Source organism: Poecile atricapillus, chromosome Z (genome assembly GCF_030490865.1).
Source record: "Poecile atricapillus isolate bPoeAtr1 chromosome Z, bPoeAtr1.hap1, whole genome shotgun sequence".
Taxonomy (NCBI): domain Eukaryota; kingdom Metazoa; phylum Chordata; class Aves; order Passeriformes; family Paridae; genus Poecile; species Poecile atricapillus.
Window position 1 is genome coordinate 95,573,132 of NC_081289.1, and position 112,335 is coordinate 95,685,466.

At 39.9% G+C, this 112,335-nt stretch overlaps 1 protein-coding gene across 2 annotated transcripts; it reads right to left on the reverse strand.

The window, feature by feature from the left end:
- Positions 1 to 19,434: 19,434 nt before the first annotated feature.
- MOB3B (MOB kinase activator 3B) lies at positions 19,435 to 107,439 on the reverse strand. 2 transcript variants are annotated; one of them, XM_058826091.1, is made up of 5 exons: positions 107,341 to 107,439; positions 78,341 to 78,439; positions 68,573 to 69,180; positions 33,225 to 33,427; positions 19,435 to 20,595 (listed from the first exon to the last, which is right to left on the reverse strand). In XM_058826091.1, the coding sequence occupies exons 3-5, from the start codon at positions 68,988 to 68,990 to the stop codon at positions 20,566 to 20,568; spliced, it is 651 nt and encodes a 216-aa protein (XP_058682074.1). In that variant the 5' UTR covers positions 68,991 to 69,180; positions 78,341 to 78,439; positions 107,341 to 107,439; the 3' UTR covers positions 19,435 to 20,565. The 2 variants fall into 2 exon arrangements, with proteins under 2 accessions (XP_058682074.1, XP_058682073.1); XM_058826090.1 differs by having other exon boundaries at positions 107,289 to 107,385.
- Positions 107,440 to 112,335: the final 4,896 nt, after the last annotated feature.

The window sequence follows — 112,335 nt, forward strand, 5'->3', positions numbered from 1 at the left end:
GCTGGGATGGAAGCCAACCACCAAATCCTGGCTGACTTCAGTGGCAGCAGCAGCAGCAGCAGTCCCTGCATCTGATCCCCAGGTCTGGGGCTGGGCTGGACAGAGGATGCGCACGGCACACTGTTCCTGAAGAATGTGACTTTGGAAACAACCACCTGCCACTGTCCCCTGTTGTTTGCTGTAGGGTCACAGCAGCCTGAGGCACCGGGCAGCCCTCAGTGCCAGCTGGGACAGCAGATGACAGGCCCTGGCCTCCAGGACCAAACAGAGGGGGGAACTCATTCTCCAGATGGAGCTTCCAGATTGAAAAGGCTGCAGTGAGCAGCCACCACAAAGGGCAGACAAATGAGGCTCTCCTGCGCTTTAGCTGTGCCAGCTACACAGCCCTGGGGAGCAGCTGTTGAGTACCGGGACAAAAGAAAGCAGAGAAAGCGGGATAAACCCAGTCAAGCCCAGAGACTTTTCATGATTGCTGAGCCCCAGATGGCCCCCAAGAGTGGCGTCAACCACCAGTCCTTCTCTGTTGACAAAGAGCAGGTCCAGTGGGTGCCTTCCTTCATTGGCCAGGCACCTCCCAGGCTGTTTTCTCTCCACTCTCCTGTACTGCCAGCACACGTGCCCACTTTCTTTCTTCCACTTGCAGAGCCTCATACCTCTTAGCCATGGCCACCTGGGAAGCAGGAGCAGTCCCACAGGAGATGTGCCATCTCCACCAGGCAGGAACCACAAGCCCTCTGTGTGCACAGCTGAAAGCCTGTATCCCCACAGGATCTTTTGGCTGCCCTGCTCTTCATAGCCTGTTGGCTGGAAATGCAATTGCACTTTCTTCCTCATGCAGAAGTCCACGGCTGGGCAAAAACTTGGCCACTGGAATGTAATCCAAAGGCAGTGGAGATTGGACTTGCTAAAGGAAGAACACTCCCAATTCCAAACCACACCAGAAGGTCCATAGGAAGGACATTTCATCTTTAAGAAAGAATGGACAATTCAGAAGGGGAACATAGAGCAGTATTCCCTGGGAGACCAAGGAAGGGAATCTTCCAACTGGCTTGATGGTTTCTAGGATTTTATTCTGAGGCTGGCTGTGAGCTGCCATTGAAGAAAGTAATCCCAAGAAGCGCTCCTGGTGAAAGGAATGATGGGTTTGTCTTTACAAACAAGCTGTGGGTCTGCTGATAAAATGCAGCTATCTTTGAGAGACAACAGAAACAATGGGATGGATTCCACTGAAAGATGAAAGAGCACTAAGAATTCCACAAAAGTTAAGAATTAAGAAGGGATTATACATTGAGGGTGTGGGTGTGGGGGAAAGGTATCCCAGGTATCAGGAGTTCTGGGAATTCTGTACCTCTCAAGTACCTCAACCTATGGGGAGAGAAGGGAGAAGTGTTCTGGGAATTAGGATAAAAGGGAGGCTGCATCCTCCAAAAATTGGAGAGACCCCAGGGGAATGCCCCATAACCTCTCCCTTTATTCGAATAAAGTAAAAGGACTCCTTTGTCTCCTTTTTGGACATAAACCTCTCACGTTTATGGATTAATTTTCCTGACAATTTTTGGTGGCTCGGTCCAGGATATTTCCACCGTCCAGGGCGGCAGGCAGTGAGCGGAGCTGAAGGTGCCTCACCCAGTTTCGGTGATCAGCTCCCCTTGGTGGCGGCCAGCACCGGGCGATCGATTGGGTTCCCGAGACTGTCCAGGAGACAGACGAGTGGCGGACCAGGGGGGTCCGTGGAGAGTCCACAGGGAAGGACCACTGAAAACCTCACTGGTGAGTAAAATGGGATCTTCGGGGAGCAAGCCTGGGAGGGCACCCAGGGAGGGTAGCACAGGCAAGCCTGGGAGGGCACCCATGAAGGGTAGCACAGGCTAAACAGGGCACCCAGGGAGGGTTGCAAGGGTACAGCCGGGAAGGGGTCCTGGCAAAAGGGATGACAATCCCATAATACCCCCGGAGAGTCCCTTGGGGAGAATGCTGAAATCTTGGGACAGATTATGCATTCACACAGAGGTAACTATAGAGATGGTGGTAAAATATTGTTATTATGTATGGCCAGAGTATAAGTTGCCAAATGCACTTATATGGCCACCTTAGAAAGCAGAATTCATTTGTGTTGAGTTCTGTGAAGGTATCTAGAGGAGAATTTGCAAAGATGGATTGAAAGGGAATGTGGATTGATATGGTTTAAACAAACAACAAGAGAAATCTATGTGTTAAGCAAAAAAGGAGAAGAGGGAAAAGGGGGGAAGAAGAAAACAGTGAAGATTAAAATGTTTTTCAGCACCTTCCCTCGTCTTGTCCTCCGGTATTACCAACTGACCCAAGGCCAGCTGCAGGTCCCTGCATCCTCACCTTCCAGAGCAAAGGGATTAGGGAAATGCTGTTCCTACAGATCCACCTGAGAATAACAGTGGTGTAAGGGGAGGGGAGCAACATATCATATCACCCCCTAGAACTAGAAGAGATCTCGAGAATCCACGCCTGGGGGCGGGGCAATAAGGGAAGTCAAGAAAGAGTCTTTGACAACAGGGGATGGATGGATTGTGTTGGTGTACTGGAACAGAATTAGTTAATGAGTGTAGAGAGATATAGTTGAAGCAAGGACCAAGAGTGGAGGTGCAAGACCAGGAGCACAGGCTGGGGGCCTGTGAGGCTGCTGGGACTCAGCACTGGGCAGTGCCTGACCCCACCGGCCCCGGGCAGGGGCAGCAGCAGTTGCCGGCCCTTTGAGGCTGCGGGACACCCTGGCCGCCTGTGGTGCTGCCGGCTGTGCCCACCGGGAGCACTGGAGTGGGGAAGAGCTGTTTGGACAATGTGGCAGGCCAGGAACTGGCTCTGGTTTTCGGTGTGTAGTAAATAGAGTGAGCAGAAGGAGGAAAGGCGAAGGTGATGGCCTTTTTCAGGCCAAAGAGGGAAAAACCGCAAGGTCCAAGGGGTCCCCTGGGAAAGGGGATGGGATTGACCACAAGAAAGTGGCAGAAGGTTTCTCTCCCTAGCAGGGGAGACCCAAGCCAAACAGCAGTTGGGAAAGGATCAGTGTGCTGTCTGCAGGTTAGAGCAGTGAAAACAGCAATGTCTGCAAAAAAAAAGCCAAAAGCAGCTGGACTGTCGAGAAAGTCCAGAAGATAAGGGAAATGGATTGTTAAGAGTGTCAAAGGCTCTCATTATATCCACCAACCTAGAGCCGTTGTCAACTTTTAAAGTAGATCTGAATCAAGGAGATGTGTGTCTTAGTAAAAACAAAGACCTCTCGATTCACCTTAATTTTTATCACCGAGGGGGAAAATTGTCTAAAGAATTTTTTGATCCTTCAAAGGAGTTGTGAAAATTGTGGTTTCTTCTGTGAGCTCAGAAGTTTGAATGCATCTTTCTCTAAAAGAATTGTAAAAATTGTAGTAAATTAATTTGGGGATTTAATTCATTTGTCTGCCAGAGTTTTTGTGCAGAGCTGAATAGCTCTAGTTTGGAGGAGACCACACCCCTCTGCTTTTTGTATGTTTTGTTGTAAAAAGCCAGAATTGGCAAGTTTCAGTTATGAATCCAATGGTGCAACTCATACCTTGTGGGGAACATGCCCACCAGTCTGTGGTTTGTTGTGGCCCTAAAGCAAATTCTGTAGCTGCAACCTTGTGAAAACAGTGTCCTATGGAAGGCCTGGGTATTTGTCATGCACTTCTTCTGTGGAAGTTATGGGAAAACTTTAAAGGAAAGTATTTTGTTTTCTTTCCTTAATAAAAGTTTTAAATGTTAAAGGTTATAAAATGTTATAAATACTAGAGTTTCCTTAATGGAAGTTAATTTGTTAGTCACCTCTCTATGCCTAGGATGGACTTGATGCAAAAATTGAGATGGGGAGTGGTTAGTTACTAAAAAAATTAAGAAATGTGATGTAATTGGCTTGAAGTAGTAGCATTACTTGCTGCTGAACTAGATCATGTTTATACAAAGTCACCTGTTTTGTCTGGGCAAACTTCACAAAAAAAAAATGTTAGGAGAGTTTGCTCCACCCTCAAGGGGTTAAGTTGTTGCAGTATGTGGATGATTTGCTGTTATCAGGGGAACAGGAGATGATGGTTGAAAGAGCTACTGTGAAACTGCTTAAGATTCTTGCTAAAAAATGACTTAGAGTGTCTGAAAAGAAAGCACAGTTGGTAGAGAAAAAGGTCAAATATTTAGGACATATTTTAACTGGAGGGTTATGGTGTATTGATCCAGAAAGAATACAAGAAATTCTACAAGTACCATTACCCCAAACAAAAAGGGAGTTATGACAGTTTTTAGGGTAGGTGGGATACTGCCGAGTATAGATAGAAGACTTTTCTGTTGTGGCCAGATCTTTATATGGCTTTTTAACACAAGACAGTCCTAATGTTGTGGTATGGACACCAGAAGGTGAGCAAAGCTTTAAAAAAAATTAAAAGACAAATTGGTTAATGCCCCAGTCCTAGCTCTTCCAGACACAGAAAAGGAATTTGAATTATATGTGGATGTTAAATAGGGTCATGAAAAGGAATTTTAGTTCAAGAGCATGGGGGAACACAGAGACCTGTTGCCTGTTTTTCAAAAATGTTAGACCTGGTAGCCAGAAGCTGGCCCCATTGTCTGCAGAACTGTGCAGCCACAGCTCTGATGGTGGCTGAGGCCCGAAAGCTGACAAGGGGGGGTTATCTGATTGTTAAAGTTTCACACCAGATTAAAGCTTTGTTAACTGAGAGGGCCTCTAAGTGGATGACCAGCTCTCGGTTGTTGCAATATGAGTCTTGTTTATTAGAACAGGAGGATTTAGAATTTAAAAGCGGGGAAGGTTTTAACCCAGCCTCCTGTTTGAACGGCCCTGAAGAGTGGAACCAAGGCAAATTCCATGACTGTATTCAAGTAATAGATCTGCAAACTAGGGCAAGGAATGATTTGAGAGACATTCCATGGCCTGAGGGAGAAAATGTGTTTATTGATGGGTCTTCAAGGGTGATGGAAGGAAGACGATTTACAGGATACTCTATTGTGAATGGGAAACAACTAAAGGAAGGGGGGAGGTTACTGCCCACCTGGTCAGCTCAGACGGCCAAGCTGTATGCGCTTGTGAGAGCCTGTGAGTTATACCGAGACAAGACAGTAAATGTTTTTACTGATTCTAAATATGCATATGGGGTCATACATGCATTTGGGAAACTGTGGGAAGAGAGAGGTTTATTAACCTGCAGAGGAAAGACTTTGGCTCATGAGAATTTAATCTCCCGCCTATTGGAGGTGGTGAATTTACCAAAAAAGGTAGCAATAATACACATCAAGGGACACCAGGCAGGGTGCTCGGAAGAGGCAATAGGAAACAGACTGGCTGATGAAGAAGCTTGCAAAGCTGCATTGTTGCCAGAAATCTGTAAGTTACTTCCCTTGCTCCCAAGTAACTGCACCGCTGCCAGAGAAGTTGTCTTTTCCACCAGAAGAACTTGAGATAGTTAAAAAGAGTGAGGCAGAAGAAAGAGGGGGTAATTGGTTTACAAGGGATGGTAAGCAGTGGATACCGAAAGCTCTGGCCTTACAGTTGTTAAAACAACTCCTCAAAGGGAGTCATTGGGGCTCCCAAGGGATAGCAGAAGCCTTCCTCAAAATGTATGCTGCTGGGGGTCTTTTTACTCCAGCAAAACGAGCTGTTAAAAGTTGTTTGATTTGTGCTAAGACAAATAACAAAGTTACAAAGAAACTTGCCAGGGGAGGGTGGCCTTGGGCTGTACATCCCTTCCAGAGATGCCAAGTGGATTTTACTGAAATGCCCCAGGTGGGGAGATTTAAATATCTTTTGGTAATAGTATTAGTATAGAGGGTGTATAGTATAGTATCAGTTAAGAGGGTGGCCAGAAGCGTTCTCAGCCGTTTCAAGCAACTACAGGGTCAGTTATTAAAGTATTTTTGGAACAAATAATTCCAAGATACGGGATGGTGGAAGCAATAGACTCAGATAGAGGAACTCATTTTGCCAAGAAAATTCTTAAAGGAGTAATGACTGCTTTAGGGATACAATGGAACCTGCACACTCCCTGGCATCCCCAAAGCTCAGGCCAGGCTGAAAGAATGAATGGGGAAATAAAAAACATCTTCTGAAGCTAGTGATAGAAACGAAAATGCCATGACTGCGGCTCTTACCACTGGCTTTAGCAAGAATAAGAGCCAGACCCAGGGAAGATATTCAACTATCTCTTTTTGAATTGATGTCTGGAATTCCTTATCCTTGTAATTCTCAGCCTGGGGTGGGGGTAGAGATAAGTGATGTATATCTAAAACAGTATGTGGCTCGGATACTGTCTCTTGTGAAATCTCTTCGACAGGAAGCTCAGCTGACACAGACCCTGCCTTTGGACTTTGTGGTGAATAATATCCAACCAGGAGATTGGGTTCCAGTTAAGGAGTAGAAAGAAGCATCACTGGTGGCAAAGTGGCGTGGACCTTTCCAGGTGTTGCTGACCACAGAAACAGCCGTCAAGACAGCTGAACACGGGTGGACACATCACACTCGAGTCAAGGTCTCTAAAGCTCCAGAGATTTGGACATCTCAGCTGGAGAAGGATGGGAAGCTGTGACTGACACTCTGCAGGAGTGGACTGGAGCAGTAGCCGGTGCGTCGACATCAGGGGAAGCCCTGAGTGCCTACCCACAGACTGACTGCTGAAATTGTATGGGCATCCCTACTCTCAAATCTCCAGACACTGGGAGCCAATCCAGGCTGTCATTGTTTTCTTTATGCTGAGCTGTTTCTGTGCTTTCACTTGCCACAGGTGGTGTAGAAGACAACGCAAAACGAAAATTAGATTAAGAAATTAGATTATAACACTATTAGAATGTTTCTCTCAATAATTTTACCTTTATATTTTCAGTTAAGTTGGGGTCTAAAGTGGAAAAATAATTTTTTAACCTTAGGAGAAGAAGTAGCAAAAACCTTTAACCTTAGAAACTGTTGGGTCTGCAGAGGACCAGGGGGATCTGAAAGCTGGCCATGGGTGGCCAGCCAAGTTGAGCCTAAATGGTGGGTTAGCACCCTGAGTGAAGTCCATAATGGAACAGGATTTTGGGACAAAGAAGGAAGTCCATGGCAGCTCCATTCTTCTGAAAGAGGCATTTATTGCCTAAATAGAACAGGAAGCACATGTGTGGGAAAGAGCATTTGTGACTGGACTTTATCTTTGAGTTTAGATTGTTGGACCCCCAACTGGCCTCCTTATGACTGTTCCAGATATCAAGGCAGATGGAATCAAACGCATGTTAAGCTCACTAATGGTAGCTGGGTAAGGTGTTCCTTCCATAATTACCAAAAGGATTTTGAAGGCTGTAAAGCAGTGGGGAAGGATAAGTTTTCTGACCCCTTATTTTTAAGCTGCGCCCAGGATAATTCCACAAGTAAGACCCATGTTGTCTGAGACTATCAGTAGAAATAGCAACACTAGGATAGAACTTGAACCCTTTTCAGTAAGTTCTGGTCCAGATCTAATAAAACAGATCTGGGATGTAATTGCAAGTGGAAACCTCATGTAGGAGCTTGGAAATGTCAATATTGTGATTCTTATGGCGAGGGAACTATTGTTGGTGGACCACTAGGCCCTGGAAGCAAACTGTATTTTGACCCACCAGTTGATGACGAAAATTGGAAAGGTCCCTTTGCTAATGGGACCTGGGCTCTAAAGGGTCATTATTGGATTTGTGGCCAAAATGCTTACCGCAAGCTACCCCCAAACTGGTCAGGAATATGTTATGTAGGGTATATCAGACCATTGTTCTTTCTGCTACCACAAGTTCAAGGAAATCAGTTAGGAGTCAAGATATGTGGTGATCTAATTAGAGAGAAGCTGTCAATTGATGCATCCCTGGCTGGAGGGAGCACCCAAAAGTGGGGCTAAGATGAATGGCCACCTGAACGAATCATACAACACTATGGACCAGCTACCTGGAACCCAAATGAATTAATATCAGGTGCCAGAGAACCCATTTATAATTTAAATCAGATAATTAAGTTGCAAGCTGTCTTTGATATAATAATCAACCAGACAGCTACAGCTCTTGACCTTCTTGCTGACCAGTCTACTCAGATAAGAAATGCAATATTTCAACATTGGATAGTATTAGACTATTTATTAGCAGAAGAAGGGGGAGCATGTGGAAAACTTAATGACCCAAACTGCTGTTTGCAAATAGATGACAATGGAAAGGTGGTAAAACAAATAACAAAAGGAATAAGAAAGTTAGCACATGTACTAGTCACAACTTGGAAAGGATGAGAATGGGACATGTTTTCATGGTTACCTGGTGGCCTATGGGTCAAACAAATGCTTTTTTTCCTCTTATGTGTTGTAGCAACTCTAATCTTTTTACCATGCATGATCCCTTGCTTCATACAACTCATTCAACATGTGATCAAAGGAATGCAGGTAGTAGCTGTGTGTACTGGCCTAAAGATAGCTACAAAAAGGCAGAGAGTAATGCCCCTGCAAATAACTGCAAAGCCAAAAAGGAGCCAAGAACAAGGAATTAAGTCAATAATTGTCTTTTTACAAACTAAAGTTTGTAAAGACAATTATTAACAAAAGTTCAAAGAGGAGGGATTGAGAGGAATGATGGGTTTGTCTTTACAAACAAGCTGCGGGTCTGCTGATAAGATGCAGCTATCAGTAAGAGACAACAGAAACAATGGGATGGATTCCACTAAAAGATGAAAGAGGCACTGAAAGAGCACTATGAATTCCACAAAAGTTAAGAATTAAGAAGGGATTATGCATAGGCGGGGGGAGGTGGGGGGGAGGTATCCCAGGTATCAGGTGTTCCGGGAGGTCTGTACCTCTCAAGTACCTCAGCCTATGCGGAAAGAGAGAAAGGACAAATGTTCCGTCAATTAGGATAAAAAGGAGGCTGCATCCTCCAAAAATCGGAGAGACCCCAGGGGAATGCCCCATGGCCTCTCCCTTTATTCGAATAAAATAAAAAGACTCCTCTGTCTCCTTTTTGGACATAAACCTCTAGCGTTTGTGGATTAATTTTCCTGACACTGGTCATCTTCTCTGCTTCCTCAATTGCTTCCCTGCAAGTTTCTTTCATTTTCATTTGAAAAGCACCTGGAGTGGAGATTTATGTGGCGGGGACCCATGTGATCTGTAGAAGGAATAGCAGAAGTACTAACAGTCATAAAAACACCAGCAGTAGGAAACCAGCCACATAACATATCCATTTCTCTGGAGTATTTGGTCTCCAGTGACTGGTGACAAGGCAGGAGTCTAAAGGGAATCTAGGAAGCCATCTGCTCTGATCAGTTTGGCCAGAACAGCACACACACGTTGGCTGCGCCATTTGCTGGGTCCCAGCCTTCTGCTGCTCAGGATACAATCCCAACTTTTGCCTTTACTGCCCAGAGAAGCTCAGGCAAAGCCCTCCCACTCCCAGCTGCCCCTCACAAGAAGAACGTCCCAAGTGCTCCCTGGCTGCTTGCAAGCTCAACAATGGCTTCTGTAGGGGGTCCAAAGTGTGTGTCTGACCCCAGAGGGAGGAGGAACATGTGGTACAGCTCATTCTGAGGCACACACACTGTGTGAATACCCTGCTCCATCTGACAAGGAATGCACAGGACGTCCTCAGCAGCTTCAGGCACCCCCTTAGCAGCCTGACAGCCAGCCCTCTCCCACAGCTCCAGCCTGGCTCTGCAGGTGCCTTCCTGTGAGACCTCCCTGCTTCTGAGAGACAGCTCTGGCCTTCCCATTCTTTTCAGGCCAGCAAGGCCATTCCTGCCTTCCTCAGAGCTGCACTCTGGTAGCCTCTCACCTGAGAGGCCCTCTCCCCCATGGCACAAAGCTCTCTCTGGCACTCTTTGCCAAGGGCCGGCTAAGAGACAAACCCCCCCAGACAGACAGTGTCCAGTGAAGAGTGCCCATTAGGAGCCCAGAGGAGTCCAAAACAACACACAAACTCTCTTTTCACACCCTTTGCCTCTTGACTGGCTCTGCTTCATACCTCTTCTTGGTAGCTTGGATGATGGCAACTTCCTGCTTCACCTCAAGCCGCTTTTTCTCCTGCTCCCTCTGCACCTCTGCCAGGAAGTGTTCCCCTTGCTCCAGCACCTCCAAATGCTGTTGTTTCAGCCATCTTTCCTGATGAGAGGAAGAGACACTTCCAGATGAAGTCCAAGCCATGCTCCACTATCTTCCTCATATCTTTATTTTCCTCATAAAAATAGTTACTGGATGAAAAAAGAGACATCCATCAGCTTGTTCCGTGGATAAAGAAACAGAGACAGTGGGAACTTCATGTTCATCACAGACACACTCGGTTGTACGCACAAATATGATGAGATGAAAAAGCATAACTGGGCAGACTGGAGTTACTTGCAACTATGTGTTTCAGCAGTCTCCATATTCTAGATCAGCCTCACTTATGTGGACTTTCAGTCCTTACCTTTTATTTGTGCTTGTGTGTAAGCTACAACTCTTTCAAATATCCTTGTGATTACAAGGCTTTTCATTTAAAGATGTAATTATTTCAAACCTCAATATACTTTTCTAAGATAATGCAGAGTGTAGATTCTTAATAATTTTTGGCATGGTTAACATTAAATGAAACACCTGGGAAATATATCGTGTTTGTAGTCTAAAACAGTCTGCCAAACTGACTGTTCCTCTGCCAGAACACTTTAAAGAAATGTTAAGGCTAAAGAATTTTTCTAGCTTAGCTGAAGTGAAAAAAAGCAAATTAAGATCTGAAGTGTCCATGTCTCATATAAGTAAATGATCTGGCTCCCTCTGCTGACTACAGAGAGACAAGTCAGATTTTTAAAATGAAAACTAAAAAAAAAAGAAAGAGAGTTACAGAACAAAAATATGAATAAAATCCAGCAACTAAGAAACAACACAACTATATTAGGACAATAGAAGTCCAGTTTGTAAATATTGATTTAACCAGCACTTTTGTTAGCTGAATTATCCTTCACTTACTTTACTCATGTATGCAAGATTTTTAAAGTTGACAGAATAATGCGAAGATAAAGAGGAGCATTTCTGGTGTGGCACATTTGGATCCAGTCTGCAACCCTTGGTAATTCAGTAAAAAGGCTTTTGACTCAGTGAAACTGAGTCCACTGATCATGGACTATGATCCTGTAGCCATCTCTGTTCCCAGAGGCATTTGTTTTGGTTGTAGCAGTCACTGCTTTTCCAAACTTACTCTAGGACATGAGCGCTTGAATTCTTTTTGTTGGACAATGTCACATCTTTTTTATCCTCAGAGATGAGTGCATCTCTCTCTGGAGTAAAAGAAAGGTTAAGCCTCTGACTGAGGTAGACTGAATTCAAGTGACAAATCCCTCACTCCAAGGGAATGAAATGACAGAGGCAACTGGCATGTAGTCATCCCCTGCATAGTCACTGCAGGCAGTGCACGGATCTGTCCACAAGGAATTCAAGCTAAGATTAAACATAGTGTGTGTGACACTAAAGATTTGGATTCATATCCAAAACAGTCTAGGAATGACTGACTCATTATTGAATAGCAATGTTAAGAACTACCAGGGTGTTTGTATCACAAGACATGAGCAAATGTGATTTTGAGCTGAGAGGATGAATTTGCAGAACTATACACATGGTAAACAAGAAGCTATGGAAAAAAGCCCCCACAACATGACATTGAAATTATTCAGATTCATTATTCATTATTATATTTTGCTTCCATACAGTGACTATTAAAAGATATATGTGCATCTGTATTATACAGATAGTCTATAAAAGGTTTAATTTCAGGCTACTAGTTCTTAGCTGTCTTGCAACTGATCTACAAGAATCTAATTGTCTTATTTACTTTTCTCCTTTTACCACAGATCACAGATTCACTTCCATTTTTATTTTTCAACAAATAATTATACTGCCTGCCATCTTAATGAATAAGCACTGCTAGAGTAATAAAGTTAATGAGATCCATCCTGCTAATTTCCTGTCATGGTCTTTGAAAATGCTTTATGTTTCACACATAAACATGTATTCTACTTAGAATTATCTTTTCCTCTCTTTGCTCTCATTAAGTACTTCAGAAGGGAACCAGTTTGGTGTACCAGATCCACCACTTCCTGCCTGTAGATGATTTTCTATTATTTCTGTTCTTGTTTTTTCCCAAAACAAGTACCAGAGGAGGCTGTTACTAACAAAAAATCCCCACAAAAACACACACAAAATCTCCAAAACACCCCCCAAAAGCAAAGAACAGAATAAAACAAAACTCCAGAACAGAATAAAATATGAGGCACTTCATACCAGTCCAGGAACTAATTTCCCCTCATGATTTTCTTTCTGTCCATCATTTACAGAATAAGGTTTTTGGTTAAAGGCAGCAAATGGCATACCACTTGGGAAGAAAACACAGATTTTTCCATCTCATAACTAAAAATATATATAGTGATTACACAGCCTTAAGGAATAGGAGTTCCAGTACCATTTCTAACATGATGATTCCTTGCCACAGCTTTACTCTGAACAGAATTTTAGTAATTCACTTTTATGGACTTGGGTTTGACATCCAAGAAAAAGGCTTAGTGACTTTAGCCTACAGAGAGAATAAGACAAAAGGATTGGACATTTCCTGATGTTTTTTCCCCCCCCTAGACTTAGGACAGAAAGCCTAAGGCAGAGCAGCAGAGATGCTTAAAAAACAAAAGAAACCCAACCTGAAGACCTTAAAGTCTGTACAGTAAAACTAAAGAAGAGACAGTCTTTTTTTCCTTTATTTAAATATAAAAGTACATGGGCAACAGCGGATATTTTTACTTTCACATAGAAACTAGAAGTGTAAAAAAACAGTGTTTCAGAGTTCGGACTTGAAAATATTTAATTAGTAACAGTTTCCAGCTCTTTCAGTCGGTAAAGTTAAATACCATATCTGTTTATCCTCTTTTATTCTTTTACTGGTTCAAACAAAGACCTTTCTCATTTACTCACTTGTACTGTGGGTTTCTTTGCTCTGTACATCTCTCTTTCCTTTTGAGAAAAGCAGTCTATCCCATTCCGCTATAAAAGGCGGGGTCAGGGACGGATCTTTTCGGTAGATTTCTTGGATGTTTTGGGTTAGGTGTCCTTTTAGTTCTGGTTTACCTGTGGAATTTTTACCCATTAGTTGCAAGAAAAAAAGAAACCTGACTGTGGGTACTTGGTGGGTACTTGGGAAACACAAGAAGTTCGGCTGGGCCTGGGAGGGAAAAGGGGCAGGAAAAGGGAAGGGTGGGAGCAGTTTGGTGGGCTTCTTCAGCTTTGGAGGAGGACACTTTGGGCACAGAGCTGTTGCGGTTAGAGAAGGGAATTTGCCATCACCCAGACAGAGCTGCTGCAGCTTCTTCCCTCTTCGTTGGTGGCCTCACAGCCTCTGTCCTACCGGGACGTGTGGCGGTGCCAGCCACCGCTGCAGAGCTGCTGATACACCTCAGCCACCGGCCCGGGATCTCTGCTCATCGCTGCCGTCCCAGCTGAGTGTTCCTCAGAGCCCTGCAGGAACACCGGCACTGCCCGCCCGAGGGGGTTCCCGTCTCAGCCGAGAAAGCTGTCACGGGGCCCCTGGTTCTGATTTGTTGTTAATGCCGTAGTTATTGTTGTTTGTTTGCCTTGTTATACGTACTAGTAAAGAACTGTTACTCCTATCCCCAGACCTCTGCCTGAGAGCCCTTTGATTTCAGAATTATAATAATTCGGAGGGAGGGTGTCTACATTCTTTCATTCCAAGGGAGGCTCCTGCCCTCCCTAGCAGACACCTGTCTTCCAAAACCTAGACATCGGATGAAAATAAAACACAAATGCAGCAATATTATATCTGAGAACTGTTAATTAGTACAAAAAAATGTAAGTACTCCTACTAGACAGGGATAGAAAAAGAAGCATAGAGGGAAAAAGAGAGATAGAGAAAGAAACAGAAGAGAGGGACAGCGCTAACCATAAGAACCCTGGCAGCGTCGGCTTAGCTGGCAGACAGGGCGCGCCTGCTGCGAGCCGTGGTGCGTCTCCGTAGCTTCCATGGCAGGCTGGGCATGATTTCCAAACAGCAGCAGGCTGTGTGTCCCTTCCATCGGCGGAGAGCAGGCTGCTGTGGCTACGGGTGCACTCTTGGAGCAGCTGCGGGTTCTCAGTGTCAGGGTGCCACAGCTGTGGTCATGGCTGGGTGCGGGCTGATGGCTACGGGCCAGTGTTAGGGCAGGTTGGGCAGCAGGCAGCGCAGGGAAGGAACAGCGGTGGCTGCGGGCTCGGCTGGCTGTGGCTGCACCCGCTCCCTCACTGCTGGACAGCCTAGATAAGCTGCTTTGGTCGCAGGCCCACCACATCACTGGACTTGAGGCACTGCTGACAGTCCCTAGCCCAATGCCACATCAGAACAGAGTCACTTTGAACTGATTTTTCATGTGTTTAATAGGAGTTGGCTGTACTTTGTGTCCAATTGCTTTTGTCATTGGATAGCACTAAGAAAAGTCTGTTTTCTTCACTCACCTCATTAAATGTTTATACATAGGGATAATATCCCCCATTGGCCTTCTGCAGGATAAACAGTCCCATCTCTTTCAGCTTTGCCTGTCTGAGAGATGCCCTGGTCTATTCATCATACTTGTGGCCCTTTTCTGCATTCCTCCATATTGTCTCTTGCATTGATGCACCCAGGAGCGCAGTTAACACTCCTGACATGTCTCACTAGGGCTGATCACAGAAGAAAGATCAGCCCTTGAACTGCAGGTAACATTTCTCTAAATGCAGTCCAGAAGGCTATTTGACATATTTGTTGTGAGGGCAGACTGTTGGGTCGTGGTGAGCTTGGTGTCCACTGGGGTCCTTCCCTGCCAAACTGCTTTCAGCTGGGTGGCTCCTGCACATAAAGGAGCTGAGTCTGGTCCTCTCCATTGCAGGAATTTCCATTTCCCTTTATTCAACTTCATGAGCTTTCTCTTGGCATTTTTCTATAAACTTTTGAGTGTCCTCTGATTGTTGGCACAGCCCTCTGGTGTACAGAAATGCACATGCTACCCTGCCAAACCTTCCTGCTACCTTTGCTATTGGGCTTCTTTCTGTTTGCCAAGTTCCTTGGCTTCCCTCAGCAGCTGCTTTGCAGTTACTCCATTAGTCCCAGCAGCTCGAATCTTCAGATCCTCCCCATGCCACAGAGAGACATCCAAAGTCCAGCATCAGCTCTCCTGATAGGTGTTTTCTCCACAGTGCCATTCTTAGCCCCAATGCTTCTGCTCCTCTCCAGCTCTGTACCTGACTCGTATTAGGTGCAGTAATTTTACATGTAATTATGCACATATATGTGCTTATCTGTGCTTCAGGAATGAGGGCAAAAAGAACAATGCATTGAGCTCCAAAGTCCATATGCTGGAGATAGTTTCTATTGCCCTATTAGACCTCTTTTCCCTCTGTGGAAGCCAAATTCTAACTGAGGCTCTTTAGTTTTGATTTCAGGAGACAAAACTTCACCTTTAACTGGCTTGATGTTGCTTACAAGTCACTTCTGGACACTCCTTGAAGTGTCTGATCAGGAATCAGCTGAAGGACAGGAAGCCCGTGAGTTACCCAAGCCCTTGGGTAACTTGACAGGGAACTTTGCCTTAACAGGCAAAAATGAGCAGGCCAACTTAGCTAAGGAACAGCTACTCACAGGCTTTATCTGATCCTACAGTGTTGGTGAGAGGCTGGCCTCTTTGCATTGGCATGACATTTGGTCAGTTTTTCCCGATGTCACACTGGTGACAGGAGGACTGTGAAGATGGTGCATTGGCAGGGATGGATCTCACCTCTGAGTCCAGGGACTCTGACAGGGAATTCTGCTCTCTGGTATGAAAACCATATGCATTTTTCTTGCTGAAGAGTTAGATAACAAATAACTTCACAACACTTTTCCATTGCTATGTTTATTTTATTTATATTTGTATTCCATTGCTTCATCCATTAAGATTGGTTTGTAATGTAAACTTTTTTTTCTTTTAATGACTGCAACAGTTAATGTCGGTCTCTCTTCCCATTCAGTTGAAAAAATCACATAATAACAAACAGAACTAAAAAAGTCTGAGACAAATGTGACATCAAAAAAAAAATTAACACACCCAACAAAGCTGATGCATGGAGGACGAAAAGGAATTAACCACTTGTTTCTTAAAAAGATGCATTCCCCTTAAATATAACCAAAAGTTAAAAAAATGTATCTTATGGGAAAGACTAGTTAGTGTACACATGCATATGCTGATGCTTCCACATCCATATCCCCAAACACACACACACACACATATCTATATGTATATATACGTGCACATGCACATACACAGACAAGCATGTATTAGACCAGAAAAGTAATTAATTTTTTTCCCCGGAAAAAATGATTACAACTTTTAATTATATTAATTACATCTGTCTTTAAAACAGGAAAACTTATTAAAACACAGAACAGAAACTACTTTAGGAACTCTTAACATATTTAGCTAAACCTTGGAAATCACTAACTATTTAGCATAAAATATATGAAAAAATCAACTTTGATAATTTTTTATTTAAATGTACACCATCATCAGGTTGTTAGTGCTGTTTTGGATTGCTTTGCCACTGGAATAGTCTCCATAGTTATGAAAAATTTCTTCCAATATATAGGAAAAATGTCTGAACACTGACCACATGTCTATACTGGGTGTCCCAGTGTTATCCCCTTTTTAAAGCCCATAGAGCATGCTCTACTATAGCAATCATATTCCTGTTTTACAAGCAGTGACTCCTGTTTTGCTGCTCTTGCAGGTACCTCCTGCTCTCTTGCTTTTGTTCTTCTGAAAAGAAGTACAGACAGCCCTTGATGGTCTCTCTTCAGAGGGCATAGGTGAGAGGTGGCCCTTCTGGAGGCACAGAGAGAGGTGAGAAAGCTACTTTTTGTAACAGAACTGTCCTTGGGGAAGCAAAATGAACACTGAAAGGCTGAAGGCTGGCTCTGAGACCTCCCACCCAGAAAAGGAGAACACACAGAGAAGGTAAAAAGTGACAGGAAAGAATAGCTTTTTGTGAGAGGGCTCCAAAATTTGTAATTTATTTAACCCGAAGGTGCTAAAAGATCCTTTTAGTCTGTTGTTAATAGAGACATTACAAAAGTGGCCTCCCAGCTACAAAGAGTATCATTCTCTGTATCCTCTCCACAGACAAGGAATTTGTGATCACTGAGGACAATGTTCACCCATTAAGTTTCTGCACATCTTGAATTGTTGCCTGTAGGTCCCTGTGAATTTCACATTATGTGTTTTCCTCCTCTTTCCCTCCCTTGCTCTTAATGAATCCATTCATCAGTGGAATCAAATAACTTGCCCGATATAAGTTTTGATGCTTAGAGCCTGAGGTCTTGGAGAAAACTAGCAGGTTTCGTAAGTCCCCAGCTTCTCTCAAATCTGATAGAAATCATCAATTTTGCTGTTGTGTATTAATAAAGACTCTGGGACTCCATTTTCATAAAACCTAAGGGAGATTATGTTCAGATTTGTTTCATATTACAGTTGTCACTAATTCTATGTTCACACAAAACAGAAGTTCACTACAAAATGATTCCTATAAAGTGCCTTGAAGCTTAACACAACAGCATCCTTAAAGGTAAGTATCAGGAAAAAGAAAAATAGGTAAGAAAAACAAAACCTTGCTGAGGAACAAGAAAAGTGATTAAAAAACCACAACAAAACAAAAAATCCAAACAATGACCTCTTCTCTCCCTCTCCTCCCTTCACCTTTCCAATCCCAGAACAATATGGAATGCTGGCATTATTGGGAACATATGTAATAATATGATCAGGTAGAAAAAGCATTAACAAGCAAAACATGATTCTTTTAGTGGCCCTGAGCAAATTATGGATGAAGCTGGAATCCTTGATCACAAGATTCAAGAGGAAGCTGCCTTTCTCTCTCTATGGGAAGGGGTAAAATGGTACTTTTACGAAGTGATGCCACATTCCAAACACTCATATTTGCTTATCAGCTACCATGGAGTGGAACAGGAGGAATGGCCCATGACATGAGATGGCCAGGTGGTGGCTGAATAGCTGTGCTGCAGAAGGAAGAGTACCTGTTGGGATATACTCAGGAGAAGGCCACACCTTGTCATGTGGAGGAAGGAAACTCCATGTACTTCCTAGCAGAATAAGCAACTAAAACAAGTACACTTTTTTCTCCTTTGCAGCTGGTTCATCTCCTGTGTAATAACAGGCTTTAACCATTGCAGTGATTTTGGCCAGGTCAAACACAAATCCTCTAGGGTTCATCTCTGCACTTCACTCTTTTGCCTCATATGGTGTGCCATACCAGAAAATTAAACATAAGGGTTTGTGGGAAAAACACAGTTTAAAGGAAAATGAAAACACTCCAACTAATAAGATTTGCATTCACAAAATTTATACATTCACAAAAAGTTTACTGAGAAAAAAAATCTGCCTAATCTTCAGACTGAGATGCAGTGAATAGTCTCAAAACAGCGTATGGTAAGTAGTGTAATAAAATGAAGACTAAATTATGCATACAAAAATCCAAGTATTTCAATTTGTGTCGTGACTTTGATCTTTATGCACTAAATTCCACACCTTTGCATCTTTATGGTAATCTTTCAAATACAGTGCTGCCCAGACTGAGAATACCACATGGCAACTGTCCATGGTAGCCATGGAATTCAAGTGCGCTGCATCAGCTAGGGCTCCATCTCAAGAAGTGCCACAGCCCAGGCACTTTTGAAGAGTTCAAGAAACCCTTTATATGCAATTGAAATTATAATTCCAGGCAGTCGCCAGCTACATGAACCAACCCAAAGAAGTTATGTTTTTCATCTTTAAAATGAGGCAAGATCAGGAGTAGCTGTGGCAATGAATTCCAGAAGCTAGTTATATCCCGCAGAAGTGCCAGCAGAACAGAAATCTGTGTGTGCGTTCCAATCCCCAAGGAATTAATCTGATTGCAAAGACTACCAAAGGAGGTAAGAACACTTACATGCATCCCCTTGAAAGCAAAGGATAATGCTGCTTACGTAGTTCTAGAGATACAGAAAAGTTCCCATTGTAGATACACCAAATGTTCATAGAAAAAAGCACTTTTTCCAAGCAAGAATGTGATCACTGACATTTTACAAGCCCTGATTTAAGCAAGCAGACAAGTAAATCAGAATGTGCTACAACATTGACCAAGAAAATATTTGCTATTATTCTTTAGTGCCCACTACCCCTCTATTTCAAATGTTCAAATCACTGGACACTCCATGAGATTTTCTTCTGTCTCAGAAGATGTAAACATATCTAAACTTATTAGAGGAGAAGGCAGCAACAGGGTTCAGCACTTATTCAGGAAAACGAAACTTTTCACAATAACACAAGTGTGCAAAATTCATTACAAGGCACAGAATACACAGATGTGTTGCACTTGATTGCCATTTATTCAAGAGTATTTCTTTTTTTTTTTTTTTTTTTCAGAAGAAAGTCTCCTCAGGGCGTATTTGGCTTAAAAGACTTGATTTGCTGCACAGGATCCTTCCAGACTGTCCATAAATGTGTTAATTAAATTGGATTAAGTTCTGGAAAAAAATATTGTGTTGGCCCAGTGTATAAAGCAAGTCACATTGCTAGGCACTGCAACAGAGACCTTCAATTAGTCCCTCCTGCTCTAACTTTCTTACTACCCATCTTGACTGTATCTTCCTGCAAGCTACTCAAATGAAATTAATTTTTCCCTAAAAAGATGATATTTAAGGGTGATTGAGAAGGATCCTTTTCCTAAGGGGGTAGAAAGATATGAAATTACATGACAGATTGGTGTACTTCCTTGGGTACTTCAGGAAAATGATGACTGTAGGTGTTTTTTTTTATGTAATATGGAGATACTGAGATCAATTGCTGTCAGTCACAGCATAAATTCAAGGAAAATACCTCAGCACTGCAGAGCCTTATCTGCATCCCTGTTCATGTAGTTGAGATCAGAAACCCTCCTACTGTCATTAAATTATGAGTCACAATGAAGCATAAACTGCCTGTTCAGCTGAAGGACATAGCTGTCTTCCCAGAAACACAAGGCTTGCTGGCATTTGGGAATGGTGGCCAAGCCTTGGGTGGCCTGGAGCAGGATAAGGGGGCATTAAAGGCTAAGTCTTCTTTGATTCCAGAACCTCTTAATTGTCTGTTGCAGTTAGGAAAGAAAACACATACCAAGAAACAAAAGAAAAAGAAAGCAAGATTGCAGATTTAATTTCAAAACAACTAGTCTGGAGGTCAGCCCAGGGACTTGAATTTCAGTAAAGCTTTGGCAGCAGGGGCACTGTCTGCCATTGTTTGTGGCTGAAGAGGATCTTATTCCTGATAAAGGAGCTTGAACTGACATGACTCTTCTTTTTCTCAATAATCCATGTTGCTCAGATGAGGTTCCTAGCAGCAGATTTAGGGTTAACAACTTTGACACTTGAGAGAAGCATTTGTGACAGTAACTTTCCAGGTTTCAGGGATTAACAAGCAGGTTCAGTCCACAAGGGCTGTCATGTTCTTGAACTCTGCATTAGGAAGGAAACTGAACTTTGCTTTTCTTCAGCAGGTAGTTTTTAGTGACACATCCTGGCTGTCATCTCTTTCTGTAAAACAAGGGGAAATAAAAAAACAAATAGCATTTGTGATAAAGTGTGCACAGTCCCCTTCACTGTTAATATTTCTGCAACTCTGCAAATTCATGTGGTTTTATATGGCACCATGTTTCTGCCCCTCTCTGTCACTTGCAAGGACAATGAACATAACTGGCAAATAAAATATAGCATTTTGTCACTTTTGACAGCTTTAATAACCTAATAAATCCCTAGACATGTCACGTAAATGGTGCTACATCCCCCTGCCCAAAGAAATAAATCAACTGCAAATGCCAGAAACCTTTTAATTTAATGTAAAAAAAAAAGAATACAAACCATTCTCGTTGAACCCGCAGCCAACAAGAGTCCTAGATATACCTTCTCTGCCTAGTTATTTCTGCCTGCCCACAGGTACAAAGGGCATAGGAATACAAACCTTGAGGACTTGACCAGAGCTGTGGCATTCATCTCTATGGTGGGGTTTTGGACCACTCACAGACTTCATTAGGAACTGGGGTTTGGGATCCACATAGGATTTTATTTGATTCAATTTACAAGCACTCTGATACAAACTGTCTGTTAACATAAAACCTCATATTTGTCAGCAGATTTTCTGGAAGGCATTATCTGAACAACAGCCATCCACATACACCAGACCACACAGCATTTACCTTGGAAAATCAATTGAGGTTTACCAAGTTATCAGAAGTCTCTGAAAAATCTCTTAGCTTGCTTGATTAATTTGTTATAATTTATAAGGTTATTAAGATCTAATGCAAACAGCTTCATGACAATTTTGTAACTGTATCTTACTCTGTGTTTAACAGATTAATTTTCCACATAGAATCCTACACATAATCGTGGGACTTCTCCCTTTCCAAACCTTTGACTAGGTTTTCTTCCTTGTATATTTATCTTGCATTACTTGTTATTTTGTTGCTATGCATGTAACAGAAGGGAATGTTGTAATTTGTTATAAAGACAATGGTAATTAGTACAGGAATTTATACAGTTATATGTGATCTTCACAGTGATATATATAGTAAGCTGAATTAGTAGTGGCCTCTCCTCTAATTTTGTTAAATTCATCAAAGCTGACTGTTCATGGAAAAATCTGTCTCCTTTTCTCCTTAAATGTTTTGTACAGGGTTTTTTGGGGTTGTTTTGTTTTTTTCTTAAAAAGCTGTGATTAGGTTTATTTCATTGGAGCAACAAATACCAAATGCAGAACTAAATAATATTCAGCACACTGTTGGACAGCTTCCTACTGAGGATTAATTAGGTGTTAATGTATTTCAAGGCAGTTTTTATCTTTGCTGGCCCCTAATTTTACACATACTCAGTATCTGCATGTTCCTAGTGTGCTTCCAACAGTCAAGGCTAATAGATCTGTGAGATAAAACACTGCAACTTCCTTCTGCAACTGCTGCTGAACAGTGATTTTCAGTCAGATTGTATCATCTTGCCCTGTTATAAAAGCAGTCCAGGGAGTAGCAGTTCAGTGGACCATATCAGAGCCATTGTAAATTGGGCCACCCTCCTTCAGACACAGTGGGAGGCAATCTGCAGTAGCATGAGAGGTAGGAGTCTAGATACGGATAAATGTGTTCAGGAAAAGGGCAGAGTCAGAGCTTACATGATCTGTGCATAAGATGTAAACCAGAGGTTTTTAAACCAGTTTGCCAGGACAGACATGGAGCATGAATCTATCATGCCATTTCTAACTTCTCTCTAGTGGCAGAATTTATTTTTTATGGTAATATAAATTCATCCCAAGCCTCTTTCTCCCTTAATTTCTGAATTTTTTTGGTTATACAGTGATATCTGCAGTCTTCTCCCTAGATCCTGTTTCCTCACCATGTTAGGAGACCACTGCTGCAAATGGCTCTGTAACTTTCTCTATGCAAGGCCTTCTGTCCCAACAGCTGCTTGGCTACAGTTTTGGAAATCTCACCAGAGTTGTAAAGTCAGAAAAATATTTAACCTTGAAAAGCATTGACATCTCTGATGCATAGAAACATTCCCTGTATTGATCCATATTGTTGCTGGTAAATGAAGGACACACAAGTACAGTCACATTGCGTTCCTGCATATATGTGCTTGAGCTTTTACTGATTTTACCCAATGACAGTGAATTAGATGTGCTTTTAAAAAGCCCATGATTCCAGTGATAGTGAATTGGTGCAAGCTTTGTGGGAGTGACCCATTTCTACTTGTTATTTTCTTAGAGGAATTCACAAAACAACCAGGAAATGTGCTCTCAAAGAGACTGGTATTATTTGGAGCTGGCAAAGAAAAAGCTAGCTTTACTCAAAATGCTGGTGAGGAGGAGAGGAAGGGTCATACCCACAGTGTCCAATCTTGGCTGGGTGGCAGCATGAGGCATGCTGTGTGCTGCAGAGCCTGCTGCTGAGCCTGTTGCCAAACAAGCTGCTCCTACCTGCCAGACTCTGCCCCCTCTGAGATACTTACCTTTAAAAACTAACCACACACTCTTCACAGAGCCTGCTGGCATATCTCTCACTGACTCTGATGGGCACCAGAGAACTTAGCACACAGTCCCCCCTCCACCTAGGTCTTCAGAATAGTCCCCCTCAAACCTCACCAAAGATCAGATCCTGAGTTATTCTGCAGCTGCATAGCCTTAGGTGAGCACTGTCTTTAACAAAAATCTGAATGTTCTTCAGTGTCTCCTGGGTCTTGGGTTTGTGCTTCTCTGAAACATCACTGTTCATTTTAAATTGGGAAGGCTGTAGAAGTACGTTCTTGACTAACAATTATCAATTAAAAGTACATAAGAATATTTCCCAAACACAGAATATAACAACTAGCTATCAACTGACTCTTCAGAGGAAGCAGGAAGACTGGAAATGCGCTTTGCCGTATGGTACTGTGATAGCCAGTCCCATATTATATATATATATATATATTATGGATATTGAATGAAATATGAAGGCTACACAGACAAGGGAATCAGAAAATCAAACACAGAGACACAGATAGACACACATGAGCACATGACAACATATTGAAAATTTCAAAGTCCTTCTGTGTTCGTTAACAGAAACTCTCCATACCACAGCTTTTGATAGCAGATGCTCTTCCTCATGAAAATTACTTACAAGACACTCCAGAATATTGTTCTGCATTGCTACATTCAGACTTGTTCCTGCTCTCTATTCTGGATTGCACTGTCAAAAAAATGAAGGCAAAAGTAGATGGTATTTTTCAAATCCAAAATCCAAAGTGGAAGCCTGGACTCATTCTATTTGTTGAATATGCCCAAAACCAGTAACTATGGAGAATATAACATGGAACTTACTTCTAAGGAACATAAAGAGAAGCATTTGCTATTCTTTATCAAATCATTGAAGTATTTACTTACTTGCTGGAATTAATCCTAACAATCCACTCTGTAACCTGTTTTGTTAATATTTGTGATTTTCATGGAAGGACACATTTCTAAATATTTTTCAGGGAGTACCAACTTGATTTCACAGATGAAGGGAAAAAAGAAATATTTAAAAAGGTAACCAATATTTATATCTGAAGAATGTCTAGTCCTCTTTCCTCCATAATGCTCCAAAATAAATTTCAGATACATTCAGCACATAAATCTACACCTAACTATTTTAATTTTTAGTCCTCAGTTCACCTTTAAATGCAGCAGGAGAAGAATGGAAAAAATGCAACATAGCCAGGAGTAGTTAAGGAAATCTCTTTTTGACATGACAAATTTACCTGTGCTAAGATATTGATTGTATCTGAATGGTTTACAATAATGAATTTCCCATAAAGAATGAGGTTCTTCTAAGAAAACTGTGTTTCTATGCTTATGTGAGTAAAATATATAGCTGGCAAAACACAAGGTAAAAATCTTTCAGACAAGCATCACCTTTGTACCAGTATATAGTAGAACCCAGAGGCCCCTCCTATGGAAAAGCTGATGACAAAGAAGATGAAGTGAAAAAACAGTATAAATAATGTTATTCTATAAGAATACCAGAAAAAATAATAAATGCAATAATGACTAAAACCAGTGTTGTTTTAAAGACTCAAATCCTCCTTCAGTGCCTGAATCCCATCCTCACTTCCAGTTCTCCAAACTGAAGCAAAGCATGGCTTGACACTCCCTCTCATCAGCTCCTCCTGCTGCCAGTTAGCAAGCTTAAGGATGATTTGGAAATATTTTGTTTTAATGCTTTGACAACTGTTTTAAACATAATGAGGTTTTAAAATGTATGGACAAGTGTGTCAGCAGACAAGTGGATAGAGAAACAGCACTACCTGCTGACAGGCAGGGACACCTTATCTGGAGGCACCCATCAGTCTCGAAGACCTGACCAAGTGGGGAAGAGGAAGGACATGCCAGCAGCGGGCACCATGCCAAATCCACTTGCCAAGCTTACTGACTCCACAGGGAGCCACTCATATCTCCAAATACTGCGACCAAAAAAAAAACAAACAATCAAAAAACATTGCCCAGCATTAATCACATTCTCACAAGTAAGGAACTTACAATCTATTCAGCCATCCTGTGAAGTAATACACGGTGTTGGGCAGAAAGGCGATACACAAACAGGCCTTTCAGTTTATGGACCCATAACAGTCCAACCCAATCTGATCTGAGGTTCATGACTAGAAGGCTCTACTAAGCAAACACAAGCATCACTGGGACACACCTTTCTCCTCCCTGATCTCATGGACAGAGAAACAAGGCAGAGCCACAGGGAATGCTATATGCATACAGAGAGGCCCAGTGATGCACCAATGCAGCCAGTTCACAGTATTTTCATAGTTCAAATCACAGCTGCAGAATAAACAGAGGAAGAAGAGAAAAATCTGTTCTTCACAGCACAAATGGCTATGACATCTACAACTTTTTCTTGCTGCTTTCTTCACAAACCTCTCAATAGTTAACAAATAATTAACATGTGGACAAAGCTCTTTGTATCGTGGTGACAAAGGAAGCTGTTTACAATGGAATACTGATCATGAGGTCGGCACAACTGGTCTGTATTCAGACTGCTGATTGATCAGGATAGGAAGGCTGACAACAGAATTGTAGCAATAAAGTAATCTAAAAAACTCCGTTTTTGTCTTTTGGGGTTTTTTTTAATGGAAGTTTTAGTTAAAACCATGCCCTGAATATTCATTTAGAAATTGTTCTCTCCAAAAGAGTAAAAAAAATTCCTCTACTTCTTCCATTGTCTCTCTCTCTGTATCCCGACTGAAAAACACCCCAACAGAATGGTAATTGCTGCCCAGTGGGTATATTCATCATTCAGGTACCTCCTTTGTTAGGTTTCACGATGACTTCCGCTTGAATGACACTCAATTATCATGATGCACAGCATTAAATTAACCTCTGGCTTCAGGGTAGTTATTTTGAAGCTAAGGACTGGCTGACAATAATCTTATTTGGTTCCTCCTGAATTTGTTTGGTGATGTTTGCAGAACACAGATAATACTCCTGTCTGTAAATGTAACCACTTATCACTGATGACAAAAGTATTTTGTCAACTGACTGCAAGCAGGAACAGGATCAGGAAATTACCCTCCCAAATACACCTGTGAGCTGTTAGACCCAGCTAGATACAAAGAACATGCATTTGGATGACTAACTTGCTTAAAATCGTCATATTCCAAGGAGGTATTTTCACCTTCTGCATGCTTTTGTCTTTTGTAACAATAAAATAAAAGTTGAATTTAGTGTACCTTACCCTTAAATGGACTTGAAATATGCTGCTTTTCATACTGAAGTAATGCAGAATCAATAAGCAAATACTACAACTACTACTACTTCAACTATCTTTAGCATAAATTTCACATAACACTTCAGGAGCCATGTTAGTTCCCTACTATGAACTACAATACAGTTGCATATAGTAGGTATTTTGCATAAATTATTTTATACACTAACCTAATTAAATGGGCCATAAACACATCTTTCCTCCGTTCTGTTTTCTTTTGCAGAACTAAATTAATGTGACATGAGATTTTTTTTCCTTTGACAATTAGAAAAAGTGGTCTTGCTGTTTCTCAGTTTTCTGGTTCTTGCAGGTTTAGAAGGAATAATAACAGTCCAATGCAACACTCAATAAAAGCAATAGAGTCACTCACCAAATACTGTTCAAATTAAGAAAACACATGTTTTTAGCTAAGTAAAGTAGTTTTTCTGAAATTTCTTCTTAATCCTGACTTCATAATTGCCTGATGACAGACTAATGAAGGGAGCTGTTAAGTGCTAAAGAAACTAAATCATAGGCAATTTTTGATAGTTAACCAAAATCACACTAGGAAAGTACTTCTGTCTTGAGTTCAGTGCAAGCAAAGCAGCTGAATCCATAGAAATAGTCACTAAAAATGTGTGCGGAAATGATATACTCAGAAAATCCTGCACAGCAGTGACCCTTAAGGCTCTGCTTTTTTGAGCATCAGAGCTGAGAATACCATTTTTCAGCAATGTTAAGTCCTAGAGTTCTCAATTTCCTTCTAATTTCCTGCAGGATATAGAAAATACAGCATTTACCTATAAGTGATTTCATCTTTAGTTAGTGATCAGATCAGATAAATTCTCACTGTTTATACAAGGTAAAGAAAATCCTGTTGGATATTAACATCATAACTGGACTGGGGGCAGGAAACGTGAGACTGTTCAGGTTTTTTGTGTTTCTAAAAGAAAAAAAACAACTGTTTTCTAGTTGGCAGCAGTGACTGAACAAGTCTGAACAAGATGAAACTGTTACATGTTCCCTGCCCAAAGCTTAAACCATCCAGGCAGCACATACAACACACTGGGAAGTTTGGAAGGATAAGCAGCCAAAGATATCTTTAAAACAATGTGTTAATATTGCTGTTGCCTTGCTTCTTCTAAGTGCTATAACACAGGACACCTTGAAAAGATCTGAAGGGCTGTACTTTGATGGGCAGCAGTATAAAAGTAAAACTGGGCAGCTATAAAAAATAGTGACAACAAGAACACAATAACTATAATGAAATCAGTTCTTCTGTACTCTGGAGCTCAAACTGTCCCCTGCTGACTGGCAACTAATTTGTATTTCAGACTCTACTGATTCATGGATACCTTCACTGCTAAGTGGATATACAAAGAATATGGACTGGAAAAGTGCAAATTCTAATTTTCACCATAAACATTAAAAAACCCAAAACCTAAGCAGACAAAGCAACATTTTGGAAAAAACTCCAGTGAATTAAAAAAGGAATCCTTTTATTTTAAAATATATGCTTGAAAATTTTGTCTGCATAAATAGTCTCTTCTAATCATCCTGTTTCACTCAGCTGTGCTTCATCTGAGTGCACCCTGTGTCAAAAGTGCCAGTACTTTGCCATGTTTTGATAAACCTGCAACAGCTGAGTTTTCCACTGTGAGTACTGAATTAAGCTAGTGCTAGAAGTGTTATGTTTATAGTATTTCTACTACATCTATGGCATTTCTGGCAATCAATTGCCTGATAGGCAAACTTTTTTTTTTTTTGTGGTATAGACAAAGATGCAGCAAAGCTGCTAATTATTTAGTGAAAAGACACATACCTGTAGCTACTTTGGCTTCAAGCACAGAGGCAGAGTTATGAGTTACAAGTTACAGAGAGACAAGAGTTATGGAGCTAGGGGACTGATATTCATGAGGTCTGTATCCCTGAAAAAACAAAAAGCATAAAAGAGAAATTCTAAATTGCTCACCTGAGCCCTGTATGACTACAGTACTGTTAACTGGCCCATCCTGAAACTGACAGGAGACTTGGCAGAATCTGTGTGAAAACAGAGACTTCTTCATTTGTTATCTTGACTTCAATTTTATAATAACTTTTAAGCAGCTTAAAATATAAGATGAAAATGTTTTCAGAAACCAATCATGCTATATAGCCAATGGAAGCTTTTACACTGAGAATAATGAGTCCAGAAAATCCTAAGGTCCTTGTTTATCCTGCAGATGAAGTCCATGCTCATGGAGGCAATTACCAGCTTCACCATTTTGATACACTCAACTCCACTGATGGTCACCACTTCCAGCCTCAATTCTAGCCAGTTGCTACCAAAGCTGATAGTCTCTGCATCTAAACGAAACCAACATTTCAAAAGTAAGCAGAACAGTGCATGTAAGGAATAACCATCTCTACTTTTTGTCATTCAAATGTAATTATTACTTCCTGTTCTTATGAAAAAAATGTTCATAAAAATTACTTTGGAAAAAAGCTCAATGTTTTAATAGGATGTGATTTATAAAAAAATAAAAACTTGAGAAGAATAAGCAAAGCAGATTACTATATTCTGCTATCTATTATCCCTGACCTCAGAAGAAAATTTTGCTACCATCAATAGTTTCCACTTATTTAGGAATCTGCTGGGAAATTAACTGATTGCACTGCTATCAAACTAGTAGGAGTAGGATGGACTAGGTTCCCCTCCCACTGGCACTTTTAGATTAAAGGCCTCCTCACCACATTTGGCAAGCCTATCATGGAGATGCTCTTCCCCCTGTCTGACAGATGGACCTATCAGCCCCTAGCAGACCAGGTTCATAAAAGCTTGCTCACTCCCATTTCCACCAGAGTAACTCCTAGAACAACTCAGCAAAGCGTATCAGCAAACACCAAGGAACACAGAAAGCTTGGGTTTTCCCATTTCTTTTGCATGTGGCAAAGGTCCAGTTTGCTGCTGAAGGTAGGATATAGAACTAGGAGCAAGCTCTTCTCTTGGTACAACTCTTATTTGTGGCACCAGAGTATTTTGCAAACACTGTTAAATTCAGGCTCACAAGACTTCTGTTAAATGATAAATATTTTTATATTTCACATAAGAAGACTGATGAAGAGACCTGTTACCCAGAGACAGGCAAAAAACCTAAAACAAAACTGGAAACAGAAAGTACGTCTTTAACCAACAGATCACATATGACTTAGAAGAGGATGCTTTGTACTGGGCCTTACTGGAAAGGTTTTGGTGGCAGGGGGCTAGCAGGGTGGGTTATGGTGGCATAAAGTGTATATATACACCATATATATATACACACCATATATATGGTGGCATGCTGTCCTGTGCCATCCAGCTACTTCCATCTGCCCTAACACCACTGCAAAAAACCCACTGTGTGCCAAAATTTCCACTAGAGAAGCATGCAGTGCCCTCTGGTCACAAATATTTAAGAAAACAGCAGCTGTTAAAAGGAGAAGACAAATGGTGGCACTGTTGGGATGTCGTTGGAGACATATTCTTGGAAGGAAGGTGTGCCAGAGCAGACACAGCCCTGCAGTAACTGTGGGTCATGGGTGCACACCAGAGCAGAGATGCTGTGGAGGGACTATGTCCCATAGTAAACCCACACTGGGGTGGAGGAACACAAGTAAGAAGCAAGAAGCAACAGACAGCCCCCTAGTCTTCAAGGGGAGTTGCCCTTCACTTCACCAAAGGGATTAGGAGTATCTAAATGTAACCTAGCAAACTCAAGGTGAGTGGAGACCTGCAGGCAGGAAGAAGTTTTTTAATGAATTAGAACCCAATGAAGAAAGGCATTTCTTTGCCAACTGTATGGTTTAATTATAATTTTTCTCTTTAATACATAGATCAGCCATCAAAAGCTTTGTTAACTGGTAATAAATTAAGTAAACTTCATGAACAATGAGAGTTTTACTTATAATGTGCTTATAAAGTTATAGGGTATATTTCTTAAGTCCTATACATTGTAGAATACATTGTCAGAGGAAAGGCTTCACAGGAAGGAAGCAGAGGGGCTAATACTTGCCGTAGCTCTGCTAATGTTTGAATAACGAATTTATGTGCTAAGGCAGCTGCATAAAGATTCTCACTAAAAATATATATTTAGATGCTGTGTTTGAAGTTTGACAAGCTGTCACCTACAAGGGCTGAGGGTGGGATTGAGGTAATAGGCACCCCCATGTCTGTGGTATTTTGACCATTGGAACAGACTCAGAAGTGAATCAAGGTGAACTACTGACAGTGGGAAACAATGCTGGTCACACAGGGAAATGGCACCAAACAAATAACACATCTTAAAGCTAGGTATGTTTCCCCATAGCCTCCCCATGACTGCATAATTTAAAGGTCTTCTGAGAGCTCTCATGGTGCTGCATTCTCTGTTGGTTGCAAAAAAGAAATCATATGCTTTCAGACATCTTCTTTTTCCCTAAATTAACCAATTGGACATGTGTTTTTTCCCTCAGGACCCCCTGAGGAGGTCAGTGGGGTCAGTGACCACGTCAGTTTCCTCTGTCAAATAAAACTACTGATGGGTATGGGAAAATGACATGTAGCATTTTTAACTATTACCTCCTCTTTGACTGCAGAAAGGACAAATTATGCAACTCCCAGATGGGAGGGAGAACCCTGTTTGAATTATTTGCTTCATTTGATTTTATAACTGCTGCACTAGGTTGCAAAAGGCTGATAAAATCTATTTTAAACATAGAGCATAAGTCCTGCAGACTAATATTATGATTCATGTACTGCCAACTTCCCCAATTATTCTCCCTTCTTAAAGTTATGTTGATAAATCAGTTGTCTTCCCCTTTATTAAAGCATGTGACAGTCTGTTTATTTAATCATCTCTAGGCCCATTTTCTAATTAAGGGAGATAATGCAGGCTCATTTCCTGTCATGGTGAACCTGACAATAGTCCACAGGTTTGTTGTCCTTAGTCCAAATGACCTCAACTACCACATTAAAATTCAAGTCTATTTGTAATGCCTGCTTTGTTCGGCCATTCCCTCCATTTCCCTTGCTCAGCTGAAGAGAAAAATACAGGCATGGGTTTTTCTTCTGTATTTCTACACTGCTCATACCCACCCATGTCAAAGACAGGAAGAGGGAAGCAAGTGAAACATTTATTTGGGAGATGGTAAATCCCAACAAAGTTAATAATCAAACAATGATCCCAAGAATAATTTTGTGAAGGGAAGAATACAAAAGGAAATCACACACAAATTGGAGCACATTTTCCATCTCGCTCTGCTCCTGGACTTGAGTAACCTCCTGCACCACTCTGGCCCCACACCTTCATGTGTCAGCTTTGTGCAGGGATATTGATACCCACTAACTGCAGCATTAAACCATTTTTGTCCCCTCTGTTAAGATCTCCTATTTCTGAGATACTCTGATTTGTATATTGCTATTGATTCAACTTCAGTATTTAATAGTTACAGGCTAACTTAGCATCACTACTCTGGCTGAAAAACTCTCTTTAGCAGGGCTGCCTTCTACCCCTTAGGACATATTTATAGAGCATATTAAATTCTCCTATGCAGGAAAAAACATAAATACATTTCAGGTTATAAATACATGCCATATGGAGTGTCTTTCAGTGGGCCTTGCAAACTGCTGAGAACAAGATGATACATTTTTTCTTACTTCACAGACTCCCCTCCAATCAGTGTATGTACAAGAACCACATGTGCAGCTACTCCAGTTCCTGCAGAAACACAGGCAAGCATCACTTTGCTACACTGTCAGAATTTTTTCATGTCAAGTGTGCTATATACATCCTTGCAATGTGCCTTTATGTGAAACAACTAAAACATGACGTGATCCTGGGTACCCTTTCTACAGGCATTTGGACTACATGATATCCACAGGTGCCAGCCAATATCTCAGCTGTCCTGGGATTCTGTGTTCAAAAAAAAAAACCATAACAAAAACATCCACAAAACAAACAAACAAACCAACCAACCAACCAACCAACCAACCAACCAACCAACCAACCAACCAACCAACCAAAAAAAAAAAACAAAAAACCACAAAACCACAAAAACACACAAAAACCCAAAACAAACAAACAAACAAAAAAACCACAACAAAAAAACAAAACCCAGCAATTCTAGCACTTCCTAATAGGCTGTAGGATACAGTATATTCCAAACCTATGGACAAATGTCTCCCTCATGCCTTTTAAAGTTGGCTAAACACCCACAGTATGGATTTGAACTGCTTTCTGAACTGTCCCTAACTTTTCCTTCTCTGCTTATACTTTTTTATTTGCATTTTCAAGCAACAGCAAAAAACATTTCCATTTCTGCGCCCTTGCTTCTGGAAACAATGATTTTAATTTTAACCTATTTCAGTCTACAAGGAAATGTTGGTTTTGTTACACTGCTAATTATCTGAACCTCTGTCTCATTTCATCTAACTTAGAATCAGAGTGTCCTCTGGATCTAGCACACTCCATACCTTCACAAACACCTACTTAAAGACTTAAAAAAACATCACAACTCACCTTTATATAGATAACTGTTCCCTTTATATGCATTTAAAAGACTGCTATGAGTTACTGACCAGTGAAAACAGACAGAATAAAATTATATACTAAATATATAGTACAGGAAGAAGCAGAAGACAAATTAACTTCTATTTTCAAATGTCAGGATTTTCCACCTTGTATTTTTCCATACAACATACATTGCACTTTTCTCTTTCTATAGAGCCTACTGAGGATGTCACAAACACTGCAGCAGAAGGGTCTATGCAGAGAGGCAGAGTTCATCTCTTTCAATCATCTGTTGAACAACAGACCTTGCTTCTAAAGGAAACTCACTGCAACAATGATGAGAAAGTCTTGGTGAAGGGAGGAGGAAAATTTCCTATACCTTTTGCCCAGATCCCACACTTACCAAAGGCTCTAGTTCTTTGCGGTCTATGAGGTTGAGCTCTGTCACAAAATAATAAAAATGCTTGTAACAGGTGTTGACATGGGCCTCAGCCCCCATAAGGATGATACGGTCGAAGTGATGGATGTAGACATGAACAAATACCCGAAAAAGCCGACAAAGTATCTTCTTGCAGATCTGGAGAAAGTTTTTTGGAAAGGGAACACCTGTGAATAGAGAAGGCAAGGTTATCATAACCATCCTGTCATCCTCCCAACACAGAAGCTTTACAGCCAAGTGTGAGATTGTTACTGCAAACTAGGTTATGACTTCCTAGGCCTCCTTTCCAATCCAGAAGATGACTTCATGCATACATTTATTTGACAGCTAGCACTAAAGATACCCAAATACCTAAACAACTTTAATAAATCAAGATTGACAGGAACAGGTTCTTCTTTTCCCGTGTATAATTTAATTCCAGTATTGTAACATTCAGAAAGGTGATTTTCACTGAAGTGCACGCTGACCTATTACCATCAATGGATTTACATAATGCAATAAGTCAAAGCGATACATACAGAGTACTTCTTAGAAGTAACACACTCTTCCTGCTCATGTTGCTCAACATGGTATTTCACAGCACCAAATTTAATAAAAAGTTAAAAATAACTGACAGAAGGACTCCTTTGCTTTCAACTTCCTCCCAGTTACATGTACCAATCTGACTGCTCCTTTAATAAAAAATCTCTTGAAGAGATACAGGAATGCCTCTTTCAACTTTTAAAGTTACACTACTTTGCATCTGGATACTCCAAAGCAGAGCACCATTTACTAATAAATTGTCAGGCATCAATAATGGGGCATGAATAATTTCTTCAGAACTCTCCATTAAGGACTGATTTTGCATGGAGTTATGTGCCACTAAACTGTCCCCAAAATCTTAAAGTTTCATCTCCTTCTATGATTGTCTCTCAGACATGATGACTTTAGTGCCATGCTTGGAACTTTACTGCTACTTTGCTTTGTACCACAGTTTCCTGATTTTTTAGTATCTAATTCATGTTTTAGTTGGATTTGAACCACATAAATGCAGCTTTTTCTTTTTAAAAAAATAAAAAAACCTCACAGCCAAGCATTTTCTTACTGACTAAAAGCCCAGTTCATGCTCTGAACAAGATAAACATTTATTATGAAAGAAGGTGGAGATAATAAATAAACACTTTTGTGAGCTTTCTAGTTTTTCAGATTTTAGTCTCCTGTTAAATATTGCTCAGCACTCATAAGAATGGTGAATTAATGGACAAATTTACCAGTTTCACTGAGGGTGATGTGAGGACATACAGAGAGAATTTCCATACCAAACCCAGATTTTGAATACAGATGACATAATTATCAACTGTGGCTGTAACCAGTCTCCATCTGATCAATATAAACATGTATCTTATTTTGGAATCCCTGGCCAAGGACGTACCAGGATATATCCACTGTGGATATGAACATTGGTGTGTCCATCAGCATATGAGTCTGGAAACACATCAGCCTGCAGAAGTATCCCTGAACTACTCCTACATTTGCCACTGCTGAAGTGCAGATAATGTTGGAAAATGTCTTGCTTTTTTTGGCCTGTACTGTGTTCACCAAATATTTCAAAATCCTTTTGAAATAATTTTAGGTAGCTTGTAGAGATGCAATGGTGTCCTTCTTATTCCTGATGTACAAACCAAGGATCAGAAAAATAGCTGCATCTATCAAGGCACAGCTACATTATTTTCTTAAGAAAGGTTTGCTTTTTGTTGTCAAATACATTCATTTAAGTGCTAAAGCTATTATGGAAGATCATGGAGGAGAATGTTTGAATGCTCAAGACATGGTTAAATTACAGAACTGACAGTATGTACAGATGTCTTGTTTAAGTCACAACTCCACACAATTAGCCAAGCACCTGGATTATGAAAATTGTTGCTATTTCCAAGGGCAAAATAAATATAATCTATCAAAAACATAATAGAAACCTCAAGTAACTGCTCATTAACCAGGGGGATCACATTCTCATTCCAGCCATCAGATCATGGCTAAATTCAAGAATGATTACAGAAGCAACCTGCTTTACATTTCTGTAAAATTTACCCATACCAGAAATTAAAAAATATACCCAAGAAAATGTAAAGTCTTAAAAACAGAGGAAGATTAATAATTGGCACTTTTCACTGCAAGCTAGTTTGCCAAACTGAGAGATGAATTCTTGAAAGCCCTGTATTTTCTAATCCAGAACAGGTATGTTCCAAAATGGAGAATAATTAGTTTCGTCTTCCAAGGGCTGACACATATTTGTTACTGAAGAATGTTGCTGTAATGAAGACATTCCTACTTCTGTATTAACTGACTAAAACAATCTGAATAAACCCAGCTGAAAAACTCTTTAACTTCTCTTCAGGCCATGTTCCCACTTCACAGCTATAGGCAATAAGTGCAAAGGCCACAGAACACTGTTTCTGCTGCAAGAGAGGACTTTCATCTGGAAGTTTTTTAGATGCATTATACTGTCAATTTGAGAACATGTAAACAACACATTAAAAAAAATAGTATAGAACAGGCTAGGATTCGTAACAAACTTGCAGTGATTCCCTCTGCTCCTCACATGAATCAAGATTTCAGACAAATTGAGTACCTTCACTTGCTGTTGCAGAATTTTTCCTATTTTGTGGAGTTGTATCTGATTGATTTTCTCTTAAATAAATAATAAAATTTAAAGAAACATTGCTGCTATCACAAATGTATCAGTTGGGCACAGCAGAATTGGTAGTGGCTCTCTGATTTATTTCCTATTCCAGCAAAACTCATTTACAAACTGACACAGTTTTAAAGAGCTAAAAAGCATCTCATAGTATCACTGAAAGCAACTGATAACTGTGTAGTGAGCTACCTACACTCCTCAACCTTGAAAAGCCTGTCAGCCTGTCTGTCTTTCCCTGACACACAGAAGAGGCTTGAAATCTGGTCAGCCTCAAGGTACAAATACACATATTGAGGTGCTTGCAGCCCTATTTTGAATGTACATCCTGCTGTTCTTTGTGTTCAAAATTAGATAAAAGAGAATAGATTCTGACCTCAATTACAATAGAATGAACACAAAGTAATGCCATCAAAATTGAAAAAATCAGAGCAAAATGATTCTAGATTTATATTCTGAGGTCAGATTTTGGCCTACTGTTTTGTTCCCATTGCAACTCTAAAGTTATAAATAAATCAGCCACAGAACAGAGTAATTATAAGTGACTCTTGGGAACAGACTAACTTAGATTTAGATCATCTGATTTGTTAAGAAGCCTGTTCTCTGTCCTTCATCTCAGCCACAGCAGTCTTTGCCTTAGAATCATCAAAGCTGAAAGAGACCTACAAGATCAAGTCCGACTCTCCACTCAGAACTATGACTGTAGTCTCTAAAACACTAAACCACATCATCAGCGCCAGACCCAGATGCCTCTTGAACACTTCCAGGGATGGTAACTCCACCACTTACCCCAGGCAACCTATTCCAGTGCCTGACGACCTTGCAGTGAATATTTTTTTTCTAATTACTGATCTGAATCTCCCTTATCTCAGTTTAAGGCCATTTCCTTTTGTCCTCCCACTGCAGGCACAACAGGACTGACCAATCCCAATGTCCAGTCAGCTTCTGGTTCCAGTTCCAGGAACTTCTCCAGTTAACCAGGACTGCTGATAGATGATTGAGAGCACCTTGGCAAGTTCTTCCACTGTTCATTCATTTCTATGGGGTGGATCCCATCAGAACCCATAAACCTGTGAGTGTCTAACTTGCAAAGCAGGTCACAAACCACCTCCTCCTGGATTATGTGTGTCATGGAGTTCCTTTACCTTTAAGAAAGTTAAAGTTGCTGGGGTGTCCTGGGAGTCTTTTCTCCTGACCAATTATCGGTCATTGCTGAGAATTGACAGCAGTTTTAGCCATTGAAAAGTAGAATCAACTTGTGAACCCCACCTTAAAGTGTACACCCAGAAGTCTGTGGTGCTTCTTTGTTTCTTGACTGTGAAGGGTGGCGGAGCTCCGGCTGGCCTCCGGTTCCCTGCCCAGGCCATGCAGCTGGGCGGGGGCCGGGCCGGGCCCGCTGCGTCTCTCGTCTCCCGGCCAGGAGATGAGGCTTGCACCGGGCCAGGTCGGGCTGGGCCGGGCTCGGCCCGATCTCTGGTTCAGCTGGAGGTTTTGCTGTAACTACATTCACTAGAAAACTGCTGAGTGAAGGAAGAAAGGAACTCTGAGCCTGCAGCAAGCAAAGACAGAGACCACGCTCTCTAAAAGCAGCTATGAGGAAATTTCCATCGCAGACAGCTCCAGCTCCTGTTCAGCAGAGATCACCGAACCATCTACAAAAGCTTGGGCAAGATTTTAACTCTTTCTTATCCAGACGAAACTTGCGGATTAATCTTTTCATCCAGAGAGAGAAAAGGAGAGTAATCAACATGAAAAGAGACTTTATAAACTACTAGTGGCAAGAAAGAAAAAAGACTTCAAGAAAGGTAGAGAATTAAGGAGATGCTTTAATTAAGCTGAAATATCTTTCTGTTAAAACTATGGAGATGGACAATGAAGTCCTGAAAAAAAACCCCTTTAATTCATAATAGAGTATGGAGAGGAATAAGGTGTTCAAAGTGTAAATTTGAGTAAAAAGTGAAGTAATTGTGGTATAGTGAAGTGCTGAGAGATTTGAAGCCTTGAGAGGCAATGAGAAAACTGTTTCTTAGTGAAGCTCACAGAAGCAGATGAAAAATACTTTTTTGCCTTTGACTAACTTATCCTTAAAAATGCTATCTTCAAACTCATGACCCATAACACATTTCAGAGTGATGTGGAATGGGAGGGGTGAGCTTTAATAACAGTAGCTCTGAGCAGCTGATATCAGAAAAACGAGAAACTATAACAAAAATAGTTTTCTTGTGACAAACTCCATAAATTAACAGAAAAGAACTTCTGTTTCTCTACAGAAACTGAGGAAAAGACTACAAGAAAATTAGAACTGTTTAAACCATCAAAATTATAAAGTTTTTGTCTCTGTTGTCATGTGAACGAAAAAATAGTGAGCAGTGAGAAATGAAAAGGTTTTTCTAAAAGTTTATTCTAGTGTTCTTATTCTTGTAGTTTGTCAATAAACTTTTCTTTATTCCTTTTAAGTTTTATACCTGGTTTGCTCTTATCTTAATCCATATCTCACAGCAAAAAAATAAATAATTTTTTTTCCCCCTTTTTGTTAATTACTAGTTCAAAACCACGACAATGTGTGCTTCACTCTGCTCCCTGTCCCTAACTTCCAGCTCTGGGGGCTGCATATCCTGAGGACAACTGATCTTGGTATTAAAGACCGAGACAAAAAGCATTAAGTACATCAGTCTTTTCCTCATCCTTTGTCAATGCACCACCCTCTGTATTTAACAAATGATGGAGACTCTCCTTGGCCCTCCTTTTGCTGCCAAGGTATTTATAGAAAGTTTTTTCATTGTCCTTAACTGAAGGCCAAATCAAATTCTAGCTGAACTTTGGCCATACTAATCTTCTGCCTGCATGGTCTCATTGCAACCTGATAGTCCTGTGAAACTACCTAGTCCTCCAAAGACAATAGATTTTTTTCCCTAAGTTCCAGCTGAAGTTCTCTGTTTAACCAAATCAGTCTTATTCCTGGCAACTTGTATTTCTACATGTGGAGACAGTCTGCTTCTGAATATTTAACAGTTCTTTTCTAAAACACATCCAGCCTTCCTGGACTCCTTTGCTCTTCAGGCCTGAGTCCCAAGAGACTCTTGTCAATCAATCTCCTAGATATGCCGAAGTCTGCCTGCTGGAAGACCAAGGTGAAAGCTCTGCTGGTGCCCCTCCTTAATTCACTCAGTATTGAAAACTAACACTCATGGTCATTATGCCCAAGACAGCCCTGACCACTACATAACCCACCAGTCCTTCTCTGTTTACAGTCAACCAGTCTAGCAGGTCACCTCCTCTAGTAGGCTCATTTACCAATTGTGTAAGGAAGCTGTCATCCTTAGATTCACAGACACACTTCAGGAACTTTATAGACTGCTTTCCCTCTGTTGTGTTGTATTTCCAGCAGACACTTGGCAAGGAGAAGTTACCCACAAGTATTAGGGCCGGAGACTGTGAGATTTCTGCCAGTGCTTGTAGAATGCCTCATCAGTCTGTTCATCCTGGCTGGGTGGTTTAACAGACTCCCACCACCCGCCTTTGTGATCTTTGCCCTGATCTTCATCCACAGGCACTCAACCTTGTAATCTTCATCATCATCACTTTCAATACAATCAAAACACTCCCTAATGTACAGTGCTACCCCACCTTCTCTTCTGCTTTGCCTATCTCTTCTGCAGAGTTTATAGATATCTATTGCAGCACTCCAGTCATGAGAGTCATTCCACCAAGTTTCCATGATGGCAAATACATCATCGCTTTCCTACTGCACAATGGTTTCCAGCTTCTTCTGCTTGTTATCCATGTGCATTGATGGAGGTGCAGTCCAGCTGGGCTGTCCATTGCACCAGCTCTGGCATGTTACCCTCATGCTGCATCCATTTGTATGCAGGCACTAATACATACATATCTTATATATATAAAACAATATAATCAACCAACCATGTTCCCCAGGAAGGGTGTAAAAGGATAGCCATGAGCACCCATGATGTGTCTTGTGCTTTGATCCTCAGCTTCAGGAGCAGGTAAGGAACATCCATCTCTGCACAGGTTGCTATGACCTGCTCTGCAGGAGGATGCAATGGCACAATTGCATCCTACCTCCCAAGTCCTTCAGTTTAAAGCCCATTGCACCTAATTGGCCAGTGTGCTGCCCATGATTCATTTTAGCCAGGATGATCCCCTTCCCCCATAACAGGCTAAAAATCATAAAAACACAACCCACAGTTATAAAAGACAAAACCTTCTCAATGGCAGCAGCCACCAACCCAGACATTGATCTGCACAATGTGTCTGCCTCTGGCTGTCCTGATTTCTCTGAATAGGTGGACAGATGAGGAGATGACTTGGGCATGGGGATGACCTGGGATGTTTTTCACCTGCTTTGCCATGGCCTTATAATCTTCCTTGTTCCCACCTATATTTTGGCTTGTGGTGTCATTTGTATCCATATGAAGAAGTGATGGGGGTAGTGGTCTATGACAGGTCAGGGTCAGCAACACCATGGATCCCTGTTCCTGGAGGGCAGGATACCACTCATGACTGTCTATCAGGCTGTCAGATGGACAACTCAGTGCCCCTTAACAGGCAGTCACCCACTACAATTCTGGTTTCTTTTTACAGTAACGTACTGCTGGTGAGGTTCTCCTTGTTGGCCTTGCTCATGGACTTATAAATCCTTTAAAGCATCATATCTGTTTGTGCATCACACCAGCATAGTAGAACAGCCACATTGTTTTGTTTTCCCTGCGTGTCAATCTCCCCATACTCTTTTGATCTTTTTGCTTCTTTGACTTGCTGGAAACGCTACTTCTCACATAAAGCAGGGCTCTTCACAACTTACAAAACTCAAATGGGCCAATACATTTCTGAAAGTCTTAAGAAAGACTGAAGGTCTTTCTTAGGTCATCAGAAAATAGAGGGATGTTCCCTTTTGTTTTGAAATCAGCCATGTATCCATGACTCTCTGTTGCTATCAACTTCATTCCTTACATTTTCTTAATTTGCTGTCAGGTGATCTGCTCCTGTGCTGGAGTGAGGATCCAGGTCTAGTCTATCCATCATCAAATAGACATACAGCTCAGTGCTAAAAAAGTGAATCATTGATCTTTTGTCTTACTTCTTTGCATATTCCACCCCCATAACTGCAGAGAGTGTCATGGCCTTCCTCTCATGACTCACTCTGCAAAGGCAAAATTACAACTCCTGTCTGCTCAAAGAGCTGGTCACAATCACATGTGAATATATGCTGATTATCTTGTGCAATGACTACCAGTAAGCTAATGGTTTGCTGGTTTAAAACATAGATGTTTTAATGTCATGATGAAGGTCCTAATTTAAATCCTGCTGATACAGAAATTGTTCTTTGCATGAAAAAAAAAAAAAAAAAAGATGGATTAAGAATTAAAGAAATTAAATCAGGTGGGGATAAAGGAGCGTCTTAAAGGTCTGAGATGAATGCCACAAACAGCTTATCTCCTTTGACAGATGATAATCTTGAATCTTCTTATTTCAATATGCATCACTGTGTCCCTGGAGTAGGTCAATTGCATAGTTTAGAGAAGAAACAGAAGAAAAGTCATTATACAGTTGGTCTTTGTTGCCTGTTTTCCTCTAGGCAAGAATCAGAATGCATAAGGTCACAGAAAGACAATGATGAGGAGCCAGAAAGAACAACCTAGCCTTTTTGTCTGCCACATTAACTGCAGTTCTCAATTGCCCACACTGCTGTCTGTAACATGCAAGGAAAATGACTGCCTAGTTAAACCTTCAGTGATCCAGACACATTTTAGCAATTTTACCTCCTGTATTTGTGTGGTTTGAAGTCTTGCTTTACTCAAGAGCAGCTGTTAAGTCCTTTGGCAGTTGTGCACAGAAATTTTGATGCACACTTGAAAATCCTTTTGCAGGCCACAATCATAATTCATTCTTTTTTAAAAATACATGTGAGGGAAAAAAGATTGCATTCTCTGCTGTCAAAAGCATTGACACTATCCTATTGCAAACACAGCTTAAAAATGTAACAACCTGGTAACGTAAGAACTGTTTTCAATTTTGTAGTAACTAGCAGGAAAACAATGTTACCAGAATTCCAACATGCTGAGAAGTTAGCTGAACCAAACCCTTCCACTCTTACTCCCCCCATGCACCCAAAGCACAAAAATTTGCAAAAGATGCCCGTGGCTGCAAAAGCATCTACCTTGAGCTAAGCCAGTGTGTAATGTTGTTGCAGTGTGTTAGTCAAGGAAGTGTCTATCTCAAAGGCCAATGAATGCAATGTTAGTTTTGCTGGACTTTGTTCCACAAAAAAATAAGTAGATCACTGCAAAATATTAAGGATAATCTACACAACCATGCACCTACATCATCATGATACTGCCCTCCCTTCTGCTGTCAAATCAGAGGGAGCAGAAGGAAGGAAAACACTCTTGAGATTATATGGCTTTCTTAGCAAAGAAACTTTGTTTTTAAATGGGAATAACCCCTAGCAGTGTTACTCCTCAGTAACATAAATCAGCAGGCAGGTCCACTGTTAGTTCTTAACAAAAGTATTCATACGTTGTCCTGGAGAGAGCTCTAAAGGAACAGGTTACAAATCAGAAAATTGTTGAAAGCATTGCAATATTTGAACATCCCTAACAGCTCTCTCTGCTGCTCGATTTCAAGAAATGGGTGACAGCACTAAAATCTGCCATTTAATCGTCAATTTCATCACAAGACCAGTCTTATAATGCAGATATTGTGAAACAGTATGCAAAGCATACTGGAGAATTAAACTCTCCCTGAAATCAGATTACAGAGACCTAATTTCCTGCACTGCATAAACCAGATCCCATGGACTTTAAGCAAATTTACAGTGGCTGTGACTTGACTGCAATCTGACTCCTCCCCTTTACTGATTACTTCTCCCGCTGCTGCTTAAGAAGAGCAGAAGAGAAATTCTGCAATGCCACAGCGCAGAACACTCTTGCTGCCTGTTCCAAGCAAAGGTGGTTTTACTCCAGACAATAATCAGCCTGATAAACCCATTAGAACAGCTCTGTAACTCACTGCCATAAAAAGCTGCAGAATCATGATTATGGGTCAGTATAAATCATCTGCCATTTTGACCATAGTAACAAAATTAATTTTGTTGGACAGCTGCATTTGAGGAAGCCTGTATGGCATTTACCTATATATGTATGTTCTAAATTAGCTTGGAAAACCATTAGAATATTTCAGAGACCAGAAACCATAGTGCAGGTGAACAAAATGCAGCCCCTTCTGGGACAGAAAATATAGCAGCCATTTGGCAGTGTAAGCTTAGGCATTTGGCAGCTTAGGAAGTGAAAAGAGAATTTATTAACCCGTTGAATGAACATAAGGAAAAAGTATGTATGTTTGTACAACACTGGAGCCTTGCCAAGTTATCAAAGGAAAAGCATTCCTCCCTACTTGTTAATAGCCTTGCTCATGTAATACTTACCATGAACCAACAATTTCTGGGCAAGGACGTGGTTTTGGCTTCCCATGCTCAGCACGGCTTTTACTTTCCTTAACTCCTGATGTCTCTGGTAAACAAACGAATTCTGGTTGCTCATTAATTTCACAGGGACACTGGAAGACACATGCTATTCTAAGGGCATGTTCTCCAGAGGGGCTGCAAGAGGCAGCAAAATGAAACATTATCAGAAGTAGTAAGCAGCACAATCTTAGTGATGCATTCAGAACCAGACCTCCTGTCTACAGCAGGAGATATTCTGGCAGTTAACTGAAAAACACAGGCCCCATATCAGACAAAATTCAGCATGACATTAAGCAGCTGTAGTTGACAGGCTAATATCACAAAAGAAAATTTTGTTCTTAAGATGATTACTGTGCTAAATTCATTTTCAGTCAGCCATTAGAAGAAATAGTCAGGCAACTCTAACTCCTGACACTGCAGCCCTTATGTCCTCTAATGCAACATGTTTTCTGACTCTTTGTGCTGACTTAGCAAGCTTGTACGTGCATGAGAATATTCTCAATTAATATCAAGAGATGATTCATAAAAGGAAAGACATTTCAAATTATTCTGGAAAAGGAACCAGGACTTTAGACTCACAGGTGACAGCACTTTCCAAGAAATTTCTGGTTATATCAGCAGGCACACACATGTGCACACACACACACAAATTCACACGCAGGCATACAGGGAAGGCTGCAGAAAAGCAATCATAGACCGACAAGTTTTGGATCCAGCATAATTCCAAACCAGGACCAAAAACTATATAAATAAAATTTGAATATTTTGATTGCATATGCCCCATAAGACTTATGTTTACTGTTAAAGCAAAGGTCAAAGATGCTTGGATTTTTAAGGCACTCAAAACCTACAATTGTCTCTGCAAAAGGAGCTACTATCATTTAAACAGATTATTCTAGCATGTCATCAGTAGATAAGATCTGACTCTTCAGATAACACAGGGGTCTGTCTGGTACCGGGAAATCAAAGAAAGCTTTGCCATTAATTTAATTGAGAATGAATCTGGAAAATCAATAAGTAAAAGTATCCTACCTCTTTAAAAAAAAATCAAAAAAAAAAACCTAAGCAGAATAATAATATATGAATGTCATTAGCAAAGGACATTTACAGAAACAATTTCAAAAGATGCAATAACTTGACCTTCACAAATGAGTTTTGTAAGACACATTCAGGGCTAAGTAAAATTTTGAAGAAAAATAAGTAAATAAATATCAAATGCTCAACTTTCAAAGGTTTTGGAAGAGAACAAATAGAAACATTATTTTAAGACATAACTAGCCAAAAATAAGTTGATTTGCTCTATCATCAAGTACAGCTGAAAAAGTGAGGCATCCTGATTTCACCGGAGTAAATTTTATTCTTTTACAGATTAATTACAGGGTTAATATAGTCAGAGTCCTTCCCTAAGATGGCATCCATCATCCAATTCTAAAGCAAGGCAACAGTAAGAAAGTTAATTGTTCCATTCCCTGCAGCAGCACCCCATTAACATGAACGCTTAGATTTTTCTTCAATGATCAATTTGAGTGGCCACTGAAGCCGGAGTACAATCAATTTCAGTAGTCTCTGGGTTCTTGCTCTTTATTCTTTTAACTCACCCACTCATAACACCTTGGTCTACTTGACTCTCTTTGGAAGTTATTCATTTGGCAGTTTAGCCATTTTCTGCTATTTCAACTTAGTGCTCAGGTGTATTGCATCACCAAGAATAATTTGGTGCCGTTGGTGTATAAGACTTTTGTAAGCAAAAGTCCCACTTTCAAGACCACAGAAAACTCTTAAAACTTTCCTGCTGCCCTTTACTTAATTCCTTCAGGAAGTAAAGTTTCACCACACTCCTGGAAGTTAATGTTATGAATGGCCTTAGACTGAGATTGTCCATTGCTGCTTCTTCGACATTCCCAGAATCCCCTGTAAGGCATATCCAAAGGCATAACGCAAAGATGCGTTTCTGTCATTCATGCAGTCACATGATCAAATCATTAATAATTTCTGAAAATTTAAAAGCTACTCCAAGCTTTTCCTTTCCCTTTGAGGCCACCAACATTAAAAGTAAACATGAAGAGTTTCATGCTTCTGCTTAAAAAAAAAAAAAAAAAAAGGAAAGACCCGATTAAAAATGTGCATGACTTTAAAAAGCAAGTGAAATATAAATTGGAAGCTTTGTGGCTATATCTCTTGAAATAACCATGTTAGAAAAAAAGCACTGTGCGGACCTCAAATGTGGTATGCAGATGATAAGTTTAATAGGTATCTTTAAGCACCATTAGGTAATTTTACAGCTTGTCCCTGGCCAGCAAGGGGAAATGGGCCATTAAAGATGCAGTACTAAGAACCATCTGCCAAAGCCTGCAGAGGTTGACTGGTTGAATTAGTGGCTGGGATCTGCAGCTGAGAGGCCTCACACTCATGTCTTTGTTTCAGTCAACAGGAATTAACAATAGGAAGTTTAAAAAAGAAAGCAGTGTCCACTTCACTCTGCAAAGGGAACTGGAATTTCCCCCAGGAAGACAAACTACTTGCCTTTTGGGAATCATATTCTGACAAATAGATTTTTAGTCAAAACTTAGTCATTGGGTAACAGAATTTGTGGTAGAAGATAGCAGCCGTAAATTCCTATTTGGCTGAATAAATCTAGACCAGATGAATATATACATTACAGAGGAGAATGCTGGGAACATATAGCAACCAAGAAGAGAGAAAATATAAACAAGAGGAAGATATTATTTGTTCTATTCTAGAAGAAAATAATATGAGGAAAAGAAAAATAATCTGAAACTAGTAAGCCTGATCTTCAATATTCTAGTTTTCATAGTCAGCCATACTACAGTGAAGGCAATTTTCAGTTTTAAATAATTTAAAATTTATCAGTGATTTGATTCATAATCTATATTTTCATCCTATCTTTTTCTCTTTGCCTACAAGACATATCATTCAAATATATTTACTGAACAAATAAGTGTGCATAAGTAGCTACACTCTGAGAGGTTTTACGAAACAGATTTTGCTTGCCACACCTTCTGTTATCCATCCCCAGAGCCACTTGTCTGTGTCTCCCAGCAGCTCTTAGCTACACTGCCTCAAGGGGTTTTGGAAGAAGGGGGTTGACATCCACTAGATACAGCAGAGAATATTTTGGCAGGTCAGATTCAGGCTAGTTTGTCATCTAAGGTTGTACCACAAAATGACATTTAAAACATAGTTACATGAATATCAGAAATTGTAACACTTTTTCTAAGTGACTACATTATAAATGTTCATGGACTGGTTAGAGGACTGCAATGATTGCTGACATGGTTATATGGGGAATAACCTGCTGCACGAGAACATCTGAAATGCAAACAGCTCTGCCTTGGGACAGGACAGGAGTCAGTGAAGAGCTTCTGCATCAAGATTAGTGGGCAGACCAACATGGGAACTGTTATGGTGGGAACATGCTATGGCTTGCCCACTCAGGAAAATGTAGGTAATGTCTTGAGTAAACAAGCAGAAGTTTAAGATTCACAGACTCTAGTCCTCAAGGGGAGCCTTAACACTTAAGATCTGCTGGAAGGACAGTAGGACTCAAATAATCTGGTATACTTCTTGAGTGCATTGTGACCTACTGGAACATACAGTGGATGAGCCAAGAAGGAGAGGTACTCAGCCAAGTCTAAAACTTGAAGATGGAAGAACTGTTGGGAAATATAAAAGTTAGGGACTGCCTTAGCTGCAGTGACTACAAAGTAGTGGAGGGCAGATCCTAAAAGGAGATAGGAAGGCAAAAATCAAGACCACAGCCTTGGATTACACAACAAGCCATTTCCATCTCTTCAGGGGTCTGCTTGGAAGAATGACAAGGGATAAAATCCCATGTAGAAGAAGGTTCCAGTAGGGCTAGCTGATGTGAAAGGATCACCTCCTGGAGCTCAAGAAAGGTATGTCCAGACATGTATAAAATCAAGCAGGATAATCTTCCAGGAGGTCTGCATGGATGTGCAATGAGCATATTGCTCCTAACAGAAGCTGAATCTTGGAAGGTATGTGAACAGCAACAATAAAGGATTTTACAAGTATACAAACTGCAAAAGGAAAACAAAGGAAAATATGGGTCTGCTGCTGAATGGTGCATGGGAATTGGTGACAAATGACCCAGAAAAGTTAGAGGCTTCCTAGGCTGTCTTCACTAATAAGATTGGCCTTCAGAAATTCAAGGCCTCTAAGACCAAAGGGAAAGTATGGAAAAAAGAATAATTATCCTCAGTGGAGAAGAACTGACTTAGGGGAAGGTTAAGCATATTTGACATGCAGAGATCTATGGGGCCTGAAGGGATGCACCCAAAAGTGCTGAGGGGACTGTTACTGCAAGGCTATTCTTGATTACCTTTGAAAGGGTGATTGAGGGACATTCCTAGAAACAAGGAGAAAGCAAAGATCACTTCTGTCTTCAAGAAGGGTGAGTTGGAAACGTGGGGAACTCCAGGATACAGAGCCTCACTTCAGTCTCTGGGAAGCTGTTGGGAGACAATCTTCTTGAAACACGTTTTCAAATACATGAAGGACAAGAAGTTTATTGAGAGCAGTCAGAATGTATTTATGAGAGGAAAACATACTTGTCCCACCTGATGGCTTTTACAATGAGGTCACTAGCTAGGCAAATAAAATGGGGAGAGCAGCTGATGTTCTTTAACTTGACTCCAGTGAAGTCACTCTACCTCTGCCATCACAGACAAGCTGACAAAGTGAGGGTTAGAAAAGTGGACAAGGACATGTTGGAGTCTGAGATACAGAGTGTGTGCCCTTGTTTCTAATATTTAGTTCTAGGATTCAAGGAAACACTGAATTTCATATAATATGAAATTCATGATCATGTTTTCATAGTGATACATGAGAACAAATGCTAAAGTTAGATAGGAAAAGTGTAAATGTGTAGATTAGAAAGTTTCTTAAATCACTGGGTGGAAGAGTAGTTTAGAGAACAGGAGACAAGATGGAGGATTTAGGGTGTTGTCTCTTGTCCTTCTTCTTTCTTCTTCATGTTCTTCTCCTAGGGGTTTTTGGGTGGTAGTAAGTGATTGGGTAAAAAATGCTGCAGTGCAGCACACAGGTGTTGGGTCATTGGGTCACTAAGAAAAATAATTTAGTTGGCACCTGTTAATTGAGTAAATAGACATATAAAAGACCTTGAAGAAGATCTTTGTTAGCCATTTTACCCCTTTTCTATCATAGTGCACATAGCTCCTCGTACCTTGTAATGCTGATAAGAAAAAATAAACAACTGAGACTGAAGGAGAGAAACCAGCCTCCCTCTCATCAATCTTCAGTTCAAAGGGAAAAAGAACCCAAATCCAAAAGTCCCTAATGAGACAAATGGCGCCCAACGTGGGGCACTTTGAACTGAAAGCTCCTGTTGAAGAAAAAAAAAAAAAAAAGAGAAGACAGTGGAAAGCTGGAAAGAAGAGAAGACAGCGGAAAGCTGGAAAACTCCCTGGAAAGGGGAAAAAGAAGATCTCGGTAATCCCGGTGCTGGTGAGAGCGGACAAGCCAAGCCAGATGTCTGTGAGTTGTGGAACGGATCACGGATAGAGGAGCTGAAAAAAAACTGACCCTGAGGTCAGGTAAGCCGTCAAAAGGGAGCAAAAATATGGGAAACATGTCCAAAACTGAGGGGGAGGTTTTGGCTATTTTGGAAGCTATGGTAAAGGAGCACCCAATCTCTGTATCCACGGATGAGCTTAAAAGCTATCCTGGGTACAGGTAGAATTCCCTAACATGGATTCAGAGAAAATTTTTACCCCAAGCCTGTGGGAGAAGATAAACATGAGAGTATATGAAAAAACCACTCTTAGAGACCAGGCAGCGACTGAACTTCTAACGGCTTCTGCAGTGACTTATGAAGTCATCGCCAGTAAATGGGACTCTGAAACTCAGGCAAGGGACACTATGGGTCCAGAAAAACAGAAGGGTTTGTCTCAGTTAGACGCAGAATCCTTGCTCCCGCACGCTGTAAACTCTGTGTCAGCCTTCCTGAATTCTACCTTAGCAAAGAGAATGTCTAAGCCTGTTGAAAGCCCAGAAAAACAACTATACAGAGACGAGGAGGCAGAATCTGCGAAAAGGGGGCTTGGAGCTTTTGCAAGAGTGTCTGAGTTCTCTTGGAGCTGTTCCAACGCTCGGTATGCTGTTGCAGGCAGAAGAGGGAGGGGAAACTTCCTTGGCCGCCTGCATGCCAGCAGCCGAGTCCCTTTCCGGCCCTAGGGGGGTGGAGTGGACAGCCCTGTCCCCCTGGGAGGGTATGGCAGGGTTCGGCCCGACCCAGAGCGGTCCGGGACCTCCACGGGCATGGCAGCCCCTGCGCCCTGCCTACCAGGGGTGAGCTTTGAGCCACAGCTGTCAGTCAAAATTATGTCAGCAGTGACGCAAACACAGCCGGAGCTCTATACCCCACCTGCGGCACCGCCCCCAGAAGAGATGTATCTTCTCTATACATCTACTGATAATGTAATATTGTATGATATGGAGTGATCATCAAGTATTATTACTGTAGTTACAGTTAATTTTTGCATGATGCACTTCTTTAAAATTAAATTGAAAGATCATATGATGAACCCTACAGAAAAAGTTAATGACCAGTTTCTTTTATTTTTAACCTTTCCTTTCATTTGAGTAAATGTATTGTAGATTTAGTTTAATACAGCTTCAGTAACCTGAAAGTTATGTTAACCATATATTACCCATTTGCTTGTTGGTTTTTTTTTTTACAATTTTAATAAGGAAATTTTAATGTAAATACTTTTGTTATTAAAAAAAACAAAAACCAAAACAAACAAACAAAAAACATGTATAACAGCATATATACCAATTTGGATTTTGGATTTTAGTTAAAAAGTTAGACTTAATGTTTCTGAAAAGTACTACAAAAGCTGAATAGCAGCTTACCAAACCTGTGTTGTTGTATTTTCTCTAGTAAAACTGCATTCTAAAAATCGTAACAAGTGTTAACATATACCAAGCAAATTCTTGTTACGAATGGGTATTCTTAATAACATCTGCAGTTATTATGGGTTATTCTCAAAACCAGATAACACAGAATGGTGATAAATTTGTTGCATCCCTATAATCTCTATACTGAACCAATGTTCCTGTTATATTGTGTTCAAAGAAGTGTATACCAAACTTTTGGTTGCCTTTTTTTTATAATAACAGAGTAAGATTAAGTCGTGTTTTCATCTAATATAGATTAAGTGTTAATAGAATTAATCAAAGTTAAATTTCACTATGTTTAAATTTGAGTGTTTTTAAGTTAAGTTATAACTTTGGTATTTTTTAATGTTAAGTTTTGTTACTTCCTTTTATCATAATTAATTTTTAACAAGTTTAAAATTTAAATTGCTTCTTATTGAAGACATTTGTTTAAACTGCATGGTTGTTTTCCTAGAGAGATGAAAATAACTACAGCTGAAACAGCTGTGACAGAACACTGGTGAACACCTGCTTCAGAATAGAGGTGAATGCTATTTCTGGCCCTCTTGATTTCATTAGAAATTCTATTGTTTGTTATAATCTCTGCAGTTTTTGTTTTCTATAGGTAACACAAAAGCATAGTGATTGTTATTTACAAAAAATTTAGAAGTTTTTTACCTTATTTCATTTTTAGTCACTAAGACATGAATGTTTTAAAAATATTATCTTGATGTTTTCAGATACTTACTAATGACATATTCACTGTATAATGTAAACTTATAGATTTCTATGATGAGCATTATCTATAAAGTGTCATATTTACAGCCAGCTTTATACATATTTTGATATATCTTTGTGTAATTACCTTTTAGACATGTGTCATTTGAGATTTTTTTTGTTTTCTAACTACAGATGCATCTTGGTAGATAAGTTATGCAGCTGCTTCTATACAGATGTTTTTTTTTGTGTTGGTTTTTACTCTTTTCCTTGTTTAAGAAGATTTGCATTTGCCTAATCCAATGTATCTTTATTATTTTAGTTTCCAAGATTCTAAAAAAATGTGTCATGGTTGAAAGTTAAGTGTTATGAAAGAAACTCCAGATTAAATTAACTGCTGAATTATTTAATTAGTCATTTAACTAAGACATCTGATCATTTGTTTTATACAAATGCCTTCTAAAAGTTTGCTGTGTTTTAAGCATCTCATAGCTGCTATTTTTAAACCCCTTGCTTTGAAAATGACTTAAGAGACATCTTTCCAGATGAAGCCTAAGGCTCTGGCCAAGTCTTGACTTTACCTGGATGGAGAATTTACCAATAAACCCATAAGTTTTCTGCATCAAAACAATATTTAGATAGGAAAGAGGAAATAGGAAGAAGGTCTTTGTTAGCCATTTTACCCCTTTTCTATCATAGTGCACATAGCTCCTCGTACCTTGTAATGCTGATAAGAAAAAATAAACAACTGAGACCGAATGAGAGAAACTAGCCTCCCTCTCATCAATCTTCAGTTCAAAGGGAAAAAGAACCCAAATCCAAAAGTCCCTAATGAGACAAGGACAGGGATTGAAAACCGGCTGAGCTGCTGAACCCAAAGAGTTACTACCAGCGTCTTGAAATCCAGTTGGAGGCAAGTCAGTACTTGTGTATCTCAGGGCTCAATACTGGGGCCAATACAGTTCAACCTTTTCACCAATGACCTGGGATACTGGGTCAGAGTACACCCTCAGGAAGTTTGCAGGTGACATAAAGTTGGGAGGAGTGCTTGATAAATCATACAGGTTGCAGTGCTGTTCAGAGGCATCTAAACAGGTTGGAAAAATGGGAAGAGAAATCTCATTAAGTTCAGCACAGGTAAATGCCCAGTATTGCTCCTGGGGAGGAACAACTGACATGCCAGTACATTCTGCAGCTGAGTAGCTGGAAAGCAGCTTTGCTGAGAAGGACATTTGGGTTCTGGCAGACCAAACTGACCACAGGTGAGCAGTATGTTCTCAGGATGAAAAAGGCCAACAGCATCCTTGGCTGCATTAAGAAGAGCACTAGCAAGCATGTTCCTTCCCTCTACTGAGCCCTAGTGAGGCTGCACCTGAGTGCCCAGTCCAGTTCTGGGCTCCTCAGTAGAAGAAAGACATGGATTTAACTGAACAGGGTCAAGTGCATGACTCCAAAGGTAACGGATAAAGGAACTAGAACATCTTTCATATGTAGAGAGGCTCAGAGGTAAGACTCTTCACTTTGAAAATGGGATCCAGGAATCTTATCTATGTTTATGAGTACCTGATGAAAGAGAATGAAGATGAGGGGGCAGATTTTTCTCCATAGTCCAACTGGCAGGACAAGAGGCAACCAGCACAAATTAAGACATGAAATACCACCTGACCACAGCAAAACGCTTTTTTGCTCTGAAGCTGGTCAAGAACTGGAATAGGTTGCCCAGAAATGCTGTGGAATCTCCATCCATGGACTGGACAACTTGCTCCACATGGCCTTGTTTTGAACAGGGAGGTTGGAACAGATGACCTCAAGAGGTCTTTTCCAGCCCAAATTATTCTGTGACTCTAATTTTGTCCAGTACAGCCCTAAATGCGAGGATCTTGGCAGGATACTGTTTTACCACTCTGCACTCATAGCCTTTAAGGAACACCTTTACACCAGAGCTAGGATGTGGTTTAAACATGATCACTTTAGGAGGTGAGGAGGCCTGCTCACATCAGCCAACCCGGAGCTGTACAGTACAGCTCCCATCTGGACTTGTATGGCTATAGGAGTATAGACAAAGTAACCTGGGTACCAGACCTAGACCAAATGCTACTGATTGCAGGTATCTTGACAGGTACACAGAGCAATTCATTCCCCAACAGCAAGAGAGGAATGGACACACACTTGACTTCCATCCAACAGCACAGTCTAGAGACTGGAAACAGATTCAGGGATGCAGACAGCTTAGGTACATGCTCAGCCAGGTACCTGGGTGAAGACAGAGTATGTCTTTGACACTGGACAGTTTGTTTTCTCATTGCTGGAAGAACAAAAGCTAGTTTTTACTAAAGAAGCACAAAGCTTTGCTAAAAAAAAAATAGTTTTTGCTAAAAACCAGAAACATTTGTGAATATCTGTCTTGTAGTCTGGGGCCAGAAATTTAGCAGGTGACAGTTTACATTAATACAATATGTAACATGCAGTAAGACTGAAAAGGACTTGTTTAGTTCAGAAATGTAACACACCAAAAGTCAAACTATTAAAAGAAATGGGGACTCTGAATTCTCTAAAGGAACAGTTTTTCAATAAGACCTTTAAATCCATTTGTGGCCTCCACAGCTATATATCCCCATGATGCTGAAAGGAGCTACAGTTCATTAGTTGTTGCTATTTCCAGTGAGCTTTTATGGGTTTAACTGCAGAATAAAGCAAGACTTGAAATAGCTTTCAAAGGTGGCTGTATTTTTTTTTTCCATGATTTCTGCAGCTGCCTGACACAGAACTTTTTGTCAAAGCAGAAATCTGGTTTTGTCGTCCCATGCATAAACAGGGTTTGATGCACTACAGTAGTACTGGTATACGTCTGAGGATCCCACCTATTCAAGAAATTTTCTGTGACCTTTAGGACAGTTTTGGCTTAGTAGTCACTTAGCCAAAGTGTAAACTGGCATTGACTGCAAGTGCTGGAAAGAACTGTTACCATTTTTTTCATCTATTTTTTGTTTTGGCCTACAGACTCTGAAAAACTTCCTATGACAGAAATCATTAATTTAATGTTCCCAGTTATGCCATAAAGAATCAGCCTGTCTTAGAAAGGTTTTATAAATGAGTCAGATTTTAGATTAAAAATTACACTGAAAGTCAATGATATTTAGAGCCTGACTCTGTTTCTCCTGTATTTATGAAACCGAGCCTGATGATAAAAAATGTCAGGGGAAGTTGCACTACCAAACAAAATAGGATCCAGACACAATAAATATAGCTTTTGTTAATTAGCCCTATAAAAAACTACACATATAGAAAAGCCTGCTCAAAAAAATCAAGGAAGGTCCTGTTGTTACCAGCATTCACTTTGAGAATTAAAAAGATTTTTGCAGTTTATTTAAAGAGGAACTGTTAAGGCAAATGGAATGAAAAGAAGTTTTGTGCACTTTAATAGCTGAGGCCTTATAATAGGAGACATGCTAGGGTAAGCTTGGGCAGATGACAGGAGAGATTAACGAGGAAAAGCTTTATTTTAGCTAAGGCTATATTTCAGGTGATAATTTTTTTGTCTTGAATATATACAACATTGCTTGGTTTACTGTCAAATTTCTCCACTCACATGCAAGCAGCTGAATCTTTACAAAGACATCCTCAGTGTCCTGCAACCCAATTATCTGCAGGAGGCACAAACTATGCAAAACCAAAACTTTATCACAATGCTGGTGGCAAATATCCACATGAGTGAATAACTTTAGTTTCTTTGAGTCAACAAACTTCAGCTGTGTTTGGGTTTTTTCCTTCTTTTATCCTTTTCTGCTCTTGGTTTCTCAGAAGCCTTTTTTTTTTCCCCTTTTTTTTTTCCTTTTTTTTTTTTTTTTTTGTTGTTGTTGGTGGTGGTGGTTTTTTTGTTGGTTTTCTTGACACCTTTTCCTATGCCTTGGGACATCTGAAAATGTCTGCAATCTCTGTGGTAAAAATATATCTTGTTAGTTAACTGATACCCAACCAGCTCCAGTTACACCACAACCTGAATACTAAAATTAGCATTACTTTTTGCTCAAAAATTTTGTGTCTGGATGTGACTGCTACCGTGACATGAAACATTTTCAACATATGCCTGTCCAAAGACAATCTATTAACTGCTCTTTTCTTTACCAGGAAAATTCATGGGCAATTTACCAGGAAAATTCTCAATGCAACCTGAAACAGTAGAAATTGAAATGCATAAAACAGGGAGTCACCATGAAGATAAAATTGTAAGGTTGTCATTTGTGAGATTTTCATTCTTACCAGAATCACCCAGGTCAGAGAATATTTTGACTCCTCTGAGACAATCTCTATCATGTGGATTGCTGGAAACTGGGAAAATAGCATCTTTCCCTTTTCTTACATTCTTCAATGAACATCCCCTGTTTGGCTGAATGGACCCTTGCTTTGACCTTTACAGCCTTGCTTCTGCAGACAATTTAAAAGCCAGGGATCTGGAACCAAATGTTCAAAGAAGTGTAATCTTGTAGGTCCTGAGTAAACAAACAGCTAGGCAATACCCTTCTGTTTGATCTACAGTTTTAAATCCCCAGGAAACTTTATCAAGCATTCTCCTGGAGGGCTAGAAATGCATGGCATTGGGAGTTTTTCTGAAAGCCTTTCAGTTTGCATTCTCTTTAATCTAAATGCATATACAGAGTTAGGAGTTTACGAACAAATTAAGAGTACACTTGGCAACACTGACACTACCATGTGTTTGTGACCTGTTTCTAGGTCCACAAACAAACCACTGACCAATTCAAGAAAAATAATTTTTACTTAGAATTTCCTACCTGAACAGCTACTTATACACTATGTAGACTACTTTGAGTACCTGAGATTTGGTCTTCAATTTGACAAGTGAAACATTTACCTTATAGGGCTCTTGAACAACTACACCTCATTACAAAAAAACAAATAAAACCAAGCCCTAAAAATTCAAAAGAAAGGCAGCCACGGCATGTAACTAATTTTAAAGCATATAAATTCTAAACAGATGTATTGTTACAATGCCTAAATATTCACTGGCTCTTTTCTAAAAGATATTATGTCATCCAACATATGGTTTGGACATGTTTCTGCTGCTGAATGCCATAGCCAGCTTCAGAGATTTGTCTACTAGAAGACTGAGATTTTTCTGTTAAGTGTGGTTAGAGTTAATGCCATACAAATAACAATCACTATTATTTCACCATGGTAATGTTGATAGTATACATCTATTGGTAAACTGTAAAGTTTTTCAGTTCACCTGAACATCAGCTTTTTAAAAGAAAAGATACTTCTTTCCATATCCAGATGAGAGGTTAGTCTATCAAAGACATGCTGTTCATTGTTTTCCCTTCCCTTCTCAAACTATTGATTGACTTTGATTAATCCCTTCTTGATTATCTCTGATTCCTGCTGATTACTCAGCAACCATCCTTTTGTTTCTAAAGGAGTCGAAGTGCCACTGTTTCACATTATGATAAGGAAATACAAGTTTCCACTGTGAATTTTCAAGCATATGAAATGGCACTACCTTCCTGAAATTCCTAGACATGACTCACTGTGAGATGGAAAGAAATAAAACATCTCCTGTGTCAGCACTGTTTGTAAAGTCTGTTTCACTCTATGAAACACACTGTTGCTGAGATGCTCTGAGCATTTTCCAGGTCTTTTCCAATCTCTGAGTCTCCTGCAAGTGGTATTTTCTGCTCAGTCATATATAACAGTCACTGAACAGGCATCACATATACCCCCTCTTCCAAGGATTCTAAGCATGACTCAGAAGATTTTCCAAGTGAAGCATACTTCTGGAAAGGGAGACATATGAAACACTACAGCGATCTGTGTTTCTAGGAAATTCCCATATCCATTTGCATACGGAGGAGCCAACTGCTGTGGTTAATCATCTGCTGGACAGCATCTTGAGTCAGTCTTCAGGGAAAAGGGAACAACTTAGGCCTTGACTTTTGTGGTTTTTCTCTACTTGGAAACAATAGAGAAACAGTCTTTTGGACTTGAAAATCTAAACAGTTTTTTAGGCTAAATGTGTAATAAAAAATTGTGTAATGACTTGGGGTTTCATATAAACAGTGTCAGGCACCAAAAATTATTTTATATTTCCACAGTCCGTACAATGCACATGTAAGTTTTGTGGCACTGTAACTGAAGAATTTGTATTATAAGGGTTGTTAATCCCTGTAACACAGAGCTTACAACTTACGTTGAAGAGCCTGAAGAGTCAGGCTGACTGTCAGACTGAAAAGCCTTTCTCTGAGGAATCTGTCATTAATGTGAGCTACAGCATTAACAGTTGCCTGGTATCTCTCAGCCACTGCTTAGGCACATGGGGCCTACATTGACCATTATGGTAGGATAAGCAAAGTTTATTGCTTCAAGTCAGCTTATGCAGTCCTATCCACATGGCTAGCAGAAGGTAACAGAGAAGGCAACTATTTACATTATTTCTTTTACTCGTCAGATAGGTTTGTAGTTCAAGCACTTGCCCTGTCACAAATACATTTATAAGATTGGCCTTCATCTTTTGTCTTTGAACACCAAAAGGCATATGCAGGATGCACATTTTGTTTCCTGTTTCACTGCAAGCAGTTTCTGGAATGTGCTGGTTAATGGGCTTCAGTAAAAACTGCTCAGCTCACAATCAGTTACAACGTTAAGAAGACAATGAAAGAGAACGATTAAATTCCAGATTCTGTTCTATATCTGTGCAATTCCAGTCAAAGAGAAAGTAGATTTTCATGGGAGTAACAGCTCTGCACAGAGGCAACTTATGGACAGACTGGAGACGTAGATGAAGTTCTACAGGGCTTAAAATCCATGATCCTGTAAAGTTGTACACCTCCCATGAACAGCCACAGGATGGTTGTTTAAGAAGCAAGCAAGCAAGTCACATAGGAAGGCCTACTCTGGTGAACTGAGAAAACACAACTCACAGTTATCAAGGACTTACTCCACCTACAGACATGCCTTATATCGCTCATATTTATAGAAGTGTTTGCATTGCAGTTCTGAAAATCCAAAGGCTTGTGTTTTGATTTTTCCAGGACATTGAAAAAACTGAAGAGAGCATTTTATGCTTTCTTGGATAGACTCATAGAAACAGGTAGGAATAACCTACCAAAGCTTCTAAGTTTTGTTTAGGTTTTCTGAACCTTCAGGCAGTTCCCCAGCACGTAACAGTTTTCCATGCTAGAACCAGAGTAAATATTTGCCCTATTGAAGCATAGAGCATAAGCTGGCACGTATCCATTTTTCTTGAGCTGTTCTTTGTTTTCAGTTACTTTGATTTCTACCACTTAGCGTGGATCTATGTATACTTCAAAAACTTTTCTGATATTTACTTTTTGAAGTTTCCATTAGCTAGGATGTTGTAGAAAACAAGCCTTGGGCATACTACACTACAACCAGCTGATATGAACAATTCTATGCTTAAACCCCAATTTTGACAGGAAAACAATTATCCATTTAAACATGCCTTACTCGTTATTGGATCATTATGTGAATAAATGTATTTTACAGCAGTGTCACTAGTATTTGTGTACACAACACCAGCTGTGAATCCTGTGAGGTGCTAATAGTTTGGAAGCTATGACAAAGACACAAGCAAGCTCTTCTCCCATAGTGAACCAATGATGACTCAAAGTTGCTTTCAAGAGTAAATCAGTTTTTCCTGAAGGTAGCACATAAACTTAAATCTGCTCCATTTTAATGAATGGCTGAATTACTTTATCACTGTCTTGCATAACATATATGGCAAGCCTTGGGTCCCTTTGCTAAGGACCAAGGGACAGTGAATAAGCAGGAGGTTTGTGCATACTGTAGAAAAGTTTTCTAATAAAATAAACATTGTATTTAATAGTTCAAAGACTGACAATGGTGCAAGACTCACATCTTCTTTTTTTCTTCTCCTCTTACCTCCTAAGCAACCTTATATGTTCATGGCCGGGGCTGCATGCACTTATATTTTTCAAAAACAAAAAGGATACTGCTGTCCTTCTTACTTCAAGTTATCTGTTAAGGTTCCAGGCAACTCACAACCCTTAATAATGAACACACTAGAAAAAAAACAGCTATCTTTTTCAAGAGCACATCATAGTCAAGATTTCAAGTTGTTTACCTCAAAAGACTGATTAGCTAAGGAACAGAGTATTGACAATCTTCTGCATGAGGGACTACAGTGGCCTACATACCACAAAAAATATTGAATACAACCACAGAGCTAAAGGGAAGCCACTCAGAGTCTCTGAAATAAACTCCCTTCAGAATGAACCCCATCACCTTACCTTTCACTTTTTAGGTATGGCCTTAACACATGCAAACACATCCATGAATAAAAGATATACATAAGATGCATTCATGTAGACAAGGACTAATCATGTCGTTGTGCAGCACTACCAGTGAGTGCTCAGCTGAAAACACTGACCAAACTAATATGATGCAGAAAAATCTATCCCAGCAGAAGCCATACCAAACTGCTTTTCCCTGGAAATAATTTTTCTTCCTGTAATCTCTTGCTGATTTTTTTTACTAGGAACATGTAAAGCTCCTCAAGGCAGAGAACTTATGCAGAACTAGGCACAGAAATGTACTAATATAGTTGTCTTTTAATGGTAAACACAAAAGTGATTTAATCACACTTATAAATGATCATGTTAAAAAAGTTTGATGGTTTTCTCTGTAGCATTATCAGAATGAACACTGTACATACAAATGTTTCAGGTCTGAGTATATAATTCTTGGCTTTGCGTTTAAACTAAAAGAATAATGAAATTCTTAAGGTTTGAAAGACCCTTAAGATCAAGGTGAATTGTAAACCTAACACTGCCAAGTCCATCACTAAGACATGTGCCTAAGTGCCTTCTACATTACATCTACATGTCTTTTAAATACCTCCAGACGACTCAACAACTTCTCTGGGCAGCCTGTTCCAATGCCTAACAATGCTTTTCATGGAGAAATTTTTCCCAGTATTCAATCAAAACTCCTCCTAGCACAACATGAGTCTATTTCCTCTTGTCTGGTTGCTGACTACCTGGGAGCAGAAGCTGACCCTCGCCTGGCTGCAGCCTCCTGTCAGATTGCTGTAGAGAGCAAGGTCCCTCTCAGACTCCTTTTCTCCAGGCTAAACATTCCTAGCTCCCTCAGCCACTCCACATAAAACCTGTGCTCCAGGCCTTTCACCAGCCTTGTTGCCCTTCTCTGAAATCGCTTCAGCACCTCAGTGTCCTTCTTGTAGGGAAGGGCCCATAACTACGCACAGGATTCAAGGTGGGCCTCATCAGTGCCAAGTACAGAGGGAAGATCACTGCCCTGATCCTGCTGGCCACACCATTTTTGACACAAAGGTTCACACATGGCTTTTAGTCACCCAACATTTTTTTTTTATCTGTGTATTCTCTACATACATATTTAACTTGCTTAAAAAAAAAATTCCTATAAAAGACATGAGAACCTCATTTAAAAACAACTAATAAGTTTTTTCCTTCCTATACTTTCTGATTTTGCTCCATTTACGTACTATATATGAATTTAGAAGGTCAGAATTCTATTTGAAAGAGGATGGAGGAACTTAAAGATAGTATTGATGTTTCTGGCTGAAGTAAAGATCTTCTCCTGGATTTAGGCCTTCCAAAAGTCCCCTAAGAGCCACACACTAAGAGCCACTCCAGCAACTCAACAGTGAAGTCAAATTGAGATTGTAGCTTAAACAAATTAGGACTAGATTATTTTAGTTTTATGCCTCTATGACCACACCTGATTCTGGTGATTGTTATCATATATCTGGTGCAGCTGATGATGCCCCATCATACATCTCTTCCCTTGGCCAGACTGTGCATAAAACATGCCCCAAAGTATCAATGTTGTCCTCAGAAGATTGCCCTTAAGGATGAAAATACATTTCTCAAAGTAGGGACTACCATAAATTTTCTACAATATTTCTGAGCTAAAATAACCACTTCAATTTGACAAAAAAACATGAGCAAAAAAGTAGTCACTAAGAAAATTTGTTCCTGTGAATCTCATTTTGTTTGTGTTCCAAATAATGAATCAGCAAAGTCATTATGACATGTAAATTCTTCTCCTACACACATTCTGCTTTGCAGCCTGTGACACAAAGTCTTTTTTATAAGGTCTCACATAAGAAGCTATTCTTCTTGTTCATCAGAGGAAGGAATTCACACACCACTGCAGAATGCAGAGTACTCAGTTCACAAAAACCCACTTCCCAAGGTAAAGCACGTTCAAGGTATCACATTTCCCACACTTTTTGAGCTGGGCACAAGCTCCACCCCAGCATGCCTACTTAAACATTGTAGACACCAGCTGTGCTGTGAAACTGGTTAAAGAGGAGAAGTCACAAGTTCAATTAGGGTAGAAGTTGTGGTTGTGGTGTTGCTGATTCTCTGAGAGACTAATTTAACTACTGTCCCACAACATAGGTAATGAAAATGTGCTGAAAAGCTGAATTCCTCAAGAACAAGGGAGATGGCAGATATCGGACAAACCACCCCAGTTCCCACATGGGATGCCACTACTTGCAGGTATCCTGTACTTTCTTCCTCCAAAAACATCATCAGACTGAGCAGAGATCCTGAAACCTTTACAGAGCTAGTTAACACATCCCTCTCCTCTCAAGATTTCCCTCCACCACCATTCATTCTACCACTTAAGTTGATTTCTTTTTTTTCCCCCCAAGTTTCAGAAATGGAGAATGGAGGAAGAAAGCCACCAAGACCTGCTCTTTAGTCCGTTAGCAAAAATGCTTTTTAGCCCTTAATGACTACCATAATACTGAAAACACATCACACAAGGCATCAGACTACCACTGCACATTCTCCAGGTGAGACAGCATTCCTTCATACCAGCAAAAATGCCAAATCCTTTTAATGGAAAAGCAGAAAATACACTAATAGATTTGCACTTACTTTCTTACTTTCTGCACGTATTTTCCTTTTATCATCAGAAGAATCAGTTAATTCATATATCTAAGCTGGCAGTGGACCTTTATATAACTGGAATGGTACACATAGCAACAGACCAAGGGGGTACACTAAGCAAGGCACATGGAAAGGATAACAGTGATATGGCTTGAGGACTGTCTAGACTACTCCCGAGCTTCAGTCCCTATTCTTATAGTATAAGCAGAATACCTAAACTAATCAAAGCATTTTAGATATCAGATACAAATAGGGAATCAAGTTCCTCCAAGATATAATCAGTCAGCAAGAACGTAATACAACGCTAAGAAGACCAGATAGCTAGCTTCTAAACACTCACCATTCAGATGGACTTAATGCAATTTTCATCAATCTTTTGTGATGGTACTCTTGAAGCATGCTAGGTTTGTGGGCTGTTTCATCTGCCATCTTAGGTTACTTAGAATCACCTGTTAGATCCTGAACCCCAGGGGCAGAAAAAAGGTGCAAGGAAGAGGAAGCTCAGATGTGTAATCTAGTGGTAAAATATCTACCTGATATTTTCCAAACATGTATATTTCAAGTCACCAAACTCTCTAAGACAGTAGCTGTGCTGCTGCTGTAACATACATATAAGCACAGAATTAATAAAGTTTAATGACTGGAAAAAAGATGTAGTCATAGAACAATCTGTGTCTTGCAGAATTTTCTTTATTTCATTGACACAAAGATTAATTCAAAGCTCTTGGCTGGCATATCCATGTTGAAGGAGTAATCAAGAAAGAACAGCAACAGGGGCAAGCAGATATGCTTTACAAAATAAAACCCTTTTATAGACCAAATTCATCAACAGTGTGACAGGTGCAAAGATCAAGCAGGAAGGATTATTTGGATTTTACATTAGTCTTCAGGTGGTAGACCACAGCTATATGCATTCACCACTGGGTGACTGAATTACCAGTTAACAGCCAGCAATCTGACCCCTCCCTTTGGTCCTTGGCAAAGCTTTGTCTCAAAAAGAAGAAAACATCCCAGATATAGAGATTGCATATTTCTTATTGCAGGGTGGGTGTGTATGAAACAATGCCAGTTCCTAGATAGTGCAATTGCAACAGCTGCAAAAAAATAAAGAAGTATGCGGAGGAAATCTCAGCAAACACAATTATGGCCAGTTCCTCATACTTTGGAAGAGGAATAAGAGAGATATAACGGTAAGAAAAGGTCAGTGATGTCAAACATGGTCCCCACATTTCTACAGGCTGTATTGTGCAGACACCTTTAAAAGTCAAGTAAAGAGAAAGTCAAGCTCAGTAAAAGTAGTTGAGCATAGTCTATTCACATCCAACAGTCATCTGCTTTCCTACCCCTTCAGAAAAGTGCCTCAAGCAGTAACCATTATTACTAGATAGAGATCCAGGAAAATTCTATCACAGTATTAGTAGGAAACCATTGAAAAATTTAAATCATGTCCACAAGGTCCCTCCAGAATCCTGCTCTGCTTTTGTAGGCGCCTTGTGTTGACAAACTGGGTTACTTTCTTTGGAAGCAGCATTACACACATGCTCTGTGCAGAAATGAGGCTGCTAGCTACCAAAATTTACTAGTCAAACATGGAACTGCCCAAGTATTGATAAAGATACATTAATTTTTCAGCTGAAGTCCTAGGCTTTAAATATGCTCAAAGTATTTTTTTTCTTTTTACTTTACTATCAGCCAAAACTAGTCTATTTGATTCCATTACTAACTTTTTAAATCCGTCTATACAGAAACTCTCATAGGTTAAAAGTGATTTTGTATTTCCTTTAAATGTCAAACTGTGATTTCTTAAACTGTTTAATCAGGTTTTAATCAATTTAGCTCTATTAGTTCCTTAGGCAGCCTGGCAGTGCTGAAATTGGAATTCAGAATCAAAGAATAATTAAAGCTAGCACTGATTTTGCAAAAAGCCTGCATCCCATCAGATCAGATTTCTCAGGGCTTTATTCTGCCTGGTCTTGAAAACCCTGAAGGAGGGAGATATCACAACCTGTGTTCTCTATCAACTGCTTTATTTTCTTCATTGTGGAAAAAAATTAATTATGTCAAGCCAGAAAAGAAGCTAATTTTTTGTTAATTTCAGCAACATTTTCTGTTGTATGACCATCTTCTCATTTCAATCTGTGGATCTGATGAAGGAATCATGTGGTGATGTTCTATGGCCTGTGTCATGCTGGAGTTCCAATTAGAACAAGTGACATAATGCCTTGTGGCCTTAAATTTCTGTGTATCTTTCTTACAACAGAAAAAACTCAGCATTCCATTCACTGAAAATCCAAACAAGACATAATTATTCTCATTTAAAGGCTACAATGAGTATAGGAAAAAAAAACTAAAGCAAACAGATTTATCATGTTTGGGAATCAGGATTTAAAGGGAGCACAGAAGAATAGAGCTACTTTCTTTCTTAGCTCCTTTTTTGACATTGACAAAACTCATATGGTGAAAGCTGACAATTACAGTTCAACAAACACTCCATCTGTTCCAAGGATCCACTGCTTTCCACTCCAAATTATTTCTTCAGACTATTTACCAAAATCTGAGAAATATATTCTTCGAAAAGTTAAATAGTGAGACTACTAGGTGCCCTATAGAACAACTTTTACCACAGAATTTACTCTAAAACTAAATAAACCACAAGCACATCACAAAAAAATCACGTTGAGGGTGGATAGCTTCACTGTAGTGGCTGAGCAGGCACACAGACTCTCCTCTGTAACCTCATTCTTGCTCACTGAGGAGTGAGACAGATCTCTGTGTGGTTACCTACAGAGCTTGTTTCCAGAGCTGTCAGCCTCTTAAATGTCTTAAACCCACTTAAATAGATAAAGAAATTTATAATAATGGAAATAATAAGAAGAACATAATCATGTCTGCAATCCTCTACAGATTGTGAGGTTGTTTTACAAAAACAGTCCTCAAAGTTTTGCTATATAAAGAAGTGGTCTTGATATTCAGCACCTGCTTTTATCACCTTCACACAATTATTGACAGTTCTTCTACTTCCATACAATCAACTCCCTGTAAGTGGGAGAGTGGTTGAGGGAAGAGGCTCTTTACCAGAAAATGAATAAACCAGAAAGACAGGGGAAAGCAGAGAGGGAATACCAGACTACAGGTTGACTGGTAAGAGGCCAGAGGCCATTGTGCCAGTATCAACACAGACAAGGTTAAATATAATATTTATAACAATATATAACTTAATTGCATTCATGTTTGTTTGGTTGTTTGTTGTTTTTTTTTTCCTTTTAAACCACAGAGGAACACCAACACCACAAAATTAAGATCCCACTAAACCTGGCTATCCATAGTCTGAAATTATATTCCTTGAAACTAGCTCCTTAGTGAAAGCTGCACTTAATCACGGCTCTTGAAATCCTTCTTTAGATAGTTTGCATGAGGTATGGCAAATGAAGGAGGAAGAGTTTAATAGGATTAAGCTGAGAAAAGTGTGTTCAGGGTTTCTGTGAACAGGTCTTACTTACCCAACTCTGGATCTCCCCATCAAACTCACTAATGGAAAAGTCAGTCCAAACACCATCCACTGGACATGTTTTGGTTTTTTTTTGTTTGTTTATTGTTTTTTTTTCCCCCCAGAACACTTATCTTTAGACTAGAAAGATTCAAAGCAATGAATGAATTTCTAAGTTTCAGCCACTTAACACTTTAAAGCTGTTGTCCTATTAGTAAGGTCTGTTTTGTTTTCCGAGTATATCATCTTTCAAGATTTATTTAAGCTCCTTTGAAGAATGAACAATTGTCATATTCATTGCCATTAATTTATATGAATGAAAATAGAGATTTTAATTAGTACTATGCCTATGGTGAATCTAACCAAAGGCCGCTGCAGAACAAGTAGGAATAAACAGTACCTAACACAGCAAGGAAGGTTCCCTCTCTGATCACTTGTGAAATGCAGAACAATATACATGTTCAGTGACTGCATTTCATTCAACAGCTTTATGAGCAGTACTCAGATAGTACCAGGTAGTATCACATCCAAATATGGGACTGATGTGAAAATCAGTCAAAAGGATTCTTTTGAAAGGCAACTGACCCAAGGAACAGATCCCTAAGTAGGGACTTGCTCACCTAAGAGATACCCAGAACACCAAATTCAACACAGCATATATCTGTTCCTGAATTGCAAGATCAAAAGCCTCCTGAACAATTTTATCAACAATTTCATACAAAAAGTGGTAAATAGAAAAGATAATGAGAAGTGTGTGGGGGCCAGCATACTTTATCTGCAACAAAGGTTGAAGAGGCGGCAAGAAAGGAATAGGTGTACAAGTCCTGTTCTAACAATGCTCAAAAGGTATTTATAGCATCTCTTTATGGGACTGTCCAATCATCTCTTATATAATATGAATACGGCACAGTCCAACACAAGTAGACTTGTCCCTTTCCTTTTCCTGTCAATTCAGAGTGAGACAAAGATTTTGTGAACAATGAGCTTTGACTCATTGGCTTTGCTTTGGCTTTTAACAGAGTCCAGCATTTTAGAGACCAGATGTCTTTCCCCTTTTTCAGTTTCTTCATGTTTGATTTAATAGACAACAACAGAAGCTGCTGGGAGGCAAAGTAGACTGGGAGTATTTACTGATTTCATTCTTAGCTTACAATAGGTTAACCATCAGGATATAAGTTCCTTCACAAGTGTCTTATTACAAATATAATGGGGGAGCATCTAGGGCTGAATGCTTGTGTGTTAGGGATTATTAGCTGGTTCAGTAAAACCCATCAGCACACTAGTGCTACCTGCTCGCCATATCTGCTGACAGAAAACACTTTCTTCATATGCAAACCACAAAAAACCAGAACAATATTGAAATACTCAATGGGAACTGACAATAGTCAAAAAATAGATTTTTTTAGGCTTCAGGCATTAGCTTGAGCCTGTGTGAAACTAAGTCACACAAGGTTCTCACTCTGGACTGAGAAATCATAAGGAGGAATCCAAACGGTCCTTGGAGAAGGAAAACAACCTCTGCAGGTGTTGTTTGGATCCTTGTTTAATTGCAAGAAACAGTCAAGGGATGGTGTTCCCAATTGTCCAATGATGGTGATGTGTTTGTTTAATAACCAATGAGAGTTTCACCTTTCAGACCTTCTCGGGACTGTCCATAAAAGAAGATCAGGAAGAATAAAACTTGCTCCCTTTTGCAACCAATCCAAGAGAGTCTGTGTCATGCTTCTGCCATTCCTAATACAGTACAACAATACTCCAAGGCAGAAACTTGGTATAATAAAACCCTGCAGAAATACCAGTGGAAGCAAAATCACCTACCTCTCTGCACCTTCAACCAATCACCAATGCCAAAAATCATTTACCCTGAAGAAACAAAAAGCAGCCAATGCTCGAGGAATCAGACCCATTTTTCACTACACAAAATATATGACACTGCTTCATCTGATATCCTCCTTCTTCTTGCCATATTATCAAAGTCCTGATTAAAAATGTAGTTAATGCATCCTTTCTACATATTAGAGTAAAACAGAAAAGTCATAGAAACTATCAAACAAAACAGAGGTTTGTCCAGACAAATAGCCATCAAGTCCGAGAGTAAGGTAATTCAAAGGTCTGGAAACACTGATAGACACAGGCTCCTTGATGCATCATCTACCAATTAGTCGCAGGCCCTAGCTGCCTATAAACTCCAAAATATTGGGCTGAACTAATCTAAACGTATGGCATTTTTCTTGTTTGTTATTTATCTGGGCCAACTAATTTACAACAACTTACATTTCTTACAGCAAGCTCACAGCTTTTCCATTTGAAGGCAGTAAATCAGGACCCATTAATTAAAACTGCTTAAAATCATGAAAATACATGACATTTCTAAAGTATAACTTTTTTGTTGTCGCATGCATCCACAGCTAAATATTTATGTTGTCTACACTACACAATGCACTCTTCCACTTTCAGCAAGGATACTTCAACCTACTTGTGCCACTCTTGAGAGAGAATATTATAAAAGGAAATTTGTGAAGCTGTTAACAGCTCTCTCATCTGGGCTGTCTGCTTAAATAACAGCAATGCTTATTAGTTATATGTAGTACTGAAAACAATACTTTGGAGAATAATTCACTTCACAACTTGTGAGTTTTGGATGAGAAATCAAGAGAAGGTGGGAGGGCTAAGTTCACTGCATTCCCAACTCTCAACTGTCTTGAACATAAATGTACACACTAGGAGAGCAGTGACTAGTTTTGCTATCCATCCATTCTGTATCTGTCTAAGTAGCTGGACAAAGTGTGAAGTCATACAAATTTGATTAGCTTTCAAGAAGGTACTAATGCAATGCTGATCACTCTCCGTGATTAACCTGAGGAGCTCATCAGGGACAAACATTTAAGGCTAACAAACTCTTAACATACCAAGCAACCACAGTTAACATTTCATACACTGCATGCTATTTCTGATTCCTCCTCCTCCCCACCTGTTGTTCAACAGCTTTAATGTCCTTAAATATGTGGGAAGAGAACACGCTTACTCCAAGAATGAAAGGCAATTTATGCTTTATGACTTCTTCCTTACACTTACCTACACTTGTAGGAAATATATCCTCATTGTTGATCTGCACCTCGATCCAGTCCATGAGAAGATTCATATACTGGGGCGCTGGCAATGCTGTGGGCTTCTTGTACCTCAAGTCATCCTGCCACCGGTACTCATACTTGGGGCCTCCAGACATCACTGGGCAGGTCCTCTCCGTGCAGAACTCACAGATAGTTCCATAAATGAGGTTGATCCTATTGAAGAAGTCAACAACATGAACAGCCACCCAATCATTCTGGTCTTCGCCACTGGGCAACTGCACAGCTGCTTTCAAGTCCACGCCCGAGTTGAGAGATGCTTGCGCTCGTTTGTGAAGTTCAAACCTCTGGGTTCCAGGTTCAAACTTGCGTTTTGGGCGGAAAGTCTTATCTTTATTAAAGACTTGCTTGAGTGCTATGGACATGTCTGCTAATCTTCTGCACCGAAGTAGCTGGCAGGAAAGCACGTCTGAGATATAATGCAAGTATCTGAAGACAGCTGCTCTCTATCACAGGCTTTCCAGGCCCTGCTCTTCTTCCCAGAGAAGCTTGCATCAACTTCAGAGCAATTTATTAGCTCTTCCTCCTGAAAGCCTCCCTGAAAGTTTCATTTCCCTAAGGATATAGAAATGATACACATCAATGGCAAGCTCAAGTCTGGTCTTGTCAGTTTGCTACTGATTTACAGAATTTTCTAGCAATTACAACAGGAAAAATTATATATAACAAGCAAGCCTTAAAAACTGCCAAACCCCTAATCTGGAGATTTAATTTTTTTTAAGTGTCTCATTTTTTGAAGTATTAGGGAATTAACTTCACTGTTCTTTTTAAATATCTACCCAAACAGAGGTTCTTAAAGATGAAAATTCAATACCTCTTGTATGATCTTCAAATTTCGAAACCAACTTTTTCACTTTACTACATTTTTATAATCACTGCCTAACATTCAAAATGTGCATATAAGTTCAGTAGAAAAAATACTATGTGACAATTTAGAATCTTTATCTAACTGCTCCTAGAGCTACCAATGGGGCATTTAAGTATTTGTTATAGCTTCAGTGCTCATCTCTGTGGGAAAAATTAATCAGCAAGAAAAACTTACCCATATCTGTTCTCTTTTTTAAATTATTAAGGTATTTGCTTTCGCAAACCACATAGAACCTAGTAAGAAGGACAACTATAGTATTGCACAGAAATAATTCCTGTTTCCCACAAAACTGTATAGAGATTACTACTTTTATTGACCCACCTTCCGAAATTCACTAGTGGACTTAGATTGCTATTGGATTGTGTGGAACTATTAGCAATTGTGAAGCCACTTTTTTATAACTTTATTCATCTTCTTTGCAGGGGAATACTTGGTACTGTTCTTACAAAAGCAAGAGCACAGACTTTGTGTTGTTCCATCTAACCTAAGCTGGCAATTGAATGGTTTCAACAGTGACCCTGACTGAACAAATAAATTACTGCATAATAGCTTTATTTGCTCTTATATATACATATACATGAAAAAGAGTATATTATCATTAAATACATACACTTAGGAGAGACAGGAGAGATAGATGCTGTTTCAAATAAACTTTGGTTTCAGTACTGAAGATTTTATTAACAATTTTAGAGAATAAACATTTCATTCTGTGCAATATTTAAATTAAATAACACAATATGTGTTAAATCTGCATAGCAATACAAAAATCCTCCCCTACCAGTAGCCAGTTCTTATGGGATTATCTGTGTTCTACTGTTTCCCTTAACAGAAATCACATCCATGAAAATTTTACTAGGCAGTGTGTGTGCCTAGCACTAAATTCTTTTGAAGACAGTTGCCTAAGGCATTGCAGAGGGGAAAAAAGGAAGAGAGAAAGCTCTTGCATTCTTCTTAATAACCACAAGAAAGCAACACCTACCTTAGCAAAGAGAAACCTGGTGTGCTAGACCCTGTGTCCACACAATAGGATGTAAGTGCCTCAAAAAATCCTCTTCCAAATACGCGAAAGACTAGCATGCAAGCTAATTTGCTGTCAAGCAGCAGTCACAGAGAATCAGCTGAGAAGTGCTTGCTTCAACTTTTCCTGATGGCATGATGGAGGAATATTCCAATCATGACCTCATAAACAGTCATTTTTTTCTGTATCTGCAAATCCGAGAAATTTTGGAATGAACTCCAGTGAGATTATTGTCATATCTGACATGTACCTTGAGTAATATTCAAAGACTGAGATACTGAATATTCCAGTCCAGAAATTCTTTCCCTGACAAAGGTCAGGGAAAGAAGATTTTAAACAAAAGTAGCCTTGGAACAGTTAAGTGTCATTGGCAGGAAATGAAGGTACTTTTAAATAGTCAACTTTGCCCTACAATTTGTTGTTTAAAACTTCCAGCTCTCAAATACTCTGTGGCAGCCATCTGTATTTGTTTATTTAAAAGCCCTTAAAAATATAGGTGTGTAGTGCTGCATAGACTGAGCCTGTGACTGACACACTTGGAGATGGCAGAGAGCCAATGTCCCAGTTTGCAATAATAAGCAGGTTAAGTCCAGAATTTTACAGCTCAGGTAACTTCCCCACATTAATATACCTGGTGTTCTTCTGTGGTTTGACTCCATCACCTGCAAATATTCACCAGAACATGCAAGGAGTTTTATTTAAAACAACAAGCTGAGCACCAAATAAAACTCATCTTCAAAAGAGACATTTTGAAGCACAATACTCACTGCAATTAAAGCTCCTTCAAGAAAAACAGAATATACTGCATTTTATAAGCTGTTTTCTACTAAATACGGAAGCATAATTAGTCACATTAAATAATGTTTCCCACTCCTTTCCATATATTCAGGAAATCTGCATAAAATCAATTAATTCAGAGAAAATACAATCAAAACATCCAGCAAACAACTCATCATTTCAAGTCTTATGTTGATGTTGAAAGTCTCTGTGGAAGCACACACAAATTCTGCTTAAATTCACCTCAAAGACTCATCCAAAAGATTACTGTGCCATTAGATGAAATTATTTAACTCACCAGGGCAGAATCAGAACAAGCAAGAATTTCCTATACATTTTGGGTCTGGAAAATCTTCTGTTCAGTATCCTGCAATAAAAGCCAAGGCTGTGCAATGCTAGGGGATGAAGACTTGCCTTCTCATGTATTCTCACATTTAAGAATGCAAAATAGAAAATTCTAAGACCTGACCTTTGCGAAAATACTAGAGTGAATCAATCCTTTGAAATACTTTTTTTGCATCCTGGTTTTCCATGGTATTTGCTATGTAATTAGCCATTGTCTTTACTGAAAAACTAACAGAAATTAACAAAGAAGTAAGAATTTAGGCTTTGTCTAAACATTTACAAACAACATCACTACTACCTCCTTGGAATAAAGAAGCTTTCCGTTTACTCACAGGAGACAAAGGAACATACTCACCTTATTTTCAGTAGAGATCAAACACAGACATTTTAGTTTTGGATCCTTCAGAGGCTGACGCTAATGGGAGAATGCTAGCCAAAGTTGTTGGGCTCTATGAGCATCTTTTCTGCTTAGGTAATAAAGTGGCAGGTGTTACTGGTAGTAGGTAGTAGGTAATAAAGGCCACTCCTTTGCTTAGGCCTGAATCACTAATCCCTTGCAGGAACTCAATTGCCTTTAGACTTCCAACTTCCTGTACTGTGTTTAAATCAACAATCATGACAACAGTTTTTTTCATTCATTACAAATCACATACTGTCATTTAAAACCTTGTACGGGGGAGCTCAAAAATCAAAGCTATTGCTTCAAAATTGCCTAACATTAGCAAAATGTAAACTCATCAGATAGCTTCAACAACAAATGATAAACAAAATCTCACCATTTTTAAAGCACTGAGAATGTAACTTGCCTTGCCAGTCATCACATTTGCTTCTATGACAGTTTTCACCTTACAAGCATGAAAAATGTTTTGAGTTTCTTTATCTCAATTGGTCTTGGGAGAATTGCTTCAGAGCTGAAACACTGTGGGCAATGTGGTATGGATCAGACTGAGTCATAACTCCTTGAAATCTGTGGTACAGTAGCACCCACCTTCATTCCATATAAAACTAAATTTGTCTTTTGATAAGAGATACCTTGTAGTTTACAGTTACAGTAATGCTAGCAGAAGTGTTCCTGTCTTACATTTGTGTCAAAAGTGATAAAAACTGCCTTCTAATTTTTTATGACAGGTTCTGACTATACATGAAGGTATAAAGAATAATATTATCACTCATGGCGTTTGGCTTAATGCAGTGTCCTGCATGTCCCTCTGAACTAAATGACTGTTCTGGTATGGACAGCTCAGAGAGGTAATTCCTCCCAATGACTCAGTTTCTCTTCTTTTTTCTAAGAGCAATATATTTCTGGGACAGTAACCAACATCTTTTCCTGATGAACTATTCCACAGCACATATAATGCAGCTGGGTGAATTCCCTTACTGGAAGAGCCATGCAGAGAATGGTAACCACAGATGTGGAGATGATCTCAGGACAACCAGACCTCATAAGCTTCATCCATGGCATCAGCACCACAGTGACCAACACTGTCTTACAGTTTGTGCACAGAGAGAGATAAAAACTTGGCCTAAAATCAGGTATATCAACATATGGAAATAATAAACCAATCCTACCCATGCAGATACCATTAAAAAAACCCACAACAAACAACACATCATGACTAGCATCATATCAGAGTCACTGCTGAGTTAAAAGCATGCTATATCATTTCCCCATGTATTTTCTACTAAATCACAGGTAACTAGAATGTTAAATGACACACTGTTTATAGACACATACCTTTCATCATGATATTCTAAGGAGAGTTACACAAGCTTTAGAGGTCTGCTGGGAAGGTAGCTGATATAAATCCTGTTTTATTAAACCAGGCTGTGAGGAAACATAACTTTCCCAACAAAAAACACACACAGACATGTCTATCCAGCAATACACAATATGAACACCATCTGCATCAGCTGACTTCTAAATTTCTATATTTTCTTTTTAAAATCTAAGTCTCTATTCCTCATTCTTTCAGGAATGATACTGAGTGGTTGAGTGGCAATATCCTTTCCTCTAAGGCTGCTGGGATTACTTTAAGCTAGTAACCACAATAACGACGCTGCAGACTCAAGACACTCAGGTGTATTAGAAAGATGCCTTCTCACAGTCAGAAACACTCCTGACAAATAACATTATCCATTCATTTGACATGTAATAACTACCCTTTGTTTTGTCTGGGTATGGGAAAAAAAAAGGAGCAAGTGATTTTTGCAAGACTAACAAAAACCCACAATTGTAAACAATCATGGGAATTAGCATAGTGTTTCCATAATCCAAGTGTTAAGGCCCAATGGAGCAAATGTAAATAACCTTTGATACTTTTCTAATGTAAAAGACTGGAAAGGGTAAGCAAGATACAATAGATAGCTGTCTTTAAAACTGTGTGCTTTAAAAATATCCTACAAAAATAGTGTGCAGCTATGTAACAAGAGATAAACAGTTGCTAAATTGGATCAGCCTAAAATAAATAATAATTTATTATTCTGCAAAAATACTGAGGTTTTCATAGGGATAAAATTGAAGATTATTATTTGGTTAAGGAACAGAATCACTGCCATGATTGAGTAGGAATGGCTTGGGCTTAGATTAGGGCACAATACATGACACTTGCAGTAATTTTTAGACTAATGCCCTTAACCATAGCATCATATTTTCCATGAGCATGTTAGGTCATGTTAGGTAGAACTATTACATTTATGTAAGTTCCTTTCTATACAAATGGAGAAGCCCCTCTTTCCTTTTAGGCAAATTGGTTGCACAAAACAATTAGAAGTTGACTTAAACAGCAGTCATTTCTATGATGAAGTGCATCAGCTGTTCAACAGCAGCAGAATCAGGTATGAGTGCTCAAATCTTTGATGGTAAGTGCTGTTCAATAATGCAAATGAAGCATGTATTTTCTCAATGGGGATAAATGTTTATGTTTTAACAGAAGACTTTCTGCTCAACTAGTACCATTCTAGTGCCTTTCACAGGTCTTAAATCCAATTACATCTCATCTGAAATTCTGAAAAAGTACACTGATCACCACAAAGGTACCAAAAGTACCCTGACACTTACTCACTACAAGTTTATATTGGTTACAGACTCCATGGCATTCTAGTTAGGAATGTGGAATTATAATTTACGGTAAACTGAAATAAGTATCTCTCAAAACTACAGCAAAGAAACTACAAAAAATAAATAACTTAGATTACACTGAAATTCAGCTTATATTCCCCTATTATCCAGGAATATGAGGTCTTGACTCATTATAGACTCTTAAGTCATGCAGGGGTATTTACGGCTACATATATTTTTCTGAAAAGTCAGTTTCTCTTCTCTCCTTTCATATTTCCTACCTTCTTGACATCTCCCCTGTGATACCAGGCATTTATACATCCCCTTGCAGAGAACTGTATGAGACTCACACGTAAATTGTAATAATTAAAAAAAAATGGATTTTTCATCCCAATTAACTTCTTTGATCCCATTTGGTCACACAGGACAGGGAAAAGGACAACATAAGAAAAGATGTATGGAAGGCAGAGGATGAGACAGATGGACTAAACCCCATGGGAGTGGTTATTTAGCCACAGCCACTTAAGTGAATTACAGTGTTTGCCATGACAATTTTAGACCTCCCAAACTTTCAAGTAGATTGGGAACTCCCTCCTATTAGCTCCCTTTAGTTCAGGCTACTAACAGAGTGACAGATCACAGTGGAGCAGGCAGTTCTGCCATTTCCTTTGAATGCTGGTTTTTTTCATTGCACACAGGTTTTTCCAGCTCTCTCTCTGGTTCACAGGCTTTTTTACTTGTCTGAGCTGTTGGTAGCACATGTGCAAGCACTGTAAATCCTGCACCACTAATCCCAAATCACTAAACCACATTCTCTAACTACAGAACCAGCCTCTGCTCTCAGTTATCAAGCCCCTGTTACCTGCTACATCCTTCCACCACCAGTAAGGCAAAGCCTTTACAGCTGCATGTGGCTTGTTTCACCAGCTGCTGCTGCAATCACTGCTTTGTATGCAGCTGACCATAGTGCTGGACTGGGTGGGTCAGCTTACTAACTGCTTTATGAAGACCAATAGAGCCAGCTCACTGACCCTGCTTCTGCCAAAATCTCTTGGTCTCTGTGGACAGAGACTTCATGACAACAGTGGATGATTTTTAGGCTTTTGTAGTATGCATATTGCAGCATTTTCTGCAACAGAGACCAGTTATCCTTCATTCCTTCAAAATCAATATACTAAGATCAGGTGAAAGAAGTAAAAGCATTTTAATAGCCTTGAAGAAAAAGAGAACACAGATTAAATTACAGTTTGATTCTCTATTATAACATTTGTTTCCCCCAGATTGCTTAATTTCTGATTCCAAGCCATTTCTGATGATGAAATATTGACTAATCTGCATTCAGTGGGAGTTATGATAATGAATTCAGAAAACAGAGTTAAAATTTTACTGTTACACTCTGAAAACTCTCCTTTACAAAACAATAAGATGTCCTTATCAAACTGTGGTTTGATCTCTGTTCTGTTCAGCTTAAATCCTAAATCTACATTCTGGCAAAACTGACTAAACTTTGAGAGTTAAAATATTATTTCCTGTCCTCTCCAACACTATCAGATCATCCACGCAATTCCCATATGAAAGCCTAAAACCAAGTCCACTCAGTTCCACTGAAAAAATGCTAGTTAGCTCATATGAGCTATAGGGAGCAGAAAAATGCACACACATAAAAATGTGATCTGAGACCTCATGTCAGAGCCTTTCTGTACAAGGCCTATCTGCTAGAAGCCAGCAGTTTATGTGCCCTAGAACTGCAGATACCCTAGTCTGCATGCCCTGGCCAAACTCAAGTTTTATTTTTGGACTAAATCTTAGCTTTAGGAAACCACGTATGTGTTCTACTTTATGAAAAATGTCTAAATCATATGTTCCATCTTAGTGACATTTCAAAAGCCACTCATTTTCTTGTCCAAGCAAAGCATGCAAAAAACCAGGGATACCATGGCAGAGTCAAATTACAAACATTATGCTGGAAGAGACAAATAGGTAACACTCCATGGTGAAAAGTGCACTTCCCACAAGCAAACACACTGAAAACAAGACGTAAAAAGTTCAGCTGACACCCATTCAGACCCATTAGCCTTAGTCTGGCTTTTCCCCCTCAAACTCAGGTTAATGTGGCAGGTTGGACAGTAGAGACAAACTGTTGGTGACACAGTGCCTTCAGCAACTGTCCTAAGAAATTCATTATATCAGAGGTATTTTCTGAAGTAAAGATCTGCAAGGAGGCTATGACATCCTTACTTGGTGCACTGCACCCTTTCTTAAACATTGATAAATCTGCATATGAACATGATGACTTTCAGTTACAAAACTTACCCTCAATTCCATGTTGCTAAGAAACAAAACTCACCTAAAATTATGTGGGAGTCAGTGCAGCCCCTCAAATAACTTAAAAATTATAATTTACTTGTGAATATCTTCCAATTAGTTTTACCATAAATCTGTAATCTTTTCCTGAAATGGACCTCCAGCAGCTATAGGACTCATTAACTCATTAACTTTAAAACACAGTTCTGCATGAGTATCAGAAAAGCTAAGTGTATGAAATAACAGCAGAAGTCTACTTTCTATGGTTTGGATCAAAGCGCCCAATATGGCAATACACAGAGTAGCAGCAACTACAGCTGATTATAACAAAATCACCTTTGTAGGATGGGACCCATCAGGATCATTAAGTCCAGCTCCTGACTCTGTACATGACATCCCCAATAGTCATAGCATGACCCCGAGAGTACTGTGTAAACATTTCTTGAGCTCTGTCAGGCTTGGTGCTGTGATCAGCACCCCATTCCAGTGCCCAACCACTGTCTGGGGGAAGAACCGTTTTTTGACATCCAACCTAAACCTCCCACAACATAAGTTCAGACCATTCCCGCAGGTCCTGTCACACTTCACTCCAGAGAAGAGATCAGTGTTGCCCCTCCTCTTCCTCTCATGAGGAAGTTGTAACTGCAGTGAGGTCTCCCCTCAGTCTTCCCCAGGCTGAACAGACCAAGTGACTTCAGCCACTCCTCATATGGCTTCACCTCAAGGCCCTTCACCATCTTCATGCCCTCCTTTGGACACTCTCTAACAGCTCAGTCTTTTTTGTACTGTGACACCCAGACCTGTCCTCAACACTTGAGGTGAGGCAGCCGCAGGGCAGAGCAGAGTGGGACAATCCCCTCCCTTGCCCAGCTGTGGTGCTGTGCCTGATGCACCCCAGGATGGACATTTTCAAATTTGTATCAAAGTGACAAGGGCAAGGTATTTGTACAAATAGTTTTTGATGAAGATTTCACAGATTTATGATTTCACAGTTTTATAGGTCGAGGGTTTATGGTGTAGTCAGAGCCTGCAATTTGGCATGTGACACGATGCTTCAGCAGCATGCAGTCACATGGCATAACCTCTGCAAAGTGGTGGTGAGTTCATAACTGTCTAGTTGTGAGATTTGTACTTTCAAAATTCAATGAAATAAATCATCCACAGTGTTGATTTCTACATCAGTCTTAACTTGCAGGACCAAACTGAATTGATGGCTGCAGAAATTTTTCTCTGGAGAATAATTCTGATCCCCACCATGTAAACTTCAGCATGTTGAAACTTAACATTTGGGCAAAAAGACCTACATAGGGCAATAAAAAGAGAATTTGCTAGATGGAAACAATACCTGGGGTGGAGCAACCATCCACACTCCAGAGCTCTAAATCAGCCGTTTTGAAAGACTCACTTGGAGGAAAAAACCTGTTTTCCTTGCCATCTGTGATACCTGAAATATGAAAGCAGGTAAAGGAAGTCAGAAACATCATATATCAAAAAAAAAGTATTAGAAAGAACACTTGAGCATTATAACTACCTCTTCTGCAGAATGCCAGCCCCCTCTCCAATGACAATACAACTAACTGCTGCTGTAACAAGACTTTAACAGGGGAGAGTTTAGGATAGCAAAAATGTGCTGCCCTTTAATGCAGTTTAGCAGATGGTGACTAGCCAGCATTGTATTGACTGCATAGCTCTGCACAGACTATAAAGTAACAGGACTAGAGGAGCAATGCCCTAACAGTATGCTCTAGTGAACAACTGTGGAATTGCCTTGCTCCTCCTACACACTGAAAAGTAACTTCCCAGGTTATGACTCTGCTTTACCCTTCTAGTGAACGAAACTATTTTGAAAGCCTTTTCTGCATCCGCTTTACCCATAGTGTGTTCAGAGGGAATTTAACAAAGCAAACAAAACTAATCACAAACTGATCTGAAAGAAGGGTTTGGGTAGTTTTTTCTATATAAATTTTATCCATGTAGTAAAGCACTTCAAACACAGAAGTACAGTATTTGATTACTCTTTACTGCTTGTGGTCAGAGCAATTCTCACAAAGTATGAGCTCTCCCTCTAACCGTACACGCAAAAAATTTACTGTAACAGAGTTATAGCACCAAGCTCTTAAAAGGTATAAATCGAGGAAAGCTACCTTCACTGCAATTTAAGGATCTTGCTTTTCAAACCAAGTTGCCCACAGCTGTGGCAAATAAATATCCAATACTACAAAAAAAGGAACAAAACTCATTATTCATACAGCATATGGACATAACCAGCAAGAAGGGTTGAGTTCTTTCTCCTATGCCCACAGCAAGCAGTTTATGCTGAAGCAAAATAAATGAGTGCTCCTTGAGTGTGTGGTCACAGCTGCCAGCACATAGGGAAACCACAGCTGACAAGCTCTGGAAGGTGCCATCTGCATTGCACTACATTGGCTCCCCACAGCCTGGCAGTGCTCAGTTTAGCTCTAAACAAAAGTCAATTGCTGATTTTTACCAAAAATTGACTGTAAAAGTGTCAGTTTGAGTGCAGGAGTTGTCAGGTGGTTAAGCTTCCTCCTACAGAACTCATTTATGCAGCATGTTTCCCACACTATATCTCCAACAATTTCTGACCCAGAAAAAGGAAAGCCTGGTAGCTTCTTGTTTCTACTTGTACATTTGTGTGCAGCACATGCTGTGACTCAACAGGAAGGTCTTTGTCTCAGATCCAAATCAGAGTACACCATTACAAACTTTTATTTGCTGCTCTAATTAAAAGGTCATTGGGGGGTTCTGTGGTGATGTTTCCTCAGGAACCCTTGAAACCTTAAGGCCACTTTCCACCATATTTCATCCCATGGCTTCACAGAAGAATTTTAGTGGGAACTGTTAAAAGCATTGAAATCTTAGCACCTTCCAAGACAGAGCACATGCTGGGAAAATATACTGCAGGACAGGCTGTCTTATCAAAGTCTCATCCAAACCAAAAGGTGGATACTGTGATAACAGCAGTGGAGGAATTAATAGCATCTTCAGTGTATATATAAAAATAGTGCAAATAACCAATTCACCAGTAAGATTCCTATTCTCTCAAAGTGAGATTTCTTAAGACTGGCACACTCAATGACACTTAAAGACATCAGAACCAGAGGCTGGTTCAAAGCAATCATAGGAAAAAAAAGAAAACAAACCCAAACCGCCACCACTAAAACCAACAAAAAGCACCAAAGCCAAACCAACAAACAAAACCACCTGCCCAAGATATTGTCTCCCCACTCCCCACCCCCTCCCAAAAAAAACCCAAAATAAAACCCCCAACCCAAAAAAAGTCCAAAAGCCAGAAGATCACTGAAGAGAGAAAACATGTGAGATCAGCAGGAAAAGCCACCAAAATTGTGGAGAATTCATTGGGGTAAACAGCCCTGTACTATGTGCATTACCTGTACTCAGTCTGAGTCTTCTATATTAATCTTTTAACAGACTATCTCCAATTTCAGAATTTGAATATGCGGCACTTTTATTACGACTTCAGATTCCACTGGTGAAATACTGAGTTAAAAGAAAAGCAAGGATGGCTTCAAAACACAACCTTTGCAGATCATTTGGAGAACCTTACACAAACAGTAATTCACACATTCAATGTAATTGCATTTAGCTGTAGAAAAACAACAACAAAAAATATCCTCCCAAAATATCATTTATTGCTTGATTAGTGCCTGAAGTTTCTACCCTACTGCAGTCCTCACCTCACATCTGTGCATTCTTCTAAATGAGAAGCACTTGGATCAGCAACAGATTTTTCACCCATTCATCCAGACCATGGCCTAGATGCTATGCCCTCTTTCACATCATGACAGAAACAAGAGCATTTGTTGTATTTTTGAATGTCTTCATGCCCACGTTCTTTTATCTCCTTCCCTCTCCTCCGTCCTGCCAGAAACAAACATTCTTCAACACATAAAATAATGTGCTAGATCTTTTTTTCATTATATATTTAGCACTTCTGTTACATAGTTGTATTATATTTAGTCTAACATTTTATTTTATCCATTAGAATTTGGTGGAATCTTTAACAACACTGAGGATACTGATTAAATTCACACAGTTTTCAGCACTTGTAATTTATTCCTGAATTGGCACGAACCCAAAACAACCTTAGACCTACTTCTCTCTAGCATGCTTTCATCATTCTATTTGCTACCTATTAAATGGTTAGGAAATTGCATTGCTACCTTGCTATTCTTCATCCCATTTCAATTACATCTTTTGCCACTCATGCATTCCATATATTTATGGTTTTGATCCTGTCACAAATTATCTGAGTATACTCAGCTAGTTGTATCACACACAAGATCTGCCATTAGAGAGGCAGGTGCCATCAGAATTTTTGAGGCAGCAATCACCACAGATCCCAAGAGTACTCCCAAATAATTATACATCTGTTCTCTGAAAAGAAAGCCACCCAGGTGACTAACAGAGAAGACTGAATCGCCATCCTAGTGCAGCAGGGAGTGAAGTCCAAATTTTCTTTAGAAAAATGAGGGAGAATCCAGGATAACAAGTCACAAAATCAAGTTTCTTAGCAAGCAATTTTTGAGCCACTGTCACTGTCTTGAAGACCATCACTCTGGTGTCAGCAAGATGGAAACTTCATCTATGGGTATTTCTTTAGGAGCCACCAATAACACCTGAGTACCAAGGTGCAAAACACAGGAGGCGTATCTGCAGTTGTCATGATTACAGCCACTTGGATGGTTATGAATAGACACACTGTTTCACACACAGAAAACACACATCTCACTGATGCTGTAAGATCAGGCCAAATTCTGAAATGCTTTTGTCTGTTATTCTTTGTGAGAAACTTCTATACCTTCTATTCATTTCATTTCATTTCATTTCATTTCATTTCATTTCATTTCATTTCATTTCATTTCATCCTCGACCCTCTTCAATACCTTAACACTTTTTTTTCTTTCTTCTCTTCTTTACTCACCCAGCAACTGCATCAGACTTTGGCTTAAGTGTCAGCTAAACGGCAGCTCAGAAGAATGACAGGCAGACGCTAAAGCAAAGGCTGTTGGCCACACCCCATTTTGTCTCTATTGAGTCCTAACCCTAGGTTCAACTACGGAAAACAATCAGGCATATATACAAAGCTAGTGTAAACCACCTACATTTGCTGCCTTTTACATAATCATGTTCAGACAGGTTCAATTATTAAATTATTGCATGTATGTGGGAGTACATGCAATTAGAGAATTATTCTTGTGGACTTCCTGTTTTAACAACAAGACAACATACTGCAAGTTAGACAGCCTGTAAGACCAGAACCTATCGTGCAATTCTTCACCTGCTTGCTCTAAAATAAAAGGACATTAGGTCCATTTAGGTCAGAGCCATACTGGTGTGAAATACATGGGAATTCAAGATAAAAAACACTACTCATTCTGTTATTCATTCTCTAATACACCTGCTTAAACTGGCATAAAAAATGTGGTATAAGTGAAATATTAATTTAGAGAACATGGTCACTATAAAGGAACATGATAAAACACAGGAAATTAAAACACAGTTATAATTGCAATGGAAAATCTACTATTGCCAGAAGATCAGGATTTTCCAAATTCTGCTAAGCATCATTATTTTTCCATTTCATTCAGCTCCAACTTCTTTATTATAAAACAAATATGGACATTGGCACTGTATTTTCCACTACTTACTGAAACAAAAAAAGAGTAGGCAAAACAACAGAGCAAACTTGCAATGTCCTAAATATGGAAAAATAAAAACCTTACTTGCAATGCAAGTATACATTCAGATTCAAATCACTGTATTGAACAGAAGCAGACAAATAAGGCTCACAGCAGTAAAATGGTCATGTCTGCATTTCAACAAAAATTAATATTCAGAAGTCCACCCAGACCTCCCTAATGGGTTAAATGAGATTTACTTTATTATAAACATACTGAGAAGTCTTATGAATACAATAAAAATGTAAAGTAAAGGTGCTTCTGGAAATGTACAGGCCCCATGCAAACGATATCATTCCAAGGTAATTTAGTGAAGTGGTTTCTGTCTACAGAGAGTTATGCAGATGTAGCTTGTAGCTGTCCTGTCCCACAGATATATGGCAGGTGCCTTTCAATTCTATAGATTTCATTCAAAGCTTTTAAATTTGATGTAATCTCCAGTTTTTCAGGAGACCCACCCATGGAAGTGGAACATAAACCTTAACACGGGTACCCATCCAACACCCCTAATGCCAAGTGACACAATACCCTGAAAAACTCCACAGAACAGATGCCATCTGTGGTATGCTGGACACATTAAAAAGTATCTGTTGACAGCAGTCTTTGGATAAACTGACTCATATTTCAGCTCTGTGGCAGAGATACTGTACCTAGACTGTGAAACTGCATACTCCATGCCTAAATTGTGCCTTTAACAAAAGAGATTTCAACATATGGCTGCTAAAGGGTAAGGGGTAACATTATATGCTCACTTCTGATCTCTCACATCCCTTTGTCATTAGAACTGTTAGATTAATTGCATGGCTTATTCCAGCATCAAGCAGATGTTACAAAACAGCTTCACAGAAAAAAATGCAGGAAATATGTCGAGTTTTATGCTTATGGTCTGCTTAAGACTTCATAATATTTTGGTTTCTAAGGCATTATCAGATGAATTAGTCTAGGGTGCAGATGGTGCACTGCTGTACTACTATTCACAGGAGCATCAAAATATGACTTTGATGGAACATATTCCAAAACGAAGGCAGCAAGCCAAAAAAGTGAATTCAACTGCACTTTTTTTTGTATGAAGGTATAATGAAATGGACCCAGGAAAGGAGATATCTGTGGAGAAAACAAAGAATCATCTTATTAATCCAGGCCCCAGTATCCCAGAAAATGAAAATGATCCCTACTATTATACTACTGTTTACTTTTGAATTGAAACACTAGCATGCACACAGAAGTATCTTCAGGAATAAACTTTGAGTACAAAGACAACTTCTCATTTAAGCTGTAAGTGCTCTAAGCAGAGAACAAGAATTCAAGCAAGCTTTTTTTCTCCAGTACAGAGGTAAAGAGAAGCACAGAATAGTACAAAACTGTCTCAGGAAGACTTAAACTTATGAGCCAGTTAACACCTTCTTAAAGTAAAGCAGAAGCCTTTTTGTGGGTAAACATGTTTCCATGTTAGGTAAAATTTCAAATCAATTTTCCGTGTCTGTTTTTGCAGACTGTGTATCAGTCTTCTCTGCTATCATACCCATAACACATTCTGTCATGCTTACAGATCTGCAAAAAATATTTGCTAGCAGTGGAACATTAGTTCCAGGCAGAGTTGATGACCCTGTGGAATGTAAGTAGTAACAGTCTCTTTTACCTACTTCTGTTTAAGGGAAAAAAAAAAAGAAAAAAGAAAAAAAAAAACAACTCTGGAAATACTTTATCTGTCAATCATGAGATGAAATGGGATGTTAAGGATCTCCTAACTATGACACTTTAAGAAACAGTTCTCAAAGAGGATTTAGCACTTCAGAATTGGTCACAATTGCTTATTTTTATAATATCATTCTAAACCAATCCACTAATGGTAATTCTACTATCATCTTTCTACAGAACATAAAAGGTAAGAAAGTAGTCATCAGGGCAAACAAAGATTTGGCCTTCCAATATGAAAAAAAAATCATGGCAAAAATGTATTTTAGTGGATCTGATTTTTTTGTGTGTGTGCTTCCCATGAGGTGCTTTTAAAATAAATCTTGGAATTCAAGGGTCTGAGACATGTTTAAAAACCATTCCTCTCATTAGATGAATTATACCAGACTTTTGCATGTACCTTCCTCTAGTTTAACAAATAAAACTAGTCTGACCGGTCTAAAGAGAAAATTAGCTTTGATCATGAAAAACAGTTAGATTGTGGTGAATGTAGGACAAATGCCTGATAGTATTACTGCAGCTATATAAAAACAATCATTAGGACATAATTAAATCCCACAATTTACAAATGAAAGGGCAATATGAACAACTCAACTACTCAATGTAGTATCCATCAGCTTAATTTACTGCATTGCTGAGCATAAGTCGATATTATGAGCAGCTAATGGCCCTGACTCAGAAATAAAATGATTACAAAGAATAACTCAGCAACTCCACTTTTCTGGACTATATGTCAAATTGCATGGCATAATAAACATAATAAACAATCACACATATGACAACAAATAAATGCATGAACAAAGTTCCTAACAAGCAATTCCAGAAACTCAGTTATCTATTAGTATGTTAATTCAGTAGGAAACCATTCATGAAGAACAGAAAGTAAGACAACTGTGCCTCTGGACTGACAAGGTCTAAAATGGACAAAATTCTGAAAAGGCATAGGAGTGAACAAATTTTGATTGTATGATTTGAAGGGATGACATTACTAGCCAGATAGACAATTCCACAGTGAACACAGCCTGATCACCCAAGCCAGCACTGATGCTTCACCACTGCAACCCCAGGACATAAAGATGCATTGACTTTCTAGTTACCAGCCCAGCCCAGCCCAGCTCTTAATGTGTCACTAAATTTTGCTCCTCAAAGCATGAAAACCAGGGAAGGCTTCTGGTCCTTTGGAGCACACTGGTCCAGCAGTATGTTCAGGCAAATCAATGCTTCAACAATGTACATTGTGGCTCTGGCACAAATAAATACAGTACAGCAGGACCAAGCGCAGCTGCCACTGCCATGACTAGAACATGGCAAAAGCTAAAGCTTTCATGTAAACTGTGTGGGTTATTTTCACAGCAAAGTACATAAACGTGGAGTATTTGTTTCTTCGTGGGTAAGGCATTGGATAGTGGTAAAATACAGGGGATTACAGTTAGAACCAAGGCAATTAGCAGCTTGAAACAATCTTATGTGGCCTCCCCTTGTGCCATTACAGGCTCTTATGAGTCACCTTATTTTATTTTCACTGTATTGAATATGTTGCCATGAAGCACTAGGCTCTAAATTAAAAGGCTCTAACCAGTGGAATTCAGACTCTCAAAGCTAAATTCTTTATCTAATAAATCATTCATTTATCATTAATAAATCCCTATTATAATGTGAAGCTTTCTACTGTGCTGTAAATTAACTTCTTATACCTTACTTTGTCTTAGAAGACATTGAGTTATGACCATCTGCATTGATTACCATGGCCTGGTTTTGGAAATGGCAGGGGTGGGAGGGAAGGAAAGGGAGGGATTCTGGGATGGCTTTGGTGAAAAGATGCTGGACACTTCTTCCATGTCTTACAGAGCCAGTTCCCAGTGGCTCTAAAGACAGATGTGCCTGTGGACAAGACTAGACCAATTAGATATGGTGATAACACCTCTGTGTTAACATATTTAAGAAAAAAGAAAAACCAAAAGGGGGCATGTAGTTGTAATTGTGACCAGCGAAGAACAGAATGAGAAGACGTGAGAAGAACAATGCTCCAGACACCAAGGTCAGTGGAGAAGGAGGGGCAGGAAGTGCTCCAGGCATGGGAGCAGAGATTCCCCTGCAGCCCCTGGTGCAGCCCATGGTGAAGCAGCTGTGCCCTGCAGCCCATGGGGAATGCAGAGATCCACCTGCAGCCCATGGAGGAGCCCCACAGTGGAGCAGGTGGATGCCTGGAACAGGCTGTGTCCCCATGGGACACTGGTGGAGAGAGGGGCCCTGATCCCAGCCTGGAGCAGCCTGTCCTTGATGGACTGCACCCTGTGGAAGAGTGACCCACACTGCAGCAGTTTGAGGGGGCTGATGGAAAGGATTCATGTGCAGCAGGTCACAGGGAGCTGGTGCTCATGAGATGGAGCTGCATCAGAGAAGCTCATGGAAAACTGTTTCCTGTGGGAAGGACCCCAGGGAGCAGCAGGGGAATGAATCTTCTCCCTGAGAAGCAGGAGAAGGCTTGGGTGATGAATTGACCATAACCCCCATTTCCCAGAGGCAGAGCTGGAAAGAGGGAGGAGTGTGGGAAAGGTGTTGTAAAGGGCTCATTTTACTTCTCATTATCCTGCCTCTGCTTTTTTCAGTAATAAATTCAGCTCATATTTCTAAGTTGAACCTGCTTTGCACATGACATTATTTGATGAGTGATCTCCATCTTGGTCCTAATCTCAACTCAGAAACCGTTTGTTAAATTTTCTCTCCTCTGTCTAGCTGCAGAAGGGTGTAAGTGAGCAGTTTTGGTGTGTAGTTAGTATCTGGCCAGGGTCAACCCATGACACCATCTTTTAATCCTAACTAGGCTCCTAGATAAGAGCATGAGTAGGAAAGACTTTGGAAAACAGAAGCTGTATTGGTGATGTAAGCTCTCAGGCCTTTATTTGTTTGCGAAGTTCTGTTTTGTTAACATGTTAGTTTACAGTATGATGCACAATATAGTGCATTGAAAGGATGTTATCAGTTATTGAGGTTATCATAGCAGACTCTGATGCCTCATGCCATGTGGATTCTGCCATCTGTCTCAGTGGAAAAGTCTTGAGAATTCTGGGGACTCTGGAGACTGCAGGAAACCTCTCTGGCTGAGTGAGAGAACTGGGTTATAAATGCATCTCCCAGCTTGTGCTCCAGTTGTACTGTTAAGAAATTGATTATTCTTAATTTGAAATTCTACCTAAAAAAAAAAAGTGACCTGGTGATTGCATTTGGGTGATTGTATTTTGTAAAGCAGCACACACCAGAACTCAAGATTGCCAGAAGCAAAAAGAAGAAAGTTCTGCACCCTTCAGACTCCTCATAAAAGAGGGAGAAGCTGCTTACATGTATAGCCAGGAAGGAATGCAAAATCCCTTTACTTGCAAAGGATTAGAAGAATGTTAAGGGAGTTAAATCATATACCCCCTGTGCTGTACTCTACAGATAACAGCCAGGAGTTAACTTTGACAATCCTTGTGGGTCCCTTCCAACTTAGGACATCCTGTGATTCTGTTTTTTTGCAGATTATCCTATTCATTTCCTCCATTACAGGGGAGAAAATGCTTCAGCAGAAGGCTTTTCAACTAAGCACTTTTGTTGCAAGACAAGATCTCTTAAAGGTAATGTGAAATCAAGATTTTGTTCAGGAATTACAGTGGCATGCCAACAATATCTTAAATACTAAATATTACACTTCTGGATTCTCCCATTCTGTGCATCCCAATGGAAGCACACTGCCCCTGCAATCTGCCATATTTGATGACACTGCAGAAACCAGTACATTACTAGTGCAAAGCACTAGAAAAATGCAGAAGTTAAGAAATTACACCTGCAAGCATAATGAGATATACAATCTAAGAGAAATTTTCTTCCTTTTTAATTCTATAAAGGTCATTAATGTAATTAAGTTGCATTTGGTAGCTTTATCAGTACAATAAACAAAATAAATCAGATTATGAAAGCTACTTTATTTTCATAGTGAAAGATCAGGTTGTCAAATGACTGCTATCTTTGCTATAAGATATAACCACAAAATTCTTATCAAAATCATTGTCTCATGTAAAAAATATGTCTCCTCAAATGCTTTAGGAACAATAGATGAAAGCAGCAAATACAAGAGCAAGTAATTTGTCCAAGATCACACACCAGGCCAATAGCAGACCAAGGAAGGAAAGCAAAGTTGCCTCATTTGGAGCTACCATCTGTTCATAAAGCTAGACTCCAAGCACATTCTTTAAACAGATTTGCCCCCTCTGTTTAACTCAGCTTGAACCCGCTCAACAAAACAACATATATCAAATTTTCCACTGCATAATGGAGTCCTTTGGACCTAGTAAATTCACAGTGGAAATGTAAAATCTGCACTTTAGGATGTCAGAAAAATGGATAGCACAAAGCTGACATCTTCTACACGTATATTCTTTATTCATCAAGCATTTTAGAGCTGTCCTTCCAATAGGAAGCATTAATATAAGCTTGAAATAAGCACTACCATGAACTGGTTCATGGATTCAGCATAACAGAAGTTCTTGTGTTCAGAAGCTGCCCAAAACATTGATCTGTCATGTTCAACCCTCTTCAGTTGCCTGTTGTGTGTGGCGGCTAAGCAACTTCAAAATAAGCATGGATGTCAATGACCAGTTACTAATGTCCCAGAATTAAAACTCATGCCAATTTGCCAGTTCCAAAAGTGATCTCACATACAGTCCAACTGCTTACTTAGCAAAGACTAAGAAAGGGCTTAGAAACCCACCTAAGTTCTAGGTACTTCCACAGACAGACTTCTGCAAAATTCTAAGTAGGAAACAAGCAGCACCAATAGTTTTCACTCTAAAGTCACAGTCTACACTGAATGATGAACTGAATATCTCTGGATTCACTGAGGGTCTTCAAGCAGGAAATCTGTACTGTTTCTGATATAGTGTGAAGGGGAAGTTGGACCAGATGTGGGACCCACTGTGGTCCCTTCCTGCCTTATCCATTCTGTGATTGTGTGAGAATGGATGGTACTGCAAGAACTTCTCTGAACATGGGAGAACAGATGCAGTCATGTTTTCATGGGGCTACATGACCTATTCCCAGCCTGGAATGCATCCTGTTACAGGAACCTATCTGATCATACATTCCTAGCAATGTTTATCAGAGCCTTCAGAACAACTTTGTTACTTGGTAATACATCAACCACAGAGAGAAGTGTTCCTGCAACCATTTATCATCCTTTAGCCAAGATCATTAGCAAGGCAGGCTTTTAGAATTGCTGGTAATGTCCATTTTCATATGTGACCAGCTCCCCAGGGGAAACAAAGCTAATCTGAAACACTAACATTTGAGGGAGGGGCAGGACACAGACACCAATGACACAATGAGATTGGTACACAAGAAAGAAAAAAAACAACCAAACACAAAGGCCCCAAATAAACAAAACAACAACTAAAAAACCCAATAAATAAGCAGAATTTGGCATAGTTATTATTCCTGCTGTCAGACCAAGCTGACGTAAATATTCTTGGTTCCCACCTTACTTTACAAAAAGTCCACAGACATAACAGTTAACAATACTTGCTTAGACTTGCTTAGTTCTCTATGTATGCTATTAACTTTTAAGAACTTTTTAAGAGAAAACATTTATTTATCTATTACATTTTTAAAACTGATTTCTTTAAAAAAGAAAAAAAAATGGAAAGAAAAAATAGAAAAAGCCGTTCAAACCTCAAAAAAACCCCTCAAAATAGACTCACTCCTCCAGAGCACACAAAATTAGCAGATGAATGATGATGAAAACAAGTCTACTGACTAACAAAGGACAAACCTAATCACTCTGCACATAGAATCATAAAATAGCTTGGATTGGAAAGGGCCTTATAGACTATTCCGTTCCAATCCTCCTGCTGTGGGCAGGAAACCTTCCACTAGCTTGTCAGAGCCCCATCCAGCCTGGTCTTGAACACCTTTAAGGATGGGGAGTCCATAACCTCTCTGGGCAACCTGTTCTACCTTCACAGTAAAGTTTTTTCCTAATATCTAGCCTAAACTGACTGTCGTTTAGCTTAAGGCCATTCTTCTTTGTGTTATCATCACACGCTTTTGTGCAAAGCCCCTCTCCTCTCCTCTTCTTATAAGGTAGTGGAAGGGGTTACAAGGTCTCCCTGGAGCCTTCTCCACTCCAGACTGAGCCAACTCCAGCCCCAACTCAAGAAGCTTGTCTTCATAGGAGACGTGCTACATCCCTCTGATCAACTTAGTGACTATTCTCCTGTCTTGCTCCAAAAGGTCCACATCTTTCTTGTGCTGAGGCTCCCAGAGCTGGATGCAGTGTTCCAAGTGGCATCTCACCAGAGCAGAGCAGAGCAGAGCAGAGCAGAGCAGAGCAGAGCAGAGCAGAGCAGAGCAGAGGGGCAGAATCTACTCCTTCTGGCTATCCTGTTCTGGATGCAGCAAAGGACACATTTGGCTTTCTGAGATGTAAGTGCACATTGCCATATCATGTTGAGCTTTTTAGGCACATATACCTTTAGTCCTTCCCTATAGGGAATCTCAATCCGTTCTCCATCCACCTTGTATTTGTGCTTGGGACTGCTCTGACCCAGGTGCAGGATCTTGCATTTGGTTCTGTTGAACTTCACAAGGTTCAAACAGGACCCCCTCTGAAGCCTGCCAAGGTCTCTCTGGATGACATTCTTTCCCTCCAGTGTGTCGACTGCACCACTCAGCTTGGTATCATCAGTAAACCTGCTGAGGGTGCCCTCAATCCCACTGTCATGGGTAACCAACAAAAATATTAAAGAGTGGTAGTCCCAATACTAGCCTTTGAAGAATGTCACTCATCACTGCTTTCCACTTGGGCCATGAGTCGCTGACCACAACTCTTTAAGAGCAACCATACAGCCAATTTTTTATCCACCATGTCCACCCATGAAATCACAGAATCTGAGAATATTTTGAGATGGAAGGGACTCACAATGATCATCATTAAGTCCAGCTCTGACCCACAGGGACTGAACCATGACCTTGGTGTTACTAGCATCATGCTGTACTCAGCTGAGCTAATCTGAAGGTCAAATCCATGTCTCTCCAGTCTAGAGAAAAGGATGCCCATGTCAAATGCTCTGCACAAGTCCAGGGAGGTGATGTTTGTTCCTTTTCCCTCGTCCATCACTGCTGTAACCCCACAGAAAGATGCGGAGTTGGAAATTAGTTACACTATGTCCTCTGCCCTACCTTCTTTGACAAGACAAAAGAAAAGGTGTTGGGAGAATATAGTGAAAGAGGTCAGGAACCAGGCTTCATTAGTTCATAAAATAAAATTTTGAAGTTTATAAACATGCCTCGCACATATAATTAAATAGTCATCTCACTATGACAGGGCAATTCTGCATCACTATTTAATTAATAGTCTCCATACAGCCATGCTGCATTGTTAAGACATTTCTCAAAGCAAACTGCCATGCTGACATAAAAAGGATTTGTCAGCAATACAAAGATGTTCTCATTATATCAGAATAGTATTTGCTGTCCACCTGAGTGACCAGAAATACTCGGTTTTTTTTATTACAAGGATGATACAAGATCGCCGACAGAATCACTGCATACATGTATTGTGGAATAAAGTTATGTTAATGATGCTAATATGGAATAATTTCAAAAGGTTTTGGTCTGTTCTACATTCTGTAGCCAGTCTCACATCCAAGTACTAGAGATGAAGCACTGTGACACTTTGCAATACAGCTAACACTTCCCTCTGTGGATGTCACAATGAGACAAGACCACATGATTAATTCAGGTTGCCTTCTACACAGCACAGGCTCCTAAACTCAGAATTCCAGGTTTCCAGCCTTTTAGGGTCAAGTCTTCTTTTCAAAATAGATCCTGCTCCTATACTAACAGACATGTTCTTCTGGTCATCCCAGAAGAATGTACCAGCTGTGAGCTTTACCCCAATTAGCCAGTTCAAGGTAGAAAAACAGGCAAAAAAATTTTGTCATCACCAATCATTCCTGCCCAGAGAAAGGAAAGGTGATTAGCTTTCCAGTCACACCATTTTTCCAAGTTGAAACAGTATTAAGTCTAAACAGGAGACAAAATGGACCAGCTCTTTGGGTAGGAGTCACCCATTAGATCTCTTTGGCGGTGTGTGGTAAAACTTCATGGCATCATTCATGTCTTATTAGAGACCTTGCTCCAGGATCTCTTAAAATACATTCAGTGTAAAATATTTCTTCTGCAGCTGGGGATAAACAAATCAGTGGAGCTTACCCTATCATGTTTATTGGATTTTGTGATTCAGGCCTAAGGGTCTTCCAGAGGAAAAATAAAGTGATATATGCACTCTTCCCAGAAACAAAATCACGGTTCAGCAGGAAAACCAAGCAAATCTAGTCTGGCATTTTGGTTTCTTATTTAACCACATGACACCTCAACTTTAATTCGACCAGCACTAACTCATACTAGTGAGAAAGCATTAGGAACTTTGTATCTCCTATTGCTGGGACAGTGTTTTCATAACCACTCTTTCACTAGCTGCCAAGATGACCTCTTACAGACAGATGAATAACGTTAGTCTAACTGTTTATTACAATTGATTGCAAGCAGATGATAACGTTAGTCACAAAAATCTAATCCAAAGAGTTGGACAATGCAGCCAGATGGAAATTCCTTTGGAAAGTCAAACTGTCCCTCACCCAGGAAAATACTTAGAAATGGAGTTTATTGGGAGGGCATAATGCTCTTCAGGTCACAACAGAGAAGAGTTTTTGACCAGCTGCTGTTTAAACATGACCAGCCCTTTTCATCCCTCTATTTTCATATGCTTTTTCCTTCCCGAGCAACCCAGTTCTATTCCTTTCCCTGACTTTGGTTTCTCTCCTAAGCATCCCATATTAAGTCCTGTGTAATCCTGAAACAGTCTTCCTCTGTATGCTGCAATGTGTCCTCAATCTCCAGGCAGCAAAACCAGGAAGTCTGTGAGGTGTTCCAGGACTAACTCATGTTGATGCATTTCTCTCCCGTGTCATGGGGACGACGCTGTCCCAGCACAATGCTGCAAGGGCCCTTTCATCAGAATCCTTACATTGCATCTCTGCCTGCCACTGTCTCTTGTGCTCTTTGGGTTTGAGGAAATAGGATCCAGGGACAGGGCTGCGGAAAGGGTTACTAAGGCTCCTGCCAATGTTTCTCTCCACTACCTTGTGGAGCACAGGCAAGTTACCATCACATAAACTAACATTTCATCACTATTACTTCTTAAGCAAGAAAAGAGGGCAATGCTGAGGGAAACAAAGACAATATGGAAGCTAATGTAGCACCTCTCTCAGAATTTAGGGTTGTCCAAAATCAAAACTGATTTTCAGGCCTCAGCCTTTTTTTTTTTTCTGCTTTTTTCAGCATTCTTCAAAAACCTTTCACTAGACAATCTTGACAAATGGCCTGGGTAAAACTGTATAACACTCCCAAGACATGTAGTAACTAGATATAACTACTTTGTAAAGAAAGATGTAGTTTAAATACAGGAACACTATGAAACTTTGAACACAGGCAAATTCATTTAGGTGATCCCAGATCTGGGATCTCAGTTTCATTCAGCTGACTCCTAGTCCTTTGTACTAGACCTTCAGCTTCATCCTCTGGATTTTGTATTCAGCTTCCACCTGAGCTGCAAAATGTTTGTATCATCATCTGCTTTGGCACAAAATGGGATCCTCAGTCCAAAAGTTCTTTAGCCTTCACTGAAACATGACAGGTTATGTGAGCATAACTACAAGATATTTTGATGCTCGTATTTGTTACAGACATACAAAATCTGTGAAAGAGCAATTTTACAATCATAATTATTGTTGCTGTTGTTGTTGAGAAAAACAATCAACAAAAGGAAGCAACCAAAAAACCCCAAATTCAACAGCCATATTCTATCTCACTAGATAAAAAAATGTTTTTTTCAGCAACTCTTGGTTCATCCATCAGACTTCAGAGAAGTGTTTAGGAGGCAAGAACACAATGAAATGCAAAATCCTGAAGCAATGAAACCAAAGTACAGATGCATAGCTTTGACTTTGACTTACTCATTCAAGCTACTCTTCTCAGTCACACAGGAAAAGTATTTCCTTATTTACAGGAAGAGAAAAGAGCCACTATGAGGTGCTTGATCACAGGGTGGATGGTTTGCACTACAATGTAGTATGTGTGTATCTCCCTTCTCTGTTTTCCAGGAAGAAGAGTTCTGATTTAGAAGACGGTAATCTCCATGTGGTACCTCAGATGTCCCCAAAATAAAGGCAGTTATGCATAATATTATGTAGATGTAACTTACCTACTCTGAGAAGCAATTGTCCTGACTTGTCCTTAGATAAGCTGCACAAAGCCAACAGGTCTCTGATCCCTTACCCTGACCTGAAGGTTTTTACACAGTACATTCTCTCCTTCATCACTTACAATCACTTCATACTGCTTAATCTCCCCTTGAAATTTAAATTTCTTTTCTACAACAATTAAATAGTTAATGGGTCTCCTATGAAATGGCAATGGAAGGAAAAGAGGGATAAGAGTATAAACAGTATATAAATAGAATACAACCACTGAATATAATGCAATTCACTGAACAGTGAGTTAGATCCACCTCATCATGCAGCACTAAGTTGTTCCTCATACTGCTTTAGTAGATGAAAGGACTGGTCCTTACTTGATTTAAATCAGTGTTCCATTTAATGCAGAAGATCCATACACATGTACAACAAACTAAAGTTAAGAAAACATTTGTGGCAAATCAATGCACTGAATCTACTATAGCCCTTCTGATTCTCTGTCCATTCTTTCAAACACAAAGCCATCCTTACCACAAATTTCACTCATAAACTAACTTCTCTAAAGACCTCTGGGTGTAGATAATTTGTGACAGTATCACAACACAACTACAGTCTTAGCAACAGCAGAAGCAAAAAAAGAATAATTGTGGTAGAGTTCCTATATTACTAGGATATTACTGTGTAGCTGCTGAAGTTATTCACTGGTTTGCTAAAGAAACTGCTTATCCATAGCAAATTTTCACCCTGTCAGACTATAACAGGTGCTTCCAAACATCAATAGGATTTATTTTTCCTTTAACAAAATATAATCTCAAGATCATTGAGGAATTCCTTCAGTGCCTGCATCTATCATGGTTTAACCCCAGCTGGCAACCAAGAACCCCACAGCCACTCACACACTCACCCCTCCCCCTTCCCCAATGGGAAGGAAAATCTAAAAGAAAAGTAAAATGCATAGGTTTAAATAGGAACAGTTTAATAAGTGACACAAAATGTAATCTCATCATCATCATAACAATGATAAACAACCACAACCACAAATATAGTGATAAAGAGGAATAAAACCCAAAAAGAAAAGTGATGAACCTTACAATTGCTCATCCCCCACTGGCCAGTGACAGGTCAGCAGCTCTTGTACAACTTCCCCCAGTTTATATACTGGGCATGATGTTCTGTGGTGTAGAATACCCCTTTGACCAGTTCAGGTCAGCTGTCCTGGCTGGGCTTCCTTCCAGCTACTTGTGCACTTGGTCATTGGCAGAGCACGGGAAACAACAGTCCTGATGACAACAGCCAAATCATAAGTGCTTTATCAATACTATCCTCCTGCTGAATCTAAAACACAGCATGCAATTAGGAAAAGAACAACCCCACCCCAGAAAAAATCAGAACATCAAATATTTCTGAGCTTATACATGTTGGATATTATTTTTCAAATATTCCTGTAATTATGCAGGCTGAATAACATAAAGGTAAATCACTTTGGCTCACTTTTAGAATTAGCAATCCATAAAGATTACCATGAGAAGAAAATCAAACCTGACTGCAAAATACTTTGTAATTTTTGCTTATCTTAATGTTCAAGTCAGTCTTTCTTCTCAACCACCAATGAATTCCTATATTGTGATTACAAGTTCAAAAGGCTGGTACTGCACTAGAGGATGTCAGTGATACATAGAAACATGGCACTTTGTTAATGGATATTCAGGAACCAACCATGCACATCAATTTCAAGTTACAGTGCTTATGTGGCACTTCCTTAGAAGTGTCATTATCAAAGGCTCAGATTGATTCAGACACTTACAAATCATCCAGTGGTGGCTACCTGCAGTCCTACTACAACCTGGCCAAAGACCTGATAGTCAGAGAATTACATCAGCCAGACCCTGGGAGAAAAAATTAAGCATCACACCAACTGGAGTAGTAATGAAGATGGGAAATTTTGCTAACAATGAAAGTGGATTCAGTCTCCTTGAGAGCTTGTTTTCATGGGAATGATGTCCAGACATTGGAAAGATTAATTACTTGCCTGAAGAATAGTCTTGTTAAGGTTTAGGGCTTGTTATGATTCAGTGATCACAGACCTAGCAGGAGGTTAGCAGAGCTGGGGGAGAAGGAGGCACCACTAAGAGTGGACACAAAGAATGCAGAATTTATAGGCCACAAGGTCATTTGGCAGAACTCCCGAGATAAGGACGTGAAAAAGCCAACATTTCAACTGGGTAAAGGGTAATTCTGGCAAGGAAAAATAATGACCACAGACTCAAGTAATCCACTAACTCAAAGAAAAGAAAGACTGAGCAAGCAGGCATTAATTAGCAAAAGAAGCAAGGGAATCATTTAACGAAGAGAAGAGAGAATACTAATTAATAACAGGATTATGTAACTTGTATCAAATGAACATTAATCTCTTTGTTTGCTAAAATATAGAAATAGTAAACAGTTTTGGTAGTCTGTGTGCTGGGTATGTGGGTTTGCCACCCAGCACCCCTTTCTGTTTCGAACTGTAAATAAATCAAATACCTCAGCTCTGTGTGTAGATCAGCCTCTTGCATTAACAGGTGAAAGAATCCATTTTGGGACAACAATATTGGTGACCCAAATAGGAGCTATGAAGCCTTGCCTTGCCTGGATTATCTTGTTGCCACCAGCAAAAGAGAAGCAGATAATGATTTGGATCAGTTTGATTGGAGATTCCATCAAATCCTCTCCAGCATCAAGGCAGTGAGCAAGTCAAAGGTAACACTCCAGAGGTATTTGAGCAAGGGCAAAAGTGGTGTGAATTTCTGGACTGGTGAGTATCAAATTTCATTTTGTTGTAACTGATCAGTGTGACCAGTCCTGAGCAGACCAGTGGGACTGGTAGTTGAAAACTTCAAGCTCTGTGTAAATTGGATAAGGACGATTTGGAACAGTGACTGTCACTGCACACAACAATAACAGTGTATGAAAGACGGGATGTGTCCTCCTATCTTTCCTGACACAAGGTCAAAGCAGCATGTAACTAACAACAGATTAGTTGTTAGGGGATCAGAACTGAGAAATAAATGCATGCCTAGGCTTTAAAATTGCTACACACAAAACTGTGTGATGCGAGAGAGTGCTTTTCCTTTCTCTGACAATAAGGAGTTGGAGCAGAGAGTAAAACAATTATTTGTATTAGAGGTCTGGACCTAAAGATAAAGGAATTGGGCAAATGAGTATTGGCAAACTAGTCCACAGTTTTACCTTGTAGCTCTTGGGGTTTTATTTTGAAAAGCTGGAGTAAGCTGGGAAAGATCCAATGACGAAAGATAAAATGAACACATATTGTAAGCAGTGGTGGACACTTTGTACATTGGAGAACGAGTAAAATGGATTTTTGCGGTTTTATTTTGGAGTCAGTGTTTTGTTGCTGACTTGGTAATGGGATCAGTTCTGGTTTATGTTGATGCTTTTATGACACTGTATAGAGACCCAGGTATTCAGAAAAAGTGTATGTTGGGAGGAGATATGCTGATGTCATGTACTAAGGAGAAAAAGGGAAAGACCATGTGTTGCAGAGGGGATGAAGCAGAAGATGTGTGAATATTACTTCCCTCCTTTTCACACCATAGAACATAGGAGTGGGGACAAATAAAGAGAATATGGATCAAAATAAATAGCATATCAGAAGTAAAGGTTTTAGTCCTGTTGCTGGCCAGACTCAGGGAAATAATCAACCAGTGATTCAGGCATTTTCAAAACAAGCAATAGGGGTCTGCCCAGTTTTATATATGTCATTTTTTATATTTCATATTTGTTGAATTGCAAGTGATCTGTTAGTTTGTACTGAGAGAATCTGGAAGGAGGGTATCAGCTTTTGGAAACTGTTAACAGTTAGGTTATTCTAACTGGAGGTATACTTAGCCTAGATTGATTACCTTGTTACTGTGGAAAGAAAAGAGACTGGGATTACAAAGGTGAAAGAAACACCATAAACAGGGGGCTTGGGGCCTGAAAGGCCCCTACTTCCCCCTGCACAAACACACACACACTTTTGGCCTGAATCAATGTGATATTTGTAGGCAGCAAGGGTCATTGATGTTGGAGAATTTTTTACAATGAATGAGGGGACCAGGGGAAAATAGCAAGACCCTCTAGTTCTAGTAAAACTAGAGAAACAATGAATTTTTGATAAACAGCAGAGCCACATATTCAGTAAAAACTATCTGTAAGGGCTAAGTAAAGTTACAGCACTGATTTTTGGGGCAGCTTTATGGCCATTCCTGAAACTCACAGAGTGGCCAACTGGAGACAGTAAATTGACTCATGAGTTACTATATGCCAGAATGTTGTCCCTATCCTTCATAGGATGAGATTTATTATGCAAGTTAAATGCTTGAGTCAGAAAGCTCTATATATCTCACAAGAAGAGGCACAGAAGACTCAAATCTGTTTACTAATGACCCAGACCTCAACAGAAGGAACAGAATTTAAGAGTAAGAAACCAAATAACTGTGTACAAATACTTATTTGACTGGTTTGGATTTAAAAGATGCTTTCTTTTGCATTTCAGTGGATGAGCAGAGCCAGACTCTCTAATACACCAGGCGAAAGAACCCCTTTTGGGACAACAGGAGGAGGCTTCAGAACTAGTTTTCTTACTCTGAAATGTAAGGAATTCCTCTTTTTTTATATAAAAGCATGCTTTCCTTAATGTATGTAAAAATTGAGGCTGATTCATCAAGTGATGGAAAAGAACAAAGCTTCTCTGAACAGTGAACTATCAGAGATTTTGGAGAAAAAGACATCTTTCTAAAGAGTTGTATATACTTCTTTTTTCCCAGCATAGTCATAGCAACATCTGCCCCTAGTGAGTCAATAGTTATGACAACAACGTTATTTTTCTGATAAAATTTAAGCCATTGCCCTAACAATTTATTCTACTAAAATATATATTTGTTCTTAAATCAATAAAATTACATCTTGCATTGATTGCATATCTGTTAGCCAGGGATGTGATTATTTTTCACTCTTTGCCAATTTAAGCATAAAAATATAATTTCTCAAGCAGGACTGCCTATTTAGAATGTTAGAATGTAAGAAGATTAAATGCTCCTACCACATTCTAACCTGCTAATCTGCCAATATCCTCTGAATCACTAGATTGACTGATTTACTCATTTTTCAGTCAAAACAGAAATAAGCAAAACTTTTGCAACTGTGTGAAACTGAAATAAACAGTAAACCTTGCCAGGACCATAGCTGTTAGAAAGAGTAACTCCCACACAGTGAGTAATACCCATCATGTTGTACAGATGAAATAAATTCAGAGATGTGAAAGAGAAGCATGTGAGCAAGACAAGACAACCAAGAAACTGCAAGCTTACGGATCTGCAAAAGGGAAAGGAAAACAGTGCTGACTGCTTCAGCAGCATGACCATTATGGTTCAGAGAAGTTTACTGCAAATCTGCATTATACTGGCATTGTACATCAAAATCTCTTGTTCAGTTTGTCTTTTCCAAGGAAACAAAGCAAACTATCGTATCATGAACTTTCTGTGGAAAATGGGTGGTTATTTTCCTCAGCAATGTCTTAGGGAAACAACTGATTTCAGATTCCCTGTGGAGATTACTAAGGTCACACAGAAGAACATCATAAGGATCATCTATGAATTCCTTCAACAGATCTTCCAACTATTTAGCAAAAATCTTCCTGTTGATGTTTGGAATACAAGCAAGATTGAGAACTTACAAAATGAAATTCATCATCAAATTGAAGAACTGGAGACATGTTTTTCAGAAGAACAATCAAAAGCAAGAAAAAATTTTCAAACGTGGATCCTAAAAACCTTGACATACAGCATAAAAAAGTACTTTCAAAGAATCACCAATTTCCTAAAAGATAAGCAATACAGCCATTGTTCCTGGGAAGCAGTTCAAATGGAACTGAGAACATGTCATATAATTTTTGACAGTCTTTTGAAAAAAAAAACTACATAAAGAGGTAAAATCTTCTATGTTTTGTATATTTTAATAATACAGTAATTTCCCACTTCTTGATAGGTTTTTCATATCCACATTTTAATAATTTTCAAATTGACAGCTGGGGCTTGTTTTCAAAAAAAACATTCAGTGCTCTAAGTTAAACATGTACAGTACTCTAATGAAAGGGCACTTGGTATCATTGCTTCTGTAGAAGATCTTTAAAAATACAAGTGGATATGAGTTGTCTCTTTGCACTATTTTAAAAAAGGTTTTGTGGTCTTTCTGCATAAAATAACAGCAGTTTTACAACCTGAAAAATTTACATACATTACTGCCTAGATTTTATTTTTGCATTACTTCACTAACTTGGAAAAAAGTACAAGATGCAGACATGCATAAGGAAGACAGACATTCCTGTAGTCTTATACATCATGAAGATCCTAAGTCAACAAACAGATGAGAACTTAAGATGAGCACGACATCCTTAAACAAAAACAAACAAACAAAAAAAAAAGGTAGTCTTCCCAAACAAGAAAAGTGAATTACCAGCTTTGATATTTATTTTGTAAGTATAATTGTCTCCACAGCCTATGGAGATTCATTTATATCTATTTATATATTATATATTAAATATACATATATATGCATATATATGATATATATAAAAGATCTTTATATAGCTTTCTATACAGAATATCGAATAATTACAGCACAGATTTTCAGGACATGTTGATTCAGAACACTATGTAAAATATGTATGCATTCACTGTGCTTCAAGTTCATAAGCAGACAAAATTAATCTGAAAAGAACTACTGTATGAACACAGATATTAACAAATTTCTTCCATTCCTCTCCCATCTTTCTTTCCTTCATTCAGGAAGAAGCAAACAGTACTTCAAGCTATCATCTTCATCTGTTTAACTGTTACTCGAGATACCTTGAATACCCAATGGTGTCAATATCACTCCCTATACACTATAAAACTGGAAGACTTCTGACATGAATTTTTTCCACCTCAGATTTCACATATCTTCAAGCATATCTCATGCCTCATATATTTTTATCATAAATGGAATGTGTCAAATTTGAATATAAGAAGAAAAGAGTTAAAATATGTCTGTAACTTCTGGAACTGGGGAAGAAAAAAAGATTATTTTGACAAAAAAAAAAAAAAAAAAAATTATGTATTGCTACCATTACCTGAAGACAGAATCTCAATATCTTACTAGAACTTTGAGGGCTGAACTGTAACCCAGGTTGCCTTTCCTCCCTTTATTCAAATGCAATATATATCTAAAAATCCCTTCCCACTTTGGTGAAAAAAAAAAAAAAGGAAAAATTATTCTGCATGCAGCTACTAAAATTGATCGGTAGAATTCCTTATTCCAGGAATGCAACAACAGGGTAGTTACAACTGCCTAATTTTAGGCAAATTAGACAGTGGGCTAGGGAGATCAGGCCCACTCATTCCCCTCTCAAATGCTCCGGCTTTGCAGAGACAGGGAGGAAAGAATGGGTTTCAGACTCCTGAACATAATTCTGCTTTCAAACAACAGAAGAGCTCAGTTCTTAACTGATTGTATACAAACAGTTTGGCACATGGATAATGTAACATTCCAAACTCCTTCAGTCAGTTTCTGTTTTATTAATTTAAACACTTTACAACTATGCTGACACTGAAGTGATGTTTGATGTCTGCAAAATATGTTCAATTACACTTACTTCACTTGCTTTTTTTTTTTTCTTTTTTCTTTTTTTTTCCTTTTTTTTTTTTTTTTAATTTGCTGCTTTTAATCTGTGGTTACTGTGGGGAATTTATGTAAACAGATTTTGGATCTTAAGATCAAGGACGCTGAGGAACTGAAGGCCATGACCTTGAGGTTTCCCTAGGCATAATGTATCAGGCAAGACAATATAAGACTGTATCAATGTACCTAAATTTATATTGTACTTTCTTTGCTCTGTTCTGCACTTGGGTTCCAGTCTCTAAAAAGCCGAGGGTCAGCACAGGCTTCAGCAAGTATGACTGGTAACAACCTTGCACAGCCTGCTGGATTCTAACTGGATACTATCAGTTCTTCATGGGATCACATCACATTTTGGTTAGGTAATGACAGTGTCAGGACCTAAAAAGAGCCCATCCCTGGACAGTGCAGAAACATTCACTTCCTTCATCAGCTCTTCTGGAGAGCTACTTCCATGACTATAAAGCAGATACGCCTATTAACTCATGTATTCCTCAGTGTCAATTGTGACACACAGTTTCAAGATGCTGGCTGGTTGGATTTTTTTGAAAAGGGGAAATAGAGACCTCATTAGATGGTAATTTAGGGTATCCACATAAGCTTACCTGACTGATATCAGCTAAGCATTTATAGAGAACATGGCTGTTTAAGAACTACCGAGGCTAGCTCTCTGTAAAAAAATCTGTGCTTTTACAAGTTAAAGTTAACTGTATCTTAAAAAAGAAAAAGGAAGTAACTGTAACCAATATTAATTTCATATTTCTCACCTGGAATTCAGCCTCAACCCCCCTTGAGGAAACAATATGTAACCTTCTATTCCTGTCGAAAGATCTCCATTTTCTGAAACTGAATATGGTCTTCTACTGTTTGAAGCCAAGTAACAGTCTTGACTTTTTTTTCCTTTACATGAGTACTTAAAAATTAAATACTGAACATTCATATAAAGATTCTAGACTACTGTTGTTACATATAACTCTTGCAATGAAACTTTTTGTAACTTTTTATCACTGCTGTAACAAAAGAAACACAACCACGTCTGTTCGTTCAAGTTTTTTTAATGCATTTGCTTTGAAATGTCTGTGAATAGTCACCACTTCAACGTCTATCTTAATCAAGCACTCTAATACCATGCCGGTGGGTACAAGAACAAAGGGGGGGATAGCTGGTGGGGGGGTGGGTGGAGAGACACTAAAATGGGAAAGTGAAAATAGTTTTCTATGATTTTTTGAATTAGTAACAATTTCAAAGCCACTTAAAATTTCTTTTAAGAAAAAAGACTACATTTCAAGATCTTCTTGATTTTTTTTTTCTTGGTTAAAAGAAGAAAAATTTAAGTTCAAATTCTGCAGGGAAGCATCTGAATGATCAATGATCTGAAATGATCCATTGTACCATATTGTAGTGATCAATGAAATGATCTGAAATACAGACAGTTGTGAGCTGCTTTTTCTGCAATTCTGCCAAGATAAAAAGCTGAAGTAAGGAATGAATAACCAAAGGTCAAGAAATCAGCCCCCAGTCACACTTTTCCAGTTTCAGCACACTGGAAATACCATTCAACTCAAGGCTTAGTATCAGAGCTCATGAAGCTGCTTTAAACACTTGCTCAGCACCCTCTCCAGCTGCTGATTCAGAGACTGCACTTCTATTTGCAAGAATTTGCTTTAAAACTTTAGAGTGGCATTATTTATTTATTTCTATATTGAATGGTAATTAGTGCTATATCACAAAAACAAAAATCCAAAATCCGAAACTGATGTTCACTCTGGTGAAAAGAGAGTTCTTGTTAAGACAGAAGTGGTCACCTATTACCAACCACCTGCATATACTGCATGCTGTTATCCACAGAACTTACTGAAGTCTTTCTAGATTAAAAACCTGAACCTTTTGTCAGCAAAAGGGTATGTGGAACCTTCAAAACAAAACAAAAAAAAAAATAATTATTTGATTGTATTGGTGTGGTATTTTTTATTGTAGTATAATTTATTGGATTGTATTGGTAATCAAATGCCCTCAACAGCAGAAGCAGCATGTCTTAAATTGAAACCGATGACAGATTTCCCAGACCAAACAGTTCAGAACAGTTCAGAAAGAACTTAGAAACTCTTGGCCAAAGAGCCCTCTGCTTCTAAAAAGTGTGTTCTTGTCAATCTACTTGATTAGGCTAAGTCTCCTTTTATCTTTCCAGGGTAAGTCAAAAAAACAGTGATGGTTCACAAGACAGGATGTAAAACTGGGTCATCTTTTCTTCCTCCCTTTCCCACTTTCCAATTTCACATCCTTGTTCTGCTTTATTAGTTGTTGAAACTTTTCCTGAGCCCATGAGACCAACAGAAAATTATCCAAAATACCCAAACAAATAAAATCCATACTTTTGTTCAAAGGTAGAGATTTAAAACCAGAGAAGAACATACACTGCATATGAGAACCAGCACAAAAGAGAAAGGTTAGAGTGGCAGGAAGACTGGGTAACAAGAACAGTTAGCAGTTATCTCCTCTGCTTTTCTTGTCTGGTCCAAATACCTTTAAAAGAACCTCTCAGTTACTTGGTGTAAAACAGATCTACAGCCGCACCTGCAGCTCCTTTGCAAGTATTTCTCCTTTACTATAATAATATGCTAATTACCTATCACCAGAATATCTTAGTGGAATAAATCTCTGGAAATAAATTTACTTCTACAGTAGTAGCTTAAAATTCCAGTTATATCTTACTCATTTTATGTTTCTCTCTCCATCTTATCTGGACAGTTCTTGTCTAAGTCCCTGGCTCAGATGTGGCTCACAAGACACTCATCTATCAGTCAAAGGTACTGAAGCATCTAATCCTGAGATAATAGCCTAAAAGAGAAGAATGAAAATAACATTTTGTTTTGTCTAAAAAAATTCCATCCAAAATCTCAGTTTACCTAACTAGTGATAAAGACTAAATATTAAACAAAGACAAGTACCATGCTTGTCCTGTAACATTTCTAAACAACTGCTATTCCAAATGACTCTGTGATCCTTGTTCCCAGAGCACTTGGACCTCTCTGCTTTCAGCTTCTGTTCCAGAACACAAGTACCTTTCTCAGGGGCCTAATGATGCCAAGTATTTTTCTGGCTCTATATATTAAGAATATTTTTCAGGAGAGAAACACCAGCAAAGAAACTGAAGTGATCTGGTCCAGTCCCAAATCTCACATCACTCACTAATGCGTTCTAAGCAGCAGCAGCTACTACACCAACACACCAGCAAGCTGCATAAAATCATCATTGCAAGAGGCTCGATGCCAAGCCACATCATGCCATTTTGCACCCACCTCCTTTTCTCTTTAGCACTTTCTGGAATTCAGTATTGCTTGACTGTACCCTTGTGCTCCTTTTCTTTCTACCCTACAGCCGGCTTTCAGATGTGTATATTGTCTGTTAGAAAACCACCAGTAACCTCCTTCTGGTGTTTTTTTTGGTTTGTTTTTTCACGTAGTTTGGTTGGGGTTTTTTTGGGGTTTTTTGTTTGTTTTGATCTTTTTTTGGTTTTTTTTTTGGTTTTTTTTTGTGTTCCAGGAATGCTCTTTTCTGTGCCCCATGGAACAGGGAAGCATAATCATCACAATTATCAGTCCACCCCAAGAAGTTTGCAAATCTTGAATAATATGCTTTGCTGCGGAAAAGAGGGAAATGGGCTCTCCTCAACCTGCTGCAGCGCACCCAGCCCAAAAATTCTCCAGTTAGGTATGTCCAGAATATTGTCTCTCAAGTGTCCCCCATGAAATAAAAATTATATATGTGTGTAAAATACAACTAAAAGGCTTGGAGAATAGAAGCAATCCTGATACCTATTTAAGAAATTGTTGAAATTTAACCAGGGTTTAAGGAAGGCTCCTAAAACAACTTTCTCCTTTTGACAATTATACAGCTATTCAATCAGAATATTTTATTTATGAAAGCTGTCCACAACCAGTCCCAGAACAGGCTGATTTGACCATCAAATGGGAGCAAGAAGATTCTACATCTTCAAATGCCAGCTGGCAGCAGTCTTGCCAGAGGACAGATGATCTTCAGGGTCAATCAGCTTCAAGCAGGACTCTTCAGGAGCCTCTGCCTGTGCTTGCACTGCAGTTCTTCTCTTTTAAGCCAACAGCGAGTACCTCTAGGGCATGTGAGTCCTTGCACTGGCAATTACTCATTTCTCCATAATAAGCCCTAGGTCAGCTTCTGAGAGGCTAGCTGCCAGATTGTCACACTGTGATTGCAAAGACTTTCAGGGATTTCAAATACTGTGTTCCACTAGGGAACAAAGAGTTTAAAACAAACCATTTTTCCTTGAGCAACCTTGCAAACTAAATGCAAAATCCAGCACCCTGAGCCTGTGTCTCCACAACTAACAGACCTGGCAGATAGCTGCATGGCACGTTTCTTGAGACACTAGCTTCGCCCACAGCACTGAAGAAAGCGCAGCAAAATTGCCATTTTTAAGAAGCTGTGTCTCAGTGTTTGCCACGGAAGACGATAAACTCCCGGCTGAGACTCCCATCCCTTTGCTCAACAAGATTACAACAGGAGCAGCATGCAGGGCTCCGGACCTCGCCTCTCTGAGCCAGAGCACGGTGCAAAGAGGCGGCTGGAGCTCTGTGCCCAGCCCGGCCCGGCCCAGCTCGTCCCTCCCGCGTTCGGGCACCCGCCAAGGGCAACAAGTCCAGAGAGCCCGCGGCTCCATGGCAGCACCGAACCGGCTTCTGAAGCTCTGGAGGAAGCACGCAGCGACCTACCTCTGAGAGACGGGATGGGGAAAAAGGAAACGAACAAATAAAGAAACTAAAAAAAAAAAGAAAAAAAAAGCCCACCAAGAAAGAAAAAAAAAAAAAAAAAAAGAGAAGAGAAAAAGGAAAGAGGAGCCCTTGGGAAAGCGCACCTTCGTGCGGGCTGCAGCCCAGCCGCTGCTGCTCGGAGCGAAGCGCGCTCACCTGCACCGTCCCGTCCTCGCAGGCAGCGCCCACCACCTGTCGTTCCGGCCGGGACGAGGGGCAGGTTCCGCCCCCCGCCCGCGCCTACCGACGGCGGAGGCCCGGGGGCGCCAGGGCAGTGCGGCCGCGGGGGAGCAAGAGCCCCTCCCAGCGGGGCGAGCACCGGCCGAGCCCCGAGCACGGCAGTCCCCGCGGGGTCGGAGGAGCTGGGCGGGGCTGTCACCTCCGCCCCGACCGAGCACAGCGCGGAGTGGGCGGGCGACTGCCGGGCCGCAAACCCATCCCGCTCACGGCGGGAAGTTTGTAGGCGGCGGGACCGACCCCACCCTCGCGTGCGCCGCCCTGACCCATCGCAACCGCCCCCGTCTTACCTCCCACCGCTGTGAGCGCCGCTGCTGCCCCTCCAGGTGCCTTCCTCGCCTGAGGGGCACGAAAAGAACGCTACGGCTCGGCTCGGCTCGGCTCGGCTCGGCTCGGCTCGGCTCGGCTCGGCTCGGCTCGGCTCGGCTCTCGTCCCCAGGCGCCACCCCCCGCCGGCCCCGGGCCCCCGCGCTGCCCTGCCGCGGCGGAGGGCGCCCCCTGGCGGGCATTGCGCCCCTGCCCGTGCGCGGGGTGTCTCAGGCCCAGCTCATCCTGCGCCCTCAGCACACACTGCCCCAGCCCTGCACACACTGCCCCAGCCCTGCACACACTTCCCCAGCCCTGCACACACTGCCCCAGCCCTGCACACACTGCCCCAGCCCTGCACACACTGCCCCAGCCCACCACACTCAGTCCGACCCGAGGGTCAGCCTTCATCTCACAGAATCACAGCGCATCCTGAGTTGGGAGGGACCCATTAGGATTATCATGTCTAACTCCCAGTCCTGCAAAGGACATCCCCAGGAGTCACACCATGTATCTGAGAACTTTGTCCAAATGCTTCTGTCAGGCTTCTGTCAGTGCTGTGACCACTTCCCTGGGGACGCTGTTCCAGTACCCAACTAGCTTCTGGGTGAAGAACCTTCTCCTGATAGCCAGCCTAAGCATTCCCTGGCCCAAGTTCAGGCCATCCCCTCAGGTCCTGTCACTGTCACCCCAGAGATCAGTGCCTGCCCCTCCTCTTCCCCTCACAAGGAAGCTGTAACTGCTGTAAGGTCTCCCCTCAGTGTCCTCCACGCTGAACAGACCAAGTGACCTCAGCCACTCCTCGTATGGCTTCACCTCAAGGCCCTTCACCATCTTCTTGATCCTCCTTTACACCCTCTCTAATGGCTTTATACCTTCTGTTATGGCACCCAAAACTGCACACTGGACTCAAGATGAGGCTGCCCCAGCGCAGAGGAGAGTGGGACGATTACTCCCCCATAGCTTCTGGGAAGAGGCCTAGTCCCATGCCATACCAGTGCAGTGTTAGGGAAAAACTTCAGTTTAGGCAACAAATTTGACTTTGACCAATCATTGAACCTGTAGCAATAGCAGAAAAAACCTTAGGCCCCATGACCCTCTTCTACAGAGCTCCTCACAGACACAGTGCTCTGTAGGAGTTTACCCTCCATAGCAGTATCCCAGCTGGTGTGGTAATCATCAGCATAGACCATGGACCACAGTCCCTTATCTCAGGGTTGCCAGATAGAATAAATAAATAACAATATCCATGTTACTGCTTTATCAGCTAATGAAATTTTTGGTTTATCTAACCCATGGCATTTATGGGAGTAGTATGGGGTACACAGCCATGTGTATACCAATACCCACCTTCACAGTTACATTGAACTGATTGTCTCCAAGGGGAAAAAATGCAACAATAACACACATTCTCCCAGCTGACTATATATGTATTTACACACACACAACCTGGAAAGAAGCTCTTTCTTCTTCATGCCTTTCATGCCTATAAAAATTTCTTACACCCTCCCATCTGACCTGTCTTTTCCACATACAGAAAAGAGGCAGGAGGTGGGAGGGAAGAGAGAGAATAACAGCAGATACCTATTTCACTGACACTCAACTAAAAGTAAGGTGGTTATATGCCAAACTCTCTGTTCTTAAGTGGAAAAAAATTCGAATCCAAAAGCAAAGCTGAATGAGTTTGGGAAATTCTGGTTTCAATGAGTGAACAAAGCCAAAAATCCCCTCTTTTCAAGTAGCAGGGACCCACAAGGGTACAGCCTAACAAAGACGCAAGACATGCGATCATGCAAAGTTGAAGGTGTTCTGTGAACAAGAGCAGTGTGGCAAACATTGACCAAAAACTGCCCACTTCACAGGTTTGCAGAAAATACCAGCAAATCAACCAGGTTTGTTGAAGACTACTGTGCCTCTTTTCCCACTATGAAAGGCAAAGAAGGTGGCCTGCCCTGCTATGAATCCCAACTGTACTGTCATAGAAGAGCCCAACTTCTCTCTCTCTTCAAACTGGAGATGAAGTGAGGTAGCAGCTTCCGTGTGGCAGAGTCAAAGCAGAACCTCAGCCACCTGAAGGAAGGACCAAATTTGTGGCCTCTTAGATGACAGCTTGGATTAGGAGCTACTGGCTGCCAAACCAGAGAAGAAAAGGTGGATGGGTACTTAAGAAGTTGTTAGCATGTTGTAATTGGGGTGGGAGATTGGTTTGCTTGGAAGAAAATACTCTGTTGTGACTGATTAACTTCTATTTCCAAACATTTGTAAATAAAGATAATAGAAGTAACCCTGCACCTTCACAAACACTGTAAGAAGAGCCTGAAAAGGACCCTTTTTGAAACAATTTTCTAGTTTTTGTGAGGCAGCCATTAGATGTTTCTCACAAAGATATCTGAACAAATAGCAGTAAAAATAATCTTTTTGCTGATAGGAGAAAGGTTTAAGCAGGCTTAAGTCACTGGTAGAACTGCTTTTTGAGATCGTTACCAATTCCCTGCTTTCAGGCAGTGAGTCAGTTCTTTTTTCTGCCCTGCAGCCAGGTTTGACACTGACATTACTGTGTTCTATATCTCTCTGTACTAAATTAAGGACAATAAAACATGCATACAGAGTTTGTGGGATCACAGCCCTAAGAAGGAGTAGGTTAAAACAGAGAAACTGTTAAAACCAAAATTCCCTAAGGTATTTGGAAAGACCTAAACATAATACTAGGACAATCCCAGGTAAAAAACCAGTGACACAGTAAAATAATTTTCAGACAAGCTGGACAAACAAAACAAGTTACTGTCTTCCCATTATCTCCATAAGTTAAAAGATTGAATCCCTCTAAATGCTCCATGGAAAGATGTTTCAAAAAATGCAGTAAATATAGTTTGATACTCAAATGGGGGACAGGGACAGACAGTTCCTTTGAGGACAGCATTTTCTTTTCTGTGACTTATAATAATTAAAGCATATCAAGAGCCTGCCAGCTTTGCTTAAGAAGAACCTATTTTTGGTGACAAAAGAAGAACCCAGAAAGGACAAACTACAGACACAATACTTTTCCTGAGCTTCAGTCCACAATCCCTTTATTTTCTAACCATCAGAAATTACTAGAGTGCTTAAAGGCACGTCAAGGACAGCTGACTTTCTGAACAGAAATATGCCTGCCTCTCTATTCTCTGTAGTCATGTTGCACTTTGGATCATTGCCATGGCTACATTCACCAGCATGCTTGATGGAAGTTGTTCCTTTGCTGCTGGGAGAGAAGCCAGAAACCAGGGCTGTGAACCCAATCAGTCAATTTACTTCAGCTGAATTTAACCAGGAATCGATTCAGTCATCTATGCCCTATTATTCTAAGTTCATGCAGCAAAGATGTAAAGTCAAGGCTCTTTCCTCTTCCTACTACACAAAATATACAGCACAAGGAAAAAGAAAAAGAAAAAAAAAAAAAGGTAGGTCTTCAGATTAATTGTTGTCCATACAAGCAAATTGAAATGCAATTTAGTTCAGCATCAAATGGTTGAGGACTGCTTAGTGTCTGCCACTGTTGGAAATACAGGAAGGAGAATTACACAGATTGGGCAAATCACATTGGTACAAACAATTTGAACTAGCAGGAACAACATATTGCAGTGTTGCTGTTTAGTGCCAGGTGTACTTGAATGCTCTGAAAGAACCAAAGTTTTTTAAGTAGAGCTTACAAGGATTATTTTCCTGTGGTTGTTCTCTGCCTGTTTTTTGTGTTGTTTTGAGGTCTTGTGCCTGATAGGGATAAATTTACATTGTCTCCTTGGTAGATGATAATGTTTGTGCACATCCATTTTTCTACCCTGGCAAAAATATGTATAGGATTTGCTGGAACATACATTTTTTATATTTTTATCCCTTGACTGATTTTACAAAAAGGGCTAGCAAAATCAGAGTTGAACTGGGGACAATGAGAAGAACACAAACATATGTGCAACCAAGATGCTATCATAAACTCTGTTTTCTTGGGAAAGCAGAATAAAATTAGAGCCTACTTCATCTCCCTTTTTCAAGTGGCCAGCTTATGGTTTTGATTTGAGTCTACAAGAAATTGCTGTGGCTTCGTTACACCCAATTTCAACTTAAAGATAATTTTCACTACAAACTTCAAAGTACAGAATTTTTATTCCATTCTATATCAAACTTATTGGTTTAATTTCACATGAAACCCCTGAATCGGCTGTTCAGTCCATGTGCTGGCACCAGACTGGCTTCTTCCTATTGCAGTGTCCACCTGGACCCAAGCAGGGCCAGATACACAAGCACACAGCAATGTTTAGAAGGCATTTACTACCTCAGCCCTTTAGGTACCCTTCATATCTGTAAAGAAGATCTATCCATCTTTAAGAGAGTTTTCCTTTTTCATCACCAGCATGACTTAGCTTCCCTGTGTTATTTGTAGAAAAATGATAAACATAAAAAATTAAAAGCAGACAAAAATTCAACATATGCATACAATCAATTAATGAAATTCTGAATAGGTTCAAGCCAAAATGTGTGCAAAGCTAAATATACTTTCTGTAGGATTTTATCTCCCTACACTCTTTCAGTTGGTAACCAGAGGGTACCTCACATCACTATCTATCATGGTTGACT

What these genes read in the sequence shown, in the direction of transcription:
- MOB3B (XM_058826091.1), bottom strand. Translation starts at nt 68,990, where the DNA reads ATGTCCATAGCACTCAAGCAAGTCTTTAATAAAGATAAGACTTTCCGC. An exon ending in TATATTTCCTACAAGTGTAG is followed by an intron (nt 33,428 to 68,572) that starts GTAAGTGTAAGG and finishes CTCTATTCACAG; the next exon opens with GTGTTCCCTTTCCAAAAAAC. An exon ending in GCAAAGAACTAGAGCCTTTG is followed by an intron (nt 20,596 to 33,224) that starts GTAAGTGTGGGA and finishes CTTGTTTTACAG; the next exon opens with AAAGAGATGACAGCCAGGAT.